General features: G+C 37.5%; 2 protein-coding genes across 2 annotated transcripts; one reads left to right on the top strand and one right to left on the bottom strand.

The window, feature by feature from the left end:
- The first annotated feature begins 2,786 nt into the window (after window positions 1-2,786).
- Window positions 2,787-53,652, top strand: LOC134541815 (neuroendocrine protein 7B2). Its single transcript, XM_063385508.1, has 9 exons — window positions 2,787-2,886; window positions 21,486-21,605; window positions 26,779-26,861; window positions 30,142-30,245; window positions 33,820-33,986; window positions 41,785-41,959; window positions 44,635-44,785; window positions 45,390-45,440; window positions 48,938-53,652. The coding sequence occupies exons 1-9, from the start codon at window positions 2,787-2,789 to the stop codon at window positions 49,007-49,009; spliced, it is 1,023 nt and encodes a 340-aa protein (XP_063241578.1). The 3' UTR covers window positions 49,010-53,652.
- Window positions 53,653-57,660: 4,008 nt separating this feature from the next.
- LOC134542167 (gremlin-1-like) lies at window positions 57,661-75,126 on the bottom strand. Its single transcript, XM_063386190.1, has 2 exons — window positions 75,045-75,126; window positions 57,661-60,008 (listed from the first exon to the last, which is right to left on the bottom strand). The coding sequence occupies exon 2, from the start codon at window positions 60,006-60,008 to the stop codon at window positions 59,325-59,327; it is 684 nt and encodes a 227-aa protein (XP_063242260.1). The 5' UTR covers window positions 75,045-75,126; the 3' UTR covers window positions 57,661-59,324.
- Between the last annotated feature and the right edge of the window lie 69,053 nt (window positions 75,127-144,179).

The following is a 144,179-nucleotide window of genomic DNA, read 5'->3' on the forward strand; positions in this document are numbered from 1 at the left end:
AGAGATAGGGGGTGATGGAGCGAGGTACAGAGAATGAAGCAGAGAGTAGCCCAGTTGGCAGACACTGCAGCCTCTGGGAGGTGCTAGTACAGGGTGTGCTGGAGACCTCGGGGCGGCAGAGCTGCCGGACGGGAAGAGAAGAGAGCGAAGCGCAGGACCACACAGCCCGAGTCAGGTCGCGAGTGGAGAGGACAGCTCCACGTCCACGCCAGTGAGCGAGTGAGTGCGTGCGCGAGGGGAGTGAGGAGGAGTCGCTGGTTCGAGACTCGCGCGCGGGCAGCGAGTGGCCCGAGCAGCAACTGGAGCGAGGCGAGCCAGGCTCGTGTGATCCGAGGGTCGGGAACTAGCAGGAGGAAGTCAGCTCACGACACAAACAGCAGCTTTGCTAGAGTGTTTTACCTTCCCGAGTGAAGATGAGAGCCGTAACTAGATAATTTAGCTCGCCAGCCGATTATTCTTGGTGGCACTTGCTACGACTCGTTTTGGTTACCAACTGATCCAGTAGCGCTCTATGCCCGTAAGGGGTTTGAATAGTTTTTGTGATATTTGTTGTATTTTGATGAGTGTGCACATGAAATCTCACTGGTTATTCTTATGTGTTATACAGGAGGATGGAGCCAGGAGATTACGAGCGCATTGTAACTTCGGCAGATCGTTGAGATGTATGCAATTATCCACTTTGTAATTGTCAGCAATAAATCATTTGCTACCAGCGAAACATAACTGTTGTGCCATGTGCCTCTGCTGTGTTGCTCTCCCATCGTTGGCAAACATCCCAAAAAAATTAAACATCATCGAACGTATTTCACGTCATTACATCGTGTGTTACAACCGCTTCATGCAGGAAATTTCGTATTAAATTTTTACATGTATCAACTCAAACAGTTACAGATTTTATTTAGTTTTGTAACATTGTAAGTGTGCTCACATAATAATACGTTGGGATTTCAACCAATGAATAAAATCAGGCAAGAACCCTGAGTGAAAGTAACAGTAAGACAATTTGAAAGTAAGCATGATATGACATTGTTAGTAATAATACCACACACTTTATTTACCTTTGAATGTTTTGTATTGATTTACGAGAATGATTGGTAACATGGCCTACATAGTAACTACTATGCATTATTATTCTGTATGGGCGGCATGGCTTATATATATAACCACCATCCAATGAATAATGCAATGCATGTATTGCTCAAAGATATTGAAAAGAATTGATTAAATTGCAGTTCCTTTGATCCTTCTGGTTTTTCCATTTTTTAAGATTTTTTTTATATTTCCAATCTCAACGTGGTCCTGCTACTTTATGAGTTAAAAAAGAAACAAACAACATCTTTACATGCTTTTCAATACAACCACTTTGAAGAAAACAGAAGTATCCGGTGCAGTCACACAAATAGTCTGAATATCACCAAAACTTGTTACCCGAAAACTTAATTGATTTTCTTTATGGTGAACGAAGAAAATTTTTTTATTCCTATGTAAAACCATACGTTGTCGGCCTTAGCAATGGGTTCTTAAAAAAATTTGCTCATTTACTGACGAAAACATAAATTAACACATTTTCCATAAACATAATTATAACGTTACACTCGAAACTAATGAATGAATGGTTTTTTTTTCAACGGCATTGGAAAGTAAAATATAAAGTTTCTTCAAAAGAAAAAAAAAACATTGATCGTCTTTAGCTTGTTACGCTTTTCTGCAGATTGTTACCAGTAAAGAGAGTCACAAAATGTTCATAGTTGGGAAATAGAGAGCCCGCATAATTTCTTATAATATATTTCCTCCGAATACCCCCTCGATGACTGCATCAAAACTGTTCAGTTCAACTACACCAGGATTGTATGCCTGTGTATCTAAACCTTGAGCTTGATTGCGACAGGAGCGGGCATGCAGGACGTGGGCGAAGAGGGCTGTGGCCTGTTCTTTTCGTCGCTGTGTCGCAGCCGTCGGGGCAACTCGTTGTTCCTGTCGAAGTCCGGCTCGAGCGCTGTTGGGGCAGGAGACCGCTAGTCGGCGGGCGAGCTGGTGGAAGTCCCGACTCGCCGAGCGAGTCCGGGACAGGACGGCCCTACGAACTCGAAGGCGAGTGTCCGGCCAGTCTTCACCCTCACACTCGAGGGGTTTCATTTAAAGTTGTTAGAAGTTTGAGGCGTTGTACACGCTATAAAATTTTTTAAAGAAATTTTTAATGTTGAAAATAGTTGGTTCAGTTAAATTTCATTTTTGTCCTCATGTCATTTTAACATTATTTGTTTCCCTCAGATAATTTATTCTTAAAATATTACTCGCTTGGTTTGGTCTCATTTAATGCACGGGAGTTTTCTATTCATTCCAGTTTTGCTGTTCTTAATATTGGATGCAATTACTTTTTTTAAAACATTATTATTTAATTTGTTTATTTTTCAGAATAATAAGAGTTTTCACAATATGTTAAAGTTTATGTACGACTTGTTAATAAAAATCAAAATGTTTTTGTTGATAAGGCACGTGCTGCGCGCGTCCTTGAGCGAGTCAAGGAACAAAGAACATGCGCACAAGACCAATAAAGTGAGTGCTCGGGATTTTCATCTGTTTATCTTTGTTAACCATACATTCGCAGATGATAAAATACGCGACTCTCACACAGGCCATTTCTTTGGTTTCGCTCGAAAACGATCCTTCCCGTGAAGGGAAAGGGGGGGGGGGGAGGTTGGCAACAAGATCTCAAGCCGCCAGTCTGAGTAAGGAGCGAGTGACTGCGCAGCGCTAGAGCTGAGCTCCTCATGCCTGCCTCAAGGATGCTAATAGCCGCTCCAGGACTCGCGGCCATCACAGGACCCAGCTCGTACAGCTCCGGTTACAGCTGCTCCGCCGAGAAGCGCGGGGGGGAGGGGGCAGGTAACAGGCCTCGCGCCTCTTCCGGGGTGAGATCCCCATTCCCTGCCTCCCTCCCACCCCCTCCTCCTGGGAGCCACGACCTGACCTCTTGGGGCGACCCGGTCCCCGCATGAACGAGTCCCTGCCGCGTGGGCGGGATCGAAACAACGGACCCAGGCTCCCCGGGTCTAGCAATCACGTCCACCGAGAACTGTCCTCGCGCGCCTCAACATCACTTAGTGTAGCGCAGGGGTCGGCACACTTGCCGCTGGGATCAGCCAAATATTATGTAAACACATTCTCCCATTTTGACGTGACAATGTCTAATAAATCTATGAACGCCGGCTGTACGCACAAAAAATCGTCCCGTTACGCGCATTGTCCCGTTACGCGCATTGTCCCGTTACGCTGTATTTATTCTTTTATTATTAAAAAAAGTAGCATCTTTCGGCGAGTGCAGTAAGAATAGGTTATGTTAGATATTTGATTACAGTTTATTTATATGAAAAATTGTTCATAATTATATTTAAACGAAAAGTTAATGTGGTTTTCATTGCTTATTACAACAATTTCGGCAATGAAGGTTAATTATTCTTGCATTTTAAAAATCTGATTACTAGTATAATTTCAAGTTTTTATTATTTTATTATTAAAATAAAAATGATTCAATTTTATTCATATAAGTATGCAATCATTTCATCAATGTTTTTTATGACGTCACGTTAAACTATCGTCCGTAAACCGACTTTACAGACAACAATTTTTTTTTTTAGATAGCCACAACTTGTTTTTCTGTGTATCTACATGGAATTTTAAGACGTTTAAAAAAAAACCAAAATATTTAATTCACAAATTCAACATAAAGTCTGAAAAATAAAGGCTTCTTGGGAAAAAAAAACACGTAAATGTAAAAAAAACAAATATGGCAGTCATTATTAGAGCTCTACTGATAAAACGAGGAAGCTGAAACTATTTTAATTATTCATTACAATAATAAAGTCTCCCTGGCGAGTGCTGAGGTCGGTGCGGTGGTGGGAGCTAGCCGCAGGCGGAGGACATGCCTGTGGCTGTGCCGTGGCAGCACAGAGCTGTAGAGCTGTAGAGCTGTAGAGCTGTAGAGCTGTAGAGCCGTAGAGCCGGGAAGGGAAGTAGAAGAACTCGCATACCCCTCGCGAGCCCTGATACAGTGCGTTCCAGCTACCGAGACTACTTTTTTAAGTATTGACAACACTATTCTTTGAATAGAAAGGGCGTTTCAATACTAAATTAATCCCCTTAACATGTTATTTCTAGTAGCAAATGAATTAAGTAAAGTTTGGGCCGTGTTTTTTTTTTTTTTTTACGTGATTGACTCTCAGAAGTATATTTCAATATGCTCAATGCAGTTGGGGTGCGCAGTGGTGAATTGCTAAATATAAATGACATAAGGAAACATTAAAATTTATTTGTTCATTTTTTATACAGGAATTAACCAAAATTTGTGTATTTTTTTTCAATAAACATTGACATTGCAATATTTCTTATATATAATTTTGAAAGACAGTTTCTAATTTAAAACATTTTAGTTATGTTTACAATCTATAATAATCTTATAAAGAGGTAAAGCTTGTTTGTAAGTTTGTATGTAGGGGATGATCTCTGAAACTACTTATCCTATTCTAACAATTCTTTCACTAATAGGAAGCTACATTATTACTGATGCTAGAGACTACTTTTTATTCGGATAAAGATGTGTTTTCAGTAAGAAATCACAGTAACTGTAATTGAAGTCAGAATAAAACTCGCCGTCTGGTTGATTTATCGGCGTGCGCTTCTATACTTCTTGAAATCTATCTATCTATCTATCCATCTATCTATCTATCTATCTATCTATCTATCTATCTATCTATCTATCTATCTATATATATATATATAAATGAATCCCTATTTCTCATGTTCATGCTGTAACTTGAGAACGGCTTTACCGATATCATTCATATTTTTTAAAAATGTTTTTTAATACTTCGTAGAAGGTTCTTACATTAAAAAAAATTAAGAAAATTGCACACAAACTTAGAAAATTTAAGAAAACTTAAAGACTACCTTTATTATAAACTTTTTAAATGTAACAGCCCCAGCGTTATATAATCTTTGCTCTTTGGAAGGCGGTCGAACAGCTCATTCAGCACTCAAATTGCCGTTGAACATGCAAATTAATGAAACTCCAACTTGCAACCTTTCGAGGAATTCTGCGATGGCCGAAGTGTTGCAGCAAGGCAGATTAATCTTTTGGGATGAATGCACGATGGCACACAAAAAATCTTTGGAGGCATTAGACAGCACAATGAAAGATTTACGAAACAACCAAAACCGGTTTAGTGGAGCGATGATTCTATTGGCAGGTGATTTTCGACAAACATTGCCAGTAATGCCTCGATCAACGCCAGCCGACGAACTGAATGCATGTTTGAAGTCGTCCATTTTATGTAAATACGTGAAGACACTAAAATTAAATATGACTATGTGAGTCCTATTGCAAAATGACGAATCTGGTGAAGTATTTTCCAAACAATTGCTCGATATTGGTAATGGCAAAATTCCTGTTGACACATCGTCTGGATACATTACATTCCCTGCAAATGTTTGTCACTTTACTGAATCAAAGACCGAACTCATCGAGATGGTTTTCCCAAACATTGCTGAAAATTACAAAAATCATGTTTGGTTAGGTGAACGTTATTGGCTGCAGAAAAAGTTGATGTCAACGAAATGAATTTTCAAAATTCAAAGTAATATATCTGGCGAATTGATGACATACAAATCGGTTGATTCCGTTACTAACGAAGATGATATTGTCAACTATCCAACGGAATTTTTAAATTACCTGGAATTGCCCACATTACCACCTCATAATCTGCAACTAAAAATCGGATCAGTAATCATAATGTTACGAAACATAAACCAGCCACGTCTTTGTAATGGCACTCGGCTTGCGGTGAAGAAATTAATGAACAACGTAATCGAAGCCACAATTTTAAAAGGGAAGTATAAAGGCGAAGACGTTATGATTCCACGCATCCCTATGATTCCGAACGACATGCTATTCGACTTTAAACGGTTACAATTTCCAGTGCGGCTTGCATCTGCAATGTCAATTAATAAATCGCAAGGGCAGTCATTAAATGTTGGTGGCATTAATCTTGAAAATCCATGTTTTTCGCATGGCCAACTGTATGTCGCCTGTTCCCGTGTCGGAAAATCATCAGCATTATTTATTTACGCGCCAGGAAATAAAACTAACAATGTTGTGTATCAACAAGCATTACAATAAACAATATGTTATAGATATAATAAAATATTACAAACATACCATATATAAATATACAACAATTGAAATAATTATTATTAGTATAGTATTCCAGTTTGAATTGAATGACAGGATATCTGTCGGGTCAGCTAGTAAAGAAATAAAATGTATAGCAAAAATTTTGAACTTTATTATCTTTACAAATAAGTCTGCGATAGGTACCATTTATCTAAGTTTAATATTCCAGCCACAATGACGGTTTCATGTTTAAAGTCAAAGAAATTTTACAAGAAGTATTCACGATGAATATCTATATGAATAGTTTTATCAGTATGGAGTGCCTGGGCAAGTACATCCATGACAAATCTGTAAGACAATGTTTTAATTTGAAAACTCATTTAGGTTAGGTTCTAACTTTTATCTTATTGCAGTTTTGTGTAAATTAATGTGTAAAAGTTTCTGTTAAGTGTCGTGTAAAGTTTCGAATGAATATATATTTACTGTGACTGTATAATGACGACAACATGCCTAAAATAAAATGGCAACTCTCGCAAATGACATCTCAGACAAGAGCTGCAGTGTTACGCCGAGCGGAAGAGTCTTCTTGTGACACGAAGCAGCGTCTCGCGACTCACAGAGACTGCAGTTCGCAAGCTCGTGCTAGGAGACCAGGACCGAACCTGGGTCCCTGGGAAGATTGCTACAGAACGCATCACTGATGACATGGCACGAACGTGCCATGAGTCACAGAGCCCATGTTGAAGCTGTTGACCGAACGTTAAAGGACCCCAGAAACTTTGATTCTGACATGTGTTTACTGGTGATTTTCGGCAGACACTTCCCGTCGTTACAAAAGGGAAACGTGCAGACATCATTAAAGTATGCTTAAAATCATCTCTCTTATAGAGTTCCATTCAAAGACTGAAATTGCAAACAAACATAATAGTGCGTCTTAGCGGAAACACGGATAATGATTTACCACACTGCTACTCAACTTTGGAGTAGGGGAATTTTCTTCTCCAAATTTGAACGTCAACGGTGCTTAAACCACACTAAGTTCAAAATCTGCAGCATCTTATATATTTATGCAGTATATACTGACTTAAAAAAACTCGATAGCGACTTTCATTTGTTCTTTTCAAGGGTAATAGTGGTGCCTAGGAATGGCACTGTCAATAAAGTTAGCAAACAAAGTTTACAAAAGGTTCCCGGCAAAATCAAATACTACAAGTCGGTTGATTGACTCAGTTTGAAATACGTTCTTTAAATGTTTCATGCAATGGAGAATTTTGATTTAATGCAGTTTTTTGACATATGACATTGCCGTGGCGTATGCAATGGCGTATGTCCAAAGAACTGTATTAAAACAGTTTGCAATGTTGAAGATGTAGTCCACTATCCACAAGAGTTCTTGAATTCACTGAATCCATCTGGCCTGCCACCCCACAAACTATTATTAAAAACCGGCATGCATATCATGCTCTTAGAAATTCAAGCTCACCTGATTTGTGCAATGGCTCAAGGCTACTATTAAAAGACTGGAATGACAATTTAGCTATGGCCAGTTGGCGCACATCCTGAGGATTACAATGATCCCACAGACTTGCCAATATGCTTCACACGGCTCCAATTTCCCGTAAAAACTTCATTTGCGCTGACCCTTAATAAGTCTCAGGGACAAACATTCTCTTTGGTTGGCACTGATTTACGGAAAGAGTGTTTCTCCCGTGGGCAAACTTTGTGTTGGTTTATCACGAGTTGGAACTCCTGAAAACCAATACATATTTTGCTAACAGAACATAAAACGACGGCTAACATTGTGTACAGAGAAGCTCTAAATCAATAATTAATTTGTAATGAAATTAAACATTAAGTTGTTACATAGACAGTTTTGTTGTGTAAGGTTACAGAGGAATGAGCAGATGTAATATATCTCGAAATAAACGTGGGTTACACCGCTGGGATCTGCTAGTTACATGGGTGACTAAACATGAATGCAGTACGTCTACTTTGTTAAGCAACCGAAATTTGATCTATGAGGGACGACTACTACTAAAAGATAGAGCGTATGATGAGGTATGATGAGGTATGATAAAAAAATTTAGCTCATAAATTTTATTATTTTCAAAAGAAATATTTATAAATCTGAACAGACCCTGTGTTTTGTTTCGTCACAGAGAGTGGGCGAGCCGCCACAGCCTGCCCGCAGGAAACGGAACGCAGCTGGTGCGACTTGGCGCGCACCGTGCGGCGCCGGCGGCGGGATGACCCCGTTAAGCCCGACCACGCGCGGGAGGAGATTGGCGCCCACGACGCGGCAGTTGCCATGGCGACGCCAGCGCCACGTCGCGTGGGCAGGGCGGCGGCCGTGCGAACTACGCTAGGCCCCTCCCCCGCAGCGCGGCGGGGGTAGCGCGTCATGCGGAATACATGAAAAGCTGCCAGAGTCTGTGTGAGGAATAAATGATCATGCCACGGATCTGGGTAGCGAGAGAAGAAACAACCGGAGAAGTCCCTGAACCAAACAACAGAGATCAGTAGTCGCGCTATCTTGATGTATTATGCCATGAGCGGCTTAGGGATCTTGGTGATGATATAATTAATATTGTTGACAGCTGTTTCGTTAGCACTGGGAGCATGGGGGATAGCAAAACATCTGATCTGTTTCAAATTATAGGAAGGACCGTTTCTGTTAGTAGTGATGTGTTGTGAGTGTTAGTTTTAAAAAATGACAACTAATATTTTCTAGCATATGGTAAACCAGTATTCTAAAGCAAAGAAATAAGGGTTGAGGTATTGAATATGCTACACCTGTCCCCTAACCGTATTCATAGTGCACGATAGGACACGTCTTGTCCTTACTTTTAGGGAACGGATGTTTGTGTCCTATCCGTTCCCTTTGCCCAAATTCCGCGCATGACCAGAGATCACTTTTCCGTTGTTGATTTTGTCCACATGGCGAACCCGCGTCTGGCGACATCAACTAGTATATAGTCCTCTAGTAATTTTTTCAGTAACAATTATGTCGATTGTTGCAAAACGTCCACTAGAATGCGTTGAAACCAGTTTCTAGCATCACGCAGGGCACCGTTTATTAAGAATGTTGCCGATTAGTTTCCTTTCTGACATTCTGTTTGGAAACGTTCTGGAGTACAGCCTGCAAGTTGTATCCCAACGATGCAGTGCTCATTCGCCTACCTTACCTGAACGTTTAGGAATACCGCCCTGATCTAGTTACAACCTTGGCAATATTGATAGCATCGATTGTCCGAAACTTTCAAAAAATACCAGGCATCTTACACGTGATTGGTCCTCAATCCTCACGACTATAACGGCGCGTTTCTCCGCCTGCGATGTGCAACACGTGACACCGTTGGGAGTTCAAGCGAAGGTCTGGAGAGGTGAAGCCAGATCGCCTAGGAGATAGGCAGCGCGCGGCACTTGCACGCATTGCTGTCTGCCTACCAAGCAGGCGCGAGGGGCAGCTGTACAGTGGGCTTGGAGGCGCCTGTGTCTGCTCCACGACCCTGAGAGCTGACCCTGAGGTGCCGAGGCGCCGAGCGAGGCCAGTGGGGTGCCCACCCCTCGACCGGCTCCAAGGACGTCTGACGACCTGCTTTCGGATGCCCATGGCCACCTCCCTGAGTCTGGCAGTGTTCTAACCACAGCGATAATATAACTAGCATTTCAACATGGCTGACGTATTAGTTCAACTACGTGAATGGACGTGTTCAGGAATACTTCCTAGGACATTTACAAATATAAAATGAAACATAAATTGATATGTAACATACCGTTTATATTTAAAATTAATCCAATATGTCAGGCACTAATTGACTTATGGACACCGCGTTGATGGGCTTTTTTTTTTACCGCTCATCAGACGAGGAGGTAGCGAAGTAAGGAGAAGCTAATTTTATATAATTTCTTGGACTTAACGCCATTGTAGTTTTTCACTGTCATGGGAAAAATTCATAAATGCAAAATAAAAAAATATAAACGAAAACCCACAGAAAACAAGCCTACATAAGCTGACGTCAGACAGATAAACCCAACGATGTACCTAAACAGGTATTATGGATAACACAACCACGACAGCACAGACGAACACGCGTTTATTTTGGTTAGTATCACCTTCATACGCAATGAAATATTAAATACATATTTTATTGTTCAATATATCTTCACACGACCAACTGTATGTGGCTTTTATCACGATCAAGAGTTGCAAATCAAGTGAAAGTATGTATATATTGAGTCAATCAACAGCAAAGATGATTATTGAATCACCGGAGACAATTAAAGCGCAATTTAGTTTTTTAAGAGAGTCTTCAATAAAACATATTTGTAAATATTTATTTATAGTTTTATATGTAATAAATAATTTTCACTTGCAATATATTAAAATAAATCGAGTTTTTAATAAATATTTCGTGTAGATTTAAATAAAGTGTTTGTATTATTAATAACTATGAAATGGGTACCTTAGGCGTCTTGGAGCTATCTAAAATTACGTAAGAAATTATAATTAGAAACATTAATTTATTTATTGAGAATATTAGTGATAGAAATTGAGTTTATCAATTTCTTCAAGTGTATTTCCAAGTGTCTTTATATGAGTGAGGTAATGTTCCTGTAAATATTATTTATTTGCATTACAAATTAAAAATTATTACATTTTAATTTTAATTCAGCGTGTTTTATGATTTGCATTAATAAATGCAATTTATCTCGACTATTAAACTTAATTTAACAATTAATTTTATAAACGGATTTATAATTATATTTAATACTGTGTACTAAATCAAAATTTTATTTTCATTAAATTTAAACTTTACCGTACGTATTTATAATATCACTCCAGTCCATTTTATTATTTTATTTCTATTAATTATTGCATGCAGAATTAAAGTTAGTTTATTATTATTTTTTATTCGGAGCGTGAATACCATGAAGCACGGCGTACCCACAAGAAAGGACCGTGGAGTACCCACGAGGAGGAGTAGAGGTGGACTTAAGTAGCGTACCAGTCACTCACTGACTTATCATACACAGTAAATTAGAACAAACATTCAGAGTATCGGATTAATTTAATTTTTAATTTATGTATAATATTTTACTAAATTAAATAATTAATTTTATACACGTGTTCATATTAATACTATATATATAGTTTTGCTCATCATAGACTTTGTAACGCCTAAGATATATGTATAACTTGGAGATAAGCGTATCACGAACCACAAAATATATTAGCTTAATCAAATGTATATGTATAAAATAGATCATGGAAAGTAACAACAGGGTAACATTTTAAATACAGCGGCATAAGTGGTATACGCCTTAGTTACTGGATTAAAATGATTTTTTTTAATTATTTATTTTTTAACGTCGCTTTAAGCGCCTTGCAACTTACTATGCTTATATCTCAGAAAGTTTAGCTCTTAACGAAAAACGGAGAAAAATTTTCCCATTTGGAAAAACTAAGCGTGCGTCACTGGGAATTTTTTGATGATATTTTGAATTTTGTACTTACGCTCTTTCGAAATTATTTGTTTTTAATGTGACAACGTCTAATAAATCTATGAACGCCGTCTGCACGCACGAAAAAGAGTCCCATTACGCACATTGTCCCGTTACACTGTGTCCCGTTACGCACATTGTCACGTTACACTGTGTCCCGTTACGCTCATTGTACGCTTGCGCCGCATCTATCTCTCTTCCACTCGATTGGAAAAAACATTGATTTGACTTTTTGAAAGCACATTAAACTTGAAACACTCCCATTCGTTTCCTAGTTTTCCTATCATCGTCCAGAATAACACAGATTGAAAGAAGTTAAATAAATAGCAAACATTATAAAAGTCATAGTTAAAATAATCTCTTAGTTAAAGTAATAAACATATTTGAATTAATGAGTGCAAATAAAAGTAAATTTATCAATTAAATTGTAGATTTCATTTCACTCCTTTGTATCCATACAAAATAGTGATAATTCAATAAAAATGATTAAAATTTATTCATAAAAGTATGCAATCATTTCATCAATGTTTTGTTATGACGTTGACACGTTAAACTATCGTCCGTAAACCGACTTTACAGATAACCATTTTTTTTATGTTTTAACTATTCTTATAATTTTTAAAGGTTATATTTTTATTAAATAACGTTTAAATTTTTGTTTTTTTAATATAATATACATTTGTAAGCCCTAAAGTATTTTTGCACATTTGCTTTGTTATAGAATAAATACCCTTTTGAATTTTTATAAAACATTCTTCTTTTATGGTCACTTAATTTCTTGCTGATTATTTTTTTCTGTAGATAGTAAAAATGCACATTATGCATGTATATATTTTTTTAAATAATTTTTTTATCATTCCATATATATATCAGAAATTATTTTACTTTATGCAATATTAATATAAATCGAATTTTTCATAACAAGTTTGTATTAAATTCAAATGTTTGTTATATACGTCATTTTACAACCACCTAGTCTAAATATATAGACAGCATGATGTGCACTCATTCATTCGCTTACTGATTCACATACATTCTAGTCCAGTTAAAAATAAGACAGAAACTTGAAATTTTTCAGACTCGTTTTTCTTGGTCTGTAACTAATGTAATTATTAACAAAAATTGAAATTTTCATTTTTACAACACTTGAAAATTTTCAAAATTGAGACGCACCTTAAAGTCAGTTTAGACCTTTCTTAGGAGGTAAATTAAAACCAAGAATGAAGGACCTATCAGAATACTTAATGTACTATTGGATTGGATTTTGATAGGTCTACAAGTTTGCGTATCTACATAGTTTTTACCTCTGATAGAGGTACATTTTTTGATTAATGGAAACGTTTTTGCACTTTCTTAAAGTAATTTGTCTATTATTTTACACACTTAATGGACACCAGTAGAATTAAAACTGGGCAGGCTATTTAACATTGATAAAATCTAAAATTTTAGCATGATGACGTATAGCCTCATCTACATTGGTTTTAACTTAGATTCTTTTATCAACTTAAAGTTAGTGAATTTTTTTACATTTTATTTGATGTTTCTTCAAACTAGCTTGGAGGCTATGACCACAACATTTTACAAACTGGTGGACGTTGAATAGATTCCTGAAAATATTATTATAGCTTACATACAAAAATTGTGATAATATCTAATCTAATGCAAATTTTACGTACTTAATAACAATCTGCCATCTTATAAATGAGCAGACATATAGAATTAGAAACGATCTACAATTTTAATCTCATGACATTTTCGTAACTCTGTTGGTTATATCTTATATTGAGTTATAACCTTAGATTTTAAGGATATATGAGTTTAATACTTAATATGCTTTTGGGTTGAATAAAATTATCAAAATCGACAAAATTTTGGCTGTTATATGTGACAGTGTGGTAGAAAATTTTTTAAATTCCATTATGGAAGTAGACACTAAATGGTTCACATAATAACATTTATATTTGAAAAAAAAAATTGGAAATTTGGTGTTAAGGTCCTTGCAAAGAAATGTTTAGGATAAAAACATCCAACGAGAGGTAAAGTTTCCTTTGGGGAAGTTTGGGGATGAAATAGGATGCGAAGAGCCCAAATTGCAGAAGTTTGGAAGCAAAGCTCCTAACAGATGGTGTGGTCACAAAGCCTCCAACGAACTGAAGCCCCTTTTAGGACATGTTTGGATATTAGCAATAGGTTAATATTAAGGCACACTCCCAAGGAGGTCGAAGTCAGCTATGTGAGCAAGTTTTGTAGCGAAGTTCCTAACGCCTAGAAGTATTGGGGTAGTATACTTCCGAGACGAAAAGGCAAAAGCCTTCACCGGGAATCGTAGTTCCCTTAGGCGAAGATTTCAGTGCTAAACCTTCTACGAGTGGGAGTTAGGGGAAGAGTGTTTCCAAGGGATTGTTTGCGGAGCCAATGATGATTGTTTGGGGTGAAGACCCCAGCAGGGAAGTTTGGAATAGTATACTTCTTAGGGCACAGGCCTTAAAGAGTGAAGGGAGTGTTATTTATGGCAGTGAAAGCATTTTTTTTGCAATAGAACCAGAAGTTGTCGAGTTGAATTCTTGCAATCAAACAATCTCTCTCTCTTTTAAGAGAGCTGTATGGATGACCTGTCTACTGTACTTGTGCACATATAAGACACCTAGAGGACGCAAGCGGCCTCGCTGAGGCGCGAAGCCCAGCTGAAACACGTGGCGTTCCTGACGGGGTGCAGCCACAGTGCGCATGCGCGCTCATGCCCACGCAAGTCGCGGTATTGAGCGAGACGGTGCGGCGCATAGACCTTCACCGGGACTCATGTGGCTCATACAGCTGCTCGCGCTTGCCACATTATTCTCTTACTTCCATCCAGTACGACTTAGTAGTATTACATGTCAAAATCAATTTCAGTAAAATCACTTAGTAGCATGTCTGAATCTTCCTCTGAAAATCACTATCAACATCTTCTCTTGAACGTGAATTATTTTTCTTAGCTTTTTTGAAGTGGGCTTTATCAAATTTTTTTCTTGAGGGCTTTTGGAAGTGCTTTTTTGAGGCTCTACGTCATAGGATTTTGTTTCCAAAAATTCAAGGCCGTTCAATTCCTATTCCTGCTGAATATGTTATTTCCTTTTTCTGCTTGTCATGGTTTTTTCTCTCTTTATTTATACTCTCCTGCAGATAGGTTCCAAGTGATTGAACCACAGTTGTTGCTAGAATTTCAATCTTCAGATTATTTCTCTTTATGGCCATCATCGTGGAGTCTCTTAAATACTTGCTGTCGATCCAGAGGCACAATCCCTGCTTCTCTGAAGCCACTCTTAAAATTGTTTCTGATGTTTTCTTCCCCTAGGTCATCAAAACACTTCAAGAGTCAAGGAAACCTGTCTTTAGGCACAGTGTCATGATTTTTCTTTTTTCAGCCAGTAAGTGTTTCACGCCACTTTATCTTTGAGGATCCGAAAAAAGTAACATCGCAAGGTTGAGTATATTGCGTACTGTTTGGGAGGAGTAGCGCAAACTTGATTTTGTTACGCTTACATTTGTCAAAAATTTGTGGCGAAATGTGGCTTGAAAGGTTGTCCCCGATTAATGCTTTATTAGCATCTATGTCAATCTGATTGAAGAATGGCAATTCTATTTTCTCGAAAAAATCCTCAAATTTTCGAGGGTAAACTACCCACTCTTTGATCTATTATGGATGGCACCCTAAGGGCTATTTTCAGTCAACGAATCATAAATATAACCTGACTTATATGCAATGTAAGAAGGAGGTAGAGTTCCATTGGCACTGCCGGAATACATAACAGATGTGTTTGACTTACAATAATCGATTATGTGTTCAGAATGACGTGTGCCTCTTCTCACTACAACTTAATTATTTCCAGGATTATCAGTCAGATTGGTCTTGTCATAGTTTACTCTCATAGCTGAGTCTACGTCTATAAACATTCTGACACAACTAATTTAAAAAAAATCTCACTGTGTCTCTTTATAAAAGATTCAACAAAGTTAAGTTCGTCCACTTCGATCAAGATTTCCTTTGATGATTAACCTAATATCCAATACTGTTAGCGGGAATCTCCCAATCTCCCGCCAATCGCACGCATTCCACTAATATTTTTGCTCAAAAGGCTCCCAACCTTATTTCTCTTCCTTTTACTGCTGCAGTAAGTACACCTTAAAATCCCAAACTTTTCAGCAGCCTTCCATAATGATAACCCATTCCTCACTTCTCCTGCTGCTTTTACCTGATGTTTATGTTTTCAAGCTCAAAACAGACCTTTGGTACTTTCAAGGCATTTTTCATCTAAAAAAAGTAAAAGAAAGTTCATAAAAATGTTGTTGTTTGCAAGGGGTAGCAAAAGCTACTTATGTTTGGTGGTTTTTGTTACCCCATATAGAAAACAAAAATGTATTGTAAAATATAGACACAAACCAAATAGAAACTTAACCTATGAAGTAAACCCAATTGAAATGTGATGTTTGAGGTTATATTTGAGATTTTGTTAGTAAATTATACTTAAAAATATGATTTAGCCGATTAAAGTTATTTAATGTATAATTTTATGATGAAATTATCCTAAATTTAAATAAGAATGTATTAACTGACCTTTAGAACACGCACATAATTAAAATATGTTATCCAAAACTTCATAAAAATTTGGAACTGATGGTATTAAAAGTAAACACTCAAGCTAAAAAATAAGAGTTGCCAAAATCAGTGTCCTACATGACCTAGCAAAATTAATTTCGATACCCCAGCAGCTAAAGTAACCCGGAATGACGGTATGTAAAATAGAGTAAAAGTTCTTCGTTGCATAAGCAGCTAGTGATGTTCAAACCACCCAGGAAAATGTTCTGCAATATTTTGTATTCAATGCATGACAGTTGCTATGTTGCATGTGAATTTTTTTTTAATATTCCATTACTTTTATGTATGTTATCTGTACCAAGTAATAGCACCTATTATTTCCTGGAAATTCACTCATAATTTCTTGGAAGGTTTGATCCCTATCTTTCCCTCTAACCTATATGAAACATATTCCCTGGAAAATAGGAAAACTCTGTAGGTAGGAATGATTTATGCGTTAAGATATTCCAGTTCTGGGAAGGCAAACACCAACGCCTACGCGGTAAGCGTAGAGACTATTCCTGCGAACAACTGGCGCTGCCATCTATCGGTGGACGCTGTACCTATTATTTCATGTAGTTCGAGACTCCTACGTAAGGAGCGTGGCCGGCTGCTGGTAAAATTATTTCGTAGCGAAAGAGGTGCTTTAAGAATTATGCAGTAAGCATAAATATCGCGCACGAACACAGTTCTTTCGTTTTAATAGTTAACAAATATTGCAAATTGATTTTTTAATTAATTTCAAGAAAATGTATGACTAGGCCCTATTAAAAAAATTTTAATGATGCGATGCTGTAAGATTCGACTGTTTCTGCATGTGCATCAACATATATTTGCTTCTGAATGAAACAAATGGATATAAATGCTCGTTAGTTTTACATGTTATAGTACATAAAGTACCAAAGTAACATCTTTCATCCAGTTTTGATATTCCTTAACCAGTTTTAAGTGTTTTCAATAATTTGGATGGGAATGTGATGTATTTGATTTAGATTGGGCCGCTCAAGTTATAAATAACTTTTTAAGCATTAACGTTCAGAATATGCTTTACATAAGAAAAAAATCAATTCGATCAATTTAGATTTTGGTCCTCCAAGAATAGAACTTAAATCAAATATAGAAAAAAATATTAACTTATTCTATCTATAGGCCTATCTGTATTTAGTTAGTTAAGTTAGTTGTCTAGTTTAGTTAGTTGTCTCCACTGTATTTTATACTAAAAATAAATTACATTGAAATTATTTATTTTTGTTATTTACAGCAATGTACTTACAATTTAAGTACACATAAATTACATAATCTTCATAATCTTCAAAAAACACAAAAACTATGTAAAACAAATAATTTAACGATATAAGTATTTTCAAATTGTTGTTATAATAAGATTAAAAAATAAAATATATAATATTTTAACGTTTATCTTTTTTTAAAGTTAAATAATTGAAAATTGTTTTCGTAATATGCACAAAATTTGGTTATTAGCAATATTATTATCCTGTCAATGACCAATAATTTCCGTTTTGGGAACATACCCGCGAGTTATTTCATAAAAAAAATTGGCAATTATTTTACAACCTCATTTGTTTCCTAAAGTTTTACAATATACAAATTATGTATTTAATGCTCTTAAAAATAAATTACTTATGAAGAACATAAAAAAATTACACTCTTAATATAACTTATTTTATAATTTATACTAGACTGATACAATTTTAAATAACTATAAAGTCATATTTTAACATTACTTGAAAAAAATTAAATGTAAATAATTCTGAATGTTATATATTTTTTAATTATTCTTTATTTTCTTGAGCGTGTATATAAAATTTTGACTTACATTAAAATTAATTGTAAGTATTGAAGTTAACTCTCTGAGTACATATTTAGTGCAATTTAAATGCAAGTAGCTCGTTTAACTAAAAACTATTTCATAACGTTCATACAATGAATAACTCTATAACATAAAATAAAAATACAAAGAATCTATAAAATCAGTAGTAATATATATTTTTTGTTTCTGCTTAATAACGTTTTGGTGTTATTGTAACGACAAATTGAAAGAATCGTAAAAAAATTGTTAGTTTATAAAATTTAAAAAAAAAATGTGTCCATATATTTTTAAAATGTTACAAATATTGATGAGGCTTAAATTTTCCTAAATAGTAATAAAATTCAAATTTGGCGCTTAAAATTAAGTCCCGAAGTGCGTTGCAGGAAGGCGCTAGTGGAGTCGCATAGGTAGCGCTGGTGCTGCTCTCTGGCGGTACTTCTGCGAACTCCATCCTCCACTCCTCGCACGAGGCAGCACAAGATACGCGCATGCGCAGACGAACATCAGATAAGTTTCCTTCCAGATTGATTTATATATCAAAAAAATCACAAACGGGAAAGGAAACGAAGCAGGCATGAGGATGTTTCCAACAAACAGTTGTCCCCCAGTCTAACGACTAAGCCCACGGGCTTAACTAAGGCGAAGGGGTCTCTATGACTATAGTGAGGTCTGGAGCAATCAAAGCCGCCTCGGTACTCACAAGTTTAAGTAATGGGATCGGACGTGGAACTCTCACCACATGAGCGTGCCACGTTTAGTGATCTCTGCCACCGACTAGCGTTGTAAACTATTTCCTGCACAATAATATTATAGCCCGAAGCATCCCACGTTACTGCAGAACTTCCCACAAAACCTAAAACTGAAGTAAATGCATTAAATTACATTTTATGGCAATACAGCCGACACTTTAAGACTGCAATGAAAACCGCAACAGAAAAACATCTTGAGACTTATTTCTTGTTAGTTGCACAATGTGGTTTAAGTGCAAGATCTAATAAATATATTGCGAACAAAGTTTGTTTTAAATATTATTTTCATTTAGTATTAGAAAAGGCGTGTTCATCTCAGTTATTGTACGCGCTAACAATGTATAAGTTTTCATAAGTTTGTAAATTTTAGTAATTTAATAAGGGACAGTTTTATTGATTGCTTACACAAGCTCTCAATACATGCCTCGCCACTGCATCTAAGGCAATTTAGATTGCTCACTAACCTTGTTAGTATTTTTTCAATGTAATTATATTATATTCGTTCATCTTTGCTGTAACACAATATCCATGGTGTAATAATTTGATTGTGTACATATCTTTTTATTCAGTTTCCCCGCACAATATTAATTTCATTACTGAACAAGATTTCGTGAAAATTGTCCGCGAGTTCGTGAGTAAACTTTTTGGACTGGGGAACTCAAAGTACTTCTCATTTTTGCTGAACCTCTCTTCCTTGTGACCACGATCATTATTGGTATGAAGTAGTGCTATTTCACCTTTGTAATTAATTGTATTTTAGGATTAGGAAATGCCTGTATTTTTATTTTTCATTCGAATTTCGCACATTGGCGACCTGATGGCCGACACACAAGGTGGCTGGCCTGCGCGATGCTGTGATTCAGCTGGACTCTGCAGAGGAACTGTCAGTGCGAGGATAACGAATTCTTGTCAAGTGATCGCCTGCCCTGTTGTATTTACGGTCTCATTTGTTCCTCAGTTCCGGCTTTGAATATATTTACTGTATAGAAGTCGCGAGTGGATAGGATTTACTCTACGTTTTTCAGGAGCGTATGATGAGCAGCTTGGAAACTTCACCGCTGCAGGGCGCTGCCGTAACGCCCTGTATCGTCTTAGGTTATTATTTGCACGTTAGAGCGCAGCACTGTCGCCCGCTGTCATTCTCCCGCACCACCCACCCAACATTCACTGCAGCTCAAGGTCGTTCAACGGGAGTTTATGCGTCACAAAACTTTAGTGATGAGAGGTGGGATAGAGGGTGGGTGGAGGACAACGCGTGTTTGAGGGAGGGTGGGGAAGGGGTGTTTGAAGAGTTCGACACTTGTCCGCTAGGGACCACATACAAGTCGATGCCCTAGAGATGGTGTGGCGATTGCGGCGGTGAATTAACTAACTACCTCAAACCGTATTAGAAATTTTAACCTGGGCTGGCGACTTCTATACAGTATATATATTCAAAGGTTCCGGGAAAAACTGCTGGTAGTCCTGCTGGGGGAGGGTGTGGTGGGGGAAGTTGGAAGGCTTTAGGGACAGTACAGTTTCACTTAGAACATTGTAGCTGGGCATTTACCAGACTTGCTGGCAGGTGATATGGCCTTAAAGTAGAAAAATATTAGTTTTGAATTGTGGCATAAATAAAACACTCGCAAAATTTTAGCTTCATTATTATTTTCTATAGGTTTTAGGTTTTCAATTGTATAAATTATCTTAATTAAAATAAAAGTTTGGTTGGGTTAGAATTGTTACATAAATAATACGTAAAATCGCGGTTAAAGTATTAAAATGATTGCAAATTTTCGTTCTTCATTGCGAAGGTTTTCGCATGTCTAGGTGATAGTAACTAAAATGAAATGTTGATTTCGTGAGGTTTTCGTCATTTAAAACACTCTTAAATTGTGAAAAGCATAGATTCTATAATTTTTTCCTCTATCGACGTATTTAAAAGTAAGCGTGATTTGTTGGAGGGGCCAAGTTTAGAAGGACCTCATTGCCTGTAGGCCTTGGTCATGTTGGGTGTTAGCAAAACCAGGGAAGGGTCGCTTGCAACGTGTGCTTTGTGGATTGGCCAGCCATGGCAGCGGTTGAAGCAATGACTGACTCCGCCTATCTTACATTCAGCCTTAAATACATGTTTGGTTAGGTCCAGATAATTCTGCAGCGACTAAATGCTCACATTAAAGAAAATAACGTACTGCTGCACAAACAATTTGGTTTTTGCAGCGCGCCTTCAACAACGCGTCAACTGGTCCGTATGACAGAACAAATAGTAACTGCGCTCAATCAGAATAGCTATAATCTCGCAGCGTTTTTGGACGTAGAAAAAGCCTTTGATAGTGTATTTCATGAAGGCTTAATTTATAAATTATATAAAACTGGCTTCCTCGATTATTACATTAAATTACTAGCCTCGTATTTATAAAATCGATCATTTAGAGTCACGACAGAATGAGCACAATCCGATTTAAAAATAATTGAAGCAGGAGTCCCACAAGACAGCATTTTGGGGCCGGTTTTATTCAATATTTATATCCATGACATGGCTAATGAAACAGCATGTTCTTTATTCCGTCCACGGAGTTGCTCGAGCGAGCGGCGAGATTCGGGAATGCTCGGGACCGTTCGGGCGTGCCCGGAAAGGAAGGGAGGTGGTGGAGGAGGGGAGAGGCCCGCCCATAGAGTCGCGCAGATCAATAGCCGCGCCGCGCCTGACGAGAGCTGAGGCAGACCCGGCCCTCGACACAGCGCACCGCTCTGCAGGTGAGTGCTGCCCGCGGGGTGCTCCGGGCGTCTGAGTCGCCATCACTCACATCCACACATACAGCCTCGTTCACTGCGTGTGCACGCATTTCCATTGCACAGTAGTTATGGCACACGCGAGGGTTCGCGTCACACGTTCGAACACCAAGGCAACTGAAACCACTGCGTGGTACGAACCACCTGTGCTGTTCCGGGTGTCCGGGCTGGAAGTATAACGTTACATAACTTTGCTTTCGTTATGTTGCAAAGTTCTTGCATTCCTTGGTGGCAACCTAATGCAGGTGGAAACTTAACAAGACACTGGTCGAGAGTGCTTAACTTCGTGTGACTTAAAAACTTCGCTTCTTCTGAACGCCGTGTGGTTTAAAAAAAACGCTCATTCACACTACGCGTTTGCGTGCAGTTAGTTATTTATTTTGCTTGGTTTCAAAGTGAATGAGTTTCGGGGCTAAAAATTTGCTAAAATGTATATTTTCGCAATAAGTTTGAACTAAGTAAAACTGTACAAACTTAATGTTTGAAATACTCAAAGTACACGCATATAACGCTCGTCATTCCCATCGACTTCTGTCTTGTACGAGTCTGTGTCGGACTGAACAATCTTAAACATGCCAATTTATTTAGCCACGTGACACTCATAAAATAATGATCTCCATATTACTTATTTTAAGTTCAATCGAGACAATAATGAGATTTACAGTTTTTCTTGTCTAGTTTATTTGTAATAATGGTTGAGCAGGACTTATGTATTAGCAATACTGCCCAAATAGTTCGGAAGTTAATTTGTCACGTAGTACTGAAAACAACGGCACCTATTCCTTGTGCACAGGCGAGAGCAATATGTTTGAAATAAGTAAACCGCTGTCGACAGTGCTTAGCCACCCACGACAAGAGGTGAGGCAGCGCGCCATATGGTGGCTCAGAGCTATCGACCCGCCAGCTGTCGCGTTGCTAGGGGCCTGCTGACGCCCGACAGCCGGGACGTGCCATTGGCCGAGTGCAGAGCGACCCGCACGCCGGAAACTGACCTTTATTGTCGAGAACGTCATTGATTGGACTACGTGCCAGATATTTCATACATTCCACAAGGACATAACAACTGCCAGAAATAATTGGTTTGTATTTTATTTCTAAACGCTACAAATAAAATGTTTGCAAACACCCTGTTGAGTTGAATATAGAATGCGTTGTTTTAAAAATAACTCAACTGTGAAAAATCTGTGAAATGTATGATTTTTGCAGTCCAGCTCTAAGGCGAAAGATTAATGATTCCATTGTAACATCAAATTAATGAAAATCGTATTTATGACATAGTATGAATAGAATAAAATATAGCATTGGAAAAATCTATGAAAAATCTTGGCCCTTAGAAATAAAATGTAAAATATAATAGTTATTATGAACTCGATTTCTGGCGTGTTATGAAAATTGTATTCTAATAAAAATAGCGTGAACACTAGGCAAAATATCATTTTATTTACTCAAAATTATCACATTTATGTAAATACTCAGAATTGTGATAACTATTACCTACATATTTAAAGTTCTTGAATCAAAAATTAAACAGTTCTTAAATTGCATAAATAATTAATAGTTAAGATTAAAATACATTAGTTCAAGTTAGAGTGAAACTCCAAATAATTTTAATTGATGATATCTGCAAAAATTTATTAGTTCTGATGTTACATTCAAAATATTAGGAAGCAATAGTTTGTATATTACTGTTAATGTGTAGTTAAATATACACTCATTTTTTGTAGTTAAATTAAAATAAACTTATAGTTTAAAAAAACTAAAAAAAACCTGCTTTTATCGTTGAATGAACTAAATATAAAAAAAATTAAGTTTAGCTTTTTTGAAGTAGCTTTGCTTCTGGATTGTAACCGCATGCAAGACGAATACAAAACCGACGTTTCGGTCGACATTGCAGTCGCCATCATCAGGGTAGTGTTACCTACTGAGGTTATTACAAGTTCTTCTGCCTTGAATGCTCTCGCCTGAGAGGAGTGTTCCCCGATTGGCTGCAGCTGTGGGCCAATCACAACCTTCCTTTCATCTAGTTGGCCCGTTAGTTTGGCCAATCGGAGCTATGCTTCTATGATTGAGGGGAGGGGGATGTTGGCAAATCATTGGACTCTTCTCTTCTGATTGGCTGCCACTGATTTGCCAGCACTTGATCACGCCGGAAGAGTGGCCAGATAATTTCAGATATAGTAACCATATTGCCATTAATATACCCCGGGCACATTTTCCACGATAAACCGACCTCAGAAACACTCTAAATCAAAAAGAATATATATATATCTATTTTATTTTTTAATTTAAGGAACTTATCCCCACCCCGGGCACATTTATACCACGGCCCGACTTTTTGGTTCGGAAACACACTCAATTAAAAAAATGGGCGCGTGTACTTATGTACGCGCGTGAGAACTTATACTTATTTGGCATCATTAAAAAATAGTTTTTAATTGCATGCAAATAATTAATTACAATAAAATAATAAAAGGGCTGGAAAAATATAGTCAACACAGTCAATAAAGTTCAGTTTAAATCTGAAAAATTAAAAAAATAAAATTTAGAGAATAATAAATATATATGACATAATTTGTACTAAATATTATAAGTTTCTTAATTTTAAATATTTATAATTGATTATTTAATTTAATATTTCAAAATAAAATAAATAAATTTAATAATAAATAAAAAATTAAATTTAAGTTTATTCATTTTTAAAATATTTATTATTTTCTTAATTTAATATTCACTTTTTATTTTTATCAAAAAGTTTTCATTAAATTTTTTCATTTATTTGTATAAATATTTATTATTTTTCAATTTAATAATAAATATTAAAAATTAAAATTTTAATTTGATGTACGATTTTTATTTTTTTTAACAAATTTTTATTAAATGTTTTATTAATGTATTTAATGTATGTATGCAAAATATCAACACATTCAGACGTTTAAAGTGAATAAAAACTGAATGGAAAAATTTTATTACATAGTCCATTCTTCATATATTATATATAGATCAAGCTAACAAAAGCGTGGTAAAAATGAGTGCGTGTACTTGTAAACAAAAGATAAACTGTAAAGTTTCAGCATTCTGTACTACTGGTATAGTACAATAGAAATGGTTAATATTTATTATTAAATAAAAGAAAATTTTATTTAGACAGGCAGTAGGTCACTTTATCACTATACAAAAATAAACAGAATGTTAAAAAAACATTTTTTGAAGTTAGCCAGATATTTTGGACACAAGCCCTTCAAATGTCACTATTGTTTTCAGTAATATTGTAACCGTATCTTAGATAATTAAATTTTTATTTCTCATGTTATATTTAAAATTAAAATTCGGAAAAATCAGAGCGATGAAGTAAAAAATTTAAATATCTCGTTACTTAGGACTTGCTGAACTTAGTTTTCTCAGTCAGACTGTTTATGTTCGTGTTGGTTAAAATTAGGCCGTGGAAAACTTTGGATAAGTGTATACTTAAACAGTTTCAGGTCTTATCCTCTCAACAATATAGTTTTCACACGCACACACACTGCTATGAGAAATGCTTGAAAACTGCGTGGCGTCAGTAAAATGTGTCGTAACGACTTTTCAATGTGGCCTCCCTGGATGCAGGATACCTGGACCGTATGCACTTTCACGCGCAATCTGTTTGTTTTCGCGAATAAAGCGAAACTTCTACGTGCACTCTGCCGAACTCCACGCAGATACAAACATTAATTTTCACCCGCACACGCAAAATTACCATATTTTTTAATGTTTCGTACAGGCGGTCCTGACGGGAAGCGGTATTTCACAAGCCGGGCCAAAACGTTCCATTTCCCAGCATGCCCGGCGCCAGGCGCTCAGTTTGAGGCGCCGCGCCGCCAAGGCCTCAGCCAATCACAGGGCGCCGTCCTGGAAACCGAAGTAAACGAGATTTAATCATCTCAAAAAAAATAATCGACTGTTAACTAAACAATGTCACTTGGCAACACCTGTGAATGTGCCTGAAATAGTGTTCGAAACATAAAGCAGTTTAATAAAGATTGTTTTCAAATCTGTAAACAAATCAAACAGTTAAGTCGGGTATCGTAGCAACGGCAATCAAAACGTAAACAAAAGTTGAAATACATCGTTTCTGCGCTCTATACTACTGTTATAGTACAGTAGCCCTTTTTTCATATTGGTAAAAATTTCGTTGCATGGTGCGCGCACGGCGTTAAAATTTACTCAAATAATTTTTTTTCCATAAAGCTCCTAAAGAAGTATAACTTAAAAAATACATATTTTAGAAATAGTGTTGATTTTGAAAAAAAAAAATAGACTTCGTATTACTCCAGATATGCAATGAACAGATGATAAAATATTTTTCATTACTTTTACAAAAATGTATATAGGCCTACGTAAATAAATTAAGCATCCATATTTCGGAAACAAATAGAAAAATAACTGGTTAATTATAATATAAAGTCTTAACCAAATTTTAATATAATTTATTAAAATAATAATATGCTAATCGGTGTCACTCTCACTATAAGGGAATGTAGTGTAAAAATGATTCAAAATAAAAAAAATTGTTCTGGAAAATATTTTGGAAAAGTGTAAAAGTGACATAGTAATGTTATTCTTAGAATAACTTTTAATAGTAACACTTTACTAAATACTCGAATTAAAAAAAAAATTGTTACTGCACATTGTTACTGCTAAAAACATGAATATTTTTTTTTCATGATTCTATTCCAAATTATTAAAACTTGTAAGAGAAATAGAAAATCCTTAGATCAAACATTTTTTTCTGAAAAAGGAAATAAATTTAGTAATATTTAAGTATATATATTTTAATTTTATTTTATATTTAAATTATAACCTAATTTTTGGCTGAAAATTGTTTATATCTTCAAATAACGACTAATATATTTATAGGCACTCGCCTCTGATATTTACTACCCAGATTTCAAAAGTAAACTCACACAACTTTATTGTAAGCCGATTGTGAGTCCAAAGACCATGCGTCATCGAGGCAGCATCTCCTTGCGAAGCAACAAGCTCGTACACTCGCTCACTAAAGCAAGCGTCTGCTCACTGAGTTGTTGTGCGGAGGAATGGAAAGGCATGCAGAGCCGTCACTGAGAACTGGAATGGAGTAACGGGGATTGTTTGTTCCCAGAGCCTCGCACGATGGGGCGCGCCTACCTCATGTGCGTGGTGACCCTTCTGGCGACCACCACCGCATACATACCTCATGAGAAGGTGAGTCACGCGCTCGGCAACAGGTCTCTGAGAAAAGCAATATTTTAGAAAATTCTAATATGATGTGTAGAGACACCTGTATTTCGCAAATACATTTCGTGTCTAGGTACATCGCAAAACACCGTAGTTTTTTTCTTGTAGTTATTTGCTGTGGTCGGCGAGAGGTGTTTTACCGCACTTGAAGGGGCAAATGGGAATGTGGATACCGTACTGCTGCATGCACACGATTCGCCATTACTCTAAGAAAAAGCTACAGTGTTTTGTGACATACCTTGACACCAATGTATTCGTGAAATACAGGTGTCCCTAATGATGTGTATAAATATCTACGAGCAAATCCGTGTACATATAAAATACCCTTATATCTTCTGTTACTCAATGACAACATTAACTATATGACGTTTTTCTTACTTATTTTGTAAAAAAAATATATACAATATTTTATCATTATTAACTTTATCTTGCAGGACTGGAACAAGCATCTAAGCTGTAACCGGTGCTTTAGAATTGAATGATGCTTTAGGATCTCAGAGATGTAAGGAGTAAGAACATTTTAAGATATACTGGCAATTTTAATGGTACCTATTGTCTGCGCGTAAGAATAGAATGGCAACTAAAGAGTAAATATCTTTTGACTATCGCATAAGGAGTTACTAGGTTACTGAAATCTTATACTAAACTGGAAACTTAGACAATACTAGCAGCTTAAATTCCAATAGCTCTTTGTAAGTAACAAGCTCCTTTAGATGTCTAAAATATTAAAATTCTCAGGCGACTAAAATGATCACTGGTGCCTAAGATAATTCTTAAATTTTTATTGTTTTATATCAGCTCTTAAATAGCCAATGCCTGGAAAATTTGTTTCATTATCTAAACCAGTTAGCCTATAGCAACAAGAGCTTCATCTTTGTTTAATAGTGTTTAATTTCCTTCCTAGGTTTGGCAAAAAGCTGTTTCAACTGCTCTGCATGAAGTATTTTCATCTGTTTGCGTCGTGAAACCTTTCCTTGCAATATGATTCCTAGCTCTTTTCTGAAAATCGTTGTTTTTCTGCAATCAATTTATAGGTCTATGGTCTAAGTGATTTGTTTCAGAGACCATGCTAAACTAATTTCAGTACATTGAAGAACTGGCGAATTATTTAAAGCCCTCGACAGGAAGTAGCTAACGTGGTGAAGACCCATGGAACGAGGAATATTAAGTAATAGATGGGCTATCGAGTTTTTAAACCTGAGTTTCAATGTTTGATTTGAACTTTCACTGAATCAACTATTATTCAAGTTTACCATTTTGTACATGATTCTAAAAATAAGTGTAAATAAACTAAGAGCAACTTTATTTGTACCCACTTGAATGTAATTATTTGTTGGTTGTAATTATTAGCTTGAATATTTTTAAAAGTTTTTATTTACATACATGTAAGTATTTTTATTTTTTTAAAATGAAAATCTAGTTGAATACATTAAAATCTAGAATTATATATCTGCAACGTAAACTGGTGTCAAACTAATTAAGGATAAATCCTTTTTTCATGTGGTATAGCCATTCTAAGTTGACTGCATTATAATGCTGCTGGATTTAGAGATCTGGAGGCCTCAGGGCAACAGAGGAGCGGAGGCCCCCTGGCCCCAAATTATTTCCCAAATAAAATTAACAATTTTATTCCGTCGAGTTTTCCAATAAATAATGTATTGTGAAATCAAGTAGATTCTCTTAGTATGCACCCACGCGTGTTTTAACAGTGTTTCTATAATATTATAGGCCCCTTCTGGGAAGGGTGCTCTCAGAATGGTTAATCTGATTGCCGTAACAAAAGGGATAAACAACAGTGCTATAACAAGTATACGAGGGATTTCCAAAAACGACTGTTACCAGAACAATTAATTAAATAGTTTATCCAGGGCGATCAACAACTGCCAAAGTTCATTACATATGTTCAAACATGGGAATTTCACATTAATATGCTTTCCAAGAGCAAGTTATTGATAAGAGCATATTCCATCATGATCTCAAGTATGTGTAAAGTTATTTTTATTTAATGAACACGTTACTGTTCCTCGTCATTAAATATGTTCCTTTATCAATACAGATTAGAAATTCACACTAAATATAGAGGGTTACAAATTTGAGAATCACACTCAGTCTCATTGGACACACGCGGCAGAAAGCCCCATATTACACAAAGCGATCCATCTTAAATGATCCTCAAGGCACAAACATACAAAAGTGGTTAACACGCCGTACATCATAAATTTGCACTCTAAATAGTTATAAAAAAAAGGGAAAGACGTGGTAAAGAACAAACAGAGAATGTGCGCACATTAATTACACAAAGAATAAAAAGTGATAAGCTTCGCTGGCAACGCTGGGACTAACATTCCTATCCTAGCGGGTAAATTACAGAGCCCTCACGAAAATTGTCTCGCAGTGCGCGAACCACAAATACATCTCGCGAGTCACGGTTGACTAAGGGAGGAAAAACTCTAAGAATTACTCAAACAGAATTTAGAAGGTGGCAGCCTAGACAATGATTAAAAAAAAAAAAAAACTAGTAAGGAAAATTTAAAACATTTACGTTAAAAAAACGGGGGCGGCCACCGCGCCCCATCAGAAATCACTCAAAATCAATATCAACCGTACCGAATCAGCGAGAGCAAAAGTATGTTGATCGGTCGGAGTCCCAGCGTCGAAACAGGAAGAGGAAGGGGGAACAAGCCCTTATAAAAACTACCCAGGTGGCGCTAGCGTCGTCAACCGCCGACCGAAGAAACGAAAAGAGGGGAGCGGGAGGGGAGGGGTTTCAAGCAAAAATAAATGGAGGGAAAGAGAGGGAGGGAAGGCCGTGTGCACGGGCGCCCATGCCGCCCGTTACAAGCATTTAAAAAAAAATACATAAACATAATCGGAGACAAGAATTATATGAAATTAAATTTTAGTGTTAATGAATATTTCTGTTAATATTTAACAATAATATAATCATGTATGTACAAAATACTGTAGGTAAAGGTAAAACAGCGAAAAAAAGAATATCAAAGGAAAAGATGTTTACTAGTGTTGACTTGTCGGAATTTGAAAGATTTTTTTTCCCGAAGTCTCTATTGTGGGGGCCCTCCGTTTGTGGGGGGCCCCCTCCGTTTGTGGAGGCCCCGGGGCTTTCGCCCCGGTTGCCCTCCCCTAAATCCGGCCCTGGCTATAGCTGTGCCGCTCCGAGGGAGTTGGGGCTGAGAGGGGCTCCTGAGGCCACGGTGGCTCAGGCGACTGGTCGCGCGGGCTGTTCCAGGAGCACTTCCTGACGGACGCCCTGCTCAGGGAGATGGTGGACAGGATGGGCAGCGAGCTGGAGGACGCCGCAGACGCCTACATGGACTTCCCGGACTCCAGCAGGTGCGGCCCGAGTGTCCGTGGCACAACTCCTCCCGGACTGTCACGGCTGGAGGAGCCACTATCTGTTACTGACACACCGAAATACCACAACGCCGAAATAACAACTGAATGAATTTGTGTGTGTTTCTTAAATGTTCTTTAACGGCGAAATACCACAATCAAACCTAACCTTACCTAACCTAACATAAGCTAGCGTAATATAAACTAACTTAACCTAGCCTATCCCAGCCTAGCCTAACATAACCTAGCCTAACCTAACCTAGTCTAACCTAACCTAGTCTAACCTAACCTAGTCTAACCTAACATAGTATAACCTAACCTAACCTTTGTGGCAGTCCTGCAATGACATTTTTCGGCGTTAGTGTATTTCGGCGTTGTGGTACACAGCAGTTTTCTAGCGTGTCGGCGTTGTGGTCAATTTGGCATTCGGCATTATGGTATTCGGCGTTATTGTACGTTCGGCGTTGTGGTATTTCGGCGTTGTGGTGCGTCCCCGAGGAGCACTATCTGTTACTGATACACCCTGAGCTGTTGTAAGCTGCACTCAGCTATGACGGCATCTTACAGCTTTCCATTGAAATGCCTATACTAACTTAGCTATTACAGAAGTCTTTAGGTAATGAAATGCAAAATATTATAGAAACGATTTTGTACACAACCATGTTAAAAAACATCAAGGTTTTATTTTTAAACCAAAATATAAATCATGTTATGAAAAAGTAATTTTTTTTCCTCAGTCATGGAAATATAAATTTTATTAACTTAAAAAGGAAAGAACTCACGTCAAAATGAACTTAATAATTTATTTTTCTTATTCTTTTAGTTTGAAGACCGTAAGTTTACAAATAGTCTAGCGCAATTAGTTGGATCGCACGAGTGGTTTCAGCATTGCCCAGTGCAGCGTGCTGCATCGCGCTGCATCGTGCTGCATCGCGCTGCATCGTGCTGCATCGCGCTGCATCGTGCTGCATCACGCTGCAGCGGCTCAGACCACAGCAGGACGGGGCCATAACTTTGAAAAGAAACATCAATACGGAAAATAATGATGCAAAATTATGCGTCTTCTATGCTAGTGTAAAAATATAATCGCAAAACTTTGTGAAATGGCTGTACAGACGAGTTGTTTCTTGATCCACAACTGGGTCCAACTGCGGTTACTAATGTTGTCTATACAGGTTAGTTATTTTGTTTCTGGTACTGGGTTTGGCTACTGCTTGATTGTCTTGCAAATATTACCTAACTCTCCTGTTGTCCTGTTCCTGCTTACTTATCTCATTGTTTTAAGTCAGCTTCTGACAAATACGAATCTGCGCATAACTGCCTGGTTCATATTCATTGAAGTTGGCAGTGAGCTAAGTAAATAGTTGAACGTTGTCAGCGTCCATATTTGTACTAGCCAATAACCCGCTGCTTCACTCGCGCAACTTCAGGGCATTGCTGATATTTTTCCATTGAAAGAAATACAAGTGTTTAATCCAAACATTTTTACTAAAGAAACATACACAATTAACTGTCAGGTGCATAAGAGATGTAATTCATAACAAAACAGTTTTTATTTTCCCTTAATGAAATCAAAACTACCTTTTTTATTTCATGAGGAAGGCATTTAACAAATGATCAAACACGCACCTTTTTTCATTTTAATTGTGTTTATGCCATCGTATACACTGTTGCCTGTCCCGACAACTGGGTTAGTTAGGTGGAAACATTAAAACAAGGAGCAGGTGCGTAGAGCCAAATACACATATTTATTCATTAATATCAACAATATGAAAATAACAAACACAGAAAATTTTAGCAGTCCTTGCTTCACAACACCTCCGTAATGAGAATAGTAAATATCGCCTGATGATACTTAACTGCAATATGTTAAATTTTTAATTACACAACACTTACGCAAACAATATATATATATATATAAACTCTACCAATAATTGACAACAATACTTAAAACCTTGCATAATGAATTTGGTGTCAAGATTACCAAAAATATTCATATGAAAACGTACTAGTTAAAAATTTTTTCTTTGGAAAAATAAAATAAACAATGTTATAAAAACATATCAACATGATTGTCAAAGAACAGAAAACAATACAAAAATAATAAGTTTCATGAAAGTAACTTGGACAAATACCCCTCTCAGTTCACGTTTTGGATTACTCAATATGTATTTAATTGGACACAGTATCACTTCATAGAAGGAAATTTGAATGTTAAATTCTCGACTTTAACACCACTCGATTATAGTGGCCTTAAAACTAGCCGTAACTTGCCTGCTTTCATTTCAGTAACCACGATGTCTCGCGGCAATAAGCTGAGGTGTACTCGTTTTCCAGTTCCCCTCGCAGGTAAAGACACCTCCAGCGAGTTCACGGCAGTAGTTAGGTGTCCTAGGCTTACCCCTCCCGCTTCACGTATCCCTGCCGAGTCCGCGAGCTCAAGTCCGCGACAACTAGTCTCTGCACAGACGGACGCACGAGAACAATCACTCCGACTCGCTGCTTCTGCCGTGAACTGTAACATGCACGTAACCTTATTGAGGTGCAGCGATGCCATGGGGTCGCCACTAGCATCCGTTATGTCTCGTCGGGCAACAACTTCACGTACCGACGTAAACCAAACGTAAACGCGAGTCGAGCAAACTCACAATTCACCAAACGGCTGTTAATTTAATAAAAGCCCTTGTGTGTTAAATCCCAATCAGCATAGAAAATTTCATTCTACGTAAGCATAACTGCACTTACACACTTGCGTAACGCTGCTTAAGATACTTGCTTAAAATCGTGTCTGGGGCACGCCGCCACCAAATACTGCCAACCACCATCAGCCCGCTAACAGACGTTATGCCCTTGTATGCCCTCACGTCCACCCGTATGCGCTGAGTCGTCGTGTCGCACGCTCTGCGGTGACAGAATGGCTGAGGTCCACTAGAACTCGGCGTGGCGCCAGTGCTGGGAGTTCCAGCGGCGGTCGGGCAGTAGAAACACTTCCTTGCTCGGCGGGCGACTGTCTCCAGCAGCTCAGACGGGGGTCTTTCAGCCTCGCTACCGGAGCCGCCTCGCGGGTTGCCTGCTCCACAGGCGCGCCGAGACAAGGGCTAGCGGCACCTTTGAAAAAAAAAAAATATATATATATATATACTGTATAGAAGTCGTGAGTGGATAGGATTTACTCTACGTTTTTTCAGGAGCGTATGATGAGCAGCTTGGGAACTTCACCGCTGCAGGGCACTGCCGTAACGCCCTGTATCGTCTTAGGTTGTTATTTACACGTTAGAGCGCAGCACTGTCGCCCGCTGTCATTCCCCGCACACCCCCCCCCCCCCACGAATCATTCACTGCAGCTCAAGGTCGTTCAATGGTAGGGGGAAGGGGTGTTTGAAGAGTTCGACACTTTTCCTCTAGGGACCACCTCAAGTCGATGCCCTAGAGATGGTGGCGATTGCGGCGGTGAATTAACCAACTACCTCAAAACCGTATTAGAAATTTTAACCTGGGCTGGCGACTTCTATACAGTGTATATATTCAAAGGCGGCACGGTAGAACCACATCCCTGCGCCCTGGTTGTCGGCAGGATGGGGCTGGTGCCAGGCCGCGCCATCAAGGACCTGGAGGCCAAGGAGCGACAGGAGTTCCCTCTGGACTACGACCACCTCCTGGAGGCTGGTAACCCCAGCACCAGTATCCGCGACCAGGAGTACCTGCAGCACAGCTCGCTGTGGGGCCACCAGTACATGACAGGTGCGGCCCCAGCGACACAACCGCACCTGGTTGTACGCGCGCTCACAAGAAAAAATATCGTGTCCTGCTGAAAGTCTTAATCGTGGGTAAAAAAAAAAACAAATTAAGATTAAGAGTAAATACAAAAAGCAAATGACGCCCTTTATTACATAAATTCCACGCCGTGGGCAGTTCACACGGACTGCAACGTAATCTAGAGCGCGATTCGGCTGAGAGCGGAAAACCGACTACTTTTCCGTCACGCCTGATCAGTATGGTACCATAATGACCATGAAATTTAAAATTTTGTGTTGTGGTGTGTTCGGTTTTGGTGCAATTTTTAGTACGAATCTTGAAACGTTGCGCGAAATGAAATAAAAAAAGGACAGTGGGCCTAAAAGTGAAATACTTGAAAGGAATGGGGGGCACAAAATTGTTCACTGGCGTGTGACACTCTTTTTGAGTGTCCCTTCCCTCTTCTTTTTTTCCTTGTGTTTTTGTTTGTTGACGGATGATGCGCGCAGTTGGTGGACGCGTTCCTTTTCTGTTTGCAAATGCAGGTTTTGTTGTGGCTTCTGCCTGGTGGCGCCGCACGGCGGTGAGTTTGGTAATCCCTGAGGTGTTGTTTTTTTTTACGCGTGCGGCTTTGGGTTGGCAACGGTGTGGTCAGCTGTGGAAGAAGTGGTTTCTCTGGTGACTGCTGGGAGAAGTGGTTTGTCTTGCCGCCTCGGCCGCTTCGGTGTGACGAGGTTGAGGTGTTTTGAGAGGGGAGTTGGAAAAGCGGCGTGTGAGAGGCAAGTCTTGCCATGGAAATTTTGAGGGAGCGCCGGTTGAGTTTCAGCGAGCAATGGTTAAAATGGGTTGGCGGTTGAACTTTTGATGCAGAAAAGCGATCGGCAAGCGTCGTCACGGAAATGTTTTGATAGAATCCAAGATTATGCAGTTTTTTTTTTTGGTTTTGTTTTGAAATATTGTAATACGGATCTACGTAATTACGTTTTGCTAACGTGTGTGTTGGTAAAGTACGAGAATAGGTCAAAGTTGTGGTGTCCCAGTTATTGGGTCTACGAGCGTACATACCGTGTATCTGTTACAAGATTTTAAGTCCAATTTATTGTGAAATTTTTCCAAGAACGGTTTGGTAACCAAGATTATGCTAGGGGCACGGAGAAGTCTAATGGGGCGTTTGAAGACAAGAAGGGACGTTCTAAAGTTGTCCGCAGTCTTCTGACAACGGGACTGTGGCGTGAGGAAGGCGAAATCTGCTGAAGCATGCAAGATACTTCAGGCTTCGAGTTGGTGCTCTTAGTTTTTGTGCAAACAGCTGTAAATTGCGGGATGCAATTTTAAAGGCTGTTCGTCGTTGTAGAGGCTTCTAGAAAACTGTAAGTGTTAGACGTCCTTTTTTTTGCTTTTTGTATTGGGAATATTCGTCGTAATCTATATATATAAAAATGAAACCCGTTTTCCTTGGTCACGGCATCACGCGTGAACGGCTGGACCGATTTCACTAATTTTTTTTTTGTTGTGTTTGCTATGGTCAGGAGAAGGTTCTTATGAAAGAAAAAAATCAACGGAAAATTAGAAAATTTAAGAATACTGAACCACCATATATAAAATTATTTCCAAACTAACCCAACACTTTGTACAATATACATATTTTTAAAGTAACCTTATGACGTTTGACATAGAATTGACAGAATATTTGCTGCAAATATCTTCAAAGAGGATGTAAAGAAACTGTATCGTTTAGGAAATATTTATCAACATTAACGTTTTACTACATATTGTACCGGTACATTCGGTACAGAGCTGCTGGCGCAGGCTATTCTGGCTGTGTACATTCTGCCTAGGCCATTGTCATGCCATAATTCGTTATTACTGTGTTGCAGTTTAAAAATAGAAAAACAAATCAATAGACTATGTAAACATTTTCTATGTTTGTTTTTGTGTGATATACTTACTTATAAAGAAGAATACAACCTTTTTCTTTAATTTACAGTTGAATTTTCATTTTTGAACTTTTTTAATGTAAATTTATGTCGTTTGACATATAATTGTTTTAAAGACTAAGAAGATTTTTGTTTGCTAATAAGTGTTTGTTAATCATGGTAAGTTCACAGCTTCATATTGATTTTTAGAACTTTTTGGTGACTACACAATACTATAATTTGGTATACATGGTTATACAGAAAATGTATGAGAGCTTTTTATTTTCAGTTGGATTTTCGTTTTTAACAATGCCACCAACCAGACGTACAAGCTTAGGCCGCAGAACTCGAAATACGGCAAGTCAAAGAAATATACGAGCAAATCAAAGTGATGAGCAACGCGAAGCGCGAAATGAACTTGAACGGAATCGATATCAAGATAGGAATGTTGTGTTTAATCCCCACAGAGCTGCATTTAGTTATAATGTGGCAATTGATTACAGTTCAGAGCAAATTGTTGCTATTGGACTAATTAATATTGTGTGTCCACATTGCAAGGCATTGAAATTTAAAAATGAAGCCCCTGGATTGTGTTGCGCCAGCGGCCAAGTCAAATTCACGCCATTTGTACCGCCACCAGAGCCACTACATTCATTGGTTTCTGGAATTGGCCAAGATTCTTATCATTTTTTGTCTCATATCCAGCAGTACAATAATTGCTTTCAAATGACATCATTTGGAGAAACAAAAGTTATTCGAGACAATTTTATGCCTACTTTCAAAGTAAGTAAGTATAATGGTAAACATTTTTTTTTAGTTTTACAACCATGTAGCTGGTGCAAAATATGTTGAGCCAGTGATGTGTTTATTTTGTAAGCAATAAGTCAAATACTTAATAATAGTCTATAATCAAATGACTTAATCAGCAACATTTTATAACATGTTGTATTTCATAGTGGCATGAGCAAGGTGTTCCAATACTTGGTAAAGACTATTACCTAAAGCTGCCATTGAAGGCTGTTCAATGTCGAGGTTTAAAGTAGTTTTAATTTGAAAAAATGATGTAAAGTATTGTGGCAATATTTTGCCAGCCACATGGTGTTACAATTCGCTATACAATTACCTATATACATATTTATATATTAGTGAAATCGGTCCAGCCGTTCACGTGTGATGCCGTGACCAAGGAAAACGGGTTTAATTTTTATATATATATATATATAGATTAGTAAGGTCCTTTTCAGTTATAGTGATACCAGGGAATAATGGATTCATTTTTATATGGAGGATATTATAGATTCCAGTTCAAATTGAATAGGTACTCATACCTAAGATAGGTCAGCTATACAAAATAAAGTAGTGCATCATTGCTAAGCTAAGGCGGTACGAAGTTCGCCGGGTCAGCTAGTTATTTAATATATTTTCTTGTAGACTTGTTTCCCTTAGGGTTTTCGATCATCGCTTATTGGACGAGGTATTCGTTGTTTTTCCCATTTGGGGAGTTTTCGACGGCGCGTCTGATATCTATTTAATGGTGTTATTTTCGCTTAAACCTTTTTTGTTATAAAATTTTGAGCCTTTCAGGGTACACCACAGTAAATCAATTTTCTTTTTACGCACTTTGTAAATTGAATTTATAATTTATAATTCTGATAACGTCGCTGTTTAATAATGTATTTTGTGTGGTAAATGAAGGTTTTGTGTTGTGAAATGCAATCACTTTTATACATATGTTATATATTTTTTTAATGATAAATATTTTATCATATTTTTATATTTATTTGATGATTATCTGGTGAACTTTTATCAGTCCTGTGCGGCTGAGGATGGGATGTGAATATAAAACGAGGATTTGCTAAATCCTGGCAATTGAGTACAAAATTATAAACTGTGGTGTAAATTTTATTTTTGCGCTAGAGATTTTTGAGGCGCAAATGAATTTGTTTTGAGGTTTGGTCTACTAAACCATTATTCTTATTTATTACCATATCTTAAATATTATTCCTATTTGTCTTTTTGAAACTTAGTACTGTGTTATATAAATAGTTAAATACTAGCTAAACCCGGCCAGGCTTTGCTGTGGCACAGTTTAATATTAATTCATTGTTTGATTTAATATTTTACTGTGCATGGCTGTGGAATGTAATAGAAGAAATAAAAATGTGTTTAGCTTAAATATTTTTATTGTAAAGCTAATGGAAGGACTACATTCCTTGTTTTCCCATTTTTTGCATAAACATATAGATCAGATGGTTTACCGACTCTGGAGCACCCGACATATAACTGTCCATGAGAGAAGCATTCATTTTCTAAATTCAAACCGCACACTTGCAAAGATTGTCCTTGTGCTTTATTGATGGTCATAGCGAACGCAAGGCGTATTGGAAATTGAAGTCCTTTGAACTCGAACGCCATATCTGTCGGAATAAGTGGCATTCGTGGAAGTAATACGTCTTCACCTTTATGAAGTCCAATCAAAATTGTTGCTTCAATAAGATTATCCATTAATTTTTTAACTACTAATCGTGTACCATTACATAATTTAGGCTGACAGATATTTCGAAGCAATATAATTGGCACACCAATTTTCAAATTCAAAATATGTGGTGGTAATCCTGGAACATCGAGTGAATTGAGAAATTCCGTTTGAAAGTTCACTGCTTCATTTTGGTGCACTACTGAATCAATAGATTTGTATGTCATTGTTTCACCTTCGATTCTGTTTATAATACTATTGTTCATATCGTGTACGTCAACATTTTTAGCCGCTAGAATGGCTCTTTCGCTCAACCATGCATGATTTTTGAATTTTGTTTCGATGTTTTGGAATACCTTGTCTACTAATTCCTCTTTTGAATCTACGATGTTGCATAAATCAGATGATAAGCTGATTTTTCCTGTTTCTGGATTTGTAGTTCTATGAATTATTATTCCTATAGAATTATGTTACGTGAAAATGAAGAAAACCATATTCTGAAATGCCGTCTGCTCTTCCACCAGTACATCGTCGACATGTACGCGAAAATAGAGTCGGAACGACTACTATTCATTAGGCTCAATCAAACAAAGCTGAGATCAGAAGAATATGTACATTTGAGAGATGCTGTTATAAATGATGGTGATATAAGTAACATAGGCAAGATGACAATATTGCCTGCAACATATACTGGTAGTCCACGACATATGCACGAATATGCGCAGGACGCTCTTACATATGTGCGAAAATATGGTCGTCCTGATATTTTCATTACATTTACATGTAATCCAGCATGGGATGAAATAAAAGAGTTACTTTTCCCTGGACAATATAAATTAACCATAACAATTATTTTATAACTCATTCATTAGATATTCATAATTTTTAACGCTAATAAATAAACTCTAATTTTTTGGCATTTCTTAAGTAAAAATATACAATTTTTATCCCATTTTTACGTTAATATTTTTAATATTGTAATTAAAATTAATATTTTTATGTACAAAATGAGGAGTGGACGTAGTTATAAAATAATATTCATGGATTTTATTTTTTAAATCTTAAATTTTTTCTTAATACAATGAAATATTAGTTCTGTAATTATTGTTCCGTTCATAATTGTTTACACAGAATGTATTGAAAAAAAATTAAGTCAATTTATATAAAACCTTCTATGAAAGTTATACTGACTGTTTCATTGATAAAATTACTAAGAAATATATAAAAAAATATAAGTTTTAAAAGCGAATAAAAAGTTATAATTAACCAAAATAAACTCAAAATAAACAAATGTATACTTTTAAAACATGTAATTAAATTAATTAAAATGTGAAGTTTTTATTGTAAACAAATAAATATGAAAAAACACATTTCCAGTGTCACATGCTGTGCGATGCCCAGAAACATAAAACTTCTGCAATATTTTATGAGAAAAAGCAGCTAATAATAGGGTAGCTCAACTCACAACGATAGAATGTGGTTAAGTGTCGAAAAACGTGTCTTAGTTAATATATATACTTTAAGAGGATTTTTCGGCCTTGACAATTTTCGCAAAACACAGAAAACACGATTTTTCATACTTTGGCACCATAAGGTTTAATGATAGTAGCCTACATAATTCATATTTCCAGTGAAAAAATAAAGTTAAATTATTTCCAAGATAAAAAAACTATATGAATACAAAATTCTGAAAATAGTGTTTCATTAAATCACAATTTTTTTATAAAACATAAGTTTACTCACTTTACAGATGAAATCCAACCAATTCTATTCTTTAATTAAACATTTATAAATGATACCATACACATAAACTGGTCACAGTGACACATTTTGTGCTTAATCAATATTTGGCTTATTAGAAAACAAAACAAAAGTGTTAAAAGATTATTGTTGGAAAAATCAACAAACACATTTTGCTATGACAACAGGGTTATGACAACCGGTTTGATATATCAACAATTATCATAACAACGTACGTGATTATAACAATTTATAATAGCAATATATAAGATATAAGCTATAAGATAAGAATTATTTAATTTTCAAATGTATTGTACGAAATGTATTTTTTAATTTAAACGTATTTTTATCAATAGAGTCGAAAGAATATACTTTCAAATTAAATAAAGTTTTTTATTCTTTCTTGAAATATATATATATATATATATCCATATTTGTGTAAATTATAGTCGTCAAGGCACAATGGTCGAGTAGCCTGATGTGCTTGAACTTCGACAGAATGGTACAGCATCGTCGAGCGTGGTCACAACTAAGTTGGGTGACCATGATATTTAGTTATAGAAACTTTTTTTTCCGACTTTTCCGGTGGATTTTCCCAAACTTTTATTTCATATAAACACTCTTCTGTTAAGATTCAATGTTCTGTAAAAATTTCAATCCAAACCATCGTATACTTTCCGAGTTTTGCGGCCAAATACATACGGAAGCTAAATTTTTATATATATAGATTATAAATTTTTGATTATAAAATTACCACCTGAGATTAGTAAATCTTTTTATAATAACATTGTAATTTTGTGTTGTATAATAATTCTGTGGGGATCAAGGGAATTGTTTTAGGGGTGCACCCTGGGGAGGGACAAGAAAGAGGTTTCTTTATGAGTGAAGTCACTGATGGGTATGGTCTTGTTTTTTGAAGCTAATGCATGCGAATGCAGTGGAGCCGCCTGGACCCTCTCAGAGTTTAATGCCCTTGGCCCCATTTTTGGGCGTTAATCCTTTTTTATATGTGCATATTGTTGGTTTTTCTCTTTTTTAATATTTTTTTTATTTAATTGTTTTTGTATTGTAATTTGTTTATGAAGTGGAAGTTGTAGACGTTGATTTTAATTTGGCCAATTACAACTAGCATCACACTCTATTCATTTTTTTCTTACAACGCCACCCTCCCTTTACCCTTTTAATTCTTGATAAGCTCTGGGGGTGTCACAGGCGTTCAGTTCAAGAAACCGCTCATTTGCATGGTTCCTTAATTTAAGTACACTACTATTTACCGTACCACTATTGTCATTTTGCACAGGGGCGCAACAACTAAATTTACAAATGGAGGGGGGGGGGGGCAATATACCTTTTTATAAAGAATCATCGATCCCCCCTATTGAAGCGGGGGGTCCAGGGGGTCCTCCCCCGGGAAAATTTGTATTTCAAGGTGGAAAATGGTGCTATTTAAGCAGTTTTATTATCTAAAAATTGATTACACAGCACTTTCTTTGCCCCCGTTTGCCCCCACTTCAAGGTTTCAGGGGGGGGGGGGGGCAAAATACCCTTGCTCCCCCCTGTTGTTGCGGCCCCTGATCTTGCACCGGAGAAAGGTGAAGCTCAAACGTGTTTGATTTGAGGCGTGAGCTGTCAGGGGTTGTGTTCCTCGACGGCCCCGCGGGACTGCTCGCAGGTGGTGCGGGCGAGGGCAAGCAGCGCCTCAAGCCCGACGGCGCCGTCAGGAACCAGGTGCAGGTGAAGACCGACGCGGCGCTGCCCGCCTACTGCAACCCGCCCAACCCCTGCCCCATCGGGTACTCCGCCGACGACGGCTGCCTCCAGGACTTCGAGAACACCGCCGCCTACAGGTGGGGCTCTCGCGGAGACTCCGCCTTCAACAGCTCATACAGCCGGAATGCTTAGTCAGATAATGTCACGACTTAAACACTGTAACATTTAATGTAAAAATAGACATTCAACCGATTTGGAGCCATTGATTACTGATCGTTCAAACAATCTAGTGTGTGTATATACATATATTCAAGGCAAAACACATATTTTCATTTAAAAAGGGGCATGAGTACATAATATAAAGCGTATTAAACTATTGCTTTATGTTGTTGAATGCACAGGTAATTCTGTTGCTGATATTTAAATTTAGTACAGACCTTGTAAACCAATTACGTACATAACTTTATTGTTTGTCCTTCTGTGCTTGTTGTTCCCAATGCAGGTAGTCGCTAAAAGGCTGCGGGTCACAGGGCCTCTCAGATCATAGCGAGCACAGGACCAGTGACTCATGATCAAAGCAAGCAATGGACCAGTGTCTCATTACCATAGCAAGCATTGGACCAGTGTCTCATTACCATAGCGAGCACTGGACCAGTGGCTCATGATCATAGCGAGCACTGGACCAGTGACTCATGATCATAGCGAGCACTGGACCAGTGTCTCATTACCATAGCGAGCATTGGACCAGTGTCTCATTACCATAGCGAGCATTGGACCAGTGTCTCATTACCATAGCGAGCACTGGACCAGTGGCTCATTATCATAGCGAGCACAGGACCAGTGACTCATGATCAAAGCAAGCACTGGACCAGTGTCTCATTACCATAGCGAGCATTGGACCAGTGTCTCATGATCATAGCGAGCACTGGACCAGTGTCTAATTACCATAGCGAGCATTGGACCAGTGTCTCATTACCATAGTGAGCACTGGACCAGTGGCTCATGATAATAGCGAGCACTGGACCAGTGACTCATGATCATAGCGAGCACTGGACCAGTGTCTCATTAGCATAGCGAGCATTGGACCAGTGTCTCATGATTATAGCGAGCACTGGACCAGTGGCTCATGGCCATAGCGAGCACTGGACCAGTGACTCATGATCATAGCGAACATTGAACCAGTGGCTCATGATCATAGCGAGCACTGGACCAGTGTCTCATTACCATAGCGAGCATTGGACCAGTGGCTCATGATCATAGCGAGCACTGGACCAGTGTCTCATTACCATAGCAAGCATTGGACCAGTGTATCATTACCATAGCGAGCATTGGACCAGTGTCTCATGATCATAGCGAGCACTGGACCAGTGGCTCATGGCCATAGCGAGCACTGGACCAGTGACTCATGATCATAGCGAGCATTGAACCAGTGACTCATGATCATAGCGAGCACTGGACCAGTGTCTCATTACCATAGCGAGCATTGGACCAGTGGCTCATGATCATAGCGAGCACTGGACTAGTGACTCATGATCATAGCGAGCATTGAACCAGTGACTCATGATCATAGCGAGAACTGGGCCAATGGCTTATGATCATAGTGAGCACTGAACCAGTGAGTCATGATCACAGCGAGCACTGAACCACTGAGTATATATACCACTGCCCTCTGCATAGAAGTTCTGTCTGGAAATTAAACCATTTGACAATCATAATTTTGTAAATGTTTGCTGTAATTGTGACTCATGTTTCATTAAATCAACCAAAATGAAGCCCTCTTCTTCCCAAAAAAAAAAGGTACCCATTATTTTTCGAATCGAGCATGAATATTGCTTAAACCTTTTCCGGAGATTTTAACTAAGCGCCTGTTATTAGGCTACACGCATTGTGTACTCGAAGTCCATTATGCCTATGGCGAAGGCCATGCAGAGGAGTTAAATAAACTGGTAGGGCGTTGCGGGAAAGTGTTTGGAACTGAAATGGCGACTACGTGAAAATGTGGCGTAGATATTTTGTAAACTAAAGCTTTCAATGGAACCTTTTTTTCTCATGAGTATATTTGTTTTAATGACCAAACGGTTCTTACTTTTCGGACACGCCTCGTGTCGTGATAGTTCTCGGGTCACACGTGGCGGAGCGCTAACGTCGGCCGGGACCCGTGCTAGGCACCAGTGACCTCTACGCGCAAGCCCGTAGACGTGGAGTCTTCTCGCAGTTCTCCGTGCAGCTGCGGCCCTTTCAGACTTTCAGCAGCGAGCCTTTCAGCCCGCTGAATATGCACAGTCTCGAGCGCAGTCATCAGGGTCTCCAGTCTGTAGGATTCGCAGGGGTGGCCATCGAAAATATTCAGGGGGGGGGGGGGGGTGGCGAGAGGTTTGCACGCATGGTTAAACGACACGTCATCTGTGTAAATGGTGCTTGTATGTTGTACACTGCTCATATTTTGTCCTACATGCTTGCAATAAGCAGATAACTTTAAAATATGCAGAAAGTGTTCTGTAAGACATAGTTTTGATATCAAACCCGTTTCACAGTCACGTTTTGCAATTGCAATGAGGGACTTCTTAATTCCAGGGAGACTCTGGTTGCGAGGAACGTGTTAAAATAAATCATCGATCCAATGTTTAGGCGCTCACATAAAATACTTATCTGAGGTTATTTGAAGGGTTATTTATTACTCCGTTACGGTATCGGACCACCGAACCGACCAAATAACTGCTTCAACACGGCTGAGTCAGTTTGAGTCTCGAAGTCCGAGGTAGGTCTGTTGGCCTCCGTGACGTGTGTTGTGTTGTGTTGTGCGTGGCTGCAGCCGGGAGTACCAGGCGGCCCAGGACTGCATGTGCGACTCTGAGCACATGTTCGACTGCCCGGTGACGTCAGGCCGCGACCTGACAGGCAGCGCTCCTGGCGGCGGAGACCTCACCGAGTCGGACATCGACCGCATCATGCAGCAGTTCCAGGTGCGCGGGGACGGCGACAAGTGCGCTGCTTGCACGTGGTTCACTAAGCAACGTGCTTTCCTTGAACACTTTTATTAACATACTAGAGAGCGTGAGCTTGCGCAAGCTTGTCATGTGACTTGAATTAGTCTTGCCGTGCAAGCTTGATTCAAGCTTTCTTTGAACCATGAACCATTGCCGTGAGCTTGCACGCCTTTCATAGCAAGCTCACCAAGTGTAATCTAGTTAGCTTGAATCAAGCTAACACACTTGGCAAGGCAAGCTTGATTCAAGCTTGTCGTAGCAGGCTTACTTCAAGATGGTCAAGTGTAAGAATATTTCTATACGTTAGTTTTAGCAGAATAATAGTTTTACATTTATGTTATATAGTTTTTGGTTTAGTAAAACTGTTACTTTGCACGTTTGCAGTTGAGTGCTTAAGCTGGCACGCATTCTACTGTCACTTGAACCATTCTCTAAACATTCACTCTCCTAGCGCGTCCTAAATCTCGGTCCTTCTTATCTAGTTTCCAAACGCTCTAGCAAGCTGACACTTTGTGATAACCTGTTCATTTGTTCCTGGTCTGTAAAAACGAGTGTTGTGATTGGACGTGCGTTGTTCCAGGTCGAGGACCAGCACAAAAGTCTTGTGGCCAAGAAGTTTCACGTGAAGAAGGTGAGACACTTGCGCGCTGTCCGACACTGTACACTGTCCGAGTGTCCGACACTGCACACTGTCCAAGTAACCGACACTGCACACTGTCCGACTGTTCAAAATTGCACACTGTCCGACTGTCCGACACTGTACACTGTCCGAGTGTCCGACACACCAACACCCTGCACACACTGACGAAGAGTCGATGCGCTCACTTGCTGGTTATCTGTTCCAGGAGGTTCTCACTCTATAGGGCCTAGGATGCGCTTATTGTACACCAGGATTACGTCTCTACCAACATCAGAATGTCATTCACACTCAGAGCTGAATTATAAATATTTTTTTATAATGTGACTTGTGAAGAAACTGTGTTTCTGCTTTCATTATATATTTATATTCAATTGTACAAAATTTTAGTATTGAAGGAAACCACTTAAAAATTTTTTTTATTTAAAACATTGGTGCGAATCAACAGATGTTACACCGTCCGGTTGGCGTTTTTTTTATTGCGCTCGTTAAATAATTTTGGGCTTTACATATGCCTGTCCAATACGTATATTAAAATAATAAATAGAATGAATGACTATTAAACAATGTGTAGCACCTAAATTTAAAGGAATCGGGTCACCCTGGTAAATGTTTATGTTTAAATACCAAAATTTATGTTAATTTTGTGTGATCATGTGTGTTTGAATGTTGTAATACCTCTCGTGCCCTTGATTTTTAGTGTTATAACACCTCTTAAAAGTCCTAGGAAACATCTGAGCAACAAGCTACAAAATTCACATAAAATTCGAACATCACCAGAGGTGGCACGAGGCGGGGAACAAAAAAATTTAGAAACTCCCTACAAACAATCCATTTGGGAGTTAGTGGATCGATAGAAATATACATATAGGTACTGAATTAAATAAAAACAACAAAATAAGTCATGTGATCTATAGGCTTCCTGGTTTATTTATATTAATATTCTTTTATGTAGTGCATAATCTTTCTTTAAATAGATTTTACCAGAAAAGATCAAGGCAGATTAACCATCGATCAACAAATTAGCATTTTAACATCTTAGCAATCAATAATGAAGAAAACATGAACACAATTTATAGTGCTAGCGAGTCCGGACCGCGAATCTAGCGAAAATTTAACAAGGTTCTAGCCATAGTGAAATGTTTACAAAAATAGTTAGAATATATTGCCTTGGTTTTGAATCTTATGCAAAAAAAAAATTACAATATCACCATGTCCAATAAGGGTTAATTCTTCTTGAGTCATAATTACTGAAGATATAACTTTACATAGTTCACAAAAACTTCTCCCCTGTCCACTGGCACACCAAGATTGATGAAATTTTGTCGTTCAGAACTCACGACCAGGTAAAATTCGGCGCGAAGAGCAGAATAAATTTTGTTGGGGTTCACTCAATTGACTTTCAATCACGACCATTTGTGGAGGGGTGGCTCTCGGATGACGGGGGTGTTTCTTCAATCGGGGGGTATCTCTTGCACCCTGCCTGCAACAAGGTCCAATATCGACAGAGATTAGACCAAGTAGCAGACAGACCATCAATCGGGCAAAAGCCCGCTAAAAGGGAGCGAATTGGGGGAAATATTGAAAGCAAAAGACTCACCGAAGCAGGGTGATGACAGATATTTCCACTCATGTTGCGCGATCGCCAGTTAGAACGCGCGACACGTAGATGTCGCGGAAGCCCAAAGAAAAGAATTAAAAAAAAAAAAAACACTAAAACGTAGCTATTCGGGTTGGCTGACTAACTAACAGAAGACAAAGAAAATTTTAGGGAATAATTCCCTCGGCCGAGACGATTACATCCTATAGCGCAGGAGAAGGCAGATCTGCATGCGATTTATTATTCAAGAAGCAGTTCGACAGAGACGCCGATGTAGTCAGCCCAACAGCCCGCGCATTAATCCCATCATGGCGGCTAGATCGTCTAAAAAAAGGATGCTGGGACCCGGAAGGCCGAAGGGGGGGGGGGGGGGGCGATATTGCTCAGCGCCGAAAGGAGCCGAAGACGTCCGAGGCAAGGTAAAACAAAGGTCTGTTGCTTGGTAAAAACCTCTATAGCCGTAGAGCGCCGCGCGCTCTATGGAGGCGCAGTCGAACTAAGTTTAACTTCGACTCGCAAATCTCGCACTAGGTTACTTGCAACCAGCATGGGTTTAAAAGGGGGGGGGGGGGGGGGAACAAGACTGCTCTCTGGTGGCCAAAGAAGAGAGAGGGACAGTCTTAAGGACACGGCCACTAGAGTGCGCCGAAAACCAGGGAAAGAGAACTAGGATGAAAAAGGTTTGATAAGAGTGTACAGAAGTCTGACAAAAATTAAATAAGAATAAAAATGCAACAATTTAAAAAAAAAATTTAAGCTTAAAAATTAAAATATGTGCCAAACATACCAATAAGCGGCACAATGTATAAGTTGATTTTTGAAGGCACTAGTTATTGGTACATTCCTATTTACGTCTTTGTAGCTACGCCTTCAAATAAAGCCAATTTTTTGTATTGCATTAGATGGGCATTTATGTAAATAATATCGTGGAGGTTATGTATTATGAAACATAAAATGGTTTTAGACCACCAACCAACACCACCTTCCGTCACTAATAAAATCTTATAAAAATCTATTATTGTTATATCATGAATATCAAGACATCAAAAGAACAAATTTGAATAAAAACGTATAAACGTATTTAAGAGACCTAGATCCTGAACCTGAATAAGTTAAAAATAACCTAGATACCGATATAATTCGGGTCAAAACTGGATTTTTTTTTTGGGTTTTGTGTTTGTTGTTTTTGTGTGGTTGGTAGTTTAGGAATCATTAGTAGGCGCATGCAGATTTCGCGAAAAGATTTCGAGACTAGATGAAAGTTAAAACACTATAGCATCGTCAGAGTTTTTTTTTGATTGGGTGAGTTTCTTCCAGGAACAAATCGATTGTAACAACACCAATCACAGCGATTCAGTGCGGAAGTAAACGCGTCCTGAGTGGCTCGGTAAAATAAGGCAACGACTTCTCTCGCAGACGGCCGCCAATCACAAGGAAGAAACCACGGGTTCAGATATACCTTGTTGCAGTCTAATAAGTGTTTAGATTTTTTCGCGAGAAATGCCTGCCCCTAATCATTAGTAGAGACATGCAAAATTCGCGGATTCATTTCGCGATAGGCTAGCATCAAAACAACTATACCTTCGTACTGCTTCTGCGATTGGCCCACATTTTATCCGGGGAACTGTGAGCCAATGGGAAACACTAAACCAAGAAAGTGCCGAATTACGGACAGCCTAGTTGAGACGTCTTACGCGTCAGTAGCCAATGAACAGGTGTCATTTCCGCGAGTATTTTAAGGACTGTGGAGTCTATCCTAGAGGTCAATGAATCCGCGAATTTTGCAGGTCTCTAATCATTAGTGACCGATTTCAGAGAAGAAATAAGGAATTATGTGCTATCTGGGAGTGACATCTCTGTTAAACATGTGTGTTCCTTGGTCCGTCTGCAGGATGGGAATCCCTTCCTCCGCGGCGACAGGTTGCCAGTCGCCGCCAAGAAGGGCATCAACGTCAACTACTAGAGACCTGCTCTGCGTTAGTTTTTAGTTACTCTCTTAATACTATAGCCTACATGTTCTCTATATATTTGTTTGATGTTACAAAAGTGCAAGAGTAATAATCAAAACTATGAATGTTGAAAAAACAAACCTGTACACTTTCATACACGTCATTTTGTGGCCTGCAATATAAGCAGTCTCTCTATCATGAAGTGTATATATTATATTTACATCTAAGTGCTACTATTAGGTATTGTATAATATGCTTCCCAATTTTTAAAATTGATGATAGTGTTAATCCAAAAAATAGTTTTATTTTTGATACTGTAACATGGAATATCGCACTACTACACAATCGGCACCACCATCAAAGTTATGTAAATAGGTTTTTTTTAATTTAAAAGAATAGTTATTAGAATATATTAAAAAACTCTATTGTATAACCTACTTTAGCAGTACATAGTGTTAATGCATCTAAATTATCCATCAAGTATCCATTCAAGTATCGTATAAAGCACAAATTATATCTGTACGTTCTAATATTAATCATAATGAATGTATATATATATGTTTGTAAATTTATCTGTAACATATTTTATTGCTGCTCAAAAATCGTAGGTATGACGCATGCAGATAAGAAAAACAAACTATCCATAGAGTAGTAAATTACATCTCGCTAAACGCGGCAAGGAGTTTTTCGTGAAATTTTAATCCGTACTATAGTATTTAAGTAGAGATTTAAAATGATTTAATATTGGCGACCTAATCTAGTGCTTGCTGCCACCAATGTTTGATTTGAAAAAAAAACCCATCCCAGTTGACATAAATTAATAAAACAAACAAAAGTCACAGTTTGTTCTAACTTAAGTAATGTTGAATAAAACAGATTATTTTGAATCCCATCATCCCTTCCCGCAAATGGGTTGATTGGCCAAAAATTGGGCATTTACAGAATGACAAAAAAAAAAAAAACGCCGCACATGATTCGGATCGTGTCAGACAAAACTACAATTTAACTGATCAGCCTTGTAGTTCATCTGCATGAATTAGCAAGAAGCCCGCGGTTAACTTGGAGGACACTGCTTGTGTGTTCAGAGCGTCGTTCTTCAGCCACTTAGTTCCAGCGTCTGGCATCTGTGAATGTCTGCGGAGAAAAGCGTCATCATCCATCACAGTCGGTTGCCTTTAAAAATTATCAGGTTGCTGCCTCTATTACCTTGTAAAGAAAGTAGATGTTTGATAATAGAAACCACTAAATATTTAACGCAGCCATCAAAGTGTCAAACTACTAAACACACGTAAATTACTAAATTTTTCGTGTGAACAGGCATTGTATCACTCCCAGACAATACACAAATGGAAGAAAAGCCACTGCTTTGAGGGAAGTTAAGAATTACAAAACGCACTTGCAGACAAAACAAAACTAATGCAGCTACCCGCAGGCATTCGGCTAGAAGATGTGTTATTATTCCATACTTAACATTATCAAAAATAGTGAGAAAATAATTCGATTATAAATAACCAATTTGCTTTAGAAGTAACAGTGTTTTTCGGTTGCCAGTGCACACAATAATTTTCTTAAAAATATATAATTTCATATAAATGTAATACAGATTAAGTAAAATGTTAAAAAAAATGTGTCATTCTTTTTAAAGAAATTAAGGTCAACTGTATCCAAATCCTAAATTTTGTCACTTGCTCACTTAAAAAATTTAAGTCCGAAATCAGGTTTTTGTAATTATTTCATGTAATTTTAATATGTTAAAAGACTGTCCCTTTTCCCATGACCCGAATCAGAAGTAACCACTATGCATGTTTGAGGCTGCTGAAATAGTTTTCCCTTGAATCTTCATTTTACAAAATCTTTTGTAGTGACACCACCAAATAAAATTTATTAAGGGAAATGTATTCCTACTTGAAAATAAAAAAAAACAAATGAAATTCAGACAAATATTTTGCCGTGACCTTAAAAATTATCTTATAATTATGATAACAAATAACTGACACACGTCTCTAGACAACTTTAGCGTGTATGTTTAGGGTTTGCAATAGCTTTATCGAAGATACAGGAGGATTTTAGTTACCTTGGTATATATAAAGATGTTCAAATTAATATTTTAGTGAAAACATTATCGAAGGGTGCAATGTGTAAGCAAATGAGAGGCCCGCAAATGTTCGACTCGTGTGCCACGTGTCAATCCAAGGCGACTTTAGGTATCGATAAGCATTCTAGAAAATAGGACGCAAATGCACTGGGTTCTTGTGTTTAGTTTCAAGCCAGGTAGAGCTTCAGCAAAAACTTTACCTCGACGAGCAGAAAAGTGTATTCCGAAGTGTATTCTCGTTAGCATTATCAATCTACTATTTGCATGGCGCTTAATGCCCAGGAATTCAGGATACCTAAAAGTTTTAAGGCCAAGAACAGCCGTTTGAAAAAAAAAAGTAGAAGGAGCAGTAGTTACGGATGCGTTATGGAGTGAGTTTTTGTTTTTAGGTTATTATTCGAAGTGCCATGGCGTTCGTTTCCATTGTGACGAAGTCTTGGTGTCCAGAATCGCGGCCATACCGAAAACAGTTGATAGTAGATGCGGGATGTCAGTTGAGAGGTTCGTGTTGCGCTCAGATCACTGCGACATCACCGCCAGCGACCTCAGACGTGTGACTGATGGTCTGGACGTGGTATCACACTCACGAGACCCAAGTTTGTAACTCACACCCCCTTTGCAGCATTTCAATTTATTTATCATATCACTAACCAAATTTTAACTGTAGTTCTTAGTTTATCCCGAAAGCAAATTACACACCGTATATAAAGCTATGTAGTAATGCCATGATTTCAAATTAAATACGTTTACCAAGTAAACTTATTGACTTTATACACCAGTAACTATTAATGTGTGTTTTAAAATGTCCTAGCGACATAAAAAATATTCTAAATGCTTTTTATTAGATGTTTTTAAGATACTTATTACTGCGTGAAAGCACTTTATTTCAGCATTGTAGTCGGTAACTGCGCCATTTATAGACGGCAGTTGGAAAAGCACTACTTTTAATATCACATTTGTCCTTTATTTCTAGGTTTCTGTACAGAAACTTTTTTGGCAAAAAGTAAAAGCCTTCTATTCTAAAAAAAAATTAAAGTGTTGGGTATTCAGAAACGGAGAGACTGAAAATGCCATTTTCAAATTAGTTATTAAAGAGTATTTATTGTTAACCAATGTAAAAACTGGAATACACGTTCGACTTAATGTCTCGCTAACGCTTTTGACTTCTTAGTTCGCGAATAATGTGAAATCGTTTCATAATATTAACAAGATTCCAATGATTTTAGTACTGTAGAAGGGTCCTGCATTTATAATACGTGCTGATTATATAAAAAGCTGTTTCTTACTGTATCTCATTTAGTATTAATTTATTAACACAGGATAACACATGCACAAGTATTTTCTGTGAATAAATGTTACAGCATGTTTATGTCACGCATAGTATAGACTTGTGTATCTCATTAGGTGTTAAAGGTGTCAGTCAGTAGGATGCGTCAGATAAATTAACTTTAAATTGCGTATCTAGTGGTTGAATTGTTAATGACATATATTGTATTATTGAATAATGATGTTTAAAAATATTACTTTGTGTTTACATGTACTTTAAATTCAATAACCAGTTAACATTACAAGAGTAGTAAGTAATTCTCAGATAACTTGTGCAGTTGATATAAAAAAAATGAAATGTATATATTCAAACTGCTTCTGACATAAAAGCGAAATAAGAATGTTCTTTGTAGTTATGTAGAACATACACATTAGTGTTATTGTAATTGTATATTATGGTTCTACGCATGGAACCCTGTGATTGAAAATAAAACTAATAAATGCTACAAAGATCATTTTGTGAAATGTAATTACTTATAACAATGGAAATATTTTAAGACGTATTATTATCGAATGTTTGCTTTGTACGTCACATTAAGGATATAAAATTTCAATGAAGTAGGTGGGTAATATTCATGTTACCCAAGAAAACATGAAATAAAAATATGTTATTAATGTTATTTTTTTAGTAGAATGAAATTTTAAATATAACAAATTACTTTTGTTGTGTCTGGAATATCATTGTAATTTTAAGAGTATAATATTCTATGGATAATTGATTATTAATGTTTTATATTAACGTTTGAAAATAAATATTTAAAATAAATGTTAAAGTAAGTATCGCATTCGATGGTATTTTTCTGGTAAATGGATAACTGTTAGGTTAATATCTACAGTATTTAAAAAAAAAATAAAAAAATATATTTCTACGGAACAATTAGTTTGGTTACTATTCTGTAACTTAAAGGGATGCTAAAAAGTGTTAATTCATGAACATGGTCATCGTGTATTGCTTTTGGATACATCATTAACAATTATCTCAAAACTTATCTCATAATATGTAAAGTTATAACACAGTGGATAAAATTATTTTAGAGAAATATTTGTTGTAATAATTACTGTCAAAGCTGTCGTGTTTTGCAATGTTGTACTTGCGAAGCGCGAAAGTGTCCTACCTACTTATGTTACTGTTTTATGTAGCTACCTGAAGTTCGAGGGACTTAATAGATCAATTTATTGTGGGATGGATGTCATGATTTGTAGATTGACTCACAAATTAAATATCTTTGGTCTGAAGTGATCTGAGTTTTTCTACCGATGTCTGAATAATCATTACATAACTTCGATGCATTTGCTGTAACATTTAAAGTGTTTTGGGAAGAAAATTTTTTACTCTTTTATCAAAATGATATTTTAAGATTTGCCTATAAAAAATTGGGGTATATGGGTCAGGAAACTGCCAAAAGTTCAAAACTAAGCCGGTCGACGCCTGCCATATTAGCTTTTTTTCTCTCCCGACACTCTTGTGTGGGGGTCTTTCTTGCAATTCCAGTTGTATCGATTCGCCATGTTCCTTGACATTGTAAATTTAACTGTATAGTTGTTAAATCGCAAACGTTTTTAAAACTTTTCAACCATCATTTAAATTTTTTAAAATTTAAAATGGTTATCGGCTACGTCCAATATCGGCTCTCAAATCATTCGAAATCGAAAGTCCAAGAAACCTACCTGTCATTCGTAGGGAACTGTAAATATACAAAAAATGTAATATTATATTATATTGGATCAACCCTTGCCCTACCTTTATAAATGTGCAACTCGAATATACTAAGAATGATTTATATTTTATAACGTTACAAAATCTATCTTATTTTCATCACACTCTACCTTTAAACTCTACCATCACGATTTATAAGACATCTTCAATTGCAAACTGTTTATTTGACCACACAAACTGTGAATATTTCTTATTTTTCTATAGGAAAATTTTGACCTAAACGAGTGGAATATGAAATTTATTTTTATCGTATTGAAAACTCAGGAAAAATGTTTATCATTAATAATTTATATATAATTGATATTGAATTGTCGCGTAAGTTGTTTATGTGTATGATCACGAACACAACATATAGTTTAATGAGATTCAGTTTCGTTAATCCACTTAGAAGATTAAATTTTAAATTATAAAAAAATTAAAATGAAAACAAAAATAAATAAATATTTGCCTCCATCATTCTTTTCAAGTAACCAAGGAAGAACACATTTCAAAGGGCACAGATGTTAGATTTAGAAAGAAAAAATTAAAGTGTTGCTTTTTTTCATAACGCACCTAAAGAAGTATAGCTTCAAGAATATATGTTTTGATGTGTGTGTGTTAGCGATGGAAGAACGACAGCCGTCGCCCTCCGCCTCTCGTGACAGGTCGGGACAATGACCCTCTGGGCCGGTGTCGCTGGAGCTGGAGGCAGCCAGAGTCCCTCCCTCCGGAGAGGTTGGGTAAAGGGTCTCCCCCCTCCCCCAACTGGTGGCATCTGGAGCCCGATCAGAATAACAGCTCCTCGCTGTCCGGGGAGTTCTCGGCCCGCAGTGCTTCGTGGCTGGCGCCCTGCCCCGGGTTCCCCGGGTTCCCCGGGTTCCCCCGGGTTCCCCCGGGTTTCCCCAGGCTTCCCAGGCTGCACCTGCGCCTGGCCAGTCCGTGTCCGCTTTGGCAGTGTTCGGTGGCCCTGCTGGACATCCGCAGCCAACCCCTCGCAAGTGAATGTGGTCTGAAGCTCATTCGGCATCAGTTAACGTTTATTTATTTTATAATTTTCCTCATAAAACGGTTTGATTCCAACAAAACATGGTTGCCACATGACAGCACCGTGATTTCAGTTTTCAGTGAAATCTGTTTTGAAATTCAACTGGTACTTGTTGAAATATTGTCGCCCACAAGCATTTCATAGGCACCGTGTGTAGTGTAGCGATGATGGCAGAGGATATTGAGCAATTTATTAATCAAATTGTTAGAGGTTTTTTTTTAATTCTTAGAAGGTAGGGAAACTGAATTCCATTTCTAAGAAGATAGATTCGAAATATAGCAGAACCATTTCATTTTAATCGGGATAAACAGTTTGAAAAAATTATAATCTACAACTTTTGGTGGGAGTTAGAAAATAGTGTCCTTTTTTATTTGGTTTTATATATATTTTCTTACCAAATCAAAAATAGCATCTCTTTAATCAATAGTAAATGCTAAAATTTTTAATCCCGTATCCATTGACACAAAAGTTACACAAGGGCTTTAAATAAACGAACCAGCATGGTATTTTCGGGCGGACACCGGACAAAAGACGATCGAAAAGAGATAGGGCTTTACCCACACGCATCTGAGTAGTTCATCCGAGAATAAATCTCATGTGGTGTTGCCATATCTATGCTTCAAGCGGATGGTAAGCCACTCGAAAGGCTTTTATCAAGTCCAAGAGGTCGGAAGTGTGAGAGTAGTCTTTCGAAGGTAGGCTCTGAGTTTGGTCCTAAGTAATAAACAGTATATGAGACCCAACAGAACGCATTGACGAAGGCAGACTGCTTATGACAATGCATAATGCAATTGTTGACCAAGCATTTATGTATCAAAGCCTTATGGATTTTGATTATTATAAACTGAGAGAAGAATAAAGGTTAAAATATGTGAATCATGTTATAAATGTGAAATGCGGAAACGTTTTCCTTCCATACTACCTCAGTTATTTTTCAGGATGACTGGTGGCAAGAACTTAACGAAAATGGTTTAGGAAAGAATAGATGACCAGCACTTAGCCAATCACATTTTAGTAAAAGTTCTGACTCCGTGTATTAAAATCATCTCATACATGACAAAAGTTCTTTTGGTGCTAAGTGGTGGTGGCTATTTTTTTTAAGTATAATAATAATCGCGGATGTTATTTATAATAAATTTTAATTTAGAAACCAAACATAAATAACAAATAAAAAAGTATAAAATTACAACCTACAGCTTAGTCTTTTTTATGTTTTAATGTAATAAGTTAATGTGGCTCATGTTAAAAAAGGAAGTGAAGATAAATGGTTATTTTTGGCAAAAGCTATTATAAATATAATGGAAATATTATAGGGATATTAGCTTATAAAACCCAAGAAATCCAACTGAAATGCTTAAGACTAGTATTCCATTTATGAGTTTCCAAAACGTATTATAGTAGATACATAGAGGAAATACAGTAAACTTGATTAATTAACAACTAATAATGAATAATATCTGATGCATTATGTACTGCAGAAACACATTACTATTAGACGCATACCTTCTATGGCAACATCATTTATGACGAATTTATTTTAAGAATTATACATATACATGTCTAAAATAAACATTGTTTTCAGTAAAAATGTTTCCAGATGATATAATTCTGATATTTCACAACTTAGGATGAAAACGCTTGGGTAATATATATATATATATATATATATATATATATATATATATATATATAATTCAGGGAATTTCACATAGGAACATTCACGATTATAAAACACATATTTGTTACCCATACATTTAACTAAAATAATTTTTCAATAAGATTATGATAACACTATTTAGGGCTAAAAGTTAAGTATATTTACAAAAAATCACATCCAATAATAAGAATTTGAAGCACTGAATACAAATACACTTATCTTGCAGTTTATTTTACATTTTACATACTCAAAACGTTTAAACCATTTATACACTTGAACTAGCTTAAAAATACAATATTAGGAATGACTTCTTTAAAATGTAAATAATTGAAAGTTGCATGTGAGAAAATTCAAAAGATGTGTAGAGTGGCAGCTAGCCCAATTAATAATTGATATCAAAGAATTTTTTTTACTTAAATATATTATTATTTGTAATAACCTACCCAGATCTTTGTACATGAATTAATTTTAATTTTATGATTGTTTTTAATAAAATAGATTTTTATCATTGTATATATATGTTAAAAACAGGCAAACATAAAGTGTTTATACTAAAATTAAATATATCTTATATATTCTGGGCTTAGCAACAGCATGATTCTGTGAAAATTTAAAAAGGAAATCTTTGTTTTAGTTAACAATCGTAATTTTATTGACACTCAAAAATTTTACGCTATTCATTAATTACGTATATAAAACATTTATCTCATTAAATTTACAATATTTATAATATATTATAATACATGTTAAAGCCTTGATAAATTATTTCAGATTCAGTTGCACTTAATAAGTAACATTTCTAGAATACATCACTATTAAAAATACTTTAAATTCTAAATCCACGATGACTAACACAATCTGAAGAATGATACACATTTTTTTTTTACAAATTTATACATTTGAGTGAATCTTTGACATATATTTCCAAATTTAACAATATCTTGTTGTTTGACCTACTAGAAATACTGCGGTTTTAAAAGTATTATTATATCGTTTTCGGTACAATAAGAACTATCAGCCAAAGTATTACATTGTAGCAATGTATCACGGTTTTTTTGTATCTTAATAGGCATTAATCAGGTACAGCAAACCTTACTACGTTTGAAACACCGCGCTTTCTGAAAAGGATTCAATTAATATACATTTATTCTTTACTTACATTCAACATTTACTACTGATCTTTTTTTAGAACATTTTTACTACTAATTTTATATTTAAACCTATGAAGACTTAGAAAGCTTTTCATTCCTGCTACAATCACAGATTACTTTTAACTGAAGGTATTTGGCACCTTCCAAGATATAAATGAGCTACAGCTGCAAGATACCGGCATTATTCTTCTTCATCTAAAACAGCACATTTATTAATAACAATGATCCGGTGTATTGATTACGACTATTGCTTCTATGAGCGCAGCCAGTTGGCAATATACTAACCCGCGGACTTTCTACATTAAATTCACATTATCCAACAAAATCTCACTCAAAAAAACTAAAATTCTTTGCGCTGATTACGAATCCAGTGAGATGTGTATAATTAAAACAAATTGTTTTGTCATTTTCAAGTTCAAATCCCGTGTGATAGCTAAGTATTCTCAATGTAGCAAACTTAGAAGTAAGCGCTTAGAATAGGGTTGGGCTTATTTATGAATGCCTAATTTTCCTGCTACATATTGTCGTTAATGAATGTAAAACATTTAAAGTATAATATCTAAAAATTCAATCTGGAGCTTAAACGGAATGTATGAATTAATAACATACAACTAAAAAAAAAAATAATGGCAACATCTCTTATGGGGAATATTTTGAAGAAGAAAAAGTAAAATTTTACACTTCATGCAGTTTTTTGCAAGCTATGGATGTCTCACAACTTAAAAATGTTCAAAATACATTTAAACCACTTTTAACCTCTTTAATTGATCCGATTCTTCATCACACGAACATAAAAAAATTAAAAACCAACTAAACTACCCTTAAAACGTTTGGCAGTTTTAATTTTTGACTGCCTTCAACGACAATGAAGCAACTATCCTCGAGCAACTGTATGTACGTAAGATAAAATTCCGGTGACTGTAAAATGTATGCACCATTGTCATATAATGCGAGTTTTCAACGAAAGGTGTGTAGCTACAACAATTGCATGGGGCGACATTATTCTTGCTGAAATACTGCTCGAGCGCGATTCAGTGAAATTGGCATATTTGTATCGAATAAGAAGAAGAGGTCTAACTAATGAAATTTAGCCAATTCAAAAAAACAAATTACGTGAAATAACTGGTAATTATCTTATAAACATTTTCACAGATATCTCAGTCAAAGAAAAATCAAATATCCCGAACAGCTTAATTAAGAAGCAGCAGCCTGAAATACGACATCGTTGAGAAATACTCGAGCCGCTCTCTTCGGTAGCAGCGCGCTAGTAGCTGGGGCGAGGAGGAGGAGGGGGGAAGTGGAGGACCCCGGGGACGACCCGGGCACGACAACAAGGGGGCGGAGGGGGGGGGGATGCACTCAGTGCAGCAGCTCGGCGATGCACTTGCACTGCTTGACGCGCTGCACCCGCTTGCGCCGCAGCGCCGGCACGGACGACGGGCAGCGCAGCGTGACGGTGATCCACGACGCCAGCTTGGGCTTGCAGAAGGCGCACGACCTGAAGGCGGCGGCCGCCTCCTCGTCCCCCGGGTCCCTGCGCCGCGCGCCCCGCCGCCGAGGGCTGCGCGGGATGTAGAAGGAGTTGCACTGGCCGTAGCAGAAGCGGTTCACGATGGTGCGCGTGAGGCAGCCGTCCTCGCGCACCCGCTGCACCAGGGGCTCCGTCTTGCACCAGTCGCGCTTCAGGTAGTCGCGCGTCGTCACCTCCAGCGCCGTCTTGCTGGAGCGCAGCAGCTTGTCCAGGCCGGCGGAGGAGTTGCCGGCCGGCGGCGGCGGCGGCGGCGGCAGCGGGGCGAGCGAGCCCTTGCCCGGGCCGGGCCCCAGGGGCGCCGGGGGCGGCGTCTCGCCGTCCGCCTCCGACTCGTCCAGCGCGTTCTGCTGCAGGAAGCGGCGCTGCTCGCGGCTCGCGTTGTGCGCGCGCTGCGCCAGGAAGCGCTCCACCTCCTGCGTGTTGATCATGTCCATGATGGACTCTGACGAGGCCTGTGCCCCGCGGAGCCCCGCCAGCAGGCAGGCGGCCCACAGCGCGCGCGGCGGCCACATCTGCAACCACCACCACCTCTACTCCTGACGCATCTTATAGCTATCCCTTAAACGCACGTACAGACGACAGGAGAATCGTTTTCTACGCGATTTTTTTTTAATATTTTTAAATTTATTGATTGAAGACCCGCTGTCTTTTCATTATTCTTCTCAAGAGAACAGGAACACGAACAGTTTATCACTTCAAGCATTTTTTTGATTGCGACAGTTACAAAGGCCTGAATCAGGGAATCCATGGCTTAACTTCTGTATCTCAAGACTTATTTTCCTTGCTAAGTTTCTTGAAATTTTACAGATTCCAATTCTCAGTTAAAGGTTAAACTATTAATGTATTTTATGGTGTATACCAGGTAGTTAATATGTGTTTTAATATGTACACTATTCAATAACTTTTTGTATGAAAAAACGTAGCTCTCGGTAGGTTTAATTTAGTGAAAATAGTACGGCGGTTTTAATATGTACACTATTGAATAACTTTTTATATGAAAAAAACCAAGCTCTTGGTAGGAGTAATTTAGTGAAAATAGTATGGAAATGTGGGAAAAATTGGCTAAACCACGTGCACCAAAAAAATAATCCGGATGGGTAATATTGCTACACTACCTTAATTATTATTTGCGTGAAAACTTCTCTCGTTCAGGTATAATTTAAGACGAAAGAAATGAATAAATTAATTTATATTTTCTCCGGTTAATCTTAAAATTATATTTTACATTTATCAAGGGTAAATACATATTTTATTAATGTTTAATACACTTAAAAAGGGATAGTGAAAAGAGAAATACGAGACGTATTGTTTGCAAATCAAATGCACGTTGCGCGCGAGATCAGATCCAGACAGTTCCGGCGAGTGAGATCTGTTCACGTGACAGACTAGCTTACTTTATTTTATAATAACACGTATTTCTTTTATTACTAACTAATGTTTTGTAAACAGCTAACATCATACTGGATTCTGGAGCGTATAGCCATTGCATAAAGATCATTAAAGCAAATATTAACAGTCCTGGGATTACGGTACATTCACATTTAAATATTTAAAATTAATATTTTTGTCAGAATATTTAGCAGTTAGAAAAATATATACAATATTGTTTATGTTCTCCGGAATTCATTCACCAACGTCACATATGAAATAATTTAATATGGACATTCAAACAGCTTTGTTAAGTCTTTTTTATTATTACATTGCGAAATTATGTAAATGGTTCATTAGGTCAGGAAAGCTACATTGGCATCCATTAAATATATTTTACATTAAAAATATATTTTTGAGTATACTATTTTTAATGTATCTATGCTAACCCTAACAGTCCACAATTTTTAAAAGTATTTTTAATGTGGCTAACCTAACGTTATCGACCAATATCTCGATTTGACTCAAGTTATCCAAGACATATACACACGCAGACTCACACGGAAAAAAATGGCGGCGTCAATGCACACTTATTGTAATGTAATTTACAAAACGGTTATTTCTCATAAACCAGTAGGAATGCAGGTTGAATGTAGGACCGTCTCTAGTGTTTGAAAAGTATTTTCGGAATATTGCTACTACTTCACGGTAAAATACGTGCTGTAAGCTTTTTCTAGCGATTAGCTGGTACACTGTGAGCACCCTCGCTAGAAGTGGTGCAGACGGTGGCAGCTGTGGAATGCGCGCCAGCTGGTGACCTGTGACCTGGCGGGAGGCCTCGAGGGTTGGGGCAGGTCACTGCCGCGGACTGCATCAATGCAATGGCACCTTGGGGCGGGGCAGCGACGGATGCAGTTACGCCCTTCCGGGGCCACGCCCGCCGGCGAGCGACAAGCAGCCTAGCGAGCTGATCATCAACACACACTTGGCTTTGCGGTGCAAGACAGCAATAATACACTGTAAAAATCGCGTTTCTCGCGGGAAAAACCGCGTGATTACGAGCGCGGCATTTTTTTCGTGGCAATCCGATAATATTGGTGTCGTTCTGACGGTATGTACCGTAAACTTCAAATTTCGGACGGTATTTATAGCACGTGTGAAACGAATAAGATTTTAGCGATGTATTTTAACTATAATTTATATAAAATCATGTAAAATTTTAGTGCAACGTTTTTTTCTTTTTTATTTACCTGGGACTGTTAAGGTGCCAAACATATTTACAACGAAGCTTAACGTAAACAATAACTGTTATGGTAGTATTTATATCTATGGTTTTTATGTGGCAACACACAGTTATTGCAAAATTATTTTACTCCATTTTTAAAGTGAACGATTATCAAACATATCACAGATAGTAAAGCTCGCAGGCTTTCGCGGCGTCATGTCATGTTTTGCCGTCTGTTTTCCAGTGTCTCATATAAAAACTACAACTTGAGTTGAGTGGCTAATGTAAAAGATAGCTAACAACAGATGTCGCTAACCAGCTATGAAGCAACGTTTAGAAAAATATTTTTTTTTGTATATAAAATCGCGTTTTTCCAGGAAGGCACCTATGTAGATAAACCTGGAAAGCATAACGTTATCCAACTACAAATTTTCTTCCAAATTGTTGGGGTCGTTTCCGAGGTTCCCATGTATAAATACATAAAATATATACACACAACTCCTCGTTTAATAGTGTTAGATTTGCAACACGAGAACACAAGAACTTGCTCGTTGTTAACACATCACTAGCGCGTACTGAAAGACTCGATTACATTTTATTTTAATTACTCGTACAAGTGCTTACTTCTGGCTGTTGATTCGAGAAGCAATCATGTACATATGTAGGGTTTAAAAAGTACAGAATTCAGAAGAAGACTGAAATCAGTGAGCCAAAAAAAATTAAATCACCGAAACAAAACAGTTATGTTAACACGTGGCATCCATGGCGGATGGCGCGAACTAAATTTCAAATAGCCAATTGAAAACGTTATTGTATGAACATTTTAGTGAATTTTACCAAGATGGACACTATTTTAATACAAATTCCTTGTCGAAAATCAGGTCCAAATCCGGGTATTAGTTAGTTTTTTTTTTTCAAATATTTATTGCGCTTTTATTGGAGACTTTTTATTATATAGTAGTTACAAAATTTTAAATTTCACCCTGAAATCGAATGTTTGAAAGTCGACGTAGCTGCTTTGGCTGGGAATTCTAGTGGCGGGTGCAGAATTATTTTGTCAGCATTATTTTATATAATTCTATGATAAATTTTGTGTCCGACGTCCGAATTTCGTAATAGAAGTGTATTTGTAACACAGCAACACATGGATTTGCTCGTTATCGAGATAAGACTTGACCCTTTTTTTTTTTAAATCGCTTCACGTAATAAATATAACTAAGGTTTGAACTGAGACGAACGAAAAATATTTTTAATATCTTGCGCATCACAAGCATTATTCGGAGTCACCTAAGACATCCAGAAAGCACTCCTGGATTGCCAGCTGTAGACGCGCCAGCCAATGAGCTCGGACCAGCCCTGTCCAAAGAAACTTCGCCAATGGAATAATTTCCACATCGGCGCGTCGCCAACGGCAATTCTGCGCTCGTAGAGGCGGTCGTTCCTTGATGCGTATCAGCGACCGTCGCCCTTAGCGCCGCCTCTCTCTCTCTCTCTCTCGCACGGTAGCCGAGGCCCTTAAACTGAAGTGTCTGACGTCCAGTCCAGGGCTGCCAACCCGCGCGACTCTAGCCTGCCTCGCTGCCGTCAACGATCGACAGGCCGACGGAGGTCGTTACGAAGCGATGCGCGGTCGACATCTTGTCCGGGCGTGGAGACGGACCCTCAAGTCTCGCTCTGCCGCTGGTGGACCGCTGTCGCCGCGCCGCCAGGGACAGGTCGAGGGAGGGGGGAGCACTCCGGGGCAGAGGGGCGGGGGAGCCGTGCAGCGGAGGACGTTACGACAATAAAACGATATTTGATCTCTCACAAAAGGAATGAAAGCAGGGAATCTAGTTTGAGCATTATAGAGGTCTCTGAAAAACACGGTGAATGTAGGTCATAGGTTTTGCAAACGAAATCAACTTAACATAACAAAAAATTTCAAAATAGTTACGCTTCCCCTTAATGCAACAAACTAAATTTCGTACAATGAAATATAAATGTTTAAAAATTCCAAAATATATATACCAAACAAAAATCAAAACTTAAATATACACACAATAAGTGAAATGGCCCTTCAAAATATAATGCCCCTATCCCTAACATAAATTAATGGGTGTGTCAGTGACAAGTGACAACCTAACTCAACCTTTATATTTCGTTACAATAATCTGAGAACGCTTTCTTTGAGATTATCGTCACAGGTCTTTAGCGATTTAGTTTGGTCGCTAATACTCTCACTAGACTATCACTAAACATTATCTGTGAGTCGTGAAATGTCACGTAAACGATCATATTTAGGTGTATGAACGGTCGTGTTGTCAAAATTAGAGACGAAAACTAAAGTGTAAGAGATCTGAGAGATAACGTGGTAATTTCACAGGCATAACCATTACATAACAGTTGAGACAATGAAATGAAACGACCAACATGGCGTGTGAGGGAGAGCCATGACAATGAAAACAAACATTACATGTAAACAACAAATTAATCCTCCGGAAAGACCCGTCATGCTCGAGGTACGTGATTGGCTATTCTTATTTAAGAGGTAAGTCTACTATTGAAGAAGAAAATACTTAATTGAAAACGTTTAATTTACATTTAATAAACTTTCTCACCTCAAACACACTTATATGTAGTAAATCGTCAAGAAAAAGCAAAGAAAAAATATATAAGTATTCAAGCAATTTTATGTTTAAAAAATAAAGCAGTAATGATTGAAAATGTACAGAGGTAATTTCTAGTAAAGTAATTTTTCATACATACCTTTTTTTAAAATGTGAAATATGCAAAAGAAGTGTTTTTATAACGCATATTTTCAAATCTATTAGTACAATGAGAACTCAAATAGCAAATTTTGTCAAGTTTAACAACACATATGTAATAAAAAACCAAATAAATATTTTTACTGGTTATGTTGCCTTGCACAAATATTTTTTTTTTTTTTTTTTTTATGTTTGTGATGAAGTTGTAAACTTGAATGTATTGTGGATTTGTATGGGTACTTCCTTTTCAGATTTGTTTTCCTTGCAATTTAAACTGCATTATCTTTAATTTTTAAACCCGAGAACAACACTGATAGCTCGTTTTTTCCAGTGCTTTCGCAAATGATTCATGCGGATAACAAATCTCCGTTTATAGCTCCAGACAGGGTAGCATGTTTTTTTTAAAATGGGAAAGAAGTGATGAGTAAGCCTTGGAAAAATAGAAAGAAAAATAATTGTGGTCTGGTAAACAAGAGGTGCCTGAGACGTGACGGATGAAGATATCGGCCGCGTTCACACCTCTGACAGGTCCACGGAACCATGGCCCCGACAACTCGCGAATGTGCTGATGAACGAGTTTATCTTATCCGGCGCAAACATCTCCCTGTCGGCGGGGATAACGGATTGCTCTGAAGCTCAGCCGGGCAGGAAGCGGGGCCCGGACAAAGGAACGCCTTTTCCCCGCCGCCGAGACTTCGACTCGCCGAGCGCACACGTGGGGGACGGGTCCTGCAGACAACGCAACAAACCCCGTCACGACAACTCAGCGCGCTTCTCGAGTTCTGTTCGTCGCGATCGATCACACTTTTGACGTGACAACGTCTAATAAATCGATCAACGCCGGCTGCAGCACGAAAAAGTGTCCCGTAACGCTGTGTCCCGTTACGCTCATTGTACGCTTGCGCCGCATCTATCTCTCTTCCACTCGATAGGAACAACCATCGATTTGACTTTTTCGAGGCACATTATACTTGAAACACATCCCATTCGTTTCCTCCTTTTCCTATCATCGTCATATCCTTAACAGAATAACGCAGATTGGAAGAAGTTAAATAGCAAACATGTATAAAAGTTTTAGTTAAAATAATCTCTTCGTTAATGTAATAAACATACTTGAATTATGGAGTGCAAATAAAAGTAAATTTATCGATTAAATTGTAGATTTCATTTCACTCCTTATTTTGTATCCATACAAAATAGTGATAATTCAATAAAAATGATTCAATTTTATTCATGAGTGTATGCAATAATTTCATCAATGTTTTGTTATGACGTTGTCACGTTAAACTATCGTCCGTTAACCGACTTTACAGACAACCAATTTTTTTACACGTGTTCATATAAATATTGAATACTGTGTATTTATTTAGTTTTTTTTTACCGTTTGTGTTTGTTTACTGGTGTTGCCGAGGGACGGCAGTTTTCAAAATATATACACGTCCCAGACACATTCATGAATGTTTTGGGCGATCTTGGCCCAAGCTAGAGGTCTGGGATTCTGAAAATGTTATACCCCGAGAAAAGGTTACTCTCCCGGCTATCGAGGCCTCAACCAGGGGTCCGGCGATCGTGTTCTATCTTGCCCGAAAAATCATTGGCAGAAAGAAGTAGCAGCCTCGTCCGCCTAGTGGTTCTCGAGATACAGCTTGGAATCAATTAATTATTCCATAGGTGTTTAATGCTACGGATGACTTTAATAATTATTGTTTCCGTGAACACTCAGGGCTTTCAATGGATACGCGTACTTACCTATGTACGCGCGTTAGAAGTTATAATAACTTACCGTAATAAAAAAACTAACCTTAATTTTGCATGCAAATAATTAACGTAAATCAAATAATAAAAGGTCTGGAGTGATATTATTAATTGGCTAAGTAAAAATTCTATCAATTTAAAAATTCAAATAAATACTCAGTACAGTACTTAATATTAATATAATCACGTGTATAAAATTAATTATTTATTCAGTAAAATAAATTATATTAAATAAAATTAATTAAACAAATTAAATAAATTTTATTCGAAGTTATTAAATAATCTGTAACAATTTATAATGCAAATAAAATATACATATGGGAACATAACCTCACTTAAATAAATACAATTGAAAACAGTTTGTAAACACGATTTCTGTCACTAATATTCGCAATAAATAAAGTTTTGGAATTATATGGGCCAGTGCTCAATATAAAGCACTAAAATATAAGATTTAAAAGAAGATATATAATTTTTATTTGTATGTAGCTTTCTTAAGTAGCCCTTTTTTCATTCTGTGAAAATTTCATTGCATAGTGCGTACCTGTGTAAAAATTCACTAATTTTTTTTTCATAACGCTCCTAAAGAAGTATAACTTCACAAAGTTATTAGTGTTTCGTTTCTATGTGAGCCTGTGTAAAAGCCGATATTAACGTTCGTCACGCTCTAACAAACAATCACTGGAGCGGAAAGATACATTCACATCGATAAAAGTCTACGCGTTTTATTCATGTAAAGGTATGACTGTTCGTTCCGGTGGGCAGGACTAGTGGTCGGTGTGTGAAAGGTCCCGCATGCTATTCCCGGTCGTGCCGGAGATTTCTAACTTGTGGAGAGTTTCCATCGAGAGCTCCTGACCGGGAACTGCACAGTCCTTCGACCCCACGCAGCGGAAGGCAAGGGCAAACCCCTGCAAGATCTCCCAGTTTCGAGAAGCTCGTCTGCGCCGTGGCTTCCATCGTCAGCGCTCGAGGACGTGTTTGTTTGGCTTCAGACACAGAGTGCGACACGCAAGCTTTTATTGGTGCGCACATATACTGTAGGCCTATAAGCGACGGCCCGTAAACACACGTAAATATAAAAAAATATGACCTCTCATTAATGTGACTTGATTTGAATCAATGTGTTCGAAGACGTCATATCTCCATCAAATGCAATATTTTCAAGAGATAAAAAAAAACTTATTTCCTCCGGAGATGTGGCCGTTTAAAATATGTTCTGTCTACAGCATAGAGGAGCGACTCAGAAATTATTTTTGCACAAGGAACACGATTAGGTGACATTCAATAAAGCGAACTAGTAAAAAAAAGGGCGGGGGCGGATGAGGAGTTTTCCAAAAGACCAATACAAATAGATTCCGAGTCGGTCTCAAGCGCAGAGCTAAGGATGTGAGAAACGCAGTGAGAATCGTCGTTGACCTTTCGCGTCTTTTAGGGACGCAGTCACCCCGATGATACCTTATATGTTATTGAGTAAAATAAAGAATTGTAAGAATTTTGATTTAGACGTAACTGTGCATCAGATGGTAGGAAATGACAGCAAGAGTCAACTGCCCTCTTGGCGATGCAGAACAACCATAAGATAAAGGAAGCTTAAAAACCCTGGGACAATTCAGTGGATACTCCAAACTTATCTTACCCTAGTGGTATGAGAGTAAATTCTCCCCACCAGACCATAACTTCTTTGCACACGTGACTAATCAAAATTCAATACGACAAGTCAAAAACAAAACAGTCTACACCCACAACCTTAAAACTATTCGGCAACTAACCAAAAGAGTTCACGACAGTTGTAATATTTGGCAGTAAGTTGACCAAATTCGTTATATTGCTGTTTTCTGATAATAATTATATTGTAGTTTACTGATAGAGCCTAAAAAAAGATAAATTAATTTGAAGACTGCATTCAGAGAGCAACGAGACGTGAAGGATGTTCGAATACTCTCGACGCCAACACAACATGGTTTATTAACAATAATTACTTTACAACATTCATTATAATTGGACAACAACAATTAAATAAAAATATGTGGACAGTAGTTGGCTGGCCTAGCAAACACAGAATCGTTATATTTTTACTCAAATATAGCGCCTCAAAGCTCTCTACTGCCATAATGCATAGGAATCCTTGCAAAAATTCGGAAGGTTAACAAAAATGGCTGACATCCATAAATATGCTTACTTAAAGTATCCTTTAGGCTAAAATGAGTTTTGAAAACATATGACCTTGCTGCCTCACAGGATATATAGTATTTGTATATATATATATATATATATATATATATATATATATATATATATATATATATATATTAGCACTTAGCAGTTCAGGACAAAAAATATTATATTTTGTGTCTTCATCGTACTGTGATATTTGACTTAAATGTTACATATTCTTCTAATATTAAGAACTACTATTTTACGATAGATTCTTATGGATTTTAAAACATTTTACTAACGATACGGTATATTTATTATTTTCAAAAATCAATTTTTTTTCAATTAAAAAAATACTATTATTTTCTTAGTGTAATGATATCAAAAGAGTAATTTATTAAATACAAAAAATATAAAAAGGTATGCTTTTAATATATGTAGCATAGTTATTAGCGCACGTGCGTGCATCGAAATTGTTTTTAAAAATGTGATAGATCAACATTTAACACGTATGTTTCCAGATGTGTAGACTGCTCCTTTGCAGGCAAAATAAAGCAATCTCAATCGTATGTGAAGAAAAAAAAAATCACCTGTTCTCTAGTCTGGAAATATTTTTCTGAGTTAATATTTAAAACAAAATGATATTAAATTTTAACACAACCTACGTAACAAGTCCCATTTCTACAAACTGAGTACTACTAGCTCGCTGTAGGAAAGGTTTTGATGGCGATTAAAAACTGACGAAAACTAGCTTCTACTGCGCAGCTTAGGTTCCCCCCTCCCTTCTTTGCGACAGAGAATTTACTTCACTCCCTTCTATGTCGCAAAGAAGGAAGGGGGGAACCTAAGCTGCGCAGTAGAAGCTAGTTTTCGTCAGTTTTTAATCGCCATCAAAACCTTTCCTACAGCGAGCCAGTAGTACAGAGGCGTAGAAAACTGTTGGATCATTTGCTTTTGCACCACAGTAGTTTGAATTTTTAGTATCACACCACGAAAACAATATCATTAGATAATATTGAGGAAAAATGTTAGGGATGCTGTTGAACTTGTTTCATCGTGTTTTAGTTGTCCTGTGCCGAGTGAAAGATGGCGGATGGTCGGCGCTGGCGAGCCTGCGGTCGCAGAGGCGGCGGAAGACACAGCTGCACCCACCAGGCATAGAAGGGGGGGGGGGTGCTAGCTGCGAGGAACGCGGGGCCACAATGCGGAGGTAGCTGACAAGTGCAGGATGTGGCCGCTTGGAGCTCGTTGGAGGCATTGTGTCCTGATAGAAGCCCCCAGGACGCGCACCCAGCTGTACAGCACGCAGCCAAACATTTCCTTAAGCAACGTTCACAAACTACCGTCCGTCTGAAAACCACGAGTTCCATCACGTCTTCATGATTCGGCCACTAAACGGTCGCCTTGTCGTCGTAAGCAAATAAGGTCTTCCTTCGGCGTGTTTTTAAATGTTTAAAATGTAAGTAGATATATTCAAAGTTTATTTTTCAAAAATAATCATTGAAATAATTGTTTGTATTTTGATATTATCAGCAAGATATTCGCAAGAATTTTATGCTATTCATGCTTCACAATTTTAATATTCGTGAAATTCAGGAAATAACACCCCTGAAAATTTAATTTTTTAGTTTTGTAAAACTTAGACAATTTTAACTAAATAAATATTGACCCGTTGCAGCTTAAAATTTATTAAAAATTATAATCTTTAAAAAATATATTATTGTTCTTTGGGCGAGCAACACACCGTATAAGTTGAGCCTTATGGAAATACTTGTATTAGTGTTATATTTGTTTATATGAAGAGTGTAAATATTACTTCTGAATACATTGCAATATAAACTTACAAACATCACTTGTAAACACTCTGGTTTTCATCATTAATTCATTCTATAAAACCATGCTAAAATTACGGGACCAAATATTTAGAAATTTGCAAGAAACTAAAGAACGTTTTTGCAGAAATATGAAACTATCATACACCCTTAGCGACATAATCCAGTAAATATGTTGTTAGTTTAGATATGTGTTTAAATTGGTATGCTTATCCTTTTCTTTTAAGTTTGAACTTTATTTTTATACTTGACTGACATTTTTCTTCCACAGACAGGCTCGCGGCGTCGTCAGATGCAAAAGGCTTCCACGACAAAAGGCCCGGCCACTATCGATCAGGCACAGTATGTCGTAACTCGTCTCCCGTGCATCTTCGTTCGGCGAACGAGATATAAATCGGGGCGATAAATTTCGCCCTAACCGCGATTTGGCGGTTGGGATTGCCTTCATATGTCCATTTAGGAGCCGGGAGGGAGGGAGGGGGATCAAACAACCCGTGACTTCTGGACAGAGCGCGCGACCTCGTCCGTGCAGATGTCGCCAGAACCTTTCTTTCGCGCTCGTAAACGTCTTCCTTCCGACAACATCCCGTTTGCAGCGAGCGTCGCCATGACAACTCGCAAAGAACTTGGGGGTTACTCCTGCGTAGCAGATGTTTAACAAACCGCCACCAAGGTTTAGTTTTTTTTTTAAATCTAACCAGGTTTTAACCGCCATATTGCTTTATTTTTTTTACAGGCACATTATTAACTTTTCAGCCACGTTCATTGATTTTCGCCGCTGTTCCGGGAGCTAAAATTCATTGCAACGTTTCTGTGAGAATACAGAGCGTAAAATCAACTGAAAAGCGGTACTCTAAAGACTTTACGCATCAATAAAGATATGTAGATAATAGAAGAAGAGATTTATTTTTGGAAATATTTAGTTTCATGGTGCACTTTAAAATAATTTGAGCAATTGATTTTTTTTGTGATTAGTTGAATTTTTTTCAGCTTAGGTTAGTGGCTTACTGTTGATGTCAAATTATCTCTGTTCGTAAGTTGAATAATTGTGCTGCGCGAAGTCGAATGAGGATGTAACGCAATGTATATACAGTAATCAATGTTGTTGATGATTATGAGCACGATGAGTCGTCTCAGCCACTACTGGGAGTCGCGAATACACTCGAAACCACGGTGGCAGTCGTGATGTCCCTAACAACAATAAATAGGAACAGGAAAAATTTGCTGATTCAATGACCTCTAGGATAGCCTCCATTATAATCTGCATTTCTCAAGTAAACACGCGTGATCATTGGGTACTAAATTGTGAGGCGTCTCCACTGGGTAGCTTGTGATTCGACGCTTCTTTGGTCGATAGTCTCTCATTGGCCCAGAGAGCTCCAGTTAAACTGCGAGTCAATAGGAGAACCAGCAGAATTGTACACATGTTTGAATTTCAGCCTATCACTAAATTAATCCGCGAATTTTTCCGGTCTCTAACAATAAATAAAGCGAGGATACGTTGATGAACCTATACTGTTTAGAAATATAGACTGCGCACAGAATTTTTCACGTGAAAATAGCTCTCGCTCGGTCTGCGTCGCGCTGATAAGCAAAGAACAGTTTGATAACACTAACTGACGATTGCCGGCGCCAGATGCACTAGTTCTAATGGTTCTAATGGTTTCACACTCTGACCACTCATACGCACGGAAGTGTTATTTGGCGCCAAAATGAGTTGAATAATGTAACTTCCTTGTATCTGTTAACACAGAATAAAATCCACTTATCATAAAAATTGTTCGTTTTTAATAAAATATGTCACGTTTTATGGACAGCTTAAGTGATCTTTAAATGTTCCCTTTTAAGATACTTAGCTAATAACTTTCTATCCAAAGAGAAAATTCTATTTGTTAATCTGTTAACGTCAATATTAAAATGTTTGAGCTAAATGATTTATTAAAATGCTTTACATAGTTTTCAATATGACTTAAATGGCATTTATATTGAAAGAGAAAAAGGTGACTCTAAAAATTTGTATTAAAAATGTTTACACATAATTGTGTCTTTGAAAAAATGAACTGCGCGTCTAAATCACGCGTTGAGAGTACATTAGCTTAAATGACAAAAAAAGGAAACAATTAGCACGTTATTTTTGTTAAACTTACTCGTTGTGAGAGAGAATGCACAGGTACAGTCTCGTGATTATTGTTTGGCAATAACTGAGGGGTCGCTACTCTACATTTCGTGTGGAATAGTAGTTCTGACATCCTGGCCCACCATTGGCTGGCAGAGTGCACGTGACAGCTGCTGGACGACCAGCCTCCACACGCGATACTTCAACATCTCCCTTCTTTGGTAAACACCAGTGATAATCTGTATTGATATTTTACTAAAAATATAGTAATTTTATAATGCAACGTTTCCGGACAATCAGTCACTTTTAATTAAACAAAAAAATATTGGTTGTCTGTAAAGTCGGTTTACGGACGATAGTTTAACGTGACAACGTCATAACAAAACATTGATGAAATGATTGCATGTTTTTATGAATAAAATTGAATCATTTTTATTTTAATAATAAAAGAATAAATACTTCAAATTATACTAGTAATCAGACTTTTAAAATGCAAGAATAATAAACCTTTATTGCCGAAATTGTTGTTGTAATAAGCAATGAAAACCACATTAACATTTCATTTCACTTTATAAACAGTCGACGAAACAGTTCACGTGTAGATGACTTATAATTAATTTTAAAAACTGGCGTTGAGCTATAAAGTTTAAATATAATTATGAACACGTTTTCATATAAATAAACTGTAATCAAATATATATCATCAATTATATGAATCACCATAATTTTTTAGTCAATTGTAACATAACCTATTATTACTGCACTCGCCGACAGCGTAACGGGACACAGTGTAACGGGACACAGCGTAACGGAACAATGTGCGTAACGGGACACTTTTTCGTGCGTGCAGCCTGCGTTCATCGATTTATTAGATGTTGTCACGTCAATATAGTAATTTTATAACGCAACGTTCCCGGACAATCAGTCACTTTTGATTAAACAAAAAAGTTTTTCCAGTGACCAGATTTGAATCACGTCCCTTGAAGTTAACAAGCGCGTACTTTCTTTCGCTGTGCCACTAGGCCGATTGGAAATCTAGAAGTATAGCATGCGTTATTATCATTGTAATATTACGTATTTTAAAACTCGAGATCACTTCTTGCTATGGCTATTTTTGTTTATCAAAGATATTCCCGGTTAGCTTCAATATCACAAAGTTTCTATACACTGGTTTATGTTCCTACACGTGGGTCCGCCATCTTTGTTACACGTTTCCGTTCGTCGACTTTCCGTTCCATTTTCAAAAGATTCCTTCTATTAAATGCCGTATACCGAAAACTAAGATGTTTACACATCAAATTCTCATGATTACAATGGAAGGTCTGTAGTGTTTCGAAAGACAGTTAATTACATGCGTGCTCTTTACGTTCGAGTTGATTGTACGTGCAGATGATGGAAGCACGGGTTGGTTTGCACGCGATTCGACTCCCACGGTGGTAGACATTACAGTCGAGTTACAGACATTCCAGCGAAGAGTCCATCCTGGTCCAAACAATTGGATCTTGGAGGGAAACTACTCTGGATTCCGGCTCTCAGGTCCTGCTGTAACCAGGGCAAACCTGCCTGCAGAATGTAGAAGAGTGGTTTATTTAGAGATTTAAATCATTTAAAAGTTTTTTTTTTTTTTTCACACCCCGAGATGGTTCGAAAGGGCCAGTGTTTAATTTAGGTAAACTGATAGCCCGTAATAAATTAAAAAAGTTTCCTGGATATATTGAAACCAGTATTCTTCTCGGATTGAGGGTGAAACGTGGCAAGGGGTGTATTTGTGTTGCTGAGGCGGGAAGATAAGTGTGACGCTCGCTGGTGCTTCTAGTGCCGTGTTGTCTCTTCCGGACGGTGGTGTCACGTACAAAATGGGTCAACCCACAAAAATTTAGAACTGCGTAAATGGAGCTCAATGTTAAGCACACAATGGATGGTATTGTTTCAGTGGATTTAATTTTTGGCCGATAGATAGCATACTAACATGGAATGTCGGTCAAATATTTTTTTTTGCTTAATATAGTGTGTCATTGTACCTACACATATCTGTCAATGACTTTTTTTTACTTTTTAGTTAATTAAGTATTGCGTAACACCGCCCAATTATGATAAATGAGGGTAGTCAAAATATCCGATGGCTGAGAATTTCGAGTCCCTTGATAACTTTAATGAGTCTCTACCGGAAGTTATGTGCCTAAAAGGTATTCTGAAAACACGCGTCTTAGACATTTTCACCCTCGTAAACATGCAGTTCGAAAAACAAAGTACGGAAACAGAACTACTATTACGCCCTCGACATGTCCTTAAATGCTGTTCGTAAGCAAACCGCGATGCGTGGACGAGGCTTGTCGGCCGGGCGGACTGACCTGAGTGAGCTGGACGGGCGCGCGGACAGCTCCCGGACAACTCCCGGACAGCTCCCGGCTCTGCGCTGCTGTCCCTCTGGCCAGCGGCGGGACAGTGGCGCGCCACGCGCCGCGCCCGCCTCTATACACAAACAAGGCGACGGTGGCGCGCGAGGCGGCGGCCACTGCTACTACGGGCATCATCCCCCTGGGCGCTCCCCTCCCCTAACCCCCTCCTCAACCCAAGGCGCGATGCTGCATTCCCCCCTCCCCGGCCGAGCAAGAGACACCCTACCTAGTCACATAGTGCATAACGTAGCTTCATTCCTCCTTTGGAATGCGATATGCTCTTACACGTGTACTATAGCTTAACTGGGCACTGCCCTATTAGGTAGATTTCGGAGAAATACTACATATTGTTTCCGTTACCATGGTGCGACTTTCGTAAAATCTTTATATAGTTTTTCGTTTCACGGCCCATAGACCCTTAAACCATCGTCAACACAAAAGTATATGTATATATAATAACAATTTTGTGGACACGATAACTGTTGAAATTTTTCACAAATCTCTTCCAAACTGATACATAAATTATAGTAGTGTAAAATATCGGTCAAGTTCGTTAATGGTTATATCCGATCAAAGGAGTAGAAATGGGGAAGGTTTTTCGAAAAACAGAAAAAATGCTGTAACTAACACCCTTAGTAGGTACACTATCAAATCCGTTCAGATTATTTGTAAAACATAATTTTTATCTAAAATTTTTATTATTAGACGAACCATTGTTTATAAGGAATTGAAAAAAGTGAGGGGTAGAATTAAAAAAAAAGTATCATAACTCTTTTAGTAGGTACTCTATCAAATCCGTTCGAATTGTTTGTAAATCTTATAATTTTTACCCAAACATTTCGTCTGAAATAATTTTTGATAAGACGAACAATTGTTGCAGGGAGTTAAATAAATGAGGGGTCGAATTAAAAAAAAAATAATATATTACGTACGATGTACGCTTTTTAATCCGTTCGGGTTTATTATAAAACCTTAAATTTTTATCTACAACTTTCTTCTAAAATAATTTTTATACGACCAACCATTACTTAAGGGGGTAGAATAAACAAGGGTTGGAGGACAAAAAATATCGTAACTCCCTTCGTAGGCATAACATCGAATTCGTTCCGATATTTTTTAAATCTTAAAATTATTATATTTTTCTAAAATCTTTGTCTCGAACAAATTTGCAAGGGGTTGAAAAAATGAGGAGTGGATTAAAAAATATATATTCATAACTTCCTTAGTAGGTACACTATCAAATATAATTTTCGTTTGTTAAGCTTATAAATTTTACCCTAAACCTTTGTCTGGAACCATTTTTGATAATGCAAACCATTACTGCAATGGGTGGAAATAACAAGGGTATAAAGACAAAAGGACATTACTTTTTTAATAGATATAATATCAAATCCATGACAATGTAATGTAAAACTCCTAAACTTTACCTAAAACCTTTGTCTGAAACAATTTTTGATGAAACGAATTACTACAGTAAAAACAGATGTTGAAATTTAAAAAAATTAAAACTTTATTTGTATAAAATTCGTCGGAATTTATTAATAACCATCTTAAAGTTACCTTAAACCGTTGTCCAAAAACATTTCGACAACGTTTTAGTGCAAGGGATGAAAAATAGTTTTTGAAGATCAAAAATAATTACATAACTACCTTAGTAAGCATAATATGAAATTCGTTAAGAAATTCAGTGCTGGATGCATTAAGTTAAAAACATTCAAAATATTTTTTGCATGGTAGATGATAAATTTTCTAATCGATATTTTTTTAATTGGCAAACCTATACGATGTTATGTATGTAGGCTAATTTAAGCGCTCCGCCCTACCCGGGCACACATACGGTGCGCAGAGCTTCAGGAAAAACAACGCGATTTCAAAACTACTCAAGATATCCGAATGGGGTCTGCTTACGAAACGCATTTAAGAGTTCACTGAGGGCTGAAAAGTACATTTGATTTTGGTTCAAGTTTTTAAACTGTTTTTTAGAAGAGTTAAATTGGCTAAAACGCATGTATTCAGAGTTATTTTTAGGCGTAAAACAACCGGTAAAGATTCTTGAAAGCACTTACGGGACTTGCATTACACCTTTATCATAATTTCTAGGCCAAATAGTGTTACGGTCACAGCTCAAATTTCACAGTTTTCCTGTGACGACGAGAACACTGCACGTCAGTTCACAGCCTTGTGCTTAGAGGCGATACCGCGCTAGAAGAATCAAGGAGTGTCGCGCTTATCATCCCGCCTCAGTAATACACATACACCCCTGACGAGGCGGGCCCCTTAAGTTCCCAAAATGTTCCATGAGTTTATAGAAGTTTCCAAAATATTTCCTGAAGAAATAAGTAATTCGAAAGCTACCTACGCCTGTATGCTGTGCCGAAAGGGATTTGTTTCTCTTTGTCATTTATGGAATTATGCGACTGACATCAGAAACGTTACTGGTCATGTTTCCACCAGGGCAAGAACTCATCTTGCCCCCCCCCCCCCCTTCCCTTTTCCTTCCAAACCAAACCAAACTAAAACCATTCCCGACAATATATCACATTGCCACCAAATATTAATTTCACTATCCAAAATATTTTTATCGAACTTATGTGGTAAATATATATATTTATTTACAGTAGTTTTATTTTTAATACATCGCAAGTTGGATAATACGCTGAAATATTGCGTATTTTTATTTTATCCATCCGCTCTCTAAAGTCTGTGTTGCATGTGTGAAATATAGTATACTAGCTGCAGTACCCGGCTTTGCCTGGGCTGAACACCGGGTGATATATTGTCCGCGAGTTACAGCAAAATGGATAGCGATATGTCCAGTGTGGTGGACATTAAGAAATGACACATAATTACTGTTTGTGTATCTGTGACCTATGGTTTTCTGTTTACCCATGGCGATCGGTTGAAAGGTTTAGAAGTTGATGCGCTACAGCGCCATCTAGCGGCGAGTTACAAAAAAAATTGTTAGCATAAAAACCTTTTCCATGATAAAAACACTTCGATGTGCCAACTTTCATGGCGATCGGTCAAACGGTGTAAGAGTTTATCGACGACATACATGCCAACATCCAATTTATATATATTCTTATATTTCGAAATTTTGGGGCTTTCACTTTTGCGGAAAGTGGATGTTCAGGACCTCGAATGGTTTGGAACACTCCATCTCGAAAGAATAGATATTTGAAATTCCTGAAATTGTCGAAATTTTGGGGCTTTGTTCCCAGAGGGGGGCGGGGGGTTCGAGGACCCTGAATGGCTCGAAAACACTTAAAATCGAAAGAAATAGATTTTTTAAATTTTTTAAACTTTCGAAATTTTGTGGCTTTAACCACCTCAGGGGGGGGGGGGGGGGGGGGTTGACGTTGAGGACCCCGAATGGCTCGGAAACACTCCAAATCGAAAGAGATATAAAGGAATATAAGAATGTAGGCATTTACTGTACTCCTATCTACCATAATAACAATATTAACAAACAGAAAGCTTATTACCTACCTATTAATAAATATCTAAATAAATTAATAAATAACTCTATGTTTAAGAATTTACGTACATACATAATATTAAACTTCAAACTATACACACCAAAAAAAAAAACTAAGGATGTTTGTGAAACTATATTTATTTGTCATAATGTTTAAAACATTTGTAGGATTTCTTTATATGTAAAACTGTGGTGGCAATATTCCGCTTATCCAAAGGAGTATAGAAATTAATAGAGACATCACTCCCTGTACACACCACAAATCTTTGAATTAAGTATAAAAAAACATAGTCCAAAATGAAACAAAAAGTATAAATAACAACTAATTTGACAAAAAATTATACAACTGGAATGACAATGTTAACATCCGCCTGAAATTTAATAGAAGTAGGTAGGTAAGAATATATATATATATAAGAAATTAAATGAAATTAAAACATACATAAATAAAATTATCTCACACTCAACCAAACATAATGTTTAATATGAAATAAAGGAAGATGGCAATTACACGTAACTATTCTAATTAATAAAAAAATCAACTTTCCTGAAATAGTTAAATTCAAATTTTTCAACAATATATTACATAATTGATAAATATTTCTGGTCTTCGGTCTCAGCAGCCCTAAGACTCTTGACGCTCAGCAGATAAATTATAAACACTAAACCAAACTCCTTGCAAATAAGTAGGTAATGTAAAAAAAATAACAATATTGACAAATAGAAAATATTAGTAGGCCCTACCTACCTATGAATAAATTTCGAAGAAATTTATAAGTTTAAGAATTTATGTACCTACATAATATTAAACTTGAAACTATCCACACAATAAAAACCTAAGAATGTTAGTGAAACAAATTTTTTTTTTATTTGTCATAATACCTAAAATACGTATGTTTCCAAAATGAAACAAAGTATAAATAATGACTAATTTGACAACAAAAAAATTGTACAACTCGAATGACATTGAAAACATACACGTGAAATTTAAAAGAATTATGAGTGCCCTAGGTAGGGAGGAAAAATATATATAGAAGAAATTAAATTTAAAAAATGGGTGCGTGTACTTAGGTACGCGCATGTGAAGTTATACTTCTTTGGCATCATTAAAAAATAGTTTTTAATTGCATGCAAAAATATTGCGTGGAGTCCCTCCGCGTGGAAGAAGTGAAACTTCGTAATGTGGAAATGAAAATAGGAAGGGGTAGAAATTGATTTTTAGTGAAATCATATTGTATCAAATCAAACTAAAAAAATAAACGAAATAAATTTGTAACGATTCATAGATTGATCTTCAGAGAGAGAGAGAGAGAGAGAGAGAGAGAGAGAGAGAGAGAGACCTATTGAATGTCTATAAAACTTACTTTTTTATGAGAGCATATTTTCATGAAATATATCATGAAATCATTCAACGATAAAACCTGTTTATTTAATTAAGCGGACGGGTTCGCCCCAAGGAGAAAATAACGCGGCGAGACCTCGTGGACATAGAGAAATGACACTCACTATTTATGTGTCTATGAAACATGATTTTTTTCTGCAATTTAAATTGTAATATACAAAAACGGTATTGAAAATTGAAACAAATATGGCGACACTACAAACTGTCAAGAGCTTTTTTTCTTCTTACTCTCTACTTAGTTCCTTACAATAGCAAAACGTAACGCAATGGCTTGAAAGCTATTGCTCGGCAGACATAGAGGAATGACACTAACAGTTTGTATATCTATGACACACATTACATTTTTTAGTTTTTTCTTAACTCAGAATCGAGATAAAATATCCAATTGTGAATCTAAACCATCCTCGAATCCCCATGAACTTACAGAAAAAAATTCATCAAAATCGGTCCAGCCGTCTAGGAGGAGTTCAGTGACATACACACGCACACAAGAAATATATATATATATATAAAGATATAGGGTGGTGTCGTGTTACCTTCCTTATATTTGGTTTCATTTGTCTTACTAACTTTGTAACATTCTATAAAATTATCCAGAGATACCACTCTATGGCGTTTACTTAACTCTATTTTTAACGGCACAAAATACATACACTGAACAACAACAACCATGCACAATGTAATTTGGTACACTGTTATATTGAACATACTTATAAGGATTAATAATAAAACATTAATTTTTTATAATTTCAAAAAAATACTCTACACCTTAATAAAATCGAGAATATAGTGATTACCTAACTATGAAATTACGCTGGTACTAAAAACTTCCAAAGTTCAAAAGTTGAATAATATGTCCATTATCTTTGAAAGATTTGTGCAATGGGAGTGCATGACTTGATGTAAGTTTTTGGACATACGCCATTGCTAAAAACATTTTCTGTTGAAGAAAAACTAAAAACTAAAAATAAAGAAATATTAAATAAAACCCAAAAAAAGACAAAAAAAACAAAATTAAGCAAAAAATTGCTGTTGTCAACAAGGATATAAACACCACAAAATATTCCGTGACAGAAATATGGTCAAAAAAACAAAGAAAAACAAAGAAAAATGTACTAAGAGAACGAAAAAAACACACAAATGATGATGACACAGAAATATTGAACCCGAAAAATTCAGCACAACGGTTGAAACGAAACAAAACACGACAAAACGAAAAGACGAAACAAACACAATAGTTTTCCAAAACAGGATAAAACGATAAAAAAAAAAAAAAACCACAAATGATGACAGCACAAAAATATTGAACCCAAAAGAATTAGTTTATTTATAACTAGGCGCTTGATTTCAGTTATTAATTCTCAGGGTTCAAACAAAAAGAATTATGAAAATTTCAGCTCAGTTGGTTAAAAGCAGAGAATTCTTTGATCCAAGTATATTACCTACCTCTGGATTTAACTTTTAAATATTGCAGACTAATTTTTGATGAAAGTTTGTTGGTCATCAAACTAAGTTCAGGCAGACCGAAATAATTATATAACTTCAATTGGTGAACAGTTCAACTCACCCAGAAGAATCCAAAATGGCTATGACCATTTACAAAATCAATCACTGATTTTATACTTGAATATCTTTTAAATAATAATTTCGCTGCACAAACTTAGTATCAGTAATATTGTTACGCTCATTTGGCTTTAACTTGAAACCAGTCTTCAACTTGAATATGTGACTAGTATATCCTTTAGCCCTTAAAATGGGCAAAGCTAAATTATATACAGCCTTCATACACACTGGTAAAAGAGACATTTTTTATAATATCATTTGAATAAGTATTGCGCCAAAAAAGCTGCCAACCAACCAATCCAGTTACTTAACTGGAGACTAAAAGGTTTTCCATATCACAGCTAGTACAATATCATCTTTAACATACAAATTACTACAATTTGGATTATATACATACTAGTATGTAAATGACGGACCTGGCACAGGGTCCAGGGTCCGGTGCCGGTGCCAAGTCACATCCCTGAATGTGACGTCACGTCCATCTCTGACGTCACGGCGGCCATCTTGGATGACCGTGACCTTGACCTTTGATCTTGATCATCCCGTCTTTGGTTCGAAACTGGTGAGGGCAAAAAAAAAACAGATCCTTCCTCCACAGAAGACACCTACAGACTGACCTACCACCAATACCAAGGTATACAGGTATATACCGTCAGCTGGTAGGACGACATGTCCACCATCTTGTCTTCATCCGCTGGAGACCTCCATATTATTTTCGTCTGCTGGAGTGTGCTGATACCATCTTAGTATAATTTTCTGGTCACCATACCTTTGTCCTCAACTGTTAGCATTGAGCTTTGAACTTAACCTTGAAATTTGACCTTGACCATGCACTTTGACCTTACTATACTGATTAATTAGGTCGACTAAGGTCCTTGGCACGATCCTGGACGAAGCTAAAATTAATTTAATTTAAATACCAAAAAATATGTAAGGTTCTAAAATAAATCACTGTAAGTTCTTTCTCAAACATAATATTTATTACATAATTTCTATCCTACTACAGGATCACTTGCGAAAGCCAGCAATCTTATAAACATTTAGCCCTGCATAGACGTGCAACGACTACTTCTTAGCTCTTACAGCTTCAACTGCTCCAAATGCTCCAAAGGCTCCAAATGCTCCAAATGCTCCAAATGCTTCAACAGCTCCAAATGCACCAAATGCTCCAACAGCTCCAAATGCCAAATGCTCCAACCGCTCCAAATGCTCCAAATGCTCCAACAGTTCCAACAGCTCCAAATGCACCAAATGCTCCAAATGCTCCAACAGCTCCAATAGCTCCAAATGCACCAACAGCTCCAAATGCTCCAAATGCTCCAAATGATTTTAATTACCTTTTTTTATCGAACTTGTTATGTTTACATGCATTACTTTATTAGTATACATTTTGGATGTCAGTGGTGACTTTTTTACACCTTTAAGTGATAAGTTTTATTTAGAAATTAGCTTCGAGAAATGATAATATCCATTTAGAAAAATATATTTATTTTTCTTCAAGTTCATACACATGCATTTAATTGAAACCATTATTTTATGTAGCCAGCTTCCCTCAGTTATTTAAGTATGAAGGATATTTCTTTGATGTTCGAATATTTTCCTGCACAAAGCGAACCATGTAGAAGTCTTAGCCTGTCAACCAATATGTTTGGATCTTCCCATGGTGTACAATCAATCTCTTCTGCTACATTCATCTTCCTTGTATGTTTATAATAAATATTATTATTCCTGGTGTCTTCTGTTTCAACACCAAATAAAAGGTCACTTTCGTCATCGAGTCAGTGATTATCATAAGCTTGATTAGGATAAATTATTTTGTAACGTGTTTCCATCGTTTTGATCTCAAGCCACCATCACTGTCTTCGCTCTTGCATGCTTTAGGTGCTTCAGCACAGTACTCAATCATGTCAGCCTTAGATGTGCCAGCACAGTCATCGATCATGTCAGGTTCAGATGTGTCACCACAATCTTCAATCGTGTCAGATTCAGATGTTTCATCACAGTCTTCAGTCTTGTTAGCTTCAGGTTCTCCATCTTTCACATTTTCATGGAGTCGACTAGATATTGATGTAAATATGTTTTCATTTCTAATGAGGTTTCTACTTTCTTCGTTTGTTTTTAATTTTAAATTGTTGTCTTGATCTATATCAGTATTTTTAGCATTAGTTTTTTTACATTCTTCATAATCATTATTGTCGTCTAATATTCTGCCTTCGTTCCTCTTCCACGATGTTGGAGCACAGTCTTGGTTATCTTTATTCATCTTAGTTGTACAGTTCTTGCAATGTCTATCCAAGTAATATCATCTACCAAAGGATTTAACACTGACTGCAATTAAATGGTTTTTGACAAGGACCCAAACTACACTCGCTTCTCTCATGTCGTTTAGCATTCTTTCTCAAGGTAAACACCTTGCTGCAGTATCTTCAGTGATGTCGGTTTGATACAGCTACAGGCAACGAACCAGGGTACATGTTAGCTTCTGCGACTAATAGCTGATGCAAACTAAGAGTTTTAAATTAAAACCATTACTTAAATAGAATTTTTTTAATATTTGTCAGCGAGAGTTAAGTTATCTCATGCAAAAGTACTGGTTGCAAGTAGTTCTGCTTTTCATCAACAGATGACGCCACGTGTTGCTTGCAGGTAAATAATATTTATTTATTTTATGCGGGATGCGGGCTGCTCACTAACGATCGCAAAAGAAGGATGTCTTCGCTAGACTCCAAAGAGAAGGAAATTTTTTCTTCCAGTTAGTGCTTCTTAGATTTCTCAGGGCCTATTGTAATTTGACTGAATAATGATTTTTTTTTAAATTCCACCTGATAAAAATATTGCAAGTGGTGATTTAGGGGCAGAAATTCACTAATTAAATGTAACCTTGAATAAAATAACATGTAGACCCTATCATTAAGATTAAAACTCCTTCATGGAGAGATCGGTTTCTCAGAAATAACTAGAAGCACTTAGAGAAACTACAGGAATGATCGCAAGCACACGGAAAAACCCATTAAAATATTGACAAGAATAATCAGGAGCACACGGAAAAAACCATCATAATATTGACATGGATAATCGGGAGCACACGGAGAAAACCACCACACATTTTCTGTGATAAATTACAAAACAAATTAAAAAAAATAAAGACAAATTACAAAACATACAAAAAATTGTGGCTTCGACTAGTACTCTATCTTTGCTCAACAATGAGAAGTTCACAAGCTAGCAGAATCATTCCTGTGGTTTCTCCAAGTGCTTCTGGTTATTTCTGAGAAACCGATCTCTCCATGAAGGAGTTTTACTCTTAATGAGACATGTTATTTTATTCAAGGTTACATTTAATTATTTAATTTCTGCTACTAAATCACCACTAGCAATATTTTTATCAGTTGGAATTTAAAAAAAATCCTTATTCAGTCAAATAATAAAAAGCCCTGAGAAATCTGAGAAACACTAACTGGAAGAACAAACTTCCTTCTCCTTGGATTCTAGCGAAGCCATCCTTCTTTTGCGATCGTTAGTGAGCATCCCGCATCCCGCATGAAATAAATAAATATTATTACCTGCAAGCAACACGTGGCGTCATCTGTTGATGAAAAGCAGAACTACTTACAACCAGTACTTTTGCATGAGATAACTTAACTCTCGTTGAAGAAATATTTAAATAAATTCTATTTAAGTAATGGTTTTAATTTAAAACTCTTAGTTTGCATCTGCCATTAGTCGCAGAAGCTAACATGTACCCTGGTTCGTTGCCTGTAGCTGTATCAAACCGACATCACTGTAGATACTGCAGCAAGGTGTTTACCTTTAGAAAGAATGCTAAACGACATGAGAGAAGCGAGTGTAATTTGGGTCCTTGTAAAAAACCATTTAATTGCAGTCAGTTTCATAAATACATTGGTAGAAGATATTACTTGGATATACATTGAAAAAACTGTACAACTAAGATGAATAAAGATAACGAAGACTGTGCTCCAACATCGTGGAAGAGGAACGAAAGCAGAATATTAGACGACAATAATGATTATCAAGAATGTAAAAAAGCTAATGCTAAAAATACTGATATAGATCAAGACAATAATTTAAAAATTAAAAACAAACAAAGAAAGTAGAAACCTCATTAGAAATGAAAACATATTTACATCAATATCTAGTCGACTCCATGAAAATGTGAAAGATGGAGAACCACCTGAAGCTAACAAGACTGAAGACTGTGATGAAACATCTGAAGCTGACACGATTGAAGATTGTGGTGACACATCTGAGCCTGACATGATCGATGACTGTTCTGACACATCTAAGGCTGACATGATTGAGTACTGTGCTGAAGGACCTAAAGCGGTCAAGAGCGAAGACTGTGATGGTGGCTTGAGACCAAAACGATGGAAACGACGTAATAAAATGAATTATTATGATCAAGCTTGTGATGCTAACATGATTGAGTACTGTGCTGAAGCACCTAAAGCGGTCAAGAGCGAAGACAGTGATGGTGGCTTGAGATCAAAACGATGGAAACGACGTAACAAAATAAATTATCCTAATCAAGCTTGTGATAATCACTGACTTGATTACGAAAGTGACCTTATAGTTGGTGTTGAAACAGAAGACACCAGGAATAATAATATTTATTATAAACATACAAGGAAGATGAACGTAGCAGAAGAGATTGATTGTACACCATGGGAAGATCCTAACATATTGGTTGACAGGCTAAGACTTCTACATGGTTCTCTTTGTGCAGGAAACTATTCGAACATCAAAGAAATATCCTTCATACTTAAATAACTGAGGGAAGCTGGCTACATAAAATAATGGTTTCAATTAAATGCATGTGTATAAACTTGAAGAAAAATTAATATATTTTTCTAAATGGATATTATCATTTCTCGAAAGCTAATTTCTAAATAAAACTTATCACTTAAAGGTGTAAAAAAGTCACCACTGACATCCAAAATGTATACTAATAAAGTAATGCATGTAAACATAACAAGTTCGATAAAAAAAGGTAATTAAAATCAGTTGGAGCATTTGGAGCATTTGGAACTGTTGATGCATTTGGAGCTGTTAGAGCTGTTGGAGCATTTGGAGCATTTGGTGCATTTGGAGCTGTTGGAGCTTTTGGAGCATTTGGAGCCTTTGGAGCATTTGGAGCATTTGGAGCTGTTGGAGCATTTGGCATTTGGAGCTGTTGAAGCATTTGGAGCTTTTGGAGCATTTGGAGCTGTTGGAGCATTTGGAGCTGTTGGATCATTTAGAGCTGTTGGAGCTGTTGGAGCATTTGGAGCCTTTGGAGCGTTTGGAGCATTTGGCATTTGGAGCTATAGAGCATTTGTAGCCTTTGGAGCATTTTGAGCCTTTGGAGCATTTGGATCTGTTGGAGCTTTTGGAGCTAAGAAGTATTCGTTGCACGTATATGCAGGGCTAAATGTTTATAAGATTGCTGGCTTTCGCAAGTGATCCTGTAGTAGGATAGTAATTATGTAATAAATATTATGTTTGAGAAAGAACTTACAGTGTTTTATTTTCGAATCTTACACTTTTCTAGTATTTAAATTAAATTTATTTTAGCTTCGTCCAGGATCGTACCAAGGACCTTAGTCGCCCTAATTAATCAGTATATTGTTTGAAAATTTATTTAATGAGTTTTGAACTTTTTCCTGAATTTCTAGGTTAATTATTAAGAATTTTCTAAAATGTTGGTCTTGATGGCTTATAGGAAGAAATTGAACATGGTTTATTGAAATTGTTATTTTTTTACATAAAATTAAACGTTATTACATCAATCGAGTATCGAACCAAGGACAAGAGCGGATAGAATCAATCTGTAGAATGATTGCCAATTTTGTTGGTGAATTTTGGAATTTTTCCCGAATTTCTAGCTAAATAATTACACAATTCCATGATGGTGGCCAAATGAAAAGATGACGGGTGTCACAGCAATAATAATAAATTATTACTGCACTCTAGCGGGTAAGAATTAAACTGGCATGGCGTCAGTGCACTCTAGCTGTTGATAACAAGATGGTGGCAATGACCACTAGCAGGCGGTAGCTCCTGGTAGCATGTATTGAACATAAAATGTCGGATCCATGATGGTCGACAAGATCAAAGTCAAAGATCAAGGTCAATGTCAAATTTCAAAGTCAATGTCAAATTTCAAGGTCAAGGTCAAAGTTCAAGGTCAAAGATCAAGGTCAAAGTCAAATTTCAAGGTCAAGGTCAAATTTCAAGGTTTAAGTCAAATTTCAAGGTCAATGTCAAAGTTCAGGTTCAAGGTAAAAGTTCAAGGTCAAGGTCAAATTTCAAGGTCAAGGTCAAAGTTCAATGCCAACAGTTGAGGACAAAGGTACGGTGACCAGAAAATTATACTAAAATGGTATAAGCACACTCTAGCAGACGAAAACAAGATGGTGGTCTCCAGCGGATGAAGACAAGATGGTGGACATGTCGTCATACCAGCTGACGGTATATACCTGTATACCTTGGTATTGGTGGTAGGTCAGTCTGTAGGTGACTTCTGTGGAGGAAGGATCTGTTTTATTGCCCTCACCGGTTTCGAACCAAGGACGGGAATCGATATAATCAATCAGAATTCTAAAAAGTTAATTTTTGATGAATTTTGTACTTTTTTTCAATAAATCGGATAATAAATAAAGATTTTCAAGATGGCGACCGTAACGAAACATGCAACATTAATAGGATCCAATATGACGGTCGTAACATAAAGTTTAACGATGACATAGTACTCAACCAAGATGGCGGGTGTAACGAAACATGCAAAATTTATATAATCCAATATGGCGACCGTAACGATAACTGCAACAGTGTTTTTTAAGATTTTTATAATTTAATTAAATTATTTAATTTTTGTTATGATTTTTAAAAATTTTCCCGATTTTCTAACATAAAAATTGCGGATTTTAAAGATGGTGACCGTAACGAGAATTGCATCAGTTACGTCTTAATACATGATAGTGGTTCTGTCTCGAACAGGTAGTGCTATTATTACTTAAAATTTAAAAAAAAATACAGGTCCGAATATGCATGTTATTTTTATATATACCTTATTTAATTCTCAGTCTGGTAAATGTCTCGATGGCCGAGCGATTAAAGGCGTATGTTTTCCAACCTAGAGATCAGAGCTGAGCTGTTTCGAATCACAGCACTTCCAACGTATTTTGCATAAAAAATTAAAATTAATATGTAAATGAGGACCATAATAGCTCTGGTAGGTAATGGAACATCGACCTTATGTGATGAGACAGAGCGACATTGGCGCTCTCTAGGAACAAACAGCCGAAACAAAGTCGACGGTATCTAAGATGGCGGCCTCCAGTGGAACAGAAAAAAATCAAGAGCGACGCTGTCGCTATCTAGGAACAAACAACAGAACAAAGTCGACGGTATCCAAGATGGCGGCCTCCAGTGGAACAGAAAAAAATCAAGAGCGACGCTGGCGCTGTCTAGGAACAAACAGTAACAAAGTTGACGGTATCCAAAATGGCGGCCTCCAGCGGAACAAAAAAAATCAATATGGCGACAGAGACGAAAATTTCATCATAATCAGTGGGGCGCTCGATTTAAAGATTGCAGATCCAAGATGGCGGATCCAAAATGGCGGATCCAAGATGGTGGATCCAATATGGCCGCTTGGGCCAAGATCTAGGTCAAAGTTCAAGGTCACGGTCATCCAAGATGGCCGCCGTGACTTCAGAGATGGACGTGACGTCACATTCAGGGATGTGACTCGGCACCGGCACCGGACCCTGGACCTTGTGCCAGGTCCGTCATTTACATACTACTATACATGAACACATAGCTGTTAAAATACACAGATAATAAATTTCAAAGGATGACACTAAAGGAAAATGAATAGATATACAGTTCCAAAGAGGTAGGTATTACAAGTTTTTAGCATGGAAACGCGTTCCCTTTTTCGATGCTATTTAAATATATATTAAAAGCGAAGTTTCAGTAAGCATCTGTACCTATGTAATAGTACCACACGAAAAATACCAGTTTTCAAATATTTGACGATATACATGTATGTTTCTTCCAAAACATATAATTCAGTTCATCTGCCCACCAATATTTATTTGTGTTCTAACACTATGATATTTAAATATGTATGTTGTGGCTGGCAGGGCCACATTTTTACTTGTAATTTATTTTTGTTGCTGGTCTCTAGTTTTATATGGTTTTTTATTTCACGTATTTTTACGCCTTTTTTAATTAATGTTAATTTATCTGTAATTTTTTTTAATTATTTTTGTTTCTGTTAATTAGTTATATGCCGTTTGGTAGCTATCGATTATGAGTTTAAGAACATCGATTGTGTTTCACGTAAATACCACTTGGCGAGCGCCCGGCGGTTGGCTGATGACGTCAGACATTCGGCTTGCCGGGAGTGAAAATCAGCTGGGGCCGCGAGGGGTGTGTGGCCAGCGACCGTCGAGGACAGAGCTATGTGATGGTGCGGACTGGTGTGCCGGACGGCAACGGGCGACGAAGATTATTGGAATGGAGGCTCCACGCTGGGTGGCAGGGCAATGGATTGCCCTGTGATACAGAAGTAATCAAGGTAAAGAGAGGCCGCGATTTTGATTTTTACCCTCGTGGTGCTGCACTGGTTTTTGGCAAACCTAGTGAACTGTGTATTTTCCCATACTAAATTTTATTTGGACGGAACTTTTATTAGCCTGTTTGGTGAAGAGGCCCATTTGTTTCACACGTTGTTCCAGTGTGGGATTTTTTAAAAAGGTCGCCCGTTTGCCTGTAGTTGTAATAAAAGTATAAGTTTGGAAGAAACGAACATTTTGCAATTGGTTTTTGAGACTTTGTCTTCGGAATTTGCATACTTAAAGTTGGCTTTAGCTAATATAATCAGCTTGTGCAGTATTATTAAAAGTATGCGATCGGTATTGGACTACATGCGCAGCCTGATGTTGGTTGGTGCGGCCATTCTACGTTTTAATGAAATCATTGGCAAGTTAATAAAGAAGTAAGACTTTGTTTGAAGTAGATGATAAATACTTCTGTGGTAACATAGTTATGTTACGTGAAGAGTTTTTGCTACATTTCCCTTAAAAATAAGATAATCTTTTTTTGATCATCGTTCACGCCTTTGTGAATTCGTTCCTATGGCCCGGCGTGGCATTAGACTCTGGAGTTGGTGAGGAAGGTCAGGAAGCCAGCGCACGCCTAGGATATTAACTTTGTTTTTTGGCAAGTCTTTAGCAACGAACATCTGAAGAAAGACTAAACCGTTGATTGAGAGTTTAAGAACTTTATTTAAATAAATTTTTTGTACTTCAGTATTATTATTGTAGAATTTTTTATATATTTGTATTGATTGTCTTGTTTGATTTTTGGTATTAGGGCAGTCAGGTAAATTTGGTATTTTATAGTGGCCACGCCTCACGCCCTTTTGGTGATAATAGTTGATTACTTATTAAAGGCGTTGTTAATATTTTATATATATATTTTTTTATACTTGTTGTTATCAGTATTTATATTTTTAAGATTTTTTAAAGGTTATTGTTAGTATCGCAAATGGGGATAAGATGCTGCCATTATTAACGTCAGCTTTTGTAACTAAGCTTGTATGGTTATGTATAGTAAATACTATTTTTGCAAATTTCTATTTTTTAATAACATACGTCCAAAGTCTTGCCTCTTGTTTGTTTAATGGTTACTCTGCTATTATATCCTTTGAAGTTTTTGGCCTGACCCCTGGGCAGTGGTGTGGGGAATTTATATTGTTTAGCTTTTTATGCCTGGTTTTAATATTTATTTTTTCCCTTCGCGCCCAGAGTGAGTCGGGGACGCAACCCCTCTTCCAATTAAGGAGGAAGAAGGGTCACAACGTATATATATATATATATATATATATATATATATATATATATATATATAGTAAAAATTACTCTGCAGGATTAGCGCCCCCTCTCCCCCTCCCCAAAATAAGTGACGCCCGGGGGACCAGTTCCGTCTGACTCACCTCCGGTTACATTCCTGTATCGACAATTGCGCATAATGATGTATAACTTCAAAAATAAATTTTTGATATGTACTATGTGAGACCACTAAGTAATTAATAATGTTCGCAGGCTTTCACGACCATTGTCTGAAGTAACTTGGCTTCTGGGTTGTAACCGCGTCCTAGCCGAATAATTCACCGACATTTCGGTCAACATGGCAGTCGCCATTAACAGGGAGCAGTTACCTACTACTCAAGGTGAATTATTCGCCTAGGACGCGGCCACAACCCAGAAGAAAAGTTACTACACTAATTAATTATTTTGCTACACCAAAACCAGCGACGGACCTATGGACCAAGTAGGTTGCTATGGTTGCTGAACTGCTCTCTCCCTGGAAGCAACGGGCGAGCGGGCTAGACACGAACAGGCCGCAAACAAGTCCCTTCAGTAGCGAACAGTCGAAGAGGACAGATTTATGAACCGGCAGTCGAGACGAAGTTCGGCGGGAAATCAGTTCGTTAGCGTGTGTTTGCTGGGTTTCCTCCGAGCTCGGGACTAATATACGGCGGAGACTATGTCCTTATCTCGTGCCCAATCCGCGGCGTGCCCTGCCGGTCAACGCCCCTCTGAGAGTTTAGTGCACTGTCTCGCCGGCGCCGTGGTGATTTCCGTACCTTTACGTAAGTCAAAGCGACGCGAGGATAAATATTGCTCTTGATCATCCCATTGTCTTCAAGTGCGTGATAAATAAGGTTTACAATGAAATTTAACATCTCATTTTATTTTCATAACTTACAATACATGGTTTTTAGTAAACAATAATCTCAATTTCATCACACGCGGTTATTTTATTTCTAATAATGCATTACTGGAGAGGATAAAAAACAAGGATTTTTGTCATTTTTACAAAATTACTTCAATCACCTTCAAAGTACTCTCCATAAGATGCACTGCACATGTCAAGTCTTTTTCCCCCCACTCTTTGAAGCACCCTTGGAACTCTTCAACTTTGATATCTTCCAGTGCCCTTTGCGAAGCTGTTTTTACCGCCTAAACATCATCAAAACGCTTTCATTTTAGATTTTTCTTCATTCTCTGGAACATAAAAAAGTCACGGGGCTAGGTATGGCGTATACGGAGGGTGGGGAACGACATACCACCCCTGAGATGAGAGGCCAAATAGCGGTTCACTCGTAAGGCCGTGTGTGTGTGGGGGCGTGGTTGTGATGAAGGAACCAGTCAACTGATCGCCAAAGTTCCGGACGTTTCCTCCTCACATCCTCTCCCAAACGTCTTAGAGCTTTCAAATAAGAGTTCTGGTTAACAGTCTGGCCAGGGGGACGAATTCCCGGTGCACAATTCTACAAACATAACAAAAACAATGATCATCGTCTTAACATTCAACCTCACTTGTCATGTTTTTTTTTTTAATCTGTGGGGGAGTTGGGAGTCTTCCACTGGCTTGACGCTTGCTTGTTTTCTGGGTAATACCCATAACGCCAACTCTCATCACCTGTAATGACTCTGGTCAAAAGGTTTGTAACACTTTCAGTCTCTTTTTTTCAAGTCCTGGCTCAAATTAAATGAAATGTTTTTTTATATATATTTTTGAGAAGGCGAGGAACAAATTTAGCGGCAACACGTCTCATTTGAAAACCCTCAGTCGAATTCCACTGGCACTCCTGTCTCTTTTGAAATTACGTCGTTCGTGAAACGACGGTCCTCGTTGATTTTTTGGTGAATTTTTCTACGTTTTCATCGTTTCTAAATGTTTAAGGGCGCCCAGAACGAGCATGGTTTTAAACACTCATCTCTACCACGTTTAAAGCGCCCAAACCACTCGAAAACTTGTGTGCGGCTCATAGCATCCTCCTTGAAAGCCTGTCGAAGCATATGGTAATCTTCCGTTGACGGTTTTTCAAGTAGAAAACAAAATTTTAAAAACACTCTTTTTTAATCTGCCAGAACGACTTCGCAGGCAGAACACGAAAACAGTAAGAGAAAACGTAAACAATAAAACGTAAACCTACAAACTGACGCATTCTGGGCAGGTGTTTAGTGAAGGTATCTACTAACCTCATCTAACGTGAGAACTCTCTACTACGTCTACGAATGGCAGCGCTCTCAGACCGGTTTTTTTATTGTCCCCTCTCGTATATTAGACGTAAATACACAAGCAGTTGAATTATTTAGACAGGAATTCATTCTGTGGAAAAAATAAAGTTTGCAGGTAGTTTCTGGTTACAAATAAACTAATAAGATTCATAATTAATTAGGTTGTATTAATGTGGGCTGTTCCATTAAAATATATTTTATACATACAGTTAATAGTTGTAAAAATTTGTTCCTATCGAAAATTGTTGAAGTACTGCTGGTAAAATTTTGCTGTGAAATATGTATGTCTGAAAAAGTTTCACCTTTTTAAACAAAAGTAATATTGTTAAGCTAATTTAATATGAAAATGTCGTATTAGAATTATTACTATAATCAAATTTTTAATAAAAAAAACATAGAAAAAAAATTGTATGAAAATCTATCTGACCTATCTGCAGTGTTTGAACTTTCAAAAACCTTTAACAGCTGCATATTTTTCGAGCAATATTTGTTTTTATCGTTTTCCTAAACCCTTCGTCCATACCATGCAGAAAGGAGTACATGTCAACATTACAGGTCCTTAGTCGATTAGCTGCATATTGAGATAGAGAACTATTCTTTCTCATACTTCATGAATATTTGTAAACTATGTACACATATATGGATTTTTCAAGTCTTAAGCCATTCTGTTTACTAACAACTATGCAACTAGGTCATTGACAATTAAGGTGCCCGAGTGTTTAAGGACGTTTTTCTGAAACATATAAATGTAAAACATTTTTTAATCAACTCTAGACAATAATAAGTGAAATTTAATTTATTTAAACCACATTATAATATTGTAGCTCCAAGGAACTTTTTGTTAACTAATTTTGCGTAGCTGTAACAATGTATCTCAAACGCTATTTTCCAAAACTAAATATATTTTTTTAAAGATAATAAAATATTTTGATTATGTAGGCAAAAAAACTTTTATGATGGAAATAAAAGGTAGGGGCCGTTCATGGTTTAGCTCTGACCTTTGAACCAAACACTGGGATAAATCCAAGACTGGGGTAAGGACGACGCACGAACAAAAGAAAACTTGCGAAGGAGAGAAAAAAAAAAAGCAAAGGAATATCAATTTATGCTCATGTTTGTTATTGTACCGGCACACTTTGTGAGAAAAGCGTAAAAGTGTAAGGAAACTTAGCGATTACAAATGTTCACAGCCGTGTGAGTTATAGCACACTACTACGCGTTTTTTTTGTCGATAAGGTATTTCGAGGCAAAGATTTTGCAGGATTTTTTATCACACGATATATTTGGACTCTTATTTAAGAGAGTGTATTTCAGGGAATATAAATGCGTGTGACAACAGATTCCGCAAGGCGTGATGTAGCTTTAAAATGTGTTAAAAGTTCTCCATAAACACAAAAAAAAGGTGATTTTAGCAAGATGAAATATAAAGGATATTGAAGCAGTATACACACCAAAATTACCTACCAATAGAATTTCACAAGGAGATTAAATTTTTCCTGAAAGCACCTCTACATATTTGATTAAAATTAACTAATTAAAAAATACTAAATAAGCATCTACCAAGAATATATAAAAATGATAAGGGGAAATAGTGAATTAAAGATTAATAATGTTTATCTTCTCTAAAAATCATTTATCCTACGGTTATACTTTTTGGAGCTTAGTACGTTTTTATAGTACACCATCTTGAGATTTGTAGTTTTAAGTATTTTAAATGATGAGTTTCTGGTTATTGTTCAATGCACTAGATTTTGTTACCACACTTCGTGATATTGCCATCTCTTTTATGTAACCAAGTTAAAAAGACTAGCCAATTAACCCAGGACTTTGAGTATTATTCTGTGAATAAACCTGCATATTAATGTTTGTTAGCATACTGCAGTAAAAATAATCTTGTTTAGATAAATAAGCATTTAACTTATTTGTGGTTTTAATCTAAAGAAACATTAAAACATTGTAGAATTATACAAAAATAAACTAAAGGTTAGTTTAAGACAGCTTTTATTTAAAAAAAATTTGATTCTAAAAATTAGGTTTTTATTAATTCTATATAAAATTATTATTTCAGAACGGTAAATGCTAATTCATAAAATAAAAGATGGTAAATAAGTAATAAAGGTGTGCTAATTATTCCAACCCCTAGTTCTCACTTGGCGAGCGCTCGGTTCATGTCGGACTCCGCCGCGGCGAAACCTCCCCAAGCAACCCCCGTCCTCCGCGAGACAACACCAAGCCTCCACCATCCCCCGCGAAACACAACCAAGCCTCCCACGTCTCCCGTGAGACAACACCAAGACTCTCCCGTCCCCTGCGAGACACCACCAATCCTCCCCATCTTCCGCGAGACACCACCAAGCCTCCCCAATCTACCGCGAGACACCACCAAGCCTCCCCCATCTCCTTCGAGACACCACCAAGCCTCCCCCATCTCCCGCGAGACAGATTATCTTGTAGCTTTATAGAAAATAATCATATTATAGATTATGTATGTTTACTTAAAGACTACTCTGGATATAATCCTTTTTATAAGGTTTGCAAGAGTAGTTTATTTATATTTATTGCACACATGATTATATTTTTAACACACATATATATATATATTATATAATATAATACAGTTTATATTATATAATAATTCATATCCTTTTAGCTTGCTTATACAGGTTTCCAGGGCGTTATTCTGTCATAATTCTTATTCTTATTTTCAAAGAGAGATCTGGTGTATATTTTTAATTCTCTTATTCTTAATTAATTCTTTTCAGTTCATTTATCTAATTTGATATAATATTCCGGCTGTTCGATTACACTATACACAAGAAGAACAGCCAAAGAAACTTGTGTAGGAGATTCAAAGAGTTATTTTATTTTTCTGTAGTAAGTTATTCCGTATCGGAAAGCAGATCTTCCATCAGAGATTGTTCGTGCATCCAACTATCGAAACGCTCCAGTCTCTTGGATACTTCAAAGGTGTAATTTCTCCATATGTCATAAGTCTTCTTATCTCTCACAATTTGATTAATATCCTTAATATCAACATCCTCCATAGCCATCTTCCTTGTGTACTTGTTTCGTATGTCTTCTATTTTAACGCAATCATTTAGAACATGCTCTACTGTGTCTTCTTCCATGCACACAGGGCACATAGGGCTTTCCACTAAGTTAAAAGAGTTTAATTTGTGTTTAAAATTCCCGTGACCTGTTAGGAATTGTGAAGTGTAGTGGTCAGTACTTATCCATGAAAATTTCATCCGTTCTTCTATTGAAGGGAATATATTGTGTGTATGCCTTCCCTTGTCAGAGTTTCGCCACCTTTCTTGCCAGATTTCAATATTTTCTATGTGAATTCTGCGATATTTTGAAGCAGTGTATTCCTTGTTCATCTTTAATATCACAACTTTTGCTCTTTCTTGTATTAGTAGGTCTATAGGTAAGGCTCCAGCGATAACCTGCAGTGCTTCTAAAGACGTAGTTCTGTAGCTTTTTGTTACAGCAATTAGAGCTGTTCGTTGGGATGAGTTTAACCTTCTTCTTACATGTGAATTGCGTAGTAGTTCATACCAGACTGAGCAAGCATAGGTAAGTATGCCCAGGTATACTCCATTGTACAGTGTTGTCATAGTATTAGTGCTCAATCCTACATTTGTAGGTTTATGACTCCTTATTTTTTGCATTAACAGTAGGGCCTTTTGTGATGCTTCTTGTATGTGTTCTTGGTATCCTGTTCCCGTTGTGATTTGTACCCCTAGATACTTAACTTTTTGTTTTATCTTCACTATTCGTTCTTGAAATCTTATTAAAGGTGGTCTGTCTTTATGTAATTTTCCCTTTAGTAATACGCCTTCAGTTTTTTCAGATGATATAAGAAGTCGGACACTGCTTGCCCAGGTGTTGATAGAGCGTAGAATAATTTCTGCTGTCTGCTCTAATTCGTAGCGTGAAGTAGCGGGTATAATGAGCAAGCCATCATCTGCATAGCCATATATAATGTTATTTACTGGTAACTCAATTTTCAGAAGCTCATCAAATATTATATTCCATAGTAGCGGACCAAGGACTGAACCCTGAGGACAGCCCATGGAGAGCTTCTTTTCCACAACTATGTGGCCCAATCGACATTCACACTTTCTATCTTGCAGAAAGCCCCTTATGGCGGCATACAGGTTCTTAGGTGTGTTAAGATTCTTTAAGCGCCATAATACTTGAGGCCACCAAGCGTGGTCGAATGCTCCTGCTATATCTATCGTCACTCCAAGCACATATTTTTCTTGTAGGTTTTTAATATATTGATTTACATCGTATAGCGCTTTTTCTGTACTATACCCTCTTCTGAAGCCATACTGCTGTTTATCTATTCCCTGTATTACTTCCAAATAAGCTGTTAGTCTTGCATTAATGAGCCGCTCATAAATTTTTCCCATGTTAGGCAGCATAGTTAAAGGCCGGTATGACTTAGTTAATTTCGGGTCCTTAGCATTTCCCTTGTATATGATTTTGAGAACTCCTTCCTTCCATATTTTTGGAAATGTTCCTGAAGATAAGCATAAATTATACAGATGTAACAGTACTTCCTTGATTCGAGGGTAAGCTCGCCAAATTAACTCAGTTGTTATATTATCTTTACCTGGTGCTTTTCGTGGTTTTAACTCTTTAATGATCTTGTCAAGCTCTTGGATGGTGAAAGAAACTGTGTCTTCTGTATCAGGCAGTTCTTTCATCGCTTCTCTCTTCATCTTTTGAATATTCGTATCTTCATCTGGGTTGTCATTAGGTAGTAAATCATGTAGAATAGTTTCCAAATTTTCTGTAATGTCAGTAATTTGTCTATTTGCCATCATCATCCCAGGGATTTCAAAAGAACTTCGTACTTTGCCAGCCATCACCTTGTACACATATCCCCAAGGGTCCATATTCCCCTTGTTAAGGACAAGTTTTTCCCAGTATACCTTCTTCTTTAATAAAATATCTTTCTTATATTTCTTTCTCCTTATTCTGTACTGTTGTAAAATTAAAAGTTTATAAAATCCATTTGCCGCTCTCTTCATGATTCTTCTTAGTCTTTCCAGATCTCTTCTAGTTTCTTCTAATTCAACATCCCACCAGGGATTTCCAGGAATAATTTTCGTTTGTTTCCTAAAGCATTTCTCACAGATATTCTGTAATATAATTGTTAATCTCATGGCGAGTGCTTCTGCGGAGTTATATACATCTTCTTCATGTGATAATTCATTTATTTTGCTTGTTATTAATTCATCAAACTTCTTCCAATCCGCGTTCTTATGTATGTACCGTGGACTTATTATTATGGGAGGCATCTCAGTTCTTTGCAATTGGATTTCATAAGTCATCAATCTGTGGTCACTTGAACTGTCCAGATGAATCTTCCATTCATTGACTCTTTCTTTCATGTTGTTATCAGTCAATGTCACATCAATGAAAGTCTCAGTATTAGTTGCTGGTGATAGATATGTTCCTGTTAATGGATCATCATTAATAACATATAGATCTCTTTCCATGATAAAATCGTTCATGATCTCACCTTTTTCGTCATTCACTGGTGAATTCCAAAAAGAAGATTTTGCATTTGTGTCTGCACCAATTATTATATTTTCATGTCCAATTGTATCCAATATTGAATTAAGCTTATCAATATGTACTTCAATAGGATCTGAGAATTGAAAATAGGATGAGATAACGTATATTTTCATCATCCTCATCTGCATGATCATGCAAACATGATGTTCATTAGAAATGCCGGAGAGTAACATCGTAGTTAGAGTTTCATTTCTAATCCAAATTGCCGATTTCGGATTATCTCCTATTGCATATATTAAACCATGGATTCCTGCAACTTGCCCACGTAATACATAGGGTTCTTGTAATAAGATCACATCAAGCTTCATTTTTTCTGCAATCTTATTTAATTCAGCACTGACAACAGCTGAACGTTGTGCGTTTAGTTGCCCTATTTTTATGTTATTTTCATATTTCACCATAATTAGTTCTTTCTATTTCTCTTTCGTAAGCTCTCTTATAGGCAGGGCAATCAGTGCTATCTACCCTATGCTCGTGTGGTTTATTCTCTCGTCTGCAATTTGCACACTTATTTCCTTCATTTTTCTTACTACATTCTGTATACTTATGCCCATCAAGTCCACATATAGAGCAGATAGTTTTGCTTTTACATTTATGTGCGGGGTGTCCGTAATTCTGACAGTTGAAACATCTAGTTATTGACACAAAATCCCTAATTTTACATGCAGAAAAACCAATATACATATGTGTTCTGCTTAGCAAGATATTCCTTATTTTAGGTGTGCATTCAATGACAAGGTGCACTGTTTCTTTATTATCCTTTCTGCCGCGTCTTGTTCGCACCATGAAACCAGCTCTGAACTCCTCCAGTGAGACTTCATCTGCGCTCAGATTCTGAGCAAATATTGTTCCAGCTATATCAGGGTTATCGAACTCCCTAGGCACGTCGTACATAATAACTTTCGGGCCCTGCTTTGTAGGGCGCTCAGTACGTAGTCCTAGTTTAGATATTTTCTCATCTTTTTGCAGTTTTTCAATCGTGCTGGAGTCTTGTGCTTCGATTATAATTCCTCCTTTCGAAATTTTCCTTATTCCTTTGAATTTCAGCCCATTCTTTATTGGATCAATGTTCTTTAAGATCTCTCTTTTGGTGGTGTCACTTGTTTGAGTTTCGTCACTTGGCAGGACAATCAGCAACTCCTTCTTCTGTTTAGGTATGATCTGTTGACGAGTAGTCCCTCCAATTTCAGCTGCACTTGTTACTTCCGCATACGTCTTCCTTATCACAGGGCCTTTACTTAATTCTATCCCCTTTATCACTCCGTTAAGCCGGGAATTGTCTATCAGAACCTTATCTAATAGGCCTTTTAGCTGTGTTACTCTGGGCAGAATATAGTTTGTAGATGCTTTGTTAACCTTAGATATCTCTGTGGTCGTGTAGGTGGTTAGCTCAATTATTAATTTTTCAGCACATGAAAGCACCTCCTGTTCATCCCATTTAGGGTTTATCACAAACTCTTCAGTCGATTCTTCCTTCTCAGCCGTAGTTTTGTCTTTCCTGAAGATTTCCCTTATCATCATTTTAACTATAGTAGGGTCTTGTTCACATATTATGGGACCAACAGATAGCAGCCATTTTCTTTCAGTTAAATTTGGTACTGGTTCCTTAGCCCAGTTTACTTTCTTATCCAGCAATTTGTCAACCAGTATGGTCACTCTCTTCAAGTCCAATCCTCTGTCCTTAGTGTAATCCGTCAAAAGGGTTTTCCTTTCGGACCAGTCTCCTTCTATTGGATGTTTAACTGCCTCTTGCAAATCTTCATGCCAATGCTTTCGATCCATCGTAGAACCAGCGGGCTCACACTGTCTAATCAGTACTATTGACTGTCTGGCATGCGTTAAAGCAGGAGGCTATCACCCCAAGCCAGCTGCCCTCTTAGCCGCTGTTGGTCTTATAGCAGCACACAGAAAAAAAAAACCCGGCTGACTGATAGCCAACAGTCGTTGCCACCCACGGACCAACTTTGAGGTGGGGCAGTGCCCGATACCCTTTAACCTCTCTCCAAGAAAATTTCAATTCCAATTCCAATTCAATGCTCCCATTCACACCAAATCAGCAAAACAGAACGCAGTTGATTATGCAAACCTTTGCGTAAACAACCACGAACGCCCACTCAAGACAAGGTGCAAAATGGGGGGTTTAGCTCGAGGTATAGAGTATGAGCCCAGTGGGAGATACCCCGAGAAAATACCAAGCCACCCCATCTCCCGCGAGACACCACCAAGCCTCCCCCATCTTCCGCGAGACACCACCAAGCCGCCCTAATCTACCGCGAGACACCATCAAGCCTCCCCCATCTCCTTCGAGACACCACCAAGCCTCCCCCATCTCCCGCGAGACAATACCAAGCCACCCCATCTCCCGCGAGACACCACCAAGCCTCACCCATCTTCCGCGAGACACCACCAAGCCGCCCTAATCTACCGCGAGACACCATCAAGCCTCCCCCATCTCCTTCGAGACAACACCAAGCCTCCCCCATCTCCCGCGGGACACCACCAAGCCTCCCTCATCTACCGCGAGACACCACCAAGCCTCCCCCATCTCCCGTGAGACACCACCAAGCCTCCCCCATCTATCGCGAGACAACACCAAGCCTCCCCCATCTCCCGCGGGACACCACCAAGCCTCCCCCATCTACCGCGAGACAACACCAAGCCTCCCCCATCTCCCGTGGGACACCACCAAGCCTCCCCCATTTTCCGCGAGACACCACCAAGCCGCCCTAATCTACCGCGAGACACCATCAAGCCTCCCCCATCTCCTTCGAGACAACACCAAGCCTCCCCCATCTCCCGCGGGACACCACCAAGCCTCCCTCATCTACCGCGAGACACCACCAAGCCTCCCCCATCTCCCGTGAGACACCACCAAGCCTCCCCCATCTATCGCGAGACAACACCAAGCCTCCCCCATCTCCCGCGGGACACCACCAAGCCTCCCCCATCTACCGCGAGACAACACCAAGCCTCCCCCATCTCCCGCGGGACACCACCAAGCCTCCCCCATCTCCCGTGAGACACCACCAAGCCTCCCCCATCTATCGCGAGACAACACCAAGCCTCCCCCATCTCCCGCGGGACACCACCAAGCCTCCCCCATTTTCCGCGAGACACCACCAAGCCGCCCTAATCTACCGCGAGACACCATCAAGCCTCCCCCATCTCCTTCGAGACAACACCAAGCCTCCCCCATCTCCCGCGGGACACCACCAAGCCTCCCCCATCTCCCGTGAGACACCACCAAGCCTCCCCCATCTATCGCGAGACAACACCAAGCCTCCCCCATCTCCCACGGGACACCACCAAGCCTCCCCCATTTTCCGCGAGACACCACCAAGCCGCCCTAATCTACCGCGAGACACCATCAAGCCTCCCCCATCTCCTTCGAGACACCACCAAGCCTCCCCCATCTCCCGTGAGACACCACCAAGCCTCCCCCATCTCCCGCGAGACACCATCAAGCCTCCCCCATCTCCTTCGAGACACCACCAAGCCTCCCCCATCTCCCGTGAGACACCACCAAGCCTCCCCCATCTCCCGCGGGACACCACCAAGCCTCCCCCATCTACCGCGAGACAACACCAAGCCTCCCCCATCTCCCGCGGGACACCACCAAGCCTCCCCCATCTCCCGTGAGACACCACCAAGCCTCCCCCATCTATCGCGAGACAACACCAAGCCTCCCCCATCTCCCGTGAGACAACACCAAGCCTCCCCCATCTCCCGCGGGACACCACCAAGCCTCCCCCATCTACCGCGAGACAACACCAAGCCTCCCCCATCTCCCGCGGGACACCACCAAGCCTCCCCCATCTCCCGTGAGACACCACCAAGCCTCCCCCATCTATCGCGAGACAACACCAAGCCTCCCCCATCTCCCGCGGGACACCACCAAGCCTCCCCCATTTTCCGCGAGACACCACCAAGCCGCCCTAATCTACCGCGAGACACCATCAAGCCTCCCCCATCTCCTTCGAGACAACACCAAGCCTCCCCCATCTCCCGCGGGACACCACCAAGCCTCCCTCATCTACCGCGAGACACCACCAAGCCTCCCCCATCTCCCGTGAGACACCACCAAGCCTCCCCCATCTATCGCGAGACAACACCAAGCCTCCCCCATCTCCCGCGGGACACCACCAAGCCTCCCCCATCTACTGCGAGACACCACCAAGTCTCCCCCGTCCACACGGGCTGCAGATAAGTGCGAGCTGTGCAGTCCGTTATGAACCGCAGAGGTCGTGTCGTTTTAGTTTGTTTATACGAACTTATTCAACAGTGAAATTATGTAAATACAACACTTAAAAGCCTACTTAATTTTGATTTTTATTATATCAGCATTTTTTTTACTGACCATTAGTGAGGTAAATATATGATGATGGGTTAGAATTTATTTGATAATTGGGATTACTACTAACAACCTTGGCAATATACATGAGTACAAAAACGTCAAGGCACCTTTACTTTCTAACATTTTTATTTATACAAAAAATGAAACTCGATCTAAATTGCTATTAGGGAGGTTTACAACTTGAAGCAGACTGTTCCATCCGTCCGCTGCTTCCCCCCCCCCCCCCCCCCAAACCCATATTCAACCGATACACAACACTTACAAACACTATACAAATTTTTAGCTCGTACACACTAAAAAAATTTCAAAAAAACGTTTATAATGTTCTGTCTGAAACGTAAACGTAACATCTGTGTAAAGTACTAAACAAACTCTAAATAAGTCATCAGTTTCGAAAACCAATTGAACTACAGAGACAGGACGTTTGAAAGCACACTCATAAAATAAAAATAATAATAATAATAATATTCGGGTGCTCTCAAACAAACCTCTGAAATAAATTTTCTGGACTGCCAACTATTTACTGACTCGCTGTAAAGTTACGAGTTCCCAAGATACTCGTTTTGACTATGAAACGCTACTGTTTAAAATATGTCATATTGAACTACCTGGATTAATTATTACTTTCAATACTCGCCTCGATTTTGCCATACTTATAAGTCCTGGTGATTGGCACACCAGTGTCCGCCCTGTGTACAATCAGCCTTCGTCTCGTCAGAACCGACACGAAGCAGCGACTATCCACAAGCTCAGCAATGAACGTTTCAGAAGCAGCCTTTTTCCTACTCGCTCAGCGACCGTCCCAGCGAGTGTTAGCGAATCTCTACTCGCTCGGGCAGAGCTTCCACTCGCCTCGTCCTTGCCTTTGACACTCTTCTCGCAGTGGTTTTTGGCTGCTCGTCTGCCGAAGTACTGCTACGTACTGCCTGCTTCTGTGACCTACTGCTAGCAACTGCTCGGATTTATGTACCCGTCACCTGCGATGTTTGTCTTTTGCTCGTAGCTACGCCCCGGCCTATCGCTGATATCTGGGACGACTTACGCTTGCGTGACTGTTACACTAGGCAAGCATTTTGCATTTTTCACACAAACTACACAGCATTTTGTTTTAGTCACTTTACGGTTTCACACCCTGCAGCAAGACAATAAAAACAAACTCTTTCTTAAATTTATACATTTTTTATAAATTTAAATAGTTTAGATGATTATAAATTTCACAACTAAATATTACCTTAACTAAAATGAGCTGTGCTATTTAAGGTACCAGAAACATTGATGTCTTTATAACCTTCTTTGAGAACTTCAATTCGCGATTCTTGAAGTCTGTTTCCTCTGCAGTGGATTGTTCGTGTGCGTGGTTAAGACCCGTTGCATGTCACGCCTCAGGCCCACGGCCAGATACGCGCGATACAGACTGTCCGGCTGACCCCGAGACGAGGTCTCTTCCCTGTCTGCACCGACTGTCCCTCGGGCAGTCGAGGGCTGACCGAGGTACTGTTTACTGGTCTCTATCTCAGATGGAGAATAGATAGAAAAAAAATGTATGATTGATTGTACCGTGACGTCAGCAATCCACCAAACTCAATTTAAAGTTCTCTCTCCTGTCATATTTTCTTGTCTCCTTCGCCAGTAGGGGTATTTCTCTGAGGCTCTCCTGAAATTATTTGCACTCCTGCGACAAACGTAAATCAAGATGATGCACCCGGCTTTTTAAAGGAATAAAAACCCTTTCAAATCTGCGGTTGGAATCGTAGTAAAAAATTCCTCACATGTCTACGAATACAATCGCTGAGACTTGTAAGATAAGCGTTTATCTCGACGAAAATACTTCCCTGACAAGCACGGGTTCTCTATATAAAACGTAACGTACAATGATTTACGTTTCCTTATTTTTTGTGTTGCGAGGAAAAAAAACTGTCACGTAAACGTTGTTAGTTATGATCATTTCAGAGAATATCACTACCCTAGCGGTGTTATATATATTATATAAACATTAATTAATAAAAAATGCCTATGTGTCATTGTAGTTTATATCAAATAGAAATGTTGACGCAAAATATTCAAAATACCGTTTCAGTGAATACTACAGGACAATGATTTTATTCATTTTAATACGAATTGTCATTTGTAAATGCATGTCTTGCCTCTTGAGAAAATTTTATTCCAAGAAGCAATGACAAAATATTGTATTTCAGTTCAACAAAAGTAAAATATTCTGAAATTTCAGTAAATACATTACCTTAAAAGTTTTTTAAACTTTAATCGTCCCCCACTATTAAAAAATAATTTTGAAAGATTAATATAAAAAAATTGTTTTATTGGGAGAATTTGTGTATTCTCATGAGCGGATGAGCTTTTGCAAACCCTAAGATTCTGAAACACCAGTGCTAATTATTGCTTTAGTAAAACATCAATATGACCTACATCGTTGTTGTTTTACAAACACATACTAGTGGTATCCATAAAATTCAGAAAAAAAATTATTATTAGACCAATTATTTTAAAATAATAAATTATGTTTCAAAGCAATGTCTATAAATTATCTGTGTGGGGCCACATGCAGGGAAACCTAGCTAATTATATAATTTTTAATTCAAATTCTAAATTATTTTCTTTCCAACAAACTGCATGTTATACGCCCGTCCCAAATGACAACACACACGGACCCGTGGTTTCATACTGTAATGTCTAAAAAAACACTGAGAGAAAAATGAAAAGTGCGGTGACTATCTATAACGTACTATATGTTATGAGGGACGTCCTCGTATTTGTTTCGTTAAGGCCTTGTTGGTTAATATATTAAGTTCCTATTACCGTTGTTTCAGAGCTACTTCTGTACAGTCATCATGTTATCTCTTTTTTTCCCCTTCAAAATTCTCAATATACATTTACTAAATACTATTACATAAATGAGGTAAAAAGACACGAAGATTTCTATAATCATGAACACGTGTGTGGCCTTTCAACTCGAAACTAACTTTGAGCAAATACTTTGTGAGAACATTATGCAAGAGAGCCATCGGAATAAGTACGCGCCGACGGAAGTGATATAGAAGACGAGACAATGGAACGATGAAGGTGGCGCGTGGGACCTGTTCTTGCGCGCAGCAGGTCGTGGCGGCGTCTCGTCGAGACGGGCGGCCCGACGCCAGGCGTCGACGCCAACCTCCCTCCCCCCTCCCCCACCACCGCGGGGCGGCGCCCCTGCGCCCGAGAGAGACGCAGTGGGGTGGGGGTCGGGTCACGTGACACACTTCCCGGTGACCTGCGAGGAGCTGGCTCATCGCTCCCGGAGACCGCACACTCCTTCATTGGCTGGCTGGTTCTTGCACCTTGGCACGTGTGTTCACTTCCTGGCTGTGGTCGGAGAACACAGGCTCCCCTTCGTTCCAGCTGCAGCCTTGACTCGTTTCAATACAACTACTTTGCTTTAAGCTACAAGTAAACTCAAGTATCTATGGGAGCTTTGCTGAAACCATCGGGATATAAAATTCTGATCGGCTGCATCTCCTCGTGGAAGTCACGGGCTTGCTAAAGGCAGAAATTTTAAAATAATAGTCATCTCAATAACAAAATTATAGGTTTAGATTTTTAATTGTCATTAACTCTCGTCCACACCAAGCTCATAAGAGACCGAATAACTCAACAGCACGTTTCCAGGATACCAGGAATGAATACAGGAAAAAGCCCTGTATTTGACTGTAGTGGTTTAAGGAAACCAGGGGAAACAGGAATACGGATAGCCTAAATGGGATTCGCACTCGTTTCCTCTGGAACCCCAGTCCACTACGTCATCTCGTCTCATCAAATATTTCGTGCCATTTATCTGCTCAGAATCATTTGAAATGTATGTTGAATTTTTGACAGCACATCTGCACTCTATAAATCAACTCATTACATATGCAAGTACAGACTGCTCGTCAAAAAGATACTGCACGAAACTACAAGATATAAACATCAACAAGAAAAATTGATTCTAAGATAAGAAGGCCCAAGAAGGATAAAAACATGAAGCTAATAACCCCCAGTATGCCATCAAGTAGAATCACATCTAGGTGGCCGGAAAAAATAGAGAATATATAAAATCTTTAGAAACATCTGATAGTCAAATAAAAAGGCAATATTATGGTATCAAAAGAACCGAAGGATATATTAAGTGATGACATATATTGTTGCTGGTCGAAATTGTCCATGTTTCTTGAAATCAAATTGTAGGACTTTACTGCTAGGACTCCGGGCTGGTTGCCCTGTCCACTCGCCGCGTGGGGGGCGTGACCGGGGATTTTGGGGCGCGGTGAGTGGCTGGCTTGCAGATTGCACCAATTCTTTTGTAGTTAGTTTGTTCAGCCACGAGCTGGCGTGGTCTCTGGCCGCAGTCACTGGGGCGCGCTGAGTAATTTTTGCTAACGATATTTGCTTGAATATCGTAGTGTTAGAACAAAAAAAGTCGAAAGGTAGATAAACTGATTCATTTGTTTTGAAAGATGCATACATGTATATCTCCCAGTATTAAGACCTGGTATTTTTCGCTTATTATCCAACTTGCGATGTAGTAAAAATGAAATGACTGCAAATATATATCTATTTACCAAATAAGTTGAATCAAACATATTTGGAATAGTGGAATTAATATGTGGTGGCGATATCTGAGGTGTTGTCTTTAACTGGCAGTAGAATTTGGGAAAAAAATTTTTAACTACAGTTTCCGCTTCAGTTTTTTTCGCGTTTCCTCAGTTCCACCCCTTTAATTGGTCACCGCGCCCCGGACGCAGTGTTATTTACGGCTGCAGAAGGATGGGGGTAGGAGCCAAAAGAGGGGGTGCATACCCCTAAGAGCAGCAGAGCAGATGCCAACCCCTACCCTTATACCCTCCTCGCCACTTCGCTGTACACGGGGCACGCCGCCAGACTCTGTCCAACTCTATCTGGCTCTCCCCACTCTCTTTGACTCTCCTTGACTCTCTGATTCTCTCCAACTCTCCTTGACTCTCTCTGATTATCTCTAACTCATCCTGAATCTCTCCACTCTCCCTGCCTCTGTCCCTGACACTCCCTGACCTTTCTGACTCTTCCTGACACTACCTGACTCTCTATGACCCTCCATGATTCTCCTTAAATCTCCTTGACTCTGCCTGACACTCCTGTCCCTCCCTTGACACAGGCCAGCGCTGAGCAGTTGGATACAAAGCCCTGTGACTGTCCGAGAGACTAAAATTATACTTACCTGAAAAAAACATAATGAATATCTTTTCCAAGGAAATTGATTCGTATTAAGTTAATTTTTATTTCGTAGAAATTTTTATGTATTCTTTTTATGTGAACTTTATGTGAACACAAAATAATATGTAGTTACACACCTGCAAATATAAGATTAAATACAAATTATTTAAAAGACTTTGGCCTTAAATATTACTGTTATTCCATTTTCTGCAAACATAAATGTTGTATATTGCTTTAAATATTACTTTTACAGCACATTTACTGAAAATGTAATTAAAGCTGTACATTATTATATTACAGTTCACACATCAAACTTCCTTCGTCGGGGAAGAGGTCATTTGCCTCCAATGTTTCTGGATAATTGAAATATGTATTTTGATTAGTGATTTGTTGAGGCATTCATTTCGAGGAGTATTAAGAAGTTGGGCGTCGGTTAGTAAAACCCTCCCCCCTCCCCCCTGGATGCATCCTGGCTCTTTACAACGAAATGTTCAATTTCTCAAAGCGAGTCTTCACTAGGTCACTCTTCAAGTCTAACGCGTGCTTTCGTTCGCCGGACCATGCAAAGGTTTTCGGCGACTGTGTTGTGTTGACTGGTGCTATGTGCTATGCTGTGTTTGTGACACACGCTATGTCTAACACGTGCAACTTGCGGCGTACGTGGCCGACTAGCTCGCGAACACTTTCACACTTGACCAATGCTTCTTTCATACATACAGCATACATTACAGGTTTATTTTAAATTTAAAGGAAACATTTCCTAATTTCTGGTGTAAAATAAATTAAAATCTATTCCCAGGTTTTTGAAGTTATACTTCTCTAGGCGCGTTATGAAAATAATACGATTGTGTATGTTTACGATGTGCGCGCAACATGCAACGAAACTTTCACAGGACGAAAAATGTTACATATAAATAAAATCTTTATATGTGGTTTTAAATATTATACTTTATTATTAACACTGAATCCTGGTCTGCAGAATTAAAAACATTTATTTATTGTGATTACTAGTGATAGAAATTGTGTTTATAAATTTTTTCAAGTGTATTTATGTAAGTGAGGTTATGTTACCGTATGTATTATTAGTTTATTTGAATTATAAATTATCTAATTTTTATTTAACATACAATTACAATTTTAAATCAGAACAAATTTTCAGAATATTTATTGTTTTTCATTATTTATTAAATTTTATCTATATTAGTTTACTAAGTTGAATAATTACCTATTATATAAGTACTAGGGTGGTCCTTATTTTTCAAAGTCTTAATTTCAAATCGCCCACCCCCCCCCCCCCAATTTTTTTTCCTTTTGTTAAAAGATACAAAACGAGCCCTCACTCATTAGGATCAGAGGTCGGGAACCCGTGCCGTATCGAGCCTGAAGTTGGAAGGACGAAGCGCTTCCCGGCGCGAGCCGCGACACGCGCGGGCGTGTCCGTGCAAGCCTCGACATGTCCGAGCCTAGGTCCTCCTGCACCTCTCAGATCTATTTCTCAGTTTGTCTCGAGCTGTTGTGCGTGTTACAAGTCCCCGCTATGAAGCAAGTATGTGTTCCAATTTGAGAAGTGCCGATAAAAACGTTTAATTAGTGGGTTCAGTGTCTCACCAAATTCGTGGTTGCAAGCTACCCTCAAACAAGCAAGTACTTTCAGTTTTATTTTATAGTTTACGGGAAGTGAAGTTGTCTCTTGCCGAAAGTGCTAATTTAGTGATAAGGGAGTGTTTAATTTTTTTGGAAGAAGGCAAGGATCCCTACGAGATCACTGCAACATTGTCAGGAAAAACTCATTAAATTACATTCTCATTGGCGTAACCTACAAAGGAGTTCTCATCGGTCATCGGAAACGCAGCGTGAGCGTCAGAATAAATTCATATTAGATTTAAATAATTTATTTGATATTGCGCATGCAAATGCTTTGGAGTTAACTAAATAGAATAAGATAAAATGTTTTTGCAGCTTAAAAGAGAACCTGGACGGAAAGGGTGTCTTGCCGGAATTGACAAGAAGACGACAAAACGGGAGGAACGGTCAATTGAGAGAGCCATTAAATTTGATGAAAGGATGGCCAAAGAACAGGCACACCGCGGGGGTAATATTAAATTTCACTTTGACGCAGAAAAAAGTTCTGAAGTGTGTTATTCATCCGACATACCTTCATCTAGTTTGTCCCTACCTTGTCCCACCCAAATAACAGGACACGCCGAAGAAAATTCCGATGAACCGGATAAAGTAATGCGCGGTCGGAAATGCATTTTCACACCGAAGTTAATGGCAGCCTCGGATCGTTGCCAAATAAGTCAACGGAATGCATTTTTCATTTTAGAAGCATCAGTTGAAGCACTAGGCCTTAACATAACAGATATAGCTTTCAATAGGACTTCTCTACAAAGAAGAGAGAAAGGTTTAGGAGAAATAACTATCTGAAAAATAAACAACTATTTCAAGAGGATGTGCCTAAGTTTGTATTTGTGCATTGGGACGGTAAGCTACTTCCCGCATTGAATGTGCGAGATCCAAAGCAATGAAGTATGTCAGTTATAGTTTCCTATAATGGTAACAAAGAAAAATTGTTGGGGGTACCAAAATTAGTAAATAGTTCAGGAAGAGAGCAGGCCTCAGCTGTTTGAACTGTTCTGGAAGACTGGGGATTGCAAGAAAAAGTTCAAATTTTGTGCTCTGACACTACTGCGTCTAATACAGGACGTTTCAGTGGCACTATAATGTATTTAGAGCAATATGCCGAAAGAGAGCTAATATACTTCCCCTGTAGACATTACATGTACGAGCTAGTTTTGCGGAGAGTCTTCGAACAGGAGTTTTCAAAGGCTTCGTGCAGTCCAGATGTAGTTTATTTCAAAAAAAAATATTAGAGAACAATGGAATCCATTGGATCACGAAAATTATATCACGGGGCAAACTTAACTAAAAGAAATAGTGGATGAACAAGAACATGCGAACATCACAAATTATTTGTATGATGCGCTGCAAAACCAAAATTTATAACAGGATTACCGTGAACTGACTGAATTGTGCATAGTTTATATTGGAAAGGATCCGGAACAGAACCACAAAATTAAACCTCCAGGGGGTCTCCATCATGCCCGATGGATGGCGAAAGCTTTGTATTCCTTTAAAATGTTTTTTTTTTTCAGTCGTCAGTTAGCCTTCAATATGTCTGAATTTAAAAGTTTAAGAAATATATATGTTCTTAGTGAAACTTTATGTAAAAGCCTGGCTGGAGTGTTCGTTATCTGTACAGGCGCTATTGAATGACTTACTATTTATAAAACAATTAAAAAAAAAATGAAACCATAAATAAAGGTATTTCGTCTGCTGCACTGAAGAAATTTTGCAGTAACTTATGGTATGTATAAGATTTGGCTATTTTAACACTTTTTGATAAAAATGTTGTATCATCAAAAATAAAAATGGTTGAAAACTTAAAACGGGAAAATCTCAACACTAAAATAAAGTATTCCGTTTCTCCAAGCGATACTTTTCACCTTACAGGTAAGATAATTTCTGTATTTAAAATAAATTTTATTTTTGCTTATGAAATTTATGAAAATATTGTGAACATACGGAAACCTGTCATTATTAACCATGCTTGGCTCAAAAACCATTTTTATATGGCATATACATAAAATATTACATATTATTATAGAGTTTAATAAAAAATGGTTAGGGATTTTTTATTGTTTCAGATAAAATTATTGAAGACTTCATTTCTCAAAAAAGTTTAAATTTCCTGAAAAAAATTAGAAATCAACACTAACTTTTTGAATAATAGCCCAGACTTTTGGGGCGCAGACGATGACTATTTAGAGAGTCAAAAAACAATTAGTAATTTAAGAGTAGTAAATGACACGCCAGTAGGGGCGTGAAATTAATACAAGATTTTAACGGACTGTTCAGAGCTAATGAAGAAGAACAAAGACAATTCCTTTTTCACAGTGTTGAAGACCACAGGAAGCAATTCCCTGATTGCAAAAAATAAAAAAATAAAAAAAATACTTCATTATAACGAAAATTTGTTTAAGTTGTAATTATTATTTTACTAAGCACCTAAATGTTCATTTCGAAAAGTATTTTGAAAAAAAAAAGATATCTATTGGCATCTTTAATTTAATTGCATGTTTTAATTTGTTACCATTCTTTCCCCATATTCAAGGCCGATGTAGCAAGGGGCTAAATTTAAATTTACTAGAAGAATTTTGTTTTTTGTCATTTAACGGAAAAAGGGGAAAGTAAGGGGTGGGGAACCTAGAATTACGAAGTTATTTATTTTCCTTCAAAGGCTATTTCGAAGATTATAGGAAGAAATTCCTGGAATGCAAGAAAAAAAAATCATTAAGACGTAAATTTGTTTAGTTTGAATTAAGACCTTTTTTATAAACATTCCACATCTGTATTTATTTTACTAAAAAAATATTCATTGAAAAACAATATAAAATATAACAGCATTTTGAATTTATTAGTGAGTTTTAATTTTAACCCTACATTGCCATATTCAATGGCGATACGGCACGGGTTAACGTTAAAATTTTCAAAAGATCTTTTGTATATCGTCATTTTAAAGGGAAAGGAAAAAAATGAGGGGTGGGAAACCCGGAATTACGAAGTTTTTTTTTCCACCCCTATAAATAAGAACCACCCTATTATATACACGTGTTTACAATAATACTGAATAGGTACTAGGTATTTGTTAAAATATTTTAATTTGATTCAATTTATACTTTACCAACCGTTATTATATTATCTCTCCAGTCATTTTATTATTTTATTTCAATTAATTATTTGCATGCAAAATTAAAGCTTGTTTTTAATTACGCCAAGTAACTTCTAACGCGCATGCATGCGCACACACGCGAAATTTTTTTGGTTGAAAAAAATAGTGTTTAATTAGTAGAGTCTAGAAATAAAATATAAATAAAATATCAATTATTTTACTTTGGCTATTATATGGCATTAACAGCTACACAAGTACACTCAATATTGAATTCATACAAAGCAATAAATGTAAATATGCCTTTCACGAGAGAAAATGTACAACTTAAAACATTTAAATCTCGAAATCGTGGCTCTCTTTCAATCGAGTTTACTTTTTTATCGAACTCCATTTTTTCAGAGAACGTCAATAACAAAAGATTTAAATTATAAATAACGTATTGTTTTTAACCTTAATGATATACCTTAATTATCCCTAACATGCCGAGGTAGTACTGTGGTAGAAAAAAAGTGAATCAGGAGATGTAAAAAATACAGGAAATTGAGAAGGTGAATCACGCCATAATACGAAATTTTAGTGTTCCGTTTCAGTTTTGGGACCGCAGCACTAAAGTTTAGAGCACCCAAGAAACCGGAGCTAGTTGGAGACCCAGGAAAGTAAAAGAAGAGCTGTTATAAAAGCTGGCATTACATTAATTAATGGATCTCTACTTGGTTCTTTTATTTACAACGGGTAAAATGTTTTACAAATCTAAGTTCTCAATCACAGAATAATCTTTAAAAATACATAAGTGTTTAGAAAAATTTAGCTCGCTGTTTTAAGAATGTTATTAAGGTAAACATAGAGCCCAAGCTAAGATACTAAAGTTACGGATATAGGCTGATTGAAAATATTTAGTGAATTGAAAGCATTTAAACTCTATAATGGAATTATTAAATTGCCTGGTATGAAATTTCAGATGGAACGTTCGGGCGAATCTATAATGAAGAGTTTTTCTTTACTTACTTGTAATTTTCGGTATATATTAAATTTTTCAACGTGAACCGTAAGTTACTTGGAAAAAAATGGAAATGTTTTATGTCTGGATTGTAATTGTTGAATCCGTAGAGAAAATTGGAAGAACCAGAAGCTCAAAGTAATTATTCATCCACGGGCCTAAAAAACGTACCCAAAGCTACAAATATGAGAAAACAACACAAATTTGAGTTTTTTTAGCAAAAGTTACACATTTAAATTATGCAATTGGTTATGAAATATAATTTACCGTTGATTAAATATTGATTAACATATCAAGGTGTTAATATATACAATCATAAATAAAATTTTTGTTCCTGGGTACATTATTTGGTACCAATATTGGTTTAAACTCATTATTAAAAGGACATTATAACAGATTGAATTTTAAAATGTTCATAAACAACCTTGACATTCATTTTTATAAACAAATGTGACCCAACTTTCCAAATTTTCTTTAAATGTTTTTGTTCACAGTATTTTGGAAGGATACATATGTGAGATAGGTTATATCATTTACCTTACCAAAATACTTTTCGCTATTAAGATTTCTATGAAATGTCATTTAACATCCAAACTATTGTCATCCGACAGTATTCTCTAGTAACTGACATTGTACCAGTGTATGAGATTGAGGCAAGCACGACTTCCCCTCACACACGCCAAACATTGCCCGGGCTTGAACCAGGAAGCAGCTCGCTGTAGAAGGGACTTCTCAGCACAGCCTGACATTCTCGGCAAGAAAACATTACGGCCAAATCTCTGCAGGAAAATAAAGAACATATATTGATGACCAATTTCAGATAAACACGGCGATTTGTCCGTTTGAAACGTTCACAAGCCATTAAATAAGCTTTAAAATTACAGTTTACTGCTTTATTTTCCTTTGCTGCAGACGTTCTTACCTCACTAATCTTGGACATGCAGTGACCGAGTTCTGTTTCCTACCATGTGCGGCCGGGGGGGGGGGGGGGGCAAACGGAAACAGGCGCTACAGCGATCCCGGCAGTCAGTGAATTTACACGTGGGAAACCCATATTTATGTTTACGCAAACATCGCCTAGCCTCGAATAGTCGGTATAGCACTAAAACATCCCTCTACTTAATGTCATTGGACTACCTTTGTAAACATTCTACATCATCGTTAACTGCACTCGTTATCCTATCGAAACATTTCCTTTGCGGCTTGATTTAAATTTCCGTGCTGATTACAAAGGCGAAAATACATTTGGTACACTTTTTTTTGTGTAAAACGCACGCCTTTTCTTAGAACCTCCTGTAGCACAACTATTGTTTTAATCACTTGAAAAAAATATTTTGAGCTTTTGAAATCACGGACTAGTGTACTAGAAGAAACTAATTGTTTATTTAAGAAATCACAATTTTAGAAAGAGGACTACAAATATTTAAGTAAGCTCCTAATAATTCGGGCAATGACTCGGTATCCACAATCAAGTCACGGTGGGGGTTGGAATTAAACCTCTACCACCCCTATCTCTGCAAATTTACATGTGTATGACGCATTGACGAGCACAGTATATACTAATTAAATAAGTATATATAGTATATATAGTATACTATATATTAATATAAGTGTATACTATATACTAATGTAACTATATACTAATATACTGATTATATAAGTATATACTAATATACTAGCTGAAGTATACGGCGTTGCCCGGTCTTTACGCCAAGTGAAGAGTCTTTATTTAGAGGGACGGAGAGGAAGTAATTTATTTATATATATTTTCGAAATATTAGGTAGACGGTGATTTGTTATTGTTTTGGTCCAAGGTCAAATATGCAAAATTTCACCTAGAAGTACACAAATTTTTCTTTGAAGAGTTAGAAAAAAATACTAGGGTGATTTTACAAACTCTCATTCCATACAATATTATATGAAAAATGTAAACATATTAAAATAATATGAAACAACAAAGTTTCACATTATTTTTATATGTTTACATTAACCAATGAAAAACACTAATTTATATTTATGTAAACCAAAAAATTGTTTTTGAATGTATCATTCTTTAGTGTTCCTAATAACGTAGAAATAAAACTTAATCTTACTATGTACTACCTATAACATTAGACAGAATTTTATCAAACTTTCAAAATTACTGGAAAATTGGCACATACCAATAAACGAGTGAATGGTGAATTTTTATTTGGAAATACTCTATTTAAATTTTTTTTGTTGAACATTAATCTAGCATCGTCGTTTCAAAATGATAAGCTCTAGTTTTCGCGCCAAATGTAAAGAAAAAAAGAAAAAAACATTTTTACTGTCATGAAATGCTCACAGTATGAGATAAATTGTAGCCAATAACATGAACGTAAAATGTTGAATAATAATAATTTATATATATATATAAAGCTTTTTGAATTCAAGAGATGTGCATAAAAATCAATGAACGTAATCCTATAACAAATGTGATATTTTTGCTTGAGCGATGGGAACATTTTTTTTTTCTGTTTTCATAGTAAAATCACGCTAAATAATATATTTCTATAAAAAATTAAATATTATTAGTGCACAAAATTTTATTATTGGTTGCTATGAAACGGATGTTTAGTTCTACCGAACATTAAAACATTTTCACAAACATAAAATTATTTGTGAACTTTGTACAGTTTTATATGTTACAGTAAGCATGAACGTTTTTAAAGACTTACATAAATGAAAAGTGCAAGTAGTTTTATGAGGATAAGCAATCTGAAAATGTTACATGTACCGTAAAAACTATCTCAGGACGAAAAATTGAAGTGGTATACTTTTTATTGCAAAAGGACACGATATTACGAAGTGGTAAATGCAAGAAATACTACCCAGGGGTAGTAAAAAAATAAAGCCGCGAAATATCTTTATATTTTGTACGTATCTGTCGTCGGAAACACATGCTCTTGAGGACCGTGGTCGCACAGCTCGAGTCTTATCAGTCAGCAGAGTGCACTTTGATACAAAGAAGAGACGAAGTGCGTTTCTTGCGGCGACAGAGTTTAACAAGTAACAAGTTGCTGTTGATGTCCCCGGGAAGGGAGTAAAACAAAAGACTGTCATTCCCGCAGCGAAGTGCCGCTGTAAAGTTGTGGGGCTCTGGAATGAAAGGAAGATAAATGTACCCCATTCCGAAACCCTCCTCGCCCGATTGACATCTTGTGGCGGTCCACGTCTGTCGTCTTGTGGTCGGAGGCGCTCTTGCGGGCAGACGAGCCGAGGAAGCAGTGCGGCAACGCGCCTTCACGCAGCAGCTACTATACAAGGTCACCGCTGCTGTGCTGGCTCTGTGGTCGAGCCTTTGCTGCTGGTCTAAAACCAGGGCCGGCAAACCCTCAGGGAGGGGGAAAACATACAAATACAAATGTTAGTAAAAAAAAAAAAAAAGTTCACGCAATATTTACCTCTTCAGCATTCAGATCTGTACCCATTTATAACTTTCCATTTATAAAAATCCTCTTTTTGTTATTTTATTTTATTTCGTAGATCATTGAAAATGGTTGTAATAAGTTATTTGTGGAAGATATCTTGTTTTACTCACATTTTTTAAAACATCATCCACATACATCGCCTTCAAAATCATTTTTTTTTAAATCTTTTTTCGTCTCTGTGTTTCATAGTCTTTGGCTACACAGTATATTATTGTTATGCGTTTTTTTAAATTGATACTTGAGATAGCCTTTTTATCGAAAGTGAGGGACTGAATTTTTATGATAGAATGTGATAATTTTTTCTTATCTACAGCGTCCGGTTATTTGAATTCGCAAAGGTGGTCACCTCAGTTATGGGAAGGGTGGTCAATGTGTGTTTGCCTAGGGTGGTAGACCTGGTTGTGCTGGCCCTGCCCCTGGCACAAGTCTATTTGAAAAGGGTTTGTACACTCAATCAGAATCTATGATGAAATATTCCTTGTTTGTAAAATAACAAGCATAACTGTCGTTAACATGCGGAGAAACGCTTAACTGAAAACACTTCTATATTTCAAAATTATGTATCATTGTATCACGTTAAAACCTTAGATGTAAACTGGAAGAAAGGGGAAAACGCAGTGAATTAACATACAATTGTCGTAATACACAACCAAAACAGAATAGGTAGGTAACGTTGCAGCAACAAATTAACGAACATTTTTCTTTTGCAAATTTAGCCTGACACAAAAAAAACCACTGCATTTTGCAAATATTTAGCGTTAAAATAGAAAAACCAGTAAATAATGTAAAAAAAAAAAGTTTGGTCTATTTTTGTATGTTACAAATAAAATCGACAGATACACACATTCGTTTGGTGACAAGCAAAACTTCAAAAGCAATGTAAGTTAGACTTCAGTTAATGCTACATGCCTGTGAAGCAGGGCCTTTATGAAACAAGTAACGAAATGGCGTCAACCAAACAATTACCGAGTCGTTTAAATGACTGTGGAGTTTAATCTGCCATTCACCGAATCTGTGAAATAGCCTTATCCTGATGATTTGTCTGCCCTTTTCATACTGGCGCGAAAAGTTGTGTAGGTTCACATGCTGATAGCTGCTGAAAGTTACGCCCTAACTTTAAACAATCCCAGCCCAATGTATAGACAAGTCTGCCACTGAACTCTGTGCTTCCCAAAAGTGGTCCTCGGCGCTGTGTACTGCACATTGTGGGCAGTGGGATACATACTTCACTGTCTGTGTCTCCCCTCACTCGCCTCACAGCTCTCAGATATACTTCAAGCACATCTTCCACGCCAGTTACAATTGCAATGACTTCCGCAGGGCTATTTCAGCATCCACGGACTTTCGGAGTTGTTTGCCCGTAATTTCATGAACTGTGCTTGAATTATCGTAGTAAATTTAACACGTAATTGTTCCGCTATATTACCCAAGATGCACTAACTTGGGGAATTATAAAAATTACATTTTGTTTTATGTATGAACTTCTTCCGCTTTATTTCATTGCACCTTCGCTTTAAAAACGTTTTTTTTTAAAATTCATTTTAAGCCGGTTCTGATTATGACATTCAAAACTTCTCCCAGACTATTTTTTTTTTAAGTTATACTTCATTAATCACGTTATGAAAAAAATGAGGAGTGAGTTTTTATTATGCGCGCACCATGCAAGAAAATTTCCACAGGATGAAAAAAAAGCTACTTTAAAATAAAAATCATGTATGTGGTTTTAAATCGTATAAGTTACTTTAGTGCCTGATATTGAATACTAGTCAATTTAATTAAAAACTTTTTTACTGTGAATATTAGTGATAAAAATTGTGTTCATAAACTTTTAAAGTTTATTTTCAAGTGTATTTATATTAGTGAACTTATTTTTTCTATATGTACAATTTATTACCGTTATAAATAACAATGGAACGGTGGTTAGGAGGCTGCAAGGTTGTGTGTTGATGCGGAGAAAGAGACGGCCTACAGGCGGGACGGAAGACAGATCTCCGGAGGCGCCACTGCGGGCATTCGTCGCTCTCGGGACGCGAGGTTTCTCCCCCTCAGAGTCACGTGACACCCCCTCCTCCTCAGGGGGGTGAGGGGAGTGACACGTGACATCGCCAGCTCTCGTCAGACTCGCAAAGCGATTGTCGGTAGAGCGACTCTGCCGCGCTTCCGTGGCGGTGAAAGCTATTCAAGATGGAAAAAAAAAATAAGATTGGAAAATACCTTGGTGCAGAGAATTGGTTTATGTTTCAGAAGAGAAGAAATTTCACGTAAGGACACAGAAGAACAAGAAAGAATGCAAGATTACTTTTTTTAAAAAAACAATTCATGTAAACAAACAACAAGCCAAGTCTACAGAGGTATGTGTGTGGTATATGTTACAACAAATAATGTGTCCTAAAAAAGAGAGATTTTCTTCGACTCGATTATTGCTCCGCGCGTTTGATAACCTCCAGACGATGATAAATATTTAACTCTCGCGCGTGAAATCTCAGAATTATTGTTGCGACAGCGCCAAAGAAATGATCAATCTTTCTGGATCATGAGTAGGACTGTAGCGTCTAGCCCAATGGTCAAATGCGCCGTGCAATCATTAGGAATATAAAGTTTATGTATGCTATCGAAAATGAATCATCAAAGAAACTTAAGGTTCCAGAGCCTGCCAGTTCTAAGCAAAGGTTCCAGAAAATGCTACTACTTAGCTTAGGGTGCAGAAGCAAGCCAGTACTTATTTTAGTGGGCCATAGCCAGCCAGTTCTTGGCTGAGGTTGTCTGAGCATTCCAATACTTATCTTCAGTCTCTTAATAGGATGAAAAAGGATCTTCGAAATGAAAGAACGGTCTTTTAACTACTGGTTTTTCAAGGTCATCAGTAGAAACAGTGAATCAGCGATCTCCCAGAAATGCATATGTTTTCTAGGTAAATAAAAAGTTGAATGTAATTAAAACATTATTCTTTGTAACATTTATCTGAGAACTAGTTTTATAAGTTTATTTTCCAAATAAAAAGTGATGAAACAGAATGTTATAAATTCTTGCAGACAATAAGATGCATATAAGCATTTTGAAAACAATGACTTGACTCTACATGCTTAAAAATATTTTATGTCTTCGCATTAATAAAAAAATCTTACGGCCCTTTATCGAATATCCACGATAGGTACGAAGGGAATCTATTCATACAGTTTGTTACTAAAGCACCATTTTTTCCAGGGTTCGAAAAATACAAAATAAAGGTTTCTATTTGTTTTACCTCCCCTCCAGCTGGAATAAGGGTTAAAGATTTCCGCTGATCTGATCACTTCAAACACAGAGAGATTTATCGCCAAACTATCTAGATAAGGCCGCTAGACTGCACAATTTGCAAATATGGTTTCTTAAAGATTCTTTGCGGCAGTTGCGAAGCGAACTTCCCCCTTCATCGCCATAAATATTGAACGAACTGAAATAAATAACTTTCCCCGTGAATTGATAGCGGAACAAAATTTCTTTCTCGCATTAATCTTTCTTCACTCTTTAAGTCAACAAGTCCAATCCCTCGAAACGAATTTCGTTTGATAAGAGCAACGCACGAAGACGTGTTTACCCCTGCATTATTTTTTTTGAACGTTCCGTTACGTAAACAATTTGTGATTACTTCCCGGGTGACACAGCGACCCCGGAGGTTCAAGAGCAGACACAAGGGCGCTTGTTGTCTGCAGAGGATTCACGGCCACTTTTCGTGTAATTATTTCGACTACGAAGGATGGGAGAGGGGGAAAAAAAAGGGAGTGTAATTTACGGGAGAGTCGGACAGAAACAAATACGCGAGTGTTTCGTGACTCCCGCCACCCCTCCCAGAACCGCAGTTTCCTCCCCCTGGTGTCGACCGCGCCACATCCGTGGCTGTAAACAACGTCTGCGCATTTCGACTCGTCGATCTCTCCTCCGCGGGCCTTTCTTTCCCTTCTTTCCTCGGTTCCTCCCTCGCTGCGTCTCGCCAGGAGGTTCTCGGATGTCTTGTAATCCCCTCAACCCTCTCCCCCCTCCCCGCCGCGGTGGGGGGACGCACCTCTTCTCCGCAGACGGAAAAATGGTCCATCATCTCGACTCGGGGGGGGGGGGGAGGGTGTGTTGGCGCCCCCTGGGGGCCGCCTGGGTGGTGGAGGGGGTGAGGGGGGCTGGAGCCGGGGCGACCAGACCTCGCGTCTCCGCCGGGACGCCGGGACGTCATTAGGCGCGCGGGGTGGGGGGGGGGGGGGCAGACCTGGGGAGGGCGGCGTCGAGCGTCCGTCAGGAGAGCGCGCAGGACTGTTGCTGGGTGGTCAGCACTCTCAAATCAAACAATAATGCAACAGGTCATGTCTGATTACACAAAGAAATAAAATTAAAAAAACTTAGCGTACTCAATTTTAAAAATTGTGGTCAGTGTATACCTGGGTGTCCCGTAACTCAACGCCATAACTCAAGGCCAATTAATCACGGATATGCATCGAAAAGACAAAATTCAAAAAAACTTCGTACATTTCTAGTTGTTCGCATTTTTTAAAAACATTTTTAAATCCACGCTTAAAAATTGTTGCCACATTAAGAAGTGAAAATATTTTTCGCCCCCCAAAGTATAGCATATTTGATTTTGTTTTGAGTAGGATTATAAATGATTGCGTAGCAAAAAAAAAATATTTAGTCATGTATTTAATATATTGGTGCAGAGTGGGGATTACAATGCCCATATCTAGAAAACTATGTTAACTTTTGAATTTTGGTTTTTTGATTGAGAACCGTTGTCACCGCGACATTTCGATTCTTCATCTGAATACAAATGTGCTGCACGCGTGTTTGGCACGTTATAGAATTGCTGTGTGCATTGGAATAAGTTAATTATGACTGGCTCCGCTAATTTAAGGCTGTTCTTGTATTGTTATAGTTAATATATACATTTATTAAAGCTTTTAAGGAATTGAATATTGCGCCTTTTTTCAGTAACGTATAAAGTTTCAATAGTACTATTTGATCGAATTAAAAATAAAAATAGTTCAGTGATTAAAACAGTTTTGTGTGGGTTGCTTTAATGACCCTGTCTCCCTCCTCTAAGCCGGCTACTCTATAGTTACTAGCTAGCAAGAGAGGATTCGCTGCTCTGAACACTCAGTCAGAACAAGGAGATGTTTCTCTGAGAGAAGCAGACCGCTGGTGAATAGCACTAGCCACGTCTGTATGAAGTGCACTGAGAACTGGGTTATGGCAGAGACTTTCGCAAGCAATAGCATTTATAAGTCTTTTGTCTTCCGAGTTATCAACTATTTGAAATTCTCGTGGTCTGCACTGGAAATGCAGCGGAAAACACAGCTTGTGTAAACAACGGAAAGACAGTTAAACAATTACACACACACACAAATAACTCTATGAAATGTTTTATGTAAACAAATCGTGACCCAGATTGCTGTGTTGGATAGATGGTGTGGTTGTGGTAAAGTAAAGAGGATATTGAATTTAAACGAGGGGACTTTATTGTAAGACATGGATGACTTCTTACTGTAGATGATACCGACGTGGAATGGGTAGCCTCAGCCTCTGTGTATAGCCAAAAGCTCTAACGCCCTTCCCGGTTGCGTATGCGGCGTATCCGCATCCATGCTCATGGGGGCCCCAGGGCGGTAGGGCCTATCGGCTAAGAGCGCTGGGTTAAGAAAGAAAAGGGGGGGGGGGGGAATCCCTTGCCCGGCATAATCATGTAGATGATACCGACGTTGCGTTGTTCAGTCATAGTGCACACAGTGAACTGGTCTCCAGCCGCCTCCCAGCAGACCACTGGTTATGTCTGCTCGAGGTTTGAGATCCGGTTCCCTGGAGCCGCGCGCGGGGCGAAGGTAGCCGTCGCTGCCGCTGGGACTGGCGTCATGACCATCCCGGATACGGGCCGGGCAGCAACGTGACCAGAGACAACCAATCATGTCACTCCGCGCTGCGATACCCCGCCCACGAGATCACTCATCGACCAAGCCGGCTCGTTCCATCCGGCAGATAACATCGCGCCGACCGATTTATGGATAAAGAGAGGCTTAATAATTCCTTCTTTCTCTTTCTACAGGTATGAATTTTTTTAAGAACATTTAACGCTGACATCAGAGGCGGTGGAAGTTACTACTGTGGGAGGACATTGTACATTGTCTCTTGCCATCTCCAGTCATTACGACTCAATACAAGAAATACCTCCAATTAACTCTCAATTTTCTAAAAATAATAACAACCAAAAAAGAAAAAAAACAAACAATATTTCCTTTCAAATAAAAGTTATTTTATGTTCTTATCCTTAAGTTTCATTTATCAGGGAAAACAGTCTGTACAATATCATATGTTTTCAGAGACGAGGAATAAATATCTGGGAAAGTGGACACCGCATCTGTTTGGTTTGCTATATACGTGTTCCTCCTTCACCCGCTAATGTGAATACATTTAAAATATATCTGAGTTATTTACTATCAACAAAGAACAGCGTTCAATGCTCGCTACACACCCAGTTCAAGTGACAGGGAAGACAAGAGAGGCTGTTCTGAGTTGGCGAGTAGTGGACAGCAAACGGCGTGAATTACGTCCTCTTTTATAGCCAAGAAAATGAAACAAAAATGTCATAATAATAAGGTACATAGTGTTTCTTAAAATTTTCTAGTTTCGCTTTGTGGACTCATGAACATAAGTCACAATTGCAAAGCTGAAGTTAATGATAATTCATACATTCAGCAGAAAGATGTATAATATTTAGAAGATCTTATGCAGGTCTCCAGGAAAAAAAAAGTTTTTTATGATTATTTATAAATACTATTAGAGGTTAGCTTCAGCGTAGACGAAGCTTTGACTTTTTGGTGTACACTGCCAAAATAAGTCGATACTGAATAGGTGGCTGTTATATCTGCACCTGTTGTGAATAAGTAAGTAAGTCTTATAATTAGAGACCCGGATAATTCGCGGGTTCAATGACCTCCAATATAGACTCCAATATCCTCTACACACTCGGGCAAATGCCAACTGTTCATTGGCTGCTGACTTGTAAGTCGTCTCGACTGGGTGGCCTGTAATTCTACACTTCTACGAGTGAGGGTCTCTAATTGTCCCTCAGTCCTCCAGATTAACAGTGAACCAATGACAGAAGCAGCACTAAGGTATAATTATTTGAATTTTAGCATAACACGAAATGAACCCGCGAATTTCCCGGGTCTCTACTTATAATATAAGATATCGACTTACTTAGTAATTCACGCTTGATACAGATATGTTGAACATACATGCCACAAACATTAGACACATGCCGCAGACATTTTAAAAGTAGTTTACCCCTGGTCGCGCGCGGCAAGTGGATGTTGCGTTGTTTTGCTTGAAGCACCTCTCGTGACCGCAACACGCCTTGCAGAGGGAGTTCCTGTCGGTAGCGCGGTCCTCGGTCGCGGCGACTGCGGGGCGTGGACCAGGTGAGGCCAGGGCAGTCCTGCCGGCGGGAGACGCAACCCGCCTTACGCCTGGAACGACCGCCCCTAGCACTGCAGAGGTACCGCGACTATAGCGACGCCACTCTGTGTAGCGTCATCCACTGACAATCTGGATTGAGCTTAACGTTTAGTCGTTTATCGGAAACGAAACAAATAGAAATGAAATACAACCACACAAACCGAAATGAATCGAAACCTTATTTATCAAACAAAAATGACTTGATGCAATTCAAATGAATTGATTTGTACCCAAATGTAATTGAATAAATGAAATTTAGTAAAATTACATGAAACAGCATCAAAATAAACCATTCGTAATGAATGAAAGTAATTTAAACGATTCAAATTTCAATCAACCAAGTGTTTAAATTGTAACGAAATAAATCAAAGAAAAGAACTGAAATATATGTAAATGCCACCTATCTGTACATATCAATGTAAAATAACCGAAATAATCTGAAACGATACAAATGGGCCAGGCTATTCTCGCGAAAACATCCGAACGCTCATTGGACTGCTATATGGTATTCCTGTGCCAGCGGTTTTCTTCCTTGTGATTGGCGGCCGTCCGCAAGAGAAGCCTTTACCTTATTTTAACCGGGGCCATTCAGGATATTTTTGACGGCCGATCCGGTATCCCAATCCAGGTACTCCGGACTGTGGAGTCTAGTGTGTTACCACTGCTCCGTCTTGCTCCGTGTGGATCAGTGCAACCACAATCATGAGTGAGGTATTTTCGTAGTAAAAGATTTATAAGTTAACGTCTCTTCGGCATCGGAGTAGATTGTTTGTGAAAAAAAAAGGGGGGGGGGAGGAGTAATACGAAAATGGAACAATTACGAAATCATTGAATGCGGTAAGTGTGACTACCCTGAAAAACCCACCCACTTGCGAGAAATACGTATTCGAAACCCCGGGGAATAGAACTAAATCTGTATTAATAAAAAAAAAACGATTTTCCCTAAATAATACGACAGGGAAAACACTAAGCTTTACTTAGGGACTTACCTGGTCTCTTTTGTACTGCATCACTTTGTTTACTGCATTTTCACCCTTAGTTGTTCTTCTTATTCGGACGAGCAACTTGTTCAAAAAAAAAAAAAAACCTCGATGGCTAAATGCTGATGGCTGCTGCAAGGTAATGGGAATGAGGGTGATATATCTCAGCTCCTTCCTTGTTTCTTTTGCTCTCGGTGGGTCGCTACTGTTCGAGGCGACTCGGAACCTGGTCCGACGAGTGTAAGAGGCTCTAGTGATGTCTGCTCTCACCCTCGCCTACCTGCATCGAGACTGAGCTGTAAGGCCGTGTACGAGGTTCCATCATTCCTTCAAACTAAAGAGAAAGCAAGCCCCCGTCTACATTACACACCACACATTGCGCATTCGTAGACCTTTATCCAACTAAAGTTTGTTTATAATCATATCTTACAAGTGATTAAAGGCCAAAGCTGCGTAGCACGGTCAACGCACGCCTACTTTCTACGTGAGAAGCCTGAGTTCAAGTACCGAGTAAGGCATGAGTGCACATTTGTACTATCCCAAACCAGCCTGGCAAGAACCTGTCCAAAAGTCAATGCGTGATAAAAAAAAAGTGATCTTAGTAAGTAATAAGTCATTAAAGGGGAATTTTTAGCTTTTTTAAAATAAAAATACCAATAAATCAGCATTTTAATCAAAAATATAAAATAAATAACTTTTGTAACACAATTCCGAAACCAGGTAAGCCCCTAAGTCAAGCGCACGTTCGTAGTCTGATGGAAGACTTGTTTACTCTGATCATCTCTCTGTCATTACACCCACCTCCACGTGTGACAATGACTCTACAAAAAATTAATTCACTTAAGCCCGGGGAAATATCGTATTTTCGTTTGGCAAAATTTTTGCTTGTTTAAAACTTCACAGGACTCAAGTACTTTGACAGTTATTTTAGCAGTTTATTGTGTAGAACAGACACTTTAAACTGGAAATTAACAAAAAATAAAAGGTTCTGTCATCTGAAGCACATGCATACACCTCTATGCTTAAGCCTGCGCTATGAAAAATTCTGAATTTTTGTAAGTGTTAGAAAATGTTGGAAATAATTAATAAAGATGACAGAAAATAACGTGTGAACACCTTGAAATACACATGCAATCACTACAAATTCGACTTTTCTTACCCGAAAAAATTAAATTTTGTTAAATGTATGTTTTTTATGAACGAATTAAATTCCTTCCTTCCTCTCAAACTATGTTTGAAGTAACAATGTATGTTTTCAAAACAACGAACTATCCTCTTGTTCCTATACAAACGGTTAATTTGTTGACTCGGACAAAACTTCCCTGAGAGTTGCGGCCGCGCTGTCGGCGCCAACCTCCCCCCCCCCCCCCCCGCGCGGGGCCTTTTGTCCGAGGCCGGCGTCCAACTTGAGGACAAAGGCGACGCCTGAGAGCCCCAGTCGGCTGACCTCCAGTGGCGTCGTCGGGGAAAGTTCACCGGGGAGGGCCGCGGGGAGGAGGCGGGTGTTCGATTCGTTAGGGAGAATGTCTCCGGAACTGGGGCGCCAAAAAATTCTCCGTTCCTTCATCCCTCACTCCTGGCAACATCCTTCCCCCCTGCCCCCTACACGGGCCCAGGGGCGACGGGGCAGAAGGTCGGCCCTGCGTTCCAGGAACGAGAGATTGTTTATGAGCTGGCGCTCATGTTCTCCTGGAACAGCAACCGCAGAGCGTCGCACCGAACACTGTAAAAGGAATCCAACCCTCACAGTAAAAACATTTATTGTAAGAAAATAAGCATTTAAAATTTTCTTAAAGTTCAATAAGATCTTTATTTTTTTTTCATGAAATGTTTCGTAGAAAAATTTATATATATATATATATATATGTTTTTAATTTTCCCTTGCAATAAAGTATCGTTGCCATTACAAGAACAAAAAGTTGTCAACTGACTTTTTATAAAGTAAAAAAAAAAAATAGTTTCAAAAATGTTATGAGAAAATCACACCTAGTTGTAAAATATTTCATTTCAATTTGTTTCCTTTCAGTTTATTTCGTTTGTTTCATTTTGATATGTTGAGTTAGGTTTAATTTCGATACATTTCAATTATTTTCTTTTGATTCATTTCGTCTCAATTCAATTTGTTCAATTCATCTAAATGCGTTTCAATACAAAACGTTTTATTTAACTACCATTTGTTTCTTTCGATTCTGTTTCATGTCGTTTAACTTCATTTCATTTTTTTTCTCATTAGATTTGGCTACAATTCATTTCATTTATTTACAAAAAAAGGGTAAAATTTAATAAAAATTGCTGTGAAATATAGATTTGAAACCTATTTATAATATTTCTTTATGATTTGCTAATGCATTTCCTTCGGGTTCTTAAGTGTTGTTAGTCTTACATTTTGTTTGCTGTTTGGATATTTCAGGCTCAAAAAATAAATTAATATTTTAGCCTGACTAATATGTTAAATATGATGTAAGTTGGTTGTCTGTGTTTCCCTCGCTGGATGTTGCGCGGCACTTCACTTGCACAGTTCTGATCTCACAGCGCGCCAGGAGGTGAGGCCAACCCGAGCCCCCCAGTCGCGAGTCACGTGGTGCAAGATGGCGGCGATAGTCGCGGCACGACCCGGCAGCCAGCGGACCGTGAACACGGCAGTACCACCTCCTCCCGCCGCGCGGCGCTAGGGGTCAGTTCGCTCGGGGGCGGGCCTTCCCGATCTCTTCATCTGGCGTCGTGCAAATATCTCTTCTATTACCGTCATAAAATTATTTACAGCCTAATGATCACACACGACCTACTTGTGTAGCATTCAGTGGTCTATAACGAAAAAAAAAGGGGGGGGGGGGAATTGTACTCTCACATTGTGGCCGTTTGTAAGGTCACGATAATATAATGAACATTGTTGTGAAGTAACAGGGGTTTGAGTTTAGGCGTAGCAGCAAATATTCAACCCTTACCTGTACAATATGACTTTGCAAGCAGCTCTTTGGGGTTTACTTAATTACTCACAGGTACTACCTGGCCTTGCGTTTCAAAATTTTATTAAATGCTTCAGGATTTTTCTAGGTAGACCTTTGCTTTACCCTATGGTTAATATATGGTCTATCAACTAAAATACACTTGGAATGATGTATCTCAAAATTGAATTTTCATAGGAGCTTTTGGTTAAGTATAATGCAAACAAAATTTTTGAGTCTTATAAAGTGCGAGTTTTGGTGTGACTAGAAGCTCATGATTTTGTAAGTTGGCCCCCTTGGGTTGGGTATATTTAAAACCATAAATCTAAGACCAATATACCATATTTTTACGAACGCGAAAGACAACACCGCGATGCGCGCCAGGTTCGGAGCGGTCACGCACGGTCACTGACGTCACGCGCTGTCAATTGCCGTAAGGCATGCCACGCGTGCCTGGCTGGATTACAAGGGTCCTCTCTACCCCCGTTTCCCCTCCGCCTCCCACGCATAGTCTGGCCTCGGTCTATTATCACATTTAGAAGCCTGAGAATTCCGGGCTCACAGAGGCAACTGCGTGGAGTGGCGTGAATAAGCGTCTCTATTCTTGATGTTTCGGGCGTCGGGTGGGGCCTAGGATAACGCGACTCGTCACGGCCGCTCTCGTCGGTTCGAGAAGGATCCCACAAGTACTTAAGCAGTGACGCCGGTCTCCGCGGGAGTTCCGAGAGTTTCGTGAGTGAAGGGAAGTGCGACATCGGCCAAGAGGGTGAGAGACCCTCTCGAGAGTGGCGCGACGCGGAGCCACATGTTCGAAAGTTGCGACTGAGTGGCGTGAGACTGTGTTTGAGGACAGGCGTGAGGTAAGGTACGAAGCACTGTTGAGCCTAGCTCCAGTGAGTAGTGCGAACTGTGGTACTTAACAGACATTGAATGATTTGCGAATACACATTTTTAAGTGCCAGTGAATGGTGATGGTTTTTAAGTAAAATTATTTATTAGTAATGTAAATATTAGTAATTAATAAAACTTAATTGGGAAATCCCTTACGATCACATCATAAATCATAACAATATACTCATATCCCTTAAGAAATTGTGCTGTTACTATTTTCATAATGCACAGAAAGTAATGATTTATTTTAATGATACTATTATTTATAAAATCTTATTATTTTGATTGTTATTATTATTATGAAATTTTATTATTTAATTTGTATATTGTTCGCCCGCAAAAGTTATTTAAATATATTTTTATTAATTATCCATATCTACGAGAGCTATGCTCTATGACCTGAAATGGACTTATATGGACAGTCAATTGAGTATACCCCTCTAAGGACTAATGAACTTAACGAATAAACTATGATTTTATTCGGGGTATTACTTAAAGAAATTTTCATTGTTGGAAATTTTTGTTTTAAATTTACCGCATTTCTGTGTTTTCAATTGTATTAATAAGTGTTATTTACGGTATTCCTATTGTAAATTAAGCTAACCGATTTTGGTTTCGGCCAATGAGAGGCCGTGTTTTAGATGTGAGGCGTCTAGAACGTCTTAATTAATATAAGGAGGTTGGTTGTATGAAGGCGTCTGATGCCGACGCAAAGGCGCGAGGCCTATTTTAAATTTGAAAGATAGCTAGCTAGATTATGCCATCCGACACTCAGGATGAGCTTAAACGACGTATAAATAAATAATGTGTAAGATTATAAGGGCATATTCTGACGGATATGTTATTAGGAGTGAAAATCTGTAAGTAAAGATCTTGCATTTTGTATCGCCCATAGACATACCCAGCTGTATATAATTTATTCATGAATCACTTTGATTTGACTACAAACTGATTAGTTTTCACGTTAAAGGTGTCAATTATCCTGAACTACGTAATGAATTGATATTTCCAAGATTTAAATTATTATTTTATTTTGTGATACCCAGAGGTGAAATGGGAGTACTAGTTTCGTGTCTCTACCATATAAAGCCAAGGCAAATACGAACCCATATATAAACATAAATAATAATCATACTATTTAATTGTGCTATGATCTCGAAAATTTTTCTGTTATGTAAGAATGCGTCCGTAAAAACATCATTTGATTGATTTTCTGAACTTACACTAACGAACTTTTGTGAACGATTCATGTGTGCTACGTATTTTCCTGATGTTTATTTTACATAAGGGCATATCCACGAGTCATGTTCAGTATCGTTAGGATTGTTTTTCTGTGATTTTTTTATCTAGTTATATTAATACAGTATTGATTTTTATCTCTACACATATGTTAGTTGTCCCTAATGAATAGCCATTTTATTCTTAATAATAAAAACCTGAATTATATCCCTATGTGTTGATATATGTTACCTAGCTACCTGTGTCCAAGAGTATGTGTTTTATGATAAATAACATTTTTATGCATGTTTCTAAGGGTCACAGGGCAAGAGCATAACAGTACCATTGACACATATATATGTCTATATATATATATATATATATATATATATATATATATATATATATATATATATATTTGAAAAATAGTGACAGCCAGTGTATATCGTCCCGACAACACACACACAACAAAAGGGTCTATTTATAAATCAACGAGTACTATTAATGGTACTGGCGCCAGCAGTAAGAACACACCGTTTCCCCTCCGCCTCCCACGCATAGTCTGGCCTCGGTCTATTATCACATTTAGAAGCCTGAGAATTCCGGGCATACAGAGGCAACTGCGTGGAGTGGCGTGAATAAGCGTCTCTATTCTTGATGTTTCGGGCGTCGGGTGGGCCTGGGATAACGCGACTCGTCACGGCCGCTCTCGTCGGTTCGAGAAGGATCCCACAAGTACTTAAGCAGTGAGGCCGGTCTCCGCGGGAGTTCCGAGAGTTCTGTGAGTGAAGGGAAGTGCGACATCGGCCAAGTGGGTGAGAGACCCTCTCGAGAGTGGCGCGACGCGGAGCCACATGTTCGAAAGTTGCGACTGAGTGGCGTGAGACTGTGTTTGAGGACAGGCGTGAGGTAAGGTACGAAGCACTGTTGAGCCTAGCTCCAGTGAGTAGTGCGAACTGTGGTACTTAACAGACATTGAGTGATTTGCGAATACACATTTTTAAGTGCCAGTGAATGGTGATGGTTTTTAAGTAAAATTATTTATTAGTAATGTAAATATTAGTAATTAATAAAACTTAATTGGGAAATCCCTTACGATCACATCATAAATCATAACAATATACTCATATCCCTTAAGAAATGGTCATGTTTAACTTGTGTATGTTGTAATTTTTTTACGTTATACTTCTTTTGGCGCGTACTACGCAACTAAATTTTTACAGGAATATGGTGTACACGTGTATGAACATAAACCCATATTGTTATACATATTCATTAAAATTAAGGTTTATTCCAAAACGCCAGGTCCAAGTCTTTTTATATATTTATCAAAAACTATTCATTATATAGTTTAACCTTTCGCTCTGCAAATCGAATTAATCGATAGTCGACGTAGCTGCTCCGGTAGCGAATTCTAGCGGCGGGCGCGGAACTATGTGTGAGTCACTTTCAGATATTTAGTGATTTATATGAAATACTGGTCCATATAACTATAAAAGTATTTATCGTATATATTAGTGATACAAATTTTTTTTTAACGTTTTCAAGTAATTTTATATAAGTGAGGTTATATTCCCGTATGTATATTTTATTTGCATTCAAAACTTTTACATTATTATTTAATAAAAAATTAAAATTAATAAATTAGAATAAACATTTAGCATATTTATTGATTTTCATTATGAATTAATATTTACATTGATAATTTTAATCAATTAAATAAATACATTTTGTTCATATTGCTATATTAATATTGAATACTGTGTATTTATTTAATTAATGTTTCATACATTAAGTTCAGTGCCTTAAAAATAAACGCGCGTACATAAGTTTACACACCTTTTGTTTTATATTTTTAAATCTTGTTTGAATCTAATCAGGCTTCTTTTATGTGATTGTAAGTATATATGAATTATAATTGATGTTATTTATTGTAATATTGGTTTCTCTTTATACTGATTAAATGGGTACTGGGATAGTTAATTAAGGATTTCTCTTCACTCCTATTGCCAACTCATTGGTTCTTGGGGACTGCTTCGCCGAAGCTATGACGTGAACAAAATGCTGGCTCAACGAACGCAACTGCTTCCTTGAAAGCTCTGATGTATTTTTATTTCTATTAAATTTTTTTAAGAAAACAATAATTTTAATATTTTTGATTTTTTGGTCAATATCATAAATTATAATCTTTAAGGAAATATTTGCATCATTGATTTTGATGAATAATTAAGGGAGATATGACGTTTCCACAAAAAAAAACACCTTTGAGAAACAATATGATTTTACTGTACCTAATTGGTAAATAATTACATGATGATATAATGTGTCATGATTAAATGGTGGTCAATAAATGTTATCATAATATATATTTGTACAAATAAATATATAAATTGAAATGCGTTTATATTGCATTGAAAGTAAAATAGACTAATTAATAACAAAAATAAAATACGATGTTCTTTCTTCAATAATCTCTATCCTAGAAACATCTTAATAAATGTTATATTTATCTTCTTTATTTATTATGTGTCTTTTGGGAAATAACATGCACGTCTTCGCTTTCGGGCGAAGCGAGAGTTGACAAATTGTTGTAAATAAAAGTTGATACTTGCAGGCTGCTTTCTTGGTCTCAACATGTTATGAAACTCTACCCTAAAATTCATAATAATAAATGCCTCATTATTACAAAAACTGTCTGAACTAAGAAAATATAACTAGGCATATTTAGTTAATTTAGCCACATTCAGATCATAATTTTCCGAATTTTTGAAGTAAATAAATAACAAGTGTGGCTTTATAATTTTTGTTAGTTTGGCTAACTGTTCACCAGATGACGAAATACGTAACTAAAATTTTGAGGATATTGAGGTTTTTCTTGGCACGCAGTAATTTTTATCTTTTGTGTATTGTAAGTACTTCGTATTTCTCAAATGTAAAAAAAAATATAATATCTATTTTTTTAATTTTAAAACTTTGATATTTTAATAGACGCAATTATATTAAATATATGAATTTTTAACTGATTTATAAGAATAAATGAAATCAAAAGAAGGTATTCTAAATTAATTACATTTAATCAATCTTTTAGTTGTTTTTTTTTTGCAAGTATACTCTATATGGAAATTTTTGAAGTCTTAAGGCTTGCTTAAGGCAACTAACGGCAGTGCACGGGTTATGGGTCTACAGCCTAAAGTTTAGTGATTTCCTCCATTAATTCACACATAGTGAATTTAATATGTTTTCTTGGACGCGGCTACGGCGTATTTTCACACTTTACATGGAAACTGCGCAGAGCAAAGAACATCGCTTCAGCAGATAAAGTTCGGGAGTATTATGAGAGTTCTGAGAGTTTTGTTTCCGGAGCTGATCGTTTGGCTTGTGGAGATGGTGGCGCGCTGTGTCCATTTGCATAATGCGATTTGTTTCGGTGACCGACAATTCCGGCAACTCAGATCCAACGGTTATGATGGATTATTTCATAGAACGGGTTCTGTCTGTCTGCGTATATAAAATACGCACATTCACATGATAATTCGAAAGAACTGACTACAGAATACTAGTCTCAAAACATAACCACTTTTTCTTTCCTTTTCTGACTTTGAGATTAGCTAAGCAAAACATTACACATAGTTTACTTGCGCATTTCGTAAAAATAAATTTATTCATACTGAATTTCCACATACCTTACTTAATTAAGATTTAAGATATAAGAAAGGACATTAGTTACTATTAATTTTAACAAAAAGGAAAGCGTTTCAGTGCTCACAAACAACTTTTTTTAACACAAAAACTGTGATAGTATTTTACGAACTTGAATGCTAATAGACCAGAAGTTCACGCACTCCTATAAAAATCCTCCATCTTTTGGCGTAACGTAATTATTTTCTCGATAAAAATAACAACACGAATCGAAAACTATGAAATTCCAAACGGTGGTCGTTACTTGTTTGTTAGAAAGAAGAAAGAAGGAAAGAAACTCTTTTATAAAATGTTGCAGCAATGTCTTGTTTGTCAAAAACTGTTTACTTTCCTATTTATTGATTTTGAAACATCATTTTGTGTTCACTGAAACTTCTGAGACCACTAAAGGTCCACTTAAGTCATGAGTGCGTCTAGAATTTGATATCTGAGTTGACTATAGACTGCGTTACATACTGCCCTGGAGTTACGCCTCGGAGACACTGAAAAGTGCTATAAAGCAATAAGTAATACATTATTAATCATGTTAGTAATTAAAAATGTGGCTTTTATTTTTATTTCTACTGAAATATATTGATTATAATTCAAAAGTTGACTACCTAACAAGAAATATGAAATAAAAATACGCATTATGTTTATGTATAAATGTTAAAAAAGTACTTATTTGATACTATACTATCCATGTTTCACAAGTTTAGAATCAATTTCACAAAACCACCTCTATTACTTTCAGCCATGTTAGTGTTATCAATTACTATCTTTATCCAGTAATGTTTAATATAAATAGCTAGCACGTAATAAACATTTAAGCCATTGTAAGTATAATTATTTATTCCATACAAAAATAATTATTTAACTTAATTTTAAGACAAAAATCGGCCAAACTATGTGAGAAGGCAGTTCTCAAAGGTCAGATTAAAAACAAGCTTAAAAATCGCGTATATGACGCGTATTGTCAATAAGTTCATAATGTAAGATTAAAGTTAAATAATTGAAGAATATCTGTTTTTAAATAAATTCCGTATATGTATGTTTAACAAACTGCAGAGAGGAATAAATATAGTATTTTTCATAATTGCAACAATTTTACTTGGCTTCGACTATTAAGTACAAAAAATTTTAAAATACATTTTAAGAAAATAAGAAACTACGAACACATTTATGTTTTCAAGTTAATTATACTTAGTTTTATCTAATGTTGTAAGTCATTTACATTAACCAGAACGAAATCTTATTCAAAACCCTATAAGGGCTTAGTTCACTCTGACACACATGCCTCGTCTGAAGGTTAAATTTAGCATGGCGAAGAAAATATTACGCTTGAGTTACCTGTAAAGAATTAAATCTGTTCATGAACAAAAGGTATTCGCCATTCCAAATTCTTTTGAAGCTACAACGCAGACAGTTGATCCATTAAATAAATATGTTTTCCGCAGTCATAAATTTACTTTCCATAAATTGACGCCAGGAAAAAAATTTATTTGCTTTACCATGGGTGTAAAAGTTACCTCTCAAAAAATTTTTTTAACCATATTTTTGTGTATGATGAGATTTAAAATAATGAAACTTTGGGAAATTGCATTTTATTTTACCGCGTCCGTTACTTCGGAAAACATTAATGCGATTAGTTGCGCCGCTCTTCATGTCTGTTTTCCCGTAACTTTGTTTCGTGCACAAAACTGGTTTCAATTAGCGGGACGAGAACTAAAAGCTATCGGTGAGCGATGCAGTGGCAAATATGAAGCACGGCTCATGGGGTGAGGAGGGCTTCGACAGTTTGCAAATCTGCAAGCAGCGGGAAGCGGCGTATGCACAACTGCAACAACACGACGGGCTAATTGCGTGGCGGGAGGGTTGGGGGGAGGGGGGGGGGAGGTAGAGTTTGTTTTACTTGAGTGGTGGGACGGGCCCTGGGGGAGGGTAGCGAGAAGTGTGCTCGAACCGCATAATCCTGCCCCTCCATCCCGGGACTGTATTTCACAGGTCTTGATTAATCCGCACTGACAACTGTGTCAGTGCGAGAGTTCATTGGACCCAGAGATCCATCCGCAGGATTGGCGCCATGGAAACACGCAATGTTGCCGGCTTCTCAACACGAATTACTTGTGCGTCAAAACGTCCTCTAGCGAATATGGCGTCAGGAAAGGGGAGTAGAGTTTGATTACTGCTTTCCAAACAGCTGCATCCCCCCCCCCTTGACAAAATTAAAAAAAAAATTTGTTGGTGTTTTTTTTTCTCTTTTATTTTTACTTGGAGTTACGTTTCAATTGCTGAAATGCATCCCACAAGTCCATCACCGAAGCCGATACAGGAAACACATTCATATTCATCCTTACTAGTAACATCAATACATCGTTATTTACGTCTGTACGTGTATGCTTTTTCTGCGTCACGTTGTCATGTATTCCTAGTGTTTATGTAAAACCGAATACTGAACTATAACTTCTAAGTCCCGTGTTAAATTATTGTTTCACTTAAGAATTAAAATTTCCAAATTTATAAACATGTATTTTTTTAACTAGCTACAGATTGAAATTAACACTGTAAAAAATTATTTATATTTATTGAGTAGTAGTAGTAGTAGTAGTATAGAAGTTTTACTGTCCAAGCCGACTACAAAAATATACAATTATATTGTACATGTAGTAAAGGACTGGTCAAGAATATTAAACATTATGAATACACATTTAAGTACAATCATATAAAAACAAAAATAATAGTAAAAAGCAAATAATGTACATCATATCATAATATAAATAATAATACATTTTTAGCATAGTTTTGCTTCCATAAAATCATTAATAGAATAAAAACTGATTTCCAACAGCAAATCTTTCAGTTTTTTTTAAATGCACAAAGTTGGTTTTCTGATTTAAAATGTGGTGGAAGTTTATTATAAAGACATATAGCAGAGTATCTCGGACTATTTGCTAAACATTTTGTACGATGTTGTAATATATGAAAATTAGTTTTGGTTCTAGTCGAATAATTATGTAAATTGAAATTCTGCAGTTCAGTCAACTGTGAATGAGCAAATATAAGTAATTTATAAATGTATAACGATGGTAATGTTAAGACACCTAAACTTTTGAAAAGTTGTCTGTATGAGGTACGATAATTTACATGCATTATTATACGTACAAATCTTTTCTGTATTTGAAAATTTTTAGATGAGTCCGTGGAACTACCCCAAAGTATTTTTCCATATCGTAAGTCAGGTTCAACATAACCAAAGTAAATAATTTTTAAAACATTTAGATTAGTCAGTTTTGAAAATGTTCTCATAGCAAATAATATTGAGCTCATTTTTTTTTAGTTAAATGAGCAATATGAGCTAATCAATTAAGGTTCTTGTCAATATATATACGTAGTATTTTGGTTGAAGTTGATTGAGATATATTATCACCATTTATCGATACAGTTGGGTCTTGAAAATTGTATAAGTTATTAAGTTTAAAATGCAGCCACGTTGTTTTTGTGTTATTAAGAATTAATTCATGTCCCTAGTTAAAATTTTGATATTTGCAATTAAACTTAAAGGGTTATCTCCGTGTATAGATATATTAGTGTCTTCAGCATATAATATAATTTTCCCACTCTTAACATTTTTAGGCAAATCGTTAACGTATATAAGAAAAAGCAAAAGTCCTAGTGCAGAACCCTGAGGAACACCAACAGATATGTTTTGCCTATCTGAATGAACATTATATTTTATGTTGGTTAAGGGATCTATATGTTGTACTACGATTACTTGTGAACGCTGAGAAAAGTAAGATGTTAACCAATTAAGCGCTGTATCTTTTGCACCATATGTGCTTAACTTTTTAATTTATATTTTATTGTTAACACTATCAAAAGCCTTACTTAGGTCACAAAATAGCCCAACAGGAAGATTCCTTCTGTCTAGATCCATAGTTATATTGCTGATAAATTCATAAAGTGCAGTTATCGTCGATTTACCACACCTGAATCCATGTTGACTGTCCACTAAAATTTTATTTTTCTCAAAAAACGACATTAACCTATTAAACATTAATAATTCTAATATTTTTGAAAATGAGGACAGAAGAGATATTGGCCTATAATTCTGAAAGGCGTCACGAGGACCTTTTTTATGCAAGGGAATAACTTTCGAACATTTCCATAAGGTAGGAAAATAACCTTGCATAAAAGATTCATTATAAAGATATAACAATGGGTCAACGATATAATCAACTATATAGTCTGTGGTTGAATTTCTCTGGTAAAATTTTTCAAACTTAAAATATTCACAACATTTATTATTCCAAATGATACTTTTCTATTGTTATTTTCTATTATTCAATTTGTTGAAAGTTATTATAGCATTCGTTTTTTGTTTTTAAAGATTCATTCCCACAACACCTTTTCAGTAGCTTAGATGAGATGATAAAAAAAACTTGTAATGGAGCAAAAGTATGTTAATATCACAATATTTTAAGTTAAATCTAAAAATAAATCATAATTTTACGGCTATTGTAATCAAGAGGCAATAAATGGCTATCGTGTAGCGGTATAAATGATTTGAAAGTCCGTCGCTTTAACTACGCATTAAAAAGTTAAGACTCATAAACTTTCAAGTTAGTAATTTAAATATTTACAGCAAATGATTGCCTAAGTAACGTTATTTCCCACGTTTCAAAATGACATATCTTGTTTCTGGAGATGTATTGTTTTCAGCAAAGTCTTTATTTGATATTAACAAATTTATAACGAAATGATACGTTAGATTACATTCTTGTATGTGTGATGTCTTTACAAGACGCCACTGCGCAATAGACGCGCACTGCGCGGCCACAGCGAACAGCGCCGCGATAATCGACTCACAGCTGCAATCGAACAGACATCATTTATAAGGAACCAGGGTAGAGTGCGCCGCAAAGCTGCCCAGTACTTCTGGAACTGAATCACAGATGTCTCTGGACCGGATCAATAGCTCTGCGCGGCTAACAGCTGAACTACACTGTGCCGACATCGATGTACACAGCGAATCAGTATGACCAACCAACCAACCATTTTTCCGAAATAAAAAAAAATTTGTTATTGATAAGCATACTATATAATATTATGGATAGTTTAGCTGTATTAATACTCAACAAATTTCTTGTAGTCATTGGGCTATTAATAATTAAATTAAATTTAAAAAACTTCGACAGTTTTAACCAAAGAAAATCGTACCGTGAATGACTACTGATTCATCTATAACTTCATATTTGATTTATAGATTTTTTTTCTGTTAACCATTGTTATGTTATGTCTTGTGTATTGCAGATAATACACTTTAGTCACTCGTTTATTTCTCTTTCTATGAATGTATCTTTTGCTAGTTGTACATTTTTATATTTCATATTTTTTATATATTATACTTATATTATTTATTAAGAACTAGTACAGTAAAATTATTGTGAGTCAAGTAATTTTAAATATTTTACAAAATACTGATCATATGTATCTTTATAACTATGGCTTTATGTCGTATTTTAAAACAGTATTTGCATATTTTATTACATGTTGTTAAGAACTGTGGTTTTTGAAGTTGGTTAAGTGTAAGAAAATATAATTTTCAGCTTTAATTTCACAATGACTAAGCTAAATAAATAAATAGCTCATGGGATAATTGTAAACAATCTGAACATACGAATGTGTGCGTGTGTCACCAACAAAGAGCTATTTTTTATTATATACAACCACGAATCTATTAAATAAATAAATATCAATTAAGAGTTTAAAAATAAACTTAATTTTTCTAAGTAAATTACTTGGAACATAGCTGCATGGAAAGATTAGGTTTTACTCAGGAAATGTATGCCCAGTTTATAAAGTTCATGTAAAACTCTTTATAACATTAAATATTTAAACCAACATTATTTTATATCCCAGCTCTGTTATAACGATTTCTCAAACAAATATTTTAATTGTAAATACATCACACATACAAGAGTGTATTCTAACGTATAATTTCGTAATAAATTGTTAATATCAAATAAATACTTTGGTGAAAACAATCCATATCCAGAAACAAGGTATTTCATTTTGAAATGTGGGAAATAATATTACTTAGGCAATCATTTACTGTAAATATTTAAATTACTAACTTTAAATTTATGAGTCTTAACTTTTTAATACTTAGTTAAAGCGATGGACTTTCAACTCTTTAATAGCCTTCAAATTGTTGCAATGGAGAAAAAGTATGTTAATATCACTATATTTCAATTAAATATAAAATAAATAATGATTTTTTACGGCTATATATATTCAGGCGACAATAATGAAAGGAATAAATGGCTATCGTGTAAGGACCCGATTAGTTGTACGCTGAATAATGACAAAATCAAATATAAAATAATTAACAGGTACCTATTATTATGGATGGAAAACTGTTTATATCCAAAAAAAGGCCTTCTTTAATTTATTGAAACATTACTCCATTAGATTTTTTTCTCCAGGAAAATAAATATTTTTATGATACCTATATATCACATTTTATCCCAGCCACATTTTGTCCACTTATGTAATTGGGACATATTCACCTGGCTACATATTACACGAATATGAGCCAATACACAAGCCACTCACAGCTCTCACAGCCACCACTCAATGTTCCACCTGACTGACCAGTGAGTGGTGGAGCTGTGATAAAGCAGTGGACTCGGTTTCTAACAGTCGCGTGTCAGAATCCCGGGTAAAGTTCTCCGTATTGTGTGGTTGTTGTAGACCGCTCAAGTGAGGAAGAAAGGACGATTTTGGCCATTTTTGACTTCTCCCCTCCCACCCTGATGTATGGACACATAAGATTTCTCTTCCCCACTCCCCCTTATTACTTATGTTTTCACCTAGCATTTCCTTAAACAGAGTTAAATAGCTAAATGCCGTTAGAAAAAGTTATGCTACACTAAAAAAGTTATTATTTGACATAAATATATTTTTAATATAATATTTATTCTTTGGCAAATGCGTATTATAAGTAAAGGTGAGTTTATAAAAACCTAACATTAAGGAAACAAATCAGTCAAAAACTTGTAGTAAAATATTACGTGTTAAATAATTTTAACCCCCTCCTCCCCTAAATAAAGTAATGTAGAGATTTTTCAAACCCACTCTCTCCCTCCCTCCCTCGTTACTTACAGTCTAGTGAGATGAGAGTAAAAATCGTATGGTTAAAATACTTATTTTTTTCACTTCAAGTGTACTATGATTTTGGTTAGAGGTTACGTTTGTGAAAATGTTGTTGTGCACAACTTTTGGGTTTGTCTTTTAGCAGGCATAATAAATATAATTTTTTTTAAGTTCCTGCTCTTGTTATAAGTGTGCAGCATCACGACTAAAGCAAGCCAGAAGCCAGGAAGCAGGCATGAGTCCGCGGGTGGACTGTGTTCTCCAAAGGCCACGGGGTCACCCGGAAGGGGGGGGGGGAGGCAGCGCCCCTCGCCCACTCGGGCAACAAGGAGCCCCGGCCACCGCGAGGCAATACTGGGGCTGCCGCGCCTCGGGGCATTGCGGGGGATCGGCGAGATTATGTTTGCCGACGGGATCAGCTACCCTCCAGCGCCGCGGGGCAGGCTCATGAGCCGCGAGGCAGGTTCATGGGCCGTGAGGCTGGGTCATGCGCTGTGAAGCTGGGTCATGGGCTGCTAGGCTGAGTCATGAGCTATGAGGCTGGGTCATGGGCCATGAGGCTGGGTAATGGATAGTGAGGCTGGGTCATCGGTCATGAGGCGGGGTCATGAGCAGTGAGGCTGGGTCACGGGCTGTGGGGTCATGAGCCACTAGGTTGAGTCATGAGCCGTGAGGGTGGGTCATCGGTCATGAGGCTGCATCATGAGCTATGAGGCTGTGTCATGGGGCATGAGGCTGGGCCATGAACCGCGTGACACGCGCGCTGTCATGGGTGAGCCAACAGAAGACAGCACGACAGCTCTGATGTGGTTTTATTGAAGTGAAGTCTTGACAGCTGGTCAAGTAAGACGAAGTGATGACTCAGGAGGGTTAGGGGGGATCGATTAAAGAAATGGAATAGAGGATTGTTAGAGCGTCAGACAACTGTAAGACTCTTCACCGATTTTTCACATTTTTTTTACTATCTTAAATCTCTGTTGTGTACTTTATATTTTAGTTATTTTATTTAAAGTGGGTTATTGAATTATTTGACGTGTTAAGTGTGTAATAAAAGTATAAATATTCACTTCTAACGCGCCAGGCGCTACTTTTATCTCATTTTATAAATCCTAAAATAAATATTTATTGAATTTAATCAGTTGTATACTCTGCTCTTTATTAATGTAGCATAACATTCCCTACATAAAAAGTCCGGGAACTTTGCACTGTAATATAAGGATGAAGCAAAAAAAAATATTTTTTCAAGGCAAAATAAATAATTAATGGTCTAAATTTTAAACATGTATGTAAGAGAGGCAACACGCCTTTAATAAAAAAAACAGTTGTTGTAGCATGATAACGAGAGCTCATGTTAACTGCCCTTACTGCAAATCAGTATTTCCGTTCGTTGTACAGTGAATCTGATTCAGTGTTTCTTCTGTGGTCCTGTAAAAAATGTTAACAAAAGTGGCATGCAACATAAGCAGGTGGATAAGTACTGATTGTGTACATAGTAATTCACACAAAACTCTGACATCGAAAAGTCATTAATTTTCCATTGCTTGGTTACGAACAGAACTAAGCATCAAATCATAAAATGCTTGAAATGGTCATGACACAGTAACAAATTGTGTTGTTACTTATGTTTGAAAAAAGTATTTCATTTGTTAAAATTTTTTGGACAAATTTTAGAGGTAACTTTTTAATCCACAGAGCTTTATGCTGATACTATTTTAACCATATCATTTGACGCTTCTTCTTCAAAGAGTTTGTGAGCAGGATATAAAGTCGGCCCGAGCTGCTGGTAAACTCTCCCACAAGCCAAAGTAGATTTGCAGGACGGCTGGATGGAAGGAAAATATTCCAGAGGCACGTTTTTA

Source organism: Bacillus rossius, assembly GCF_032445375.1.
Source record: "Bacillus rossius redtenbacheri isolate Brsri chromosome 4 unlocalized genomic scaffold, Brsri_v3 Brsri_v3_scf4_2, whole genome shotgun sequence".
NCBI lineage: Eukaryota > Metazoa > Arthropoda > Insecta > Phasmatodea > Bacillidae > Bacillus > Bacillus rossius.

Excerpts from the sequence above, each read along its gene's own strand:
- LOC134542167 (XM_063386190.1), bottom strand. The coding sequence starts at position 60,008 with ATGTGGCCGCCGCGCGCGCTGTGGGCCGCCTGCCTGCTGGCGGGGCTC.
- LOC134541815 (XM_063385508.1), top strand. The coding sequence starts at position 2,787 with ATGCTAATAGCCGCTCCAGGACTCGCGGCCATCACAGGACCCAGCTCG. Across the intron at positions 30,246-33,819 it reads GACTTCCCGGACTCCAGCAG|GATGGGGCTGGTGCCAGGCC; the intron begins GTGCGGCCCGAG and ends GGTTGTCGGCAG. Across the intron at positions 44,786-45,389 it reads GCATCATGCAGCAGTTCCAG|GTCGAGGACCAGCACAAAAG; the intron begins GTGCGCGGGGAC and ends GCGTTGTTCCAG.